A 127,217-nucleotide genomic window follows, 5' to 3' on the forward strand; every position below is an offset into this window, starting at 1 on the left:
GCGAGTTCAGAACCTGAGTGAATTTTTGGTGTCAGTATAATCATATTATTGGTTAAATCAGTTTTCTTTCTTTAATTAAAAAAATTTGTGGCCCTGTCCGGTTGGCTCAGTGGTAGAGCGTTGGCCTGGCGTGCAGAAGTCCCAGGTTCGATTCCAGGCCAGGGCACACAGGAGAAGCGCCCATCTGCTTCTCCACCCCTCCCCCCCTCCTTCCTCTCTGTCTCTCTCTTCCCCTCCCGTAGCCGAGGCTCCATTGGAGCAAAGATGGCCCGGGCGCTGGGGATGGCTCCTTGGCCTCTGCCCCAGGCGCTAGAGTGGCTCTGGTCACAACAGAGCGACGCCCCGGAGGGGCAGAGCATCGCCCCTAGGTGGGCAGAGTGTCGCCCCCTGGTGGGCGTGCCGGGTGGATCCCAGTCGGGCGCATGCGGGAGTCTGTCTGACTGTCTCTCCCCGTTTCCGGCTTCAGAAAAATACAGAAAGAAAAAAATTTTTTTTTCTCCATTGATTGAGAGGAAGGGAGAGAGAGAGAGAGAGAGAAGCATCAAACAGTGTTTCACTTAGTTGTGTACTCATTGGTTGCTTCTCGTAGTAGTTGCTTGCTGTGTGTGCCTTGACTGGACAAGCCCAAGGTTTCAAACTGGCAACCTCAGCATTCTAGGTCGACGCTTTATTCACTGCACCACCACAGGCCAGGCCAGTTTCCTTTCTTTAAAATAAACCCCAAAGTCTTCTAAGAAAACATGAAGTAATTCTATGACATCTTAATCACGTAGAAGCAAAAAGTCTGTGTGCTTATTCATTCATTCATAAAGTTTTTGTCAGATGAATAAATGAATGAAAAAGTGAGTCTCTTAATAAACAGAAAATATGTAAATTCCCTTTAACTTTCTTTGAATGCCACTAGTTTTAAAATCTCTACCTTTAAATGAGATAATATATATAAACCTAGTACAGTGTGTGGTACAAAAATGTTAGCTATTTTTATTGTTTTACTGTAGATAATAAAGTGGCATGCTTTCTCATTCATTACAAATTATAGATAATGCTGAGAACTCTCCCACCCTTTTGTTAAATTAAAAGCAAATTTAAAAAACTTTTGAAAAAGTCTCTAGCTAAATATGCAGAATAATTTCTTGTATCTGAAGCCCCTTTGTTTTGTAGTCTTTATTTTTTAGGAATACCTTGTTGGAGCAAGGAAAAAATACTTCAACTTACAGGTGAAAAAGTTGATGGTTTAGGAGCAGAATACGGCTAGTGTTCAGGTCCCAAATCGCTCCTGCATGGTCTGATTCTCAGTCGGTAGCCCAATAGTTCTTTTTACTTCTGCCTCATTCCCTTGCTTTGTATGGAGCTTCATGTGGACCATTCTATAGCTGGGATAATAGCCACACGGGCTCCTAGAAAAACGGGCTGGGTTAAAGGACTGAGAAGAGAGAATGGTGTGCATTTCATTACACACCGGTTTCTTCAGAATGCCTTAGGGGATTTCACTAATTCCATCAGGGAACTAACTAGAGAGAGTCATCATGTTAAAGAGGCGGATTATCATCATGTGTAATTAGAGGCGGATTAAGGTTGATTGAGGCCCCGGGTCCAGAAGAAAATTTTGGGCCCCTTAAAAAGAGAGAGGGAAAATAAAAATACATGTTAACCATATTTTTAAATAAATAAAAAATATTATGTACTATTAATGTTAAAATTGCACATATGAAACCAAACTTGGTGTCATTAGGAAAAAGTGTAAAGTTGGGGTTTTGCAGGGCCCTTCAGAAGTCGGGGCCCAGGGTGCATGCCTGGTGCACCCGCTGTTAAATCCACCTCTGGGTGTACTGTTTTTATACTAACACTGGTGAGCAAGCCCTTCAGGCAGACACCTCACCTCTCCCCAGTCCCTCTTTCTATCTCAGTAGTGAAGACAGTTCCGTCATCCACTCTACCTGTCCTCCTCTCTCCAACCCTAGATTGGATACAGGGTGCATCTCCCTCCCCTCCTCTCTCTGTCCCTCCCTCCCTCTTTAGGGAGGAGACACAGTTTTTAGATAGTTTCTGGCTTCGCTTGATCCTTTTGTTCCCAAATATGAGCATAGGAGTCACATCCACTTGAAGCATTGTTTTGCTATTTAGGACAGGAACACAGACAGGAAGTGACAAATCTCACAAGGTGCATAGAGCCACTAAGGGGCAAGGCTGGACTTAGGGTAGGCAAGTGAAGACAAGTCACTCAAGTGCAGTCTGATCCTGTCATTATTTTAAATTTCGATATTTTGTTTATTCTGAATGTTTCTGCACTAAAATATTAATTATTTTAATTACTGACTTCTTTGGCACCCTTACATTTTAACTGAGTCCATAGTATTTTAATCACCAGAAGTGTTAGACTAGTGAGCTGTTGAACTGTTTCTCAGATGGTCTCAGAACAACAAGGCCCTGGCACTTTCATGATGTCACAGAACACTCTCTCTTCTGAGTTAACGTGGATAAAGAAAGCACTGTGCCCGCACAGGCTGGGAGCTCAACAAGGTTAGGTTTCCTTTCTTCCAAGACCTTTCACGTTATAAGCAAAGACTCTAATTTAAATTAGTGCAAGCAAAAATGGGAATTAGCTTAAACAACAGAGGAGCCCAGGAATGGATGCTGGATCCAGAATTGAATGGATGTAATCAGGACCTCTTCTCTCACCAGTGGCGGAGGTGATTTCCAGCACCCCGAGGCTCACATGCAACCTGTTTCCACCCCGCAGTGAGAAAGAGCTCCTTCCCTGAGCTTCACCAGGAGAGTCCTGGCAAAGACGGCCTGGTTGGGCCCGGCCCACATGCTCCCCTGTGAACCCATCACTGGGCCGGAGGGAATGGGCTACCCAGGACAGGCTAGGAGGATAGGACATGTGGTGGAGGAGGGGCCAGGAGGTTCGGGTCCACCTGAACTGCGGCCTAGAGCCCTTATAAGAAAGGGAGACTTTGGGCCTGACTGGGCGGTGGCACAGTGGATGGAGCGTTGGACTGGGATGCCGAGGACCCAGGTTCGAGACCCCAAGGTCGCCAGCCTGAGCGTGGGTTTATCTGGTTTGAGCAAAAGCTCACCAGCTTGGACCCAGGGTCGCTGGCTTGAGCAAGCTACTCAGTCTGCTGAAGGCCCATGGTCAAGGCACATATGAGAAAGCAATCAGTGAACAACTGGGGTGTCACAACGAAAAACTAATGATTGATGCTTCTCATCTTTCTGTTCCTGTCTGTCTGTCCCTGTCTATCCCTATCTCTGACTTTCTCTGTCTCTGTAAAAAAAAAAAAAAAAAAAAGAAAAGAAAAGAAAGGGAGGCTTTGGTATAGAAGGATGGGGTGGGTCTGAGCAGACGAAAACAATAGATGCCCACTGCACTTGTACCATTGGGTTTACTTATTTTCCATTTAATTTTCATTTTTGCATTCAGTCTTACTAACTTACCTTCATTTAAGTCACAAATTAGATTATTATTGGAGCAGTTTCATGGTTTTACCTTCACTTTTTTTTCTTTTTCAGGCTTTTCCAAGACAGCCTATTCTCTTATTTCCTGATATCTATGGTTGTCAGCTTTCTTTTATGTACCGGTCTCCCCCTTTCGCCCTCAGTTCAGGAGTTGGTCTTCGTCACCCAGGGTGTCTCTCGGGCTTCTGGTTACTAAGAGCAGTGGCGTGTGTATGTGCGTGTGTTTGTTCTCGTCTGACTGTTTTCAAGTGTCACTTCTGAGAATCTCTAGATGGTTTCAACAAGCAGGCGGCCTCATTTTACGGAACGTGCTTTTGATAAGCTCCCTGGACGCATGTGGCCTGGGCGGTCACTGAGGGTGTTTGGAGAAGGCACGCCAATGCCCCTGGACATGCTGAAGTGCTCTTGCTCCACCAAGCCTGTGCGTGCTGTTATCTGTCTGAACTGCCCTTGCCTGGCCAATTTCTACTTGTCCTCCAAGTGTCTAATCAGGCATCACTTCCTCCAGGAAGCTCCCTGGCCATCCAGACTGGGCTAGGAACAGGTTTCTTTCATAATCAGCGGGTATAGCCATTTATGGAGCCACTGCTGGAGTCCCTTCTGATTAGTCAGTCACATATCTTGAGAACCTATGGTTAGAGCCCCTTCTCTGAGTTCCACTGCGTCCCATTTATGTCCCTAGGATGCCCTGTATCCCATTGTTTCATAGTCATCTGTTTATCTGGCTGTCCTAGGAGATGGTGAGCTCCTTGAACACAGGGACTGCCTTTTAACAATTCCTAGTGTCGGGGACACAGTAGGCCTTTGATAAGCGTTTGGAGAATGACCTATCCCCTCCACTCAGAGACTCTTAAGCTGTCCTGCAGTTTCCTGCTGTTCTCAGTGCTCAGGTCTATTTTTATGTTTCTCAGTTCCCATTATTACATTGCAAAGTCCCTGTGGTAACCAATTATGTCTTTATTCCTTTCTGTTATCTCGTGCCTAGTCCACTGCCTGGCATATATAGTAGGGACTAAGTAAGTATAGAACAAATATGTTAAGCTTTTATCTCTTTAATTAAAAAGTTTCAAGGTGCCCTTTTGTTTGTATCTGCCCAAGTGCTTGGCAGGTTTAATATGCACTAAACCATGTGACATGTAAAAATTTTTAATTTTGAAATTAAATTTAATGGGGTGACATTGATCAATAAGAGTACATAGGTTTCTGGTGAACATCTTTATAGTATTTGAGCCGTTGATTGTGTTGTGTGCCCATCACCTAAAGTCAAATCATTTTCTGTCACCATATATTTGTCCCTCTTTTTTCCCCTCCTCCCACCCTCTCTCCCTGGTAACCACTTCACTTTTATCAACGTCCATGCATCTCAGTTTTGTATCCCACCTATGTGTGAAATCATACAGTTCTTAATTTTTACTGATTAAATTATTTCGCTCAGTATAATATTCTCAAGGTCCATCCATGGTGTCATAAAAGGCAATGTGTCATCATTTCTCATGGCTGAGTAGTATTCTATTGCATATATGTACCACATCTTCTTTATCCAATCCTCTATCGAGGGACACTTTGGTTGTTTCCATGTCTTGGCCACTGTGAATAATGCTGTGATGAACAGTAAACCATGTGACTTTGGCAGTACTTGGTTTGAATGTTCCTGAAGTGTCCTCTGGTACCAGACTGTTAAGTAGCATGACTGGACTTCTGTTGCTTTTGCTATTAGGATGAGAACAAGCCCTGAGAGTCAGTGAGCACAACTGGGCATTCTGTGCACCCCACGTCTCCTCTATGTCCTGGGCTGAGACTTATTAGGCACCTTGCAGAAAGGTCCCAAGCCTTTGGCTGAGCTGGGATTTTAAGACCTCAGACTGGTAAAGGACGGGAATGGGACTAGAATTTTCTCCCCAAAATGAGGGTAGGGGGGCCATCTACCAGTGGAGAGCAAGAGCTGGATTTCAAGTAGAGGATCCAGAAGGAAGAAGGAACTAGAGAAACGTGGAAAGGAGGGACTGGAAGACTTCCAGAAGCAACAGGATGCAGCAAGGACCTGGTCATTGCCCACCTGTGGTTGGCTCTACGGGGAGAGGGACCATTCGGGCATCGGTGAGCTCTGAGAGAGGGAGGAAGACGTTGGCCCCTTGGCTATGTGCAGTGGTGAGCTTGAGGGTCACCACAAACGTGCCGTGTGTGTCACAGGCTAAACACCCTAAACAGGTGTACCCTGAACTGTCTCAGCCAGGCTGCCTTTGGGGCCTGACATGGTGGGAGTCGCGTATGGAGAGACCGGCTGCGTAGGATTGTCGCTCTCTTCCGGGTGCTGAGGAGCCCAGGCTCAGACAGCAGAGCTCCTCTTCATCCAGGATAAGGCAGGTTCAGCTGAGAGAAATAGGATTAATAATGTGGCAGAAGGAGTCCACAAGGAAGTCAGGCCAGGCCCTGGTTGCCCAGTCAATGAGTCCCACCTGTTGCATGGCCGGGGCTACAAACTGTGCAGAATAAATGTGAGAAAACTGGGATGGAACTCCCAAGAAGAGAAAATGGGAACGCTTGCTTCTATTTTTTTTTTTTTTAATAATACCAACTAAGTTTAGCAGGATTAAGTGTGGAGAAAACAAGACTCCATTCACTTTCCTCTGGGAAGGAGACTCTTTCTTTCCTAGCTAGCTTACGTCAGAGTAGATGGTGAGGATTTAATAAAACAATGTCTTTATTTCCTATGTATATTTCTTTGTTTCACAAAGAGCTCTAGTATGTTTTCATGTTGGGTTCAAAGAAGAGATTGTCCTGGAAAATCAGAGCTCCTTTGTGAGGGCGACCGGGACGTGGAACCCTTTGTGCCAGACAGATCCTCACCTCGTTGAGCTGAGGACAGAGTTTCCTGAGCTAGAGTGCGCCATCCTGCTTAGGGGGCTCCTAATTACAGTAATTTATATTCAAACACTGTGCACACATGCAGGCTCACACAAAATCAATGAAGTCAGGAGGGGAAACAGGAAAAGAAAAAAAAAAAAAGAACTCATGAAACCAAGAGGCACTTAATGGAAGGGCAAAAAGAAACTTTTTGTGTTCAATTTCTCTTTAAAATATTTTTATTTATATACACAGCCTCAAATTTTCAGCCAAAATTTTGAATGTGTGGCACACTATTTACTATTCTGCCCCTTCCTTGTGGTCTTCCCCCATAAAATAAAGGTGAGTTTCGTCCTAGATGAATCGTTGCTTCTTGTTTTTCTTACATCTAAACACGTACACAGTTAAGTGCCTCGTATAACACGCAGGATAATTTGCCGCCACTTTCCTTCAACCAACTCAATGGGAATGAGGTAGTAGTAATGAGTGTCCCCTTAAACAAGCTGCACAGTTTTGTCATTTCCGTGAAGCTGACTGGCATATAAATATAGCCGCACATTCTTTTATGAAATACATAAATGCCATAGAATAGTTGCTTTGGTTCTTTTCTGGAGGCAGAAGGAGAAAAATGTCAAACTCTCATTGTTCAGTGTTTCCAACAGACCCCTTTTGTATAGCGGCTGTGGCTTTCCAGCACGAAGTTCCAAACTGCAGATAATAGCTTAAAAGGCTATCTGAACCCATTCTGTTATGTAGATGAAAGGAAGTCTTTAAAATTAATCTATGGCATCTTTGAATAAAAGAGAAGGGCACTCATCCAACTCATTTCCTTGGGCCAAAGAAGTGAGCAAGCAGAACAAAAATGCCAAAATTCTGCTCAAAAACGAGAGTTTGCCGTGGCACGAGTACAGCAGATTAGCAACCAGATTTCTGCTTCTGACCTGTCGCTGTTTGGAGATATGAAACAGTGTGTTATTATTCAATGTTATCACTAAATTAAAAGTTAATGTAAGGCATCTGACATTATACTCTCATAGCTTAAAAGTTAAAGGCCTGTTACGTTGCTGTTTTAAAACAAAATATTTTATGAGATACATATTTAAAAGGAAATAAAGTTATCCTCATTAAAAAATGATAAGACTGTCTACTAGAAGACTATTTTAACTGAGGGAAGCAGCTGAAAAATTGTTTGTCAAATTGGAATGAACATAATGGCAAATATGTATTATACATCATCCTAGAGAATCAATTTTCTTTAAAAAAAATTTTTAATTTATTGAGTTTAGAGAGAGAGGAAGGGAGAGAGAGAGAGAAAGAGAGAAAGAGAGAGAGACAAGAACATTGATCTGTTCCTGTATGTGCCCTGACTGGGGATCAAACATGCAACCTTGGTGTATCAGGGTTATGCTCCAACCAACCGAGCTATCTGGCCAGGGCAGAATCAATTTTCTTAACAAATTATATCTTCAAATTTATTTATATTACAACAGATACCATATTTAGGACTCACATGCAAATATTGGCAAAATCAGAGATTTAAAGGAATTTTGAGTTAACAACAGTTAAAATGGCATCTGCTGTTCAGGGCATTTAGGTGAAAAGACTTGAAAGTACTCAATTATCAGTACTCATTTAGGCAGATACTCTTTTATAAGTTACTCCTTTTTTTTTTTTTTTAAGTGAGAATAAGGGAGATACAGAGACAGACTCCCACATGCACCCTGAACGGGATCCACTTGGTAACCTTCGTCTGGGGTTGATGCACTGCCCATCTGGGGCCATGCTTGCAGCTGAGCTATTTTTAGTGCCTGAGGCGGAAGCTTCATGGAGTCAAACTCAGGGCCTGGGGCTGATGCACTCAAATCAATTGAGCCATGGCTGTGGGAGGCGAAAAGAGGGGGAAGAGAAGGAGAAGAGGAAGGAGTGAAGAAGCAGGTGGTCACTTCTTCTGTGTGCCTTGACCGGGAATCAAACCCAGGACATCCATACACTGGGCCGATGCTCTATCACTGAGCCAACCAGCCAGGGCCTAGAATGAGATTTTCAATTTAATAAACCAAACCACAGTTAATGCCTTAATTGAGTGTTTTTCAAATTATATTAATTTATAGACTTTTTCATGGGAAAAATATAATTATTATTTTTTAGTGAGAGAGAGACAGACAGGCAGACAGGAAGGGAGAGAAATGAGAGACATCACCTCATAGTTGCATCACTTTAGTTGTTCATTGATTACTTCTAATATTTGCCTTGACCAGGGGGCTTTGGCCAAACCAGTGATACCTTGTTCAAGCCAGTGACCTTAGGCTTCAAGCCAGTGACCTTTGGGATCAAGTTGGTGACGCCATGCACATACTGGTAAGCTTGCGCTCAAGCTGGCATCCTCAGGGTTTCTAACCTGAGACCTCTGCGTCCCTGGTCAACACTCTATCCACTGCACCACCACTGGGTCATGTGGGGAAAAAATTCTTGTTAACTCAAGTTATGCCTCAAATTATTATTTTTAAAAGTAACATTACTGCCTGACCAGGCGGTGAAGCAGTGGATAGAGCATTGGCCTGGTTCGAAACCCTGAGGTCGCTATCTTTTTTTTTTGTTTGTTTTTCTGAAGCTGGAAACGGGGAGGCAGTCAGACAGACTCCTGCATGCGCCCTACCGGGATCCACTTGGCATGCTCACCAGGGGGCGACGCTCTGCCCCTCCGGGCATCCAGAGGCATTCTAGCGCCTAAGGCAGAGGCCACAGAGCCATCCCCAGCGATAGCTCCAATGGAGCCTCAGCTGCGGGAGGGGAAGAGAGAGACAGAGAGGAAGGAGAGGGGGAGGGGTGGAGAAGCAGATGGGCGCTTCTCCTGTGTGCCCTGGCCGGGAATCGAACCCGGGACTCCTGCACGCCAGGCTGACGCTCTACCGCTGAGCCAACCGGCCAGGGCCGAGGTCGCTATCTTGAGTGTGGGCTCACCAGCTTGAGTGAAGAATCATTGGCTTGAGCATGGGATCATAGACATGACCAGTTGGTGGGATTCAGACAGTTTGCACCGGGTCAGCAGAACCTATACCTAATTTTTTGTTGAGTTCGGTGAATCGGTTGTTAAAATGGCTCTTGTAATCAGGGATCTCTCTAATGTGACCACCCGGGCAGTTGCCCATTGTGGAAATCACAATTTACATTCCTTGCTCTTTTTTTTTTTTTAAGACTTTATTCAATTTTCAGAGAGGAGAGAGAGGGAAAGAAGGAGAGAGAGAGAGAAGGGGGAGGAGCAGGAAGCATCAACTCTCATATGTGCCTTGACTAGGCAAGCCTGGGGTTTCGAACCGGCAACCTCAGTGTTCCAAATCTATGCTTTATCCCACTGCGCCACCACAGGTCAGGCTCCTTACTCTTTTATAATATTCATCTGTGCAACAGCATATTCTAAGTGCCTGTAGTAATGTTCATTGCATTCATAGGTGAAAAAAATTTGACTGAACTATGCTTATAATATTTATTTATTCATTTAATAAAACTCATTATACCTTTGATGAAGCACTACATTTTAATTTCCTCACGTTTGCTACTTCAGTAGGAAGTGAGGACGCCAATCAAGAAACAATATGGAAATATCTTAAATAACAGTTTTATTGTTTTTTTGTCAGGTATTATTTAATATTTTTTCATTAATATTTTAAAACCCTTTCTTATAACAATAATCTAGTTTTGTGTACTTCTTTTATTGTTCCTATTTAAGTATTAAATGCATGAAATAATAAACTACCTTTCGGTATATCTTTTTTTTTTAATACTTAAAATGGTCATTAAGGCAGAGAACTGGTTGTTAAATTGTTTGAATCCCAACAGTGGATATGACCCCATGGTCGCTGGCTTGAAGCCCAAGGTCACTTGGCTCGACTGGAGCCTCCTGGTCAAGAAACATATGAGAAAGCAATCAATGAACAACTAAAGTGCCGCAGTGAAGAACTGATGCTTCTCATCTCTCTCCCTTCCTATCTGTCTGTCCCTATCTGTCCGTTTCTCTGTCTCTCTCTCTCTCTCTGTCTCTCTCTCTCTCTCTCTCTCTCTCTCGCTAAAAATAAATAAATAAATAAATAAATAAATAAATAATAAAATTTAAAAGTAACATCATTTAAATATAGACACACACAAAACTAAGAACATATATACTTCTTAGGTTTATGACCCTTATAAAAGCATAAAACCAAAATATATTTATCAATTAAATATCCATAATTATAAAATCGGTAAAGCTCAAATGAGCAACAGGTGATATTTATGTAAACTAACTTGCTGGTGATGGGTGTAATTATTGAAAGATGTGTTTAGTTGTTTATATTTCACTAGTTGGCTTGTTTCCTTAGATCTTGAATATGAATGGGCAATTATTTGTTGTCACTAGTGTTACTGTTAGTTATGATAGTTGGGTTTTTATCCATTGATCCATTATATTGTTTGTTTAATCAATTTAATATATTACCTTATATATAATGTGTATAGAGTGTGGTGTACAAACTGAAGGTTTAGCACTAGTCTCTTTGAAACACAAATGCATATGCTGAACTAGAGACAGCATTTGGTTGCAATGTCATCATCCCATGGCCCAGAACACTCTTATATTACTTTTCTTAGCTCTGAATCCAAATGCAAACCACAAAATTAAAAATTCTTCTAGAACTTGTCAATCTTAGTTTGAGAAATATTGCCCTAGCTTATTTCTAGTAGCAATTGTGGTTTGTTTTTTCTTAAATTGCAGGAACACAGAAGAAACTGGGCAATCTTTAGTGATTGTTGTAAATGACATTTTGTGACCATTGATCTATATTTTCCACATCCATTTCAGGCATGAACCAATTGATCCTCCTCTGGAGGTAGGTAGGCACTGCTAACCCTGTTCGGCAGATGAAGGAATTCAGGCAGTGAACAGCAGTAAAGGGACACAGAGAAAGTTGTGGTGAAGTTTTTTGTTTTTAAGATTTTATTTATTGATTTTAGAGAGAGAGGAGAGAGACAGAGAAAGGCAGGGGGTAGGAGCAGGAAGCATCCACTCATAGTTGCTTTCTATATGTGCCTTGATTTGGCAAGCCCGGGGTTTCAAACCGATAACCTCAGAATTCTAGGTTGACACTGGCTGTGGTGAAGTTTAGATTAGAGATCAAATTTATGGCTAAAGGAGAGGAAAAGGGTGGGGTAATCACACGGGTTGCTCAGTCTTTGGCTTATTCTGACAATCATTTAAGCTTTACCATTTTTGTTCTTCTGGCTAAACAGGACTCATTGGTATCTTGGGCCACAATGTGCAGAGCCTCACCTAGCACTTGTATTAAACACACACTCCCTGTACCTCCCCCCCCCCCTCAAAACACACACACACACACACACACACACACACACGGGTCCTATTCAGCGACAAGGACTAGATGAAAGCTAATAGCTTGTCTGAGACCATGAGAGCCAGCAGTCAGCTTGCAAGGCATTATCTGCTTCTAATTATAGCCCCACGAAAGGTGAACGCTTTCCATGGGGAGATGCTGTTCTTCCCCAAGTACAGGTGTCCCTTCTTCTTGAGCAGCTGCCAGGTGCTCAGCAGCTCTGGAGCCCTTCAGATAAACAGGCACCTGAGGTTATATTGCTTCATCTGTGGCAAGTGCAGGCACAGCCTTCAGGTATTTGGGCGTGCACTTACCTTAGTCATAGTGAAACTGAAGAGAATGTCTGCAAATCAGACCGAGTTATAACCTCCCCCTCGATATCAGAGGGAGCATCTGATACCTAGCCATAGTTACTTCTGTAACTGAAAAAAAAAATCACCAGAGAATGTAGAACACCAGAGAGATTGTGCCAAGTAGATTCCTAATTAGATACCATTTAGTATTAAATAGAGCTTTCCTATACTTGAAACTTTTCTGCAACTCAGCAGATTAGCATTGGAAAACGATTTCAGGTCCATAGAGTTCTTCTTATTAATGCTAGTAAGAGCTGAAATCCTATTTTTAAATTACCAGATTTTACTTATTTGCATGTTTGGGGTCACCTGCCAAAACTAGTCACAGCAAGCCCGATTGGCCTGTTTCGTACTTATTTTATTTGTTTGGTTTTAGAGTCCCCAAAGTAGGGCTTACCAGATTATTAAGAGGGAGTTTGAACTATGATCTTCAATTAGGAGCTTCTTAACATTAGCCAAAGTTCAAAAGTCAAATATTTATAAACATGTTCCCACATGCATAAAAGAGATGTAAACTAAACTGTTAACAATGATTATCTCAGGGGAGTGGTATTGGACCAGTGGAAAATGTCACTTTCTGTTTATGCACTTCTATTGTCTAAGTGTCTTTGTTCAATAATGGCTATGTGACTCATATTTTAACTATTTTAAAACATTGTTTTTATTTAGAATAATTTAATTCACTTATAAAAAATGAAACTGGATTCACACTCATTTCTTCAGCACGTGTGATACAAGTCATTAGAATAAATTGATTTGGATTGGTTGACTAGGAGGAACTTGTGGAGATAGCCTAACAAAATCCAGAGTAGAGCTTCTCCCTTTGACCAGGAGGTATACTGCCACTCAGTTTCTTTTCAAGCAAATCCCTAGATTAAAAGTAGTATGGCCCTTGCCGGTTGGCTCAGTAGTAGAGCATCAGCCCAGCGTGTGGAAGTCCCAGGTTCGATTCCCGGTCAGGGCACACAGGAAAAATGACCATCTGCTTCTCCATTTCTTCTCCTTCTCCCCCTCCACTCCCCTTCTCTCTTTCTCTTTCTTCCCCTGCTGCAGTAATGGCTCAAGTGGTTTGAACACGTTGGCCCTGGGTCCTGAGGATGGCTCCATGGCCTCACCTCAGGCACTGAAATGGCTCGGTTGCGCAGCAACAGAGCAACAGCCCCAAATGGGCAGAGCATTGGCCCCAGACAGGACTTGCCAGGAAAATTCCAGTTGGGATGCATGTGGGAGTCATCTCTCTGCCTCCTTGCCTCCCGCCTCTCACTTAATTAAAAAAAAAAAAAAAGAAGAAGAAGGAGAAATAGTATGAAACCAGGCAGATTGCAAGCCCTCAAATGGAGCCTCGGTGGCAGTGACTGGTGACCAGCGTGTCCTGTTAAAGCAGACAGGATCCAGCCTCAGTGGAATTGATTCCAGGTCACAGTCATGGAGTCACCTCAGCCTCTGCAAGGTCTGATCTTCAGCTTTAGGATTTCTGGACACACATGACTTCCATGGTTGTTTTCTACCACAGAGCTCTGTGAATTCTAGTGTGTTGGTGGTTGTTGAGAAAGAAAAAAAATGTTACTCCGTGCTGATCTGGTCTGCTGGGGAAAATACTTTGTGGGTGGGATTAGGGAGACTCCTGATTCTGCCCCTATATGGACCTCAGTTTCCTCAACTCTACATACATGAAAAGATAGAGTTCTATGTGATCTCTAAGGTCTGTTTCAGCACTAAACTTTATGACTTCTTAAGTGATCCATAAATCAAGAATTCTTTTTTTTTTTTTTTTTGTATTTTTTCTGAAGCTGGAAACGGGGAGAGACAGCCAGACAGACTCCCGCATGCGCCCGACCGGGATCCACCCGGCACGCCCACCAGGGGGCGCCGCTCTGCCGTGACCAGAGCCACTCCAGTGCCTGGGGCAGAGGCCAAGGAGCCATCCCCAGCGCCCGGGCCATCTTTGCTCCAATGGAGCCTTGGCTGCAGGAGGGGAAGAGAGAGACAGAGAGGAAGGGGTGGGGGTGGAGAAGCAAATGGGCGCCTCTCCTATGTGCCCTGGCCGGGAATCGAACCCGGGTCCCCCGCACGCCAGGCCGACGCTCTACCGCTGAGCCAACCGGCCAGGGCCAAAATCAAGAATTTTACATAGTAAGTACCTTACAATTCTTCTCTCATTTTTTTTTCCAAAAGCCTGACTCTAATTGGCACAGCAGCTCAGTCAGATACATCTATGTTTTCTGTCATATGTAATAAGATATACCAGCCAGGGAAAGTCAGTCTAGCCTACCTTGTAGGGATGAGAACGGGAGAACGGAGAAAGTGGTATGTTTAAGTTTTCCCATGAAAGAAGTATGGATTTGGGATTAGAATTTAGCCCTCCATGCTCAATGTGTAGACAAGTCTCTCTTTATCAGCACAATACTTAAGAAATAAGAATCATAACACCAATTTTCCTTCCAATTACACCTTGGCCAGGGGCAGGGCTGTGCAGAGCATGGGCAGTGCAGGAGGGCTCTGTAGCTGAAGTTCTTCTGGCCGAGGTGTTCCCACTCTGGTGGGGGCCACATTCGGGTGAGTTCCTGAAATGAGAAACGAATCAGCCTGCCCTGACTCCACTGGGTGTTTGAGCTGTCCCTAGGGATGTCTTGTGGAAGATGGGGATGGGAGACTGCGCATGAAGTGTCTAAACTCTTGTCCACTATTTGTCATGCTCAATTCAGATCTCTTCTAAACCAGCATGCGATTTGATGTTGACGCCCTATTTCATACTATATTGTACAAAATAAGAGAGTTCAGAGTGACCTTTGGACATCATCTGAAAGGTGAATGCTCAGCTGACTACTTCCTCTGACATCCTTCTATATTCTCTTGTTTCTTCTCTTTTTTTTCTCAACTCTATTTATTCCTTCTCATCTGACTCATGGCTTCCATGGACACTCATGGATGGGCATTACATTTGTAAAACCACAATGGTAATTTTCTGTCATCTTCATATATATCATTTAATGAATTTCTTGTTATAAATATTTTCAAGTGCCTGGGATCAAATTGAGAGCAACTGTATGATTTTTTTTTTTTTTTTTTTTTGCCGTCCAGAATATTACAAATTTAATTTATTCCAATTAAAGTTTCCTTAATTGAATATGAACTATTTTGCAAAGCTAAATTTTTACATCTTGCAGTGACATCATTCTTTGCCTTTCCCCCTATATTATCTCTGGATACAGTAACTTGAAGCTGTGAGTATATTAATGTGAGAGTCTATACTAAAATAGACACAAGAGACATTCTTGAATCTCAGTTTATGAACTGTGAAAAGCCTAACAGACAAAGAAATGTGGTTTTGCTAGTGGTTGTCTTGAAGTAAGCTGAAAATCTTCTGCTCCAAGGTTCTGTCATACTAAATACACTTGTCTTGCTAAGTGTGTGTATCAGATCCACTGCCTCTAAACTGGCAGCCTTTCCTAACCTAGTGGTAAACATTTTGATTAGTGAGAAGTGTTTTTACATCTGCTTATTTCAAGCATAAGTGCTTTTCTCCCTCTCACAGAAAAATTGGAATAAGACAAATATCATCATCCGCATTCATTTCCAGTTGCAGTTTCAGCAAGTATGTAAACATAAGGCTCGGAAGACCGGAAAATGCCTTAAATGAACACAGTCTTATAGCTGCATTGCCCAGTGCTAGGGAGTGTTGGAAATTGGCATTCCCAATGGAGCTGTGGTGAATATTCAGTTTTCCATCTGGAAACTAAGCATATGCAGCTTAGGAGATTAAAAACTGGTGTGACTTCAGCACTGTAACTACATCAACTTTATAATCTTTCAAGTGTAGTTCACATTAAACATGGATGTGTTACTGTAAAAGGATATTAATGAGAAATAGAACTGAATTAGTTTCTGAAACTAATTAAGTCCATTTTTTCAGAGGTAACCTGGGTCACAACTATGTTAAAAAATGAAACCACCTCACGGTTAGGGTCAGCAGCACACTTTGATCACAATTAGGTGGGGCCAGAGGAACTTGGAGGCGTTCTCTGCTCATTTCTCCACAGGATTCCAATTTCTACAAGAAGTGCCAGGCTCTCCTTAGAAATACTGGAGAAATATTGAAGAAATGGAAGGAGATTAAGTCCTTTGAGTGTTATATAACACACCTTATGTCATACATAAAATTCTGTCATTAGAGCTTGGATTGAATGCCTCCTGGGGATCGACAGCTCGTTCCTCTTTAGAACCGCTCTCTGGAAATTAATGGGCTTGGCTTTGTATCTTCAACTGTTCTGCACAAATGAACCAAACAGAGAATAAGTTGGAGTCACCGAAGCTTAACATAACTCCAGCTATTGTTTACATGGCTCCCATGAAACCCCTGTGCCAAAGTGATTAGATTTACAGTTCATTCGATAAGCTTGTCTGCTCAAGGCACATAAGGCAGTGAACCTTTTCACAAAATGAAACTAGAGCCAGAGGGGGGGAAAAAACCAAACAAACAGAAAACAAAGCCTTTAATGAAGAGGGTGACTGAGAGACTTTTGTCAGGGAATTTTTAAGTGTTTAGAAAGCCTCCCTTAAGGGTTGGCTCAGTGGTAGAGCGTCAGCCCAGCTTGTGGAAGTCCTAGGTTCGATTCCCAGTCAGAGCACACAGGTAAAACGACCATCTGCTTCTCTACCTCTCCCCCCCACTTCCTCTCTGCAGCCATATCTCGAATGATTCAAGCAAGTTGGCCCTGGGTGCTGAGGATGGCTCTATGGCCTCACCTCAGGCACTAAAATAGCTCTGTTGCTGAGCAGCAGCCCAAGATGGGCAGAGCATGCCCCGGGGGGCTGGCTGCATGGATCCAGGTCTGGGCACATGCCAGAGCCTGTCAGTCTGCCTCCCCACCTCTTGTTTAATAAAAAAAGAAAAAGAAAAAAGAAAGCCTCCCTTGGACTGGGATTCTAATGCTCAGTGTTGGAACAACACTTTGGAATTTGCCCTCCTGCTTTACAAACACTCTGCTGTGACATTTTAAAAATTTGTTGTGATAGTGGATATGTATAATGCTAATGACACTGGGGACTATGAAAGACTCTTGAAAATGAAGTGGGTCAGGGAGCACCATGTGGCTTAGTAGACACTGTCACCAACCACACAAGACAAGAGCTGCTTTCTGTTCTTCCCCTACCCCCCATGCTGGAGGCTGGGAGAAATTGTATAAAGCTGACCCTATTTGCACATATTTTAGACCTATTATTGAGTGATTGGGAATTAGTCATGGAGCCATGAAATCATCATCCACAAAACTCTTTCTAGTCACCTTTTATCAACTGTAACTGACCTCATTTCTGTAAGGGTATGACTTAGTAGCTTTGCCCTATGGACTAGCTCCCACTGAGCAAGATGGCAGAGGACGGGCCAGCTGAACAGAAGCTAATGCCCACCATCAGAGGAGTCCCACATGGAAACTTTATATCACGTCTTTTTTGATTATTTATTGCTTTATCACAAATCACCCTAACACTTGGTGATTGAAAAAAAAAAACATTTTATTAATATCTCACAGTTCTGTGGGTCTGAATTCAGGTAGGGCTTGGCTAGGTGGTTCTTTTGTTCTACATAGTGTCAGCAGGGATTACTTGTTATTCAGCTGGTGGCTGGGTTAGCTTGTTGAGTCTAGCTTCAGCCCTACACCTAGCACTTGGGCATGGATGGCCGGAAGGCTGGGATCAGCCAGACCTTTCCCTCTCCATGTCGTCTCGTGGTTGCTTCATCAAGGAAGTTGGACTTCTGACATGGAGGCACAGTGTTCCAAGGAGCTATAAAGTTCTTTATGCTTTAGCCTGGAAGGCCTCAGAATGTCACATCTGCTCATTTTTATTGGTCAAGAAAGTCACTAAGGCCAGTTCAGATTCAGGGGTGAGGGAAAGACCCCAACTCTCAATGGGAGGAATGTCAAAAAAATCTGTTGCCATCTTGAGTTCACCTCAAACCTTTCTTGTGCTCTTAATACTGATCCAAAGAAAGATCAGTATTATAAGTCAAGACATTTCTCAAATCTCTTACCCAATAATGGAAGAAGAAAACCCTAAAGAAACCTTTTTGTGTGCACTGTGCACTTAATAATATTTAGTAACAATTACATGGAATATATGATTGAGAGTAATTGCACAGGTTTCAAATGGATAACTCTCGGAGTACAATTTTACTACTAACCTTGAATAAACGACAGAGGAAATTGAGGTGTATATAAACAATAGTCTAGAAGCATTAAACTCTAAGAATCACACATTGGATGCCTTTTCCCATTGTTAACCTCATGGTCTGTCATCTTATTCTATAACCATACTCCTTCACATATTATCCATGTCTCCAGAATTTTCTGTAAACAACAGTTGTGCCTTTGAACCATAGTGTATCATCCTTGCCAGGTGCAAACAGAAGCCTATTTCCTTCAGTCTTTTAGTTTTTATTGCAATAAAAAGTCACATCTGTAGTATTGCTTTAAGCTCACAAGCCTCAGCTGTGTCCTGCTGTAGTACTTAACGCATGCTTCCACCCAGAAATCTTTTCCTGAGAAGGCCTCTCTGGCATTGGGCTTCCTCTCATGTGGGGAGGTGCAGTTGGAATGGGGAGAGGCCAGACCGATCCAATTATATACTGTTGGGTGGGTTGGGTAGTGGAGGGCAGAATATAAGGGAAGTCTTATCACCTGAACCCTTCCTACTTCATGTCACCCTATCTTCTCTTTGGTGACTGAAGGAGGAGTGTTGGGTCTGAGTTTGGAGGCAAGAGATGTAAGGCTGTGAAATACTGAGTGCTGGAAAAAGACAAGAGGAGCTTCGGGCAGATAAAACATACTTTATTAGCGATGGCAGCCAGGTGCAGTATGACGGTGGCAATAGCAGCAGCGTGACACAATGCACAAACATTTTATAGTAAAATCACACAAAAGTGGCACCAAGCTGGCCCTGGCCGGTTGGCTCAGTGGTAGAGTGTTGCATGGCATCTGGACATCCTGGGTTCAATTCCTGTCAGGGCATACAGGAGAAGGAACCAACTGCTTCTCCATCCTTTCCCCTCTCCCGCCTCCCTCTCTATCTCTCTTTTCTCCTCCCACAGCCATGGCTAGGTTGGAGCACGCTGGCCCTGGGCACTGAGGATGGCTCCATGGCCTTGCCTCAGGCACTCAAATAGCTTGGTTGCTGAGCAATGAAGCAATGGCCTCAGGTGGCAGAGCCAAGTGGACACCAGTCAGGGTGCATGCAAGAGTCTGTCTCTCTGCCTCTCCGCTTCTCACTTATGAAAAATAAAAAGTAGCACCAAGCTGTGATTTAGCTTCCGAGATCAGGCGTGTTCAGGGTGGTATGGCTGTGGACGCCTGACCAAGCCGTGATTACAAAAAGCAATGGTAACATTATCAGTTATATAAGGGGCATGTATGCTTACCATCCCTGACCTGTTTCCCTTATTCCTGATGGTTGGATATGACCATAGCTGACAGGTCCACATTTACTCCATCTAGTTCAGGCTGTTTAGCAATTCAGGGGAGACCAGCTTCCCCACAATGAGACACACTGAAGGTGGCAGCATTGTGAACATGCTGGGATGTTAAACCAGAGTGAAACAAATGGGTTTTCCAAGTTAGGGAATTTGGCCCTCCTAAGAGGCTGCTGCTTTCTTTGTTCTAAGGACTTCTGGATTTGCAGCCATCGTGCCCCCGCTCCAGCCCACCCTCCTCCTCTCCTCTTTCCCTCCAACCTCCCCCAAATCCTCTGCTAAGAATTTACACTCTAGATTATACAGCCCACTTCCACATTTTCCTAGCTGTCCTTGAATTGTTGGCAGGATTATAGCATCAAAGACCTTGAGTTCAAAATGGCTCTTTGTTAATTGGCTGACTTGATGCAGGGGTTTTCCATTTCTATGAGAATTACTGATCTTTAGAGGAACCTGAGTAGGGAGGATGTACCCTTTAGATAAAGTGCACAGGTGGGTATGCTCCGTTTTAAGCATATAATACAGAGTGACACATTTTCTTTAAAAGAAAAAAACAAAAACAAAACAAAAAAAAAACACCCCCCCCCTCCAACTTCAAAGAACTCTACTGGCTTAAAAATGATGATTGGTGAAAACCCTTAGGTACTATGGTCAGTTTTTTAGTAGCTTTCATGTTCCAAGTCTAGTTATTGGTATGAGTGATACAGAGATGAATTAAGCATGTCCCTACTTTGAAGGAACTAACAATTTAGTAGCAGACAGTCATGTAAACAGATAAATCACAGTGTCACTCAATAGGCAGTAGAAGAGAGGTGTGTGCGGAGTGCTGACAGAGTCCGAGAAGGAGCGCCTGGGCAGAGGGATATAATGTCTACTTAATGCTACTCCCCTCTGACTATTTATCCTAAGTGGCTAATGGCTATAGTAATGTTATAAATATACTATACATATATATATACCCACGCACACACATATATCCTTTTAATTAACGTGAAAATATTTCAACTTTGGAATATATTTTTAAATACACATAATTATATTTCCTGAATTTGAATTATTTTTAAAAATACAAATGGAAACTGTTTATAACCACTAAAGACATCGCCTGCTGACTAGTCAGCACATAAAGAAAGTCTCAGAGAAAAAGATGTATGGTATTTTGGTTATTTACAGAGTGTAAATTAGGAAACTCTAATAGCCCTTTAAAATCAAAGAGCTGACTGTCTCTCATACTCTCTTACCTCCTTTTTAACCAATGTGGCATTTACCCAACCGTTTCTTGTAACCAACAGCAACTAGGGGTGGGTTGGCTACTTGGATAAAAGGAAACTCCTTCTGGAGCTGTGGAGTGGACTCTTTCCTAGTAGGTCCAAGGCTGAAAAAATGCACCCTGGTTGACTGGGCTGATAGGGCTCAAATCCCCCTGGCTAGCTTTTCCTTTCCTTTTTTTTTTAAAAAAAATAATAAATTATTTTAATGAGGGGGGAGAGAGAGAAAGAGAGAGAGAGAGAAAGAAGGAGGGGAAAGGAACAGGAAGCATCAACTCCCATATGTGCTTTGACTGGGCAAACTCAGTGTTTCAAACTTGTGACCTCAGCCATCCGATGGAAGCTCCATCCACTGCGCCACCACAGGTCAGGTGCTAGCCTTTCTATGCATTTTATCCTTCTCTGAGCGGGGAGAACTAGCAGTGTGTTGATGTTCTAACCCCTTAAACTAAGTGATAAAGTGTTACTGGCGATTTTTTCTGTCAAGGATACACTTTTCCATCCAGATCACACTTTGTAAACTGCTACATTTCCTTGCGTGGGAGGCAGGAAATTTGGTCTGGATGGATTCTTTGTCAGACAAGGCTGAAGAAAAATATGAAGGTGTGGCCTCAGTCATGAAATCAGAAGTCAGATATCCTGAGTCTTAATTTGGTCAGAGATACACTGATATTCTTTTTTCTGAAAAGATCCTGCTTCAGTGTCTCCAGATAGAAAGTTAGGCCGATGGCCTTTGTCCTGTGGAGGTGCACTGACTTTCTGAAGCTTTCTGCAAATGAAATGTGGTATAGGTATCAGTGAGTCCATTTTTCTCCTTTTTCATGAGGGAATGTCCAGGAATACATTACAGAATGTAGAAACATTTGGTCCCTCACTTTTTTGATCATGTGATCTGGGCCAGCAACGCCACTGTTACAGGAATATTCTCAGCTTTTAGGTGGTCCAAATTCCTGCATTCTGATTTTCCTTTCTTTGTTGTTTGTTCTATATAGTGGTATCTGCACAGGACAGAATTTATTACACTGCCTTCAAATGTCTTGTTAATGTGCCAGTAGAGCAACTTGTTAAATACAGTGATTATTTAATTTTTTTATGTGCAAATGCCTTGCTTTCTAGATTCAAAACTTCTGAGGAAATTTTAAAGTTCAGGATCTGATTACCCTATCAAAGAGCATGTTCTCTTAACTACTATGCCAACCTATTTAAAGTATTATATGCTGCTTTAAAATTAGCTATAAGATGTATTCAATAAAATAAGGCTTTAAACAAAATAACAATGATTTTTAAGTTGGCCATGGTTTGGGATAATCCTTAGCACGGATTCTCCTTGTGGCTGAAAAGAATATAAAATGATAAGGATGTGTTTGAGAATGTTCTTTTTCATCTTTCTCCCACCAGGCCTCCTAGCTGGCTGGTCCTCTGAGCTGTTTATCTTTTTCGAATTTGTGATACCGAGTTTGGGACCCGTTGTTGCTTCTTCAAACACTGGCAAGAGCTGGAATGGTCCAGAGCCAGCGTGAAGCAAACACTTGCTTTCACCCAAACCTCAGAAACTATGTTATAACAGGGATTGTTTGCCAGGTGATAATGGGAAAGAATGGTTTATTCTGATGATTTACATGAAGTGACTGTGGGGTGCAGGTGACCTCATCTGCATATTCTGTCTCCGCATGCTCAATGCCTATTACCTGAAGCCCTCTCTCACATCACTTTCTAGTATATTTTTTTCTACTTCATTTTCACAGCTATCATTTGATTCAGCATATGTTAAATATCATAGTAGACATTGTGCTACTTACATCATATATATAATCTCACTTAACCCTTATAACAACCTGGTAAGGTAAGAATTCTGGCTTTTTTGTGTGTGTATGTGTGATAGGGACAGATAGGGACAGACAGACAGGAAGGGAGAGAAATGAGAAGCATCAATTCTCATTGCGGCACGTTAGTTGTTCAATGATTGCTTTCTCATATGTGCCTTGATGGGGCGGGGCTACAGCAGAGCAAGTGACACCTTACTCAAGCCAGAGACCTTAGGTTCAAGCCAGTGAGTGACCTTGGGTTCAAGCCAGTGACTTGGGCTTCAAACCAGCGACCTGGGATTTCAAGCCAGTGACCTTTGGGCTCCCAGCCAGTGACTCCGCACTCAAGCTGGTGAGTCCGCGCTCAAGCTGGCGACTTTGGGGTTTCAAACCTGGGTCCTCCATGTCCCAGTCTGACGCTCTGTCCACTGTGCCACCACCTGGTCAGGCAAATTCTGGTCATTTTACAGATTAGAAAACTGATTCCTAGAGTAGTAGAGGAACTTGCTTCAGGCTTTCAGCTGGGAACTGGGTGAGGCTAAGCTATCTTCCTTCTGTGTTTGCCTTGACCTGAATTGACAAACTCCAGAGATCACTGGTTTAAGTTCTAACTTAGAATCACCTTGTCTTTTTATTTCCCATTGAAGACATTTTTATAGAGAGCAAGCAAAATTTTTTTCTTTCAAGAAATTTATTTTAAAAACATCTCCCAGTTTGGCCTTCTTAGATCACACTGTGTGTGGCATGAGGTATACTTAGCTTCATATTTGTTTCAGATGATGGTGGGGATAGAAAACCAGATTTTTCCAAGTAGGGAACTCACCTCAGCCTTAGAAGCTGAATTTTAAATTTAATGTGATTCACTTAAGGTTTGAGTTTATTTCTGGCTTGCTGGAAAACTGCAGCTTCCTGGTTTAGAAAAATTCCCTCAAAACAAACTTGAGAAAAAGAATTCCACCTAGGATGGCAATGTGAAATACTTTACTGCATTTTCATGAGCTCATTGTAAGTGAATTTGAAACATTCAAGTCAATTTACTTTAACATAGATCTGGATGAACAACCTAAGTGTCCACTGATGGCCGAGTGGATAAAGATAATGTGGTATAGGTACAATGGAATATTATCAGGCACAAAACAAGAAGGAAATCCTTTCATTTGTGACACCATGGATAAACCTTGAGGGTATTACGCTAAGTGAAATAAGTCAGACAGAGAAAGACAAACACTGTAGGATCTCACTTATATGTGAAATCTAGAAAAAATTGCTCATAGGTAATAGAGAACAGATTGGTGGATACCAGAGATGGGGATGGGAGAGTGGGAAAAGTGGTAAAAATGATAAAAAAAAAAAAAAGTTTCAAACTTCCAGTTAATAAGATAAATACATCTTGGGGAAGTAATGTACAATATAGTGACTGTAGTTAACAATACTATATTGAATATTTGAGAATTACTAAGAGAATAAACCTTAAAAGTTCTCATTACTAGAAGAAAAATTGTACTATGTGATGTGAGGTAATAGATGTTAACTAAACTTGTGGTGATCGTTTTGCTATATATTCAAATATCAAATCATTATATTGTATATCTTAAACTTCTACAATGTTATGTATCAATTATATCTCAATTAAATAAATCAATTAAATATCAAATTAAGTATCAATTAAATAAATAAAGTAGACCTGGGTGTTAAAATAAAGTATTGCTGGCCATCTTGATTCTCCTGATCCCAACCAAAGGCGGGGTTGCCCTAAAAGATGTGCTGTGAGTTAGCAAACAAAAAGTCAAAAAGAAAGCATTAAGTTCATTGTGGAAGGAAAGCCCCTGAATACTTATACAGAGACAAAAAGCAGTATAGAAAACTCTCTTTTTCTGAAACAAAACAATCTGCCATCGACAAGTAGCATCCCTATTTGGAACAGTTTATATATTCAGTTGACAGAATGTCTAGGTATATCAGAGCCAATGCATCACTCATAAAAGCCAAATTCTGAAAGCCTGTATACAGGTGGAAGTTCTGTTTTTAATACAACATTCAAAGTGCTTTAGATCTCATTAACTTTATTAATACTAAGGCAAGTTAACTTTGTGGGGTGGATACCGTCCTCAGAGGCAGGATTTGAAGCAAGGCTCCCCAGATCATGTGCTAACCATTCTGATACATGACCTTTCATTAAAGGGCTCCAGGGAATATGTAAAATGGTTGGTTAGCACAACCACAGAAGAGAATAAAGAGATATTTTCAATAAATAGTTTCTGTGTTGCCTAAAAGCAGCATATATGATATTCTCTGTGTTGGTAATGGTGAAGTCAAAGTAACAGTGAACCTGATAGCAAAATAATTAAAGTAGGTCCCAGCTAATGAAACTGTATCAGGCATGATGAGTTCTTCGGACTTCTCCACAGGTGACCAAAGTTTAAAATTATTTGAAAGCTTGCCTACCAAAGGTGGGGTATAGAAATAATTTTTTTTTTGTATTTTTCTGAAGTTGGAAATGGGGAGGCAGTCAGACAGACTCTCGCATGCGCCCGACCGGGATCCACTCGGCATGCCCACCAGAGGGCGATGCTCTGCCCATCTGAGGCGTCGCTCTGTTGCGACCAGAGCCATTCTAGTGCCTGAGGCTGAGGCCATAGAGCCATCCTCAGCGCCCGGGCTAACTTTGCTCCAATAGAGCCTTGGCTGCGGGAGGAGAAAAGAGAAATAGAGAGGAAGGAGAGGGGGAGGGGTGGAGAAGCAGATGGGTGCGTCTCCTGTGTATCCTGGCCGGGAATTGAACCCGGGACTCCTGCATGCCAGGCCAACGCTCTAACACTGAGCCAACCGGCCAGGGCAATAATTTTCTTTTGAAAAGAGTACTGGTCCCTGACTGGTGGTGGCGCAGTGGATGGAGCATTGACCCGGAATGCCGAGGTTGCTTGTTGGAAACACTAAAGTCATGGTTAGCTTGCCATGGGCTCTTAAGTTTGAGTACACGGTCACTAGCTTGAGTGAGGGACCTTTGGCTTGAGACCAAATGTTGCTGGTTTGACAAAGGGGTCACTAGCTCATCTTGAGCTAGAAGTCTGAACCTCGGTCACATAGGAAAAGCAATCAATGCATAACTAAAGTGACTGCAACTACAAGTTGATGCTTCTCACTCTTTCTCCCTCATTCTCCTTTCCTGTTTGTCTCTCAAAAGAAAGAAAGAAAGAAAGAAAGAAAGAAAGAAAGAAAGAAAGAAAGAAAGAAAGAAAGAAAGAAAGAAAAAGGAAGGAAGGAAGGAAGGAAGGAAATAAGGAAAAAAGAAAAGAAGAAAGAAAGAGGCGGCCTTGATCAGTTGGCTCAGCGGTAGAGCATCCACCTGGTATATGGAAGTCCTGGGTTTGATTCCTGGTCAGGGCACACAGGAGAAGTGCCCATCTGCTTCTCTACCCCTCCCCCTTCTCTCTCTCTTTCCCCTCCTGCAGCCATGGCTCATTCAAGCAAATTGGCCCCAGTTGCTCACGATGGCATCATGGCCTTGCCTCAGGTGCTAAAATTGCTCAGTTGATGAACAATGAAGCAAGAGAGCAACAGCCCCAGATGGGCAGAATATTGATTGCCCCATAGGGGGCTTGCCCAGTGGATCCTGGTCCAGGTACATGCAGGAGTCTGTCTCTCTGCCTCCTTGCCTCTCACTTAATAGTAATAGTAATAATAATAATAATAATAATAATAAAGAAAGAAAAGAAAAGTGTATTGGTAAAATATAAAACTTTAAAGTCTACTCAGAGTTTTTATTGCCTTTTAAATTTTCCAGTTTGTAAGTTTCTCTTTGATGTGCTAATCATGTTCTTAAGTATTTCTTTTTTTTCTTTTAATTTAGTGATGTTTCTTTTTTTTTTTTTTGTATTTTTCTGAAGTCAGAAACGGGGAGGCAGTCAGACAGACTTCCGCATGTGCCCGACCGGGATCCACCCGGCACACCCACGAGGGGGCGATGCTCTGCCCATCCGGGGCATCATTCTGTTGCGACCAGAGCTACTCTAGCGCCTGAGGCAGAGGCCACAGAGCCATCCTCAGCGCCCGGGCCAACTTTGCTCCAATGGAGCCTTGGCTACGGGAGGGGAAGAGACAGACAGAGAGGAAGGAGAGGGGTAGGGGTGGAGAAGCAGATGGGTGCTTCTCCTGTGTGCCCTGGCCAGGAATCGAACCTGGGACTCCTGCATGCCAGGCCGATGCTCTACCACTGAGCTAACCTGCCAGGGCCAGTGATGTTTCTTAAGCTTATCAAGGTTATCACACATTGGTTAAAACAGTGTGACCTCCCAGATTGTCTTCTGCATTTGAACCTGCTGCACCCCACTTTTGGTTACATTTGACTGGAGTTATTGATTGGCTAAGAAGTTACCTTGACTATGCTAAAGGACTCGCTTTGGCAGCTGTTACCCCCTGTGGACCATTGAGGATGTTCAGGTGGCTTTACTTTGTAGCACCTACTGCTCTCTTGTATGAATACCTGGTGAGGTGAAGGGGCACCCTACCCCATCTCCACATGCACACAAAGTTCCAGCTCTTGCCCTGGATTGCTCTATGTTTCTATTTCTAATGCAGGGATACCAGGAACTTTCATCCTAGCACTTCTTAGACTTTTTATCCTAGGGGACCCCTTTGGCAGGCTGCTGAAGACCACAGACCCTTGTGTTATTTATTTATTTATTTATTTATTTATTTATTTATTTATTGTATATTTCTGAAGCAGGGGGTGGCAGACAGACAGACTCCTGGGTGTGCTCGACTGGGATCCACCCAGCATACTCACCAGAGGGCTATCTATGTTCTGCCCATCTGGGGCGTTGCTCTGCTTCAACTGGAGCCATTCTAGAGCCTGAGGCAGAGGCCATGGAGCCATCCTCAGCACCCGGGCCAACTTTGCTCCAATGAAGCCTTGATTGTGGGAAAGGAAGAGAGAGACAGAAAGAAAGGAGAGAGAGAGAAGGGTAGAGAGGCAGATGGGCGCTTCTCCTGTGTGCCCTGGCCGGGAATTGAACCCAGGTCTTCCCCACGCAGGGCCAACACTCTACCGCTGAGCCAACCGGCCAGGGCCAACCCCTGTGTTTTTTAAATGTACAAAATAAAAAAATGTACTGCAGCAATACACATACTTGTTAATTGACATGACATAAGACCTAGTGGAGGATCTGTCTATCTGATAACTGCTCTGATTTAAGATATATGCAACAGCTATGATGTGATGTAAAAAACCTGTGGTTTCTACTGGAGAATAAGTCATAGATATTTATCCTACTGTCACCATTGGATAGCCTACATTAACAATGAAAAGAACTACTAAATGTCAGAGGTTAGTGAAAATAAAAATGTAAGTTCTTTTGTCATTGAAATGCACAGTAACTGAACTTTCTTTCCCCCAGTTAAGAACCACTCCAGGGTAAGAACAAACTCAGTGGAGGCCTCACCCCATGTCCTAGAGGCAGGAGCCTTTGGGCCACCCACACTGAGTCAGAACTGCGTGTTGGCAGCGAAGTTCTTCCAACTAATCCTGGGAATTTGGGGGCTGAGAAGAGGGGCTCCTGAGCTTCGTGGGTACCCCTTTAAACAACCTATCCTTTACTGTTGAGGGGCTTCTCGGCCTGTGAACACCTGTGAACCAAGCTTTAAATTGCTAACACCAGAGTGACTTCTTCTACAAGCTCCCCTTTACACCAGGGCACAGATCATCTGCAGAAAGAAAATACCCATCTCGTAGGATTGTTAGGAGGACTAAATGAGAAACTAGCGGTGAGCTGTAAAGTGTACAGCACTCTCAAAGTCTGTGCTATTACAATTTTTTGACAACCAGGAACAATCTATGCAGCTCTATTCTCCAAGTATCTGGCGGCATGCGTTAAGCGCTCCATAAACACTTGTGGAATGAATGAATGAAGTCGGCATTTGCATGTGGGCCTCGGTCTGCAAAAACACGCTGTTGAAGGCGAGTAGGGTCGGCGCCTCCTCAACACGTTCCTTTATTAACAAGTAGTAAACGCCTTTCTGGCTCTGCGCCGAACGGCAACCACAATCCACGTGCTTATTTCCAGGAGGACCCCCGGGATGGAGCTGCTCCGCCCAGAGCTCGTGCGCTCGCCTCTCGCGTCGCTGCTTCCGGACCAGGTTAGGGGCGGTAGGAGCAGCCAGGGCCGGGCGGGGTACCGTGCACCGCAGCCAAGCCCGCGGTGAAGGTGCGGGCGGCAGGCCGCGGCTGGAGGGCGAGGAGGGGCCAGAGGGGTGGGGAGGGGCGGGGCGGGACCGGCGTCCTCGTCACTTGATAAAACGCCTGCGAGTCTCTAGAGAACAACGGGCTCATTCAGCGGTGAGAAGCTGCCCGCGAGGGGGAGCGGCCAGGCAGAGAGCGCGACTCGTCCCGGGGGTGGGGCCGGACGCAGCGGCGAGAGGAGACGGAGGTAGCCGCGGTGCAGCCGCGCGGCAGCCTCGCACCCGGCCCGCAGCGCAGGGCAGCCGCCGCACCTCGCAGCTCCCCGCTCCCTTCCCGGTGCGCCGGCCCTCCCATGGCGGCCGCTGGGCAGCTGTGGCTGCTCTACCTGTCGGCGGGGCTTCTGCCCCGGCTCGGCGCTGCCTTCAACTTGGACACCCGCGAGGACAATGTGATCCGGAAAACTGGGGACCCCGGGAGCCTCTTCGGCTTCTCGCTGGCCATGCACTGGCAGCTGCAGCCCGAGGACAAGCGGCTGTGAGTTCCCCGACTCTTCCCACCCCCACCCGGGCGCCGGCCCTCCGGTTCCCGCCGGCCGGCGCTACCCCGCGGCTGCTCCGCCCGGCACTCCGCCGGCCCGCGCGCTCGGGCCCGGCCCCGCCTGGCGCGGTGCCTGCCCGCATTCAGCCGGGCAGGGAGAACCCGAGGGCCGACCCCTGTGGACCGCGGCCCCCGTACCAGGCGGGACTGTCGGACGCCCCGGGAGAGCTTACTTTTTTTTTTTTTTTTTTTTAAACAAAGTACTTTGCAGCGATCGTTCCCTCCGGGCATGTTTGCTGGGAACCCGGCAGGTGGCATGCTTTGCTGAGCTTCGCGTGTGTTTGGGCGGGGGTGACGTAGGCTGCAGGGTCGCTGTATTGCTGCGGTAGCGTTACTGGGAGTGGTGCTCCGGGAACATGCAGGCCTTTTCCTAACTCCTGGAACACCCCGTCGCCCCGCAGACTCGCGCGCCCCGCAGAAGTTCGAAAGTCAGTTTTCCTCGTGTTCAGCGTGGCTTTTCCCGCAGAGCTTTCGCTCCTGTATGGGAGATAACTTCCACACCCCCTCCCTTAAGAAAAGAAAAGGTAGAACTAACCAAGCACCTGTTCGCAGGACTAGATGAACAGAAAAAACAAGCCTCTTGGAATGGTGTACCCGCTCCTCCTCTTCCAGCCCAGGCCCCAAAGTGCCGACGACACCCTCGACCCTCTGGGCCTCTGGTAGGGAGGGGTGAAAGCAACATGTCTGATCTGGGTTGGAGCTTTGCAAGCTAGGTTTGGAAGTGACAGCCCCCATCCCTTCCATTATAGCGTAGCGCGGGGCTCCTCCTGGGAGAAAGTGGAGACTGGCACTTTTAGCTTCTCCTTTTCTTTACTAGAGAGTATTTGGTTACCACATGATCAAACTATTTAGGTTGGAGAGGCGTATTTGGGAGCTTACTCTACTTAATCGCAGTGAGGCTGCATTCTTGATCCGTGCTACCGAAAAATAAACTCACTAAAGGCCCCCCTCCTCCTCCTCCCAGGCCTTTAGTTAATCGAGGTTCTTCTTGGACCAACAGAGCGAAGAAAGCAAAGTTTAGCCAGTCTAGAGTACTTTGTGTTTATGAGAGATGAATGGGATTTTAGACCCATTGGACTAAAACCCTGGACTAGACCCCTTGATTTTAGCAAATAAGAACTTTGGAATAGGTGAATATTGTGGGCCCCTGTATCTTAAAGCCAGCCAGGTTCTTCTTCTTTCTTCTTTCTTCTTTTTTTAATAACACCTGCTAGTTAAAGGAAGGAATTAGTTGGGAGTGGGGAGGCGGGTGGCTGGTGGTCTGCCGACTTGGCCAGCTGCTTATGCTCTGCTTTGGAAAGAATTATTAAGCTGTACATCTGAAATGAAAGGTGGTTTCTGTTAACTCAGTTAATGGATGATGGTTAATAATCTCTGAATACTTACAAGTGCCTAGCTGTGCACTTACACCCATATGGAAAATTCGAACTTGTTCCTGCAGAAATGACTGGGACAGCAAAGGGAATACACTCTCCTTGGCATTCTGTCTCTGCACCAGACATAGTGCAAGCAGACATTGTGGAGGGGAAGTATTGGAGCAAGAACATATCCTTGGGATGGAGATGTGAAACATGTGATTTTAGCTAGGAATCGCTGTTGTCACGGAGGTTAGCTGCGTGTTTGCTAAAACTTGTTGTTGCTGGTGGACTTCTCTGCCCTTAGAGCTGCTGCAAATCCTGCCAAGAGAGAGAATAAGCCTGTTTGGGGTGCGATGCCTTCTAGAAATGCTCTTTTTAGGGTTGACAGAGGGACTGATCAGATCCTCAAAAGCAAGAGGCCCACTCTAAGGGGACAGGAGCTTTTCCTAGAGCTTAACAGTAATCATAGGGGGTTGTGGTTTATATCAAATGCCACTCCCTACCCCCTTATTCCAGCTTCAGGAGCAGACCGTCCTCTCAGGATAACCCACAGACCATACCCCTATCCATTGTCATCTTTGTTAGTAAAGGATGTGGGTGTAAATAACAGCCAGTGAGATCTAGACCCCACTGGTCCAGCTTCCTCTTCCTAAACTCTGCCCTCTCTGGACAAGCTCAGTTGGTAGTATTTCTGGTGAGAGACCTGAACTCAAATCTGTTCTCAGCCATTTAGTAGCTGTTGTTTTACTTTGAGCCTCAGCTTCTTTATCTGTAAAATGGAGATACTACTGTTTAGTAAGGTTGTTGTGAGGATTAAGAGGTGCAAAGTGTTTAATTCCTGATTGGCCTGGGTACGTACTCATTAAGAGATAGCTATGAGTAATGATAGACTTAGAAGCTGTAATTGCATTCCTACTGTGTGCCAGCTACTGTACAAATGTTAAACATTCTGTGATTCTAAGACTGCCAAGAGTAAAGCCAAAGGTCGATGTAGTTTGGGTAATTGATATTTTAAACTCTTAGTCACATTTATGAAACCCATTTTTAAAGCAATTGAACTCTAATCTATCTTAATTAGATGTATATCAAAAAGAAAATTTAGTGAGTAAGGAACTTGGAGTTAGGAGAAGTAAAATATCAAAGATGTGTAGGAATATCAGATGAATGCACTATTATAAAAACTACCATAGGCATTTCTGGGTTAAAGTTTCTCCAATGCTCTTTAAGTATTTAATACCATCTTAAACTCTAGTTAAGATTTTATAAGAGAATACTATTGTATTTGAGAGCCTTAAAACATATTTTGTGTTCCTAAAACTTTCAAGACTATAAAACTGAACTAGAGACTAAAACTTCACTCAGGGTTTTAGGCTGTGTACTAAAAAAAAAAATTCACACTCCAAAAGATTATTAGATAGTTGTCAGAGTTACTAAGGTCTGGGTCTGAACTCTTTGGGGTTTTTCATTTCTCTTAGGTAGTTGAGGTTGAGTCACACACCACCACTCCCTTTTCCCCTCCACCCGCCCCCCAGGTATGAAGTGACATCTGTGGATATGCCCATCCTGTGAATCATCATAGCTCTTCTGGGAAGAGACGGGTCTGTGTATGACTGTAAGGCAGAACCTAGAGGAGGGAGAGCTATAAGTAATATTCTCCTGGAATAATTCTGGATTCAGCCTGATTCTGTTTGGGGACTTTCTGATCACCACTCTCTTCCAGAGGCTCTCCAGGCCCACCCTAACTCTGTTCTGACTCGGTGGTGTTTGATCCCAATTTTTCTCAAGGGTTGTGATGCTCCCACTTTAAAAATCATGTTTACTGAACTGGGGACCATCTAGTCTGACCTGCTCTCTTTACAGATGAAGAAACTGAAGCTGAACATTAAAGGTCTAAAGTCTCTCAAAGGAGAATTGAGAAATGCCCCTGAGACCTAGAGAAATTGGCCAGCAGCTGAGTTTTGGAAATGCACTAGGTTGTGTTGATTTATTAAAACTGCTTCCCACATGGGTCAGGGCTATCTATTTAAATACCTGTGCTTGGACTTGCTTCCTCTTGGCCCTATTCCAGCTGGCTTCGGATCAGCTTCTGGGTCCCTCCTTCTTTGCCTGTCGCCCCCCTTCTTCTGAAAATGCCCAGTGAGTAGTGATGGTAGTTAGCCAAGGATCCAAGTTGTCTTCAGGATGTGTACCTAAGCACTAGCTTCCTTGAATTCATTCAAAATGCCATATGGCCCAGGGCCATCATCTGTTCTCAGTCACCTTGAGTCCTGAGAGTGAAGAAAGATGGGTGGGGCACTTAGTGATCACAGGACTACAAGAAAGCAAAAATAAGCAAGTTTATTTTTTTAAGTTAATTAATTAATTATTTTTATTCAGTTAGAGGATAGAAGGCAGAGACAGACTCCCACATGTGCTCCAACCAGGATCCACCTTGCAAGCCCACTAGGGGGCAATGCTCTGCCTATCTGGGGCCTGAGGGGGAGGCTATGGAGCCATCCTCAGCACTCGGGCTATGGCTGCAGGAGGGGGGGAGGGGTAGAGAAGCAGATGGGCGCTTCTGTGTGCCCTGACCAGGAATTGAACCCAGGACTTCCACAGGCAGGGCCAATGCTCTACCACTGAGCCGATGGGCAAGGGCTAAAAATAAACAAGTTTAACTTTAACATAAGTAATTTAAATTTCCCCAAGTAATGACTTCGGGTTGAGAAAAAGGGTCGGAGTATTCATTTAGTTTTATGTCGGGAAAGTCAGCTTACATGCTCATATAATATTTTCCACTATTCTAAAGAAGCAATTACTCTGTTTTTAGCTGCATGGTACTGTATTTTAGCATAACAATAATACCGATTTAATTTAAGCTTTTGTAAACAAATAGTACTGGAACTATGGCATATGGCACCCTTAGGACCTTGGCTCAATATATTACAGTGGGCATAGTTGGCCAGTAAATTATTTGGCACTTTCAAGTGGGACGGTGGAAACATAATAGAAAATACTATTGTATGCTTAGATGACTGGGTCAGTTTTATCTGGAACACTGATTGGTTTTGAGTCAGCCCATCTTAAAGAATATAACTGTATCTCAAGAACCAGTTTAAATTTTCCCTTGAAAATCTTTTTAGTCTAGCCTACACTCCAGCAATTTCTGCTTCCTTTCAGTGTCTATAGCACTTAGTATCATGTGCCTGACAGTTCTGATGGTTTTCAGTTTATCGACCACTTCTGAGGACGATCCAGTCCCCCTCAAATGGATTATAGGTTATGTGAGGGCAGGGGTCTTCTGTTCATTTCTTTGCCTGATAGCTCCTACCTAGCATATGCCTTGCAAATACAATTGAGTCATATCACACACCCAATTTAACTTGTGAAATCAACTCTTCCAGCTCAGGGTAGAGAGAACAAGAAATCCCTTTAGTTAACCCTTTGCCCTCCCTGCTTAAAGTGGCCCCTGGTCTCTGCTGGCCCCAGGGAAAGGGATGCTTTATCCATAATGCAGGGACACATAAGATGTTAATTATTGGTTTTTGAGTTTTGAACGGTCTAGGTCTCAGCTAAGGAATTTTCATGAGTGATTTTTAATTACACTTGACTTTTGCCTTAAAGGCAGACCTAGGAACTTAACCCCAGAAATACAGGGTGACCTGCACTGCAGTGGGCACTCAGGACTTATTGGTTGTTGTAATGAGACTAGATAGGAAAGGATGTCTATGGAATAGATCCTGAAAGCAGTTTGACAAGGGTGTGGGGGTCAAATGGGAGTCAATATGTGAAGGCACTTGTGAATTGATGCTGAAGCTTTAGTTAAGGACAGTAAGGGAATCTTGGATACATATATATAACTCTTATAGTGGGGCAGCTGCTGCCCCCTCCAGTGAGATGTGTAGAGTGGTGATCTGGGTGGACCGTGTGTCTGGAATCAGAGTTTCTACAGCCTCTTTGGTGGGTGGTCAAGATTGAGCCCTGCAGTAATGGACACCAGGGGCAGGGCCAGCCCCTGCTGCTTGGCCTACTCTTCTGTTTGGGTATAATTTTAAAATCAAATCTGGCTGGTCATCAGGACAACTTGGGGGATCTCTGTGAAAAACATAATTCTAGGTTCAGCCTAGTCTGTTGCACTAGATGGGATCAATTTCCATTAGTATGATCCAAGAATCTGTTCTTTTTTTTTTTCCAGTGAGAAGAGGGGAGGCAGAGACAGACTCCCGCATGTGCCCCAACTGGGATCCACCCGGCAAACCCACTAGAGAGTGATGCTCTGCCCATCTAGGGCTGGTGCTCCATTGCTCAGCAACTGAGCCCTGGTTGTTGTTTTTTTTTTTTTAGTGCCTGAGGTAGAGGCCAGGGATCCATCTTCAGCGGCCCAGGGCCAACTCTCTCTAGCCCATTAAGCGATGACTGCAGGAGGGGGGCACGGAAAGAGAGAAGAGGGAGGAAGCAGATGGTCGTTTCTGTGTGCCCTGACCGGGAATCGAACCTGGGGCATCCACATGCCAGGCTCATGTTCTACCACTGAGTCAAATGACCAGGGCCAAGAGTTTGTTCTTAAAGTTTTCTAGGTTTGAGCTAAATGAGCTTTCCTTTTCTTATATACAGAAGACAGCATAATGTGTAGTGGATAAGAGTGGAGTCTAGAACTGGAGTCTAGATCCCAGCTACAGTTTAAAGCTAGCTGGAAGCAAATCCTGCTCTGCCGTTGACTATCTGTGACATTGTACAGGATGCCTACAATCCTGCACCCAGTTCCGTTGTGTGAGGGTTTCCCACATACCACTAAACAATTCTCAGCCCCCAGCGGGGTGTCCTACAGGATAACCCAGTTCTGACACTACTGCCTGGAGACAGCGTCATACCCCACAGGTTAAGGACTCAGTCCCTACAACACCGCTCTCCCCCACTTCAGATACCAGTTGTTAAGTCCAAGTTGTCTGATGGACCAGCTATAGATGGAAGGTTACCAGACCCTCTCCATGGGTTCAGTTAATTTGCTAGAGTGGTTCACAGAACTCAGGAAAGCATTTTACTTCCTAGATTATGAGTTTATTATTAAAAGATATGAATTTAGGAATGGCCAGATGAAGGAGATGTGGGAGGGAAGGGCATAGAGCTTCCATGTTCCCTCTGAGCGTACTGCTCTGCCCAAATCTCCATGCGGTTACCAACCTGGAAGTTCTCCAAACGCCATCCTTTTGGGTTTTTACGGAGGCTTCTCTGCTTAGGCACAATTTATTAACTCAATGTCTGTTGGTGTTTGAACTCAACCTATAGCTCCACGCCCGTCCCAGGAGGACAGGAGTGTGGGACTAAAAGTTCCAACCCTCTAGGGAAATATTTGGTTCTCCTGGCAACCAGCCCCCATTCTGAGGTGCTTTCCTACAGTCCTCTCATTAACATAGCATAATCACTTTCCTCACTTAGGAAGTTCCAAGGGTTTAGGAGTCCTGAGACAGAAACAGGGACAAAGACCAAATACATAAATATATTTATTATAAATATATGTATATTTTCATGTCAATACCTAACCTCTCTAGTCCTATCTTTCCTCAGCTATAAACTGAGGGTAATTGTACCTAAGACTAGTCCCGGCCCAGAGTAAGCACTCTGTGTTTGTTAAGCAAATGAGGAAACCAAGGCCTGTGCAGTGTGCAGATTTTCAACCTTTAGCAGATTTTTGTTTATTTTATTATTTATTTATTTATTTGTATTTTTCCGAAGTTAGAAGTGGGAGCAGCAGACAGACTCCTGCATGCACCCGACCAGGATCCACCCAGCATGCCCACCAGGGGGCGATGCTCAGCCCCTTGGGGCATTGCTCTTGTTGCAACTGGAGCCATTCTAGCGCCTGAGGCTGAGCCCATGGAGCCATCCTCAGCACCTGGGCCAACTTTGCTCCAATGGAACCTTGACTGCGGGAGGGGAAGAGAGAGACAGAGAGGAAGGAGAGGGGGAGGGGTGGAGAAGCAGATGGGCGCTTCTCCTGTGTGCCTTGGCTGGGAATTGAACCTGGGACATCCACACGCTGGGCCGACGCTCTACCGCTGAGCTAACTGGCCAGGGCCCAGATTTTTGTTTATTAAACAGGCACTTAGAATTGTAGACCATGATCTCTAGGAACTAAATTAAGAAGCTAGTTGTTAATTAGGCATGAACTGTGATATGGAGATGGGCTCTTTACCAATGTGAGTCCCTGTTAGTCTGATAGTTATCTACCCTATTTTCCCATGTATAAGACATTCTTTTTCGAAAAATTTTAGGTCTAAAAACGGGGTGTGTCTTATACAGTAGTTGTAGTTTTTTTTTACTTGCATTTAACCAGTGTGGCATTTCAAATGCCATAGATGGAACTGAGGACGAGACAGTATATGAAGACAGTGATTTGTCATCAGACACAGATGAGGACAAGCTAATGGATGGGAGTTTTGACAGTGATGAGGAGCTGTATGAATTTTACAATGAATAAAACTTGAGTTCAGCCCTGGCCGGTTGGCTCAGTGGTAGAGCGTCGGCCTGGCGTGCGGGGGACCCGGGTTCGATTCCCGGCCAGGGCACATAGGAGAAGCGCCCATTTGCTTCTCCACTCCCCCCCTCCTTCCTCTCTATCTCTCTCTTCCCCTCCCGCAGCCAAGGCTCCATTGGAGCAAAGATGGCCCGGGCGCTGGGGATGGCTCCTTGGCCTCTGCCCAGGCGCTAGAGTGGCTCTGGTCGCAGCAGAGTGACGCCCCGGAGGGGCAGAGCATCGCCCCCTGGTGGGCAGAGCGTCGCCCCTGGTGGGCGTGCCGGGTGGATCCCGGTCGGGCGCATGCGGGAGTCTGTCTGTCTCTCCGTTTCCAGCTTCAGAAAAAAAAAAAATAGAAAAAAACAAAAAAAACTTGAGTTCAATAACTCTATGTAATACTGTTTTTTTCCTTCAAATTTTGGGCCCCAAAATTAAGGTGCATCTTTTACATGGGGAAATACGGTAATCTTCTGCTTTTTGTTTTGTTTAGATAAACAAAGTGAAACAATCTTAACTCAGTTACTAGTCCAAGGTTAGCACGATGTTTGTGGAGTGACACTTTTCATAGGCAGGAGACCTTCCTCACTTTACCCCCTCCCTGCCCACATGCACACATCTGGATTGCAGTGTTGGATACTGCTATCACTTCATCTCGTCCTGCATTGGCAAAGGGACTTTAGAAAACTTTTAAGTCTTTAGGACCAATTAAGTGGCAATGACTGTTCTGAGCCAGGAGCAGTGGGGAAGGAGCCACAGAAGCAACTGTATACAGGTGACAGGGAACTGCGGGGAACTGCGGCTGTCTGCTCACTTGTTTATTTGCCAACTGGCTAGATGTATTCTGTGTGTCATACAATCCAAAGATTACTTATAAGAAAAGCCTTTTAGAGAAATAGGCTTTCTGAGCCTGGGACTACAGAAGTGAAAATAAACTTTGGAGTACTTTGAAAGGGCACCTTGGTTAGTGACAGGAAGAATAAGCAAAGCACAAGGTATGGCCTGTTTGCCCGAGGTCTGTGCTCGCTCTGTGTGGGGATAGCAATCTCACTACGGTTTCTTCATTTCGAAAAGCACTTCATTCGTACTGAGGTTATTGTAATTGTGTGTGTGTGTCATACAAATGATAATAAACATTTCCGACCCACAGGGTAGGATGTCACTGAAGCGTAAGTCTTTTGAGCCAGTTGACTGTTTTCAGAGTCCTGCTCTTCAGGATGTATGGCCATTGCTCAAGTGGTCACGGTCTTCTGTGGACCCGACAGAACAGCAGGATATAAAGTTAGCTAGAGGATCCTCATCAAAGTGTGTCACAGCCAGAGGTGTGGAACGGCTGTTCCCGAGGGCCGGTGGCCCATTTGGCAGCGCAGGGAGTTTGAAGTGTTGCTTTTGCTGAGGACAGTGAGAAGTCCTGCCTGGGTCCCTTTCCCACTGATACATCTTGTCAGATGATGGCCTGATATGCCCTCTCCCCCACCCCCAATGGCAGAGTAGTCCTCTTTGTCCTTAGAGAACAAAGGTGTTTTGAAGTTGTGAAATGGAAATATTTAGAAATCTATAAAGCTCTGGAGAGAGATTGGAGATAGATAGGAAAAGATACTTAAAAGGGCTAGGATGAATGTATTGATTATACCCTCAGGGATCCAGCTTTGCTGTGACATAAATATACCTAAGCATTTTCAAATAAGGAAAAGCTTAAAGAGCCTCAGATATGCAGAGACATGATTCTAGAAAAATGGCATTTGCCTGGGAGGCCTCGTGGCTGCTTAGGAAACTGGGCTTACATGCTGATTTAGGACAATACTCAGGAAAAGTTGAGCTGGCTTTAATACCTGGGTGATGAAAAGGTCTCATATGAACTCACAAGTGCAAAAAGAGATGGATCTGGGTGCTCTTGGGCCTTCTGGAGGCTCAAGACAGGGGACCTGGGAAGACTGAGGAGAACCCTGGTGAATTAGATGGTCCAAATCTCAGGGCGGCCTTGAGGGCGCCAGCTGGAGAAGGGCTGTCATGCTTAGAACATGATAAAGCCATTTCAAATACCATATCAGATCAGCCAGTTTAGAGATAAAAGTACTTTCCAAGCCTCGTATTATATTTAGAAAGTGCCCAAGTCTGCTCTAGAGATGACCTGAGGAAGGGTATTGAAGTGTGGAGAGATACCCTGGGGGCCCGCACTCCGGGTGACCCCAGGAGGCCAGCGCTGAGAGACAGTGATCCCCCACGCCTAGCAGCACCACCTGCCCAGAGCCGTCTGGGAAGGCTCTCCACTATCGGAGGATAAGAAATTGGTTTTCTGTAAGCTCATTTATTTCTCTGTGTATATATATGTATAAATGTGTATTTTATATCTCAACCTAAAAGAAATAGTGATTTTTATCCTTGAACATGAGGAACAAGTAAAAACTTGGAGAGAAGTGGGCTCTGGACCTCCTAGAGAAACTATAACCAGATTTTTTGGGTTTTCCTATAGAAGTTGTTAGTTTAACAGATATTTATTGATCGTTTACTATGTATTAAGCATTATACTGTGTATTAGTGCTAGAGATGTAGCAGCAAGCAAAATAGATAAAATCCTTGCTTAGGTTTCAGTGAGGGAGACAAAATATTAGAGTTTTACATTAGATGGTAATAAGTGATACAGAGGAAAATAAACTGGAGAAAGGGAATAGGGAGTGGGAGTAGGAGGTGATTGGCAACAGGTCAGCCAAGGAAAGCTTCACTGAGAAGGTGAAAGTATGAGTTATGTCAATATTGGGAGGAAGAACATTCCTAGCAGTAAAAACAGCAAGTGCAAAGGTCCTGAGGCAGAAACATGTTCAGCATGTTCAGGAATAGCAAGGAGGCCGGTAGTCTTTTGGGAGGCAAATTGTATAGGGCCTTGCTTGACTGGTGGTAGTGCAGTGACAGACCATTGACCTGGGACAATGAGGTTACTGGCTTGAGGTAGGATTATTAACATGATACCATGATTGCTGACTTGAGTTTAAGGTCACTGGCTCAGCTGGAGCCCCTGGTTAAGGCACATATGAGAAATAATCAATGAACAACTGAAGTGCCGTAACTACAAGTTGATGGTTCTCATTCTGTCTCATAAACAAGTAAACAAGTAAATCGTATAGGGCTTTTTGGTGATTGAAAGATTTTGGCTTTTACTTTTTTTTTTTTACAGAGACAGAGTCAGAGAGAGGGATAGATAGGGACAGACAGACAGGAATAGAAAGAGATGAGAAGCATCGATCATCAGTTTTTCGTTGTGGCACTTTAGTTGTTCATTGATTGCTTTCTCATATGTGCCTTGACTGTGGGGCTACAGCAGACCAAGTAACCCCTTGCTCAAGCCAGCGACCTTGGGTCCAAGCTGGTGAGCTTTTTTTTTTTTTGCTCAAACCAGATGAGCCTGTGCTCAAGCTGGCGACCTCGGGGTCTCAAACCTGGGTCCTCCGCGTCCCAGTCTGATGCTCTATCCACTGCACCACCACCTGGTCAGGCTGGCTTTTACTCCTGAATAAGATGGAAAGCCATTGGATTGTTCTGAGAAGAGTATGACATGTTTTGACTTAGAATTTATTTATTTTATTTTAAATTTTTTTAATGTTTGTTTTATTGACTTTAGAGAGAGGAAGGGAGATAGCAGGAGAGAGACAGGAACATCTATCTGTTCCTGTATGTGCCCTGACCAGGGATTGTACCAGCAACCTCTGCATTTCAGGATGATGCTCCAACCAACCAAGCTATCCAGATTTTAAATGGATTTTTCTGCTAGATTTTTGAGAATAGACTGTATGAAGGCAAAGGTAGATGTAGTGATATTAATTAGGAGGCTCCTGTAATGATAGATAAGAGACGATGTGGTCTGGATCAAAATGGTAGCAGTGAAGAGAGTGAGAAGTGGTTGGACTGTGGACCTAGTTTGAAGGCATAGTCAGTAGGATTTCCTATGGACTGGATATTAAGTGAGAAAGAGTAGAGAAGAACAGCTCCCAGGTTTTTGACTAGATTAGCTGGAAGGGTGTGAAGTTGTGAGATGAGGGTTTAGGGAGGATTATAAGAGGAATAGGCACTGGTGGAAGATCAGGAGGTTGATTTTAGACATGTTGGGTTTTAGATGTCTAGACATCCGGGTGGAGTTGTTGAGTAGGCAGAACCTGAAGTTCAGGTGGAAAGGTTTGGATTGGAGATACAGAGAGTGGGTCATTGGCTTCTATGTTGCATCAAGAGTGAAGGACTGAGCAATGGATAAGATACCAAGGGAGTAAAGGCCGAGCGGTGGGGCACTCCCATGCCAAGGTGAGGGGGACCACCAGCACTGGAGACTGAGAGGAACGGCTGATGAGGTAGAAGGACTTAGGAGACGTGCTATTCTGAATGATTCTTAGGAGTGGTCTATGGCTGTGCCGTCTGACACTGAGGACCGACCCCTGCCGTAGCAATGTGGGGGCCGTCGGTGAGCTTACCAGAGCACTCCGGAGGAGGACGGGAGCAGTGCCAGGTTGGAGCGGGCTGGTGAGAGAGAGAACAGAAGAGGGACTGAGAACAAAGAACAGGAACGCTGAGTTTTGCTGAAGAGAGAACAAGTGCTAAGGGAGAAATGAGGTTCAGAGGGAATTTCATCATTTTTTTCCAAGACGGGAGAAAATTCTAGTGAGCTGGTTGGTTGACGCTGACTCAGTAGAAGAGGAGAGGTGAACACAGGAGCGGGGGGCGCTGGTGTGACGTCTGCGAGTGGGTGAGAGGGCTACCCCAGTGGCAGGGCGGGCCTGGCCACTGCCGTAGAAGGCACGGACGCAGTAGGTGGAGGACTGTGAGGTGTTTTTTCTGGTTGCTTCTGATTTTTCAGTGAATAACAACAGATTATTATTAGTTCTGAGCTACTTAATACTTGTGTAGAAGTTTGCCTTGTGGGGAGTAGGAACTCCATTCTAGAATTAGAGTGATGTGAGGATCGAATCCTAGCTTCTTCATGTTCTATGGACTTGACTTTGGACAGGTTACTTGTCCTCCTCAGTAACATGGTGGTACTAACAGTAACCCACAGGGCTGTGCAGATTAAATGGGGTGAGTGTAAAGCGTTTAGCATAGAGCCTGGCGTGTGCAGTGAACATCAGCCTCTAGTGTTGGGGGTGCCTTGACATAAAATATGAATATAAACCCCTCACACAGGGGAGTTTTTGTAGCTATCTTATCTTTACAGTCCTTTGAGGATCAGGTCAAAGATGAGGTTGCCCCAGGATGGGGCTACAACTAGAGCAGGGACAGTTCACAGACAGCTAGGACCTGTACCACTGTCTTCTAGAAAGGAAGGGGGGAAATGGGACGTGAAAATGGCAGTACAGCAGAACGCTCCAAGAATCTCCAGTTCCTTATGCTGCATTTGCACTCCAGAAGATCCCAGCTTTTTATTTTGTTAAGTTCTTACAAGGCTCGTTTTAGGTGTTGGTGAACATTTCCCGTGTGGGAGTATCTGCTGTGCCAGACTAGGGTACTGTCTTGGATGGCAGTGTCCGTGTGTCCTCCGGGCCAGGTAGACCCCAGGCTTTGGACAAGTGTGTGTGCTGTGCCAGATAGAAGTGAGCTGGGAACAGGCTAGGGGCTCCTGGGCCTTGCTTTCTGCTCCTGCAGGCCTGGTCAGTTGTCTTTGTGATCCTGGCCAACCTATCCGATGTCTCGCTTCAGGCATTGAATAAAACTGACGCATGGCCTTGTTGAGTTGCCAGGAATGTACTGGTGAGCACTAAGATTTTAAAACACTGCTAATTTTTAGTACCTTCTTTCACAATAAGTAGTACAGGCTGGAGGCAGCCTGAGATAAGTCTGAATCTGAAAGGAAATAGAATATCTCTGCGATTATACAAGAGTATGAATAATCAGGACTTTAACATCTATTGCCCTGGGGTGTGCCACAGATTAAATACTGAATGTCTTTCGGAGGAGGCGTGGTGGTGTGTTGTTGTTGCTGTTATCTCATTCTAGTACAGAATGAAATGTGTAAGTTTTTAACATAAAACATGAGGCTTTAAAGACATTCCAAGCTTTCGGTGGTTGCTTTGGGCTGTGCCCTCATACTCATGAGAGGTTGGAAGAGAGTGAGAGAGATACAGGAACATCCGTTCTGTGTGTGCCCTGACTGGGGATCGAACTGGCAACCTCTGAGCTTCAGGGTGATGCTCTAACCATCCGAGCTATCTGTCCAGGGCCCTTCCTCTGTGCTTTTGTGAAAATAGTTGAGAAGCACTGACTAGCCCAACCTTTTCTTTGTATAGAGGGACAGCTGAAGCCTGGGAAAGTCAAGTGACAGCTGGGTCATGGATTGTGGGCCCTGACACCTGGCTGCCTGACTGCCCGGTCCACCTAATATGCCACACACATCGACCTTTTGGTGAAGCAGCCTATTCTTGGAATTGATTAATTAATTAAATAAACCTGTGCTGCATAATCTTGCCCTTCATAGAATAGTATCAACATTTTAAAATGTCTCCCCACCTAATGGCCTGGAAGAGCGATAGCAAATACACAGCCCACGTGACCCTTTCCCCCTGCTAATTGGGGGCACTTCAAATGGCCATCGCACTTTTTTCAGCTGAGTCTCAGAACTCCCCGGGTCAGCATTGGATAGCTGTGCTGGTATGTGGCTGTTTGCACAGAAGGCAGCACCTGTCCGCCCTCCTGGCCTGGCCAAACCCCCTGTATGTGGAAGGCACTCTAGAAATGTCTGCCTGATGGGTATGATCCTTGCTGGTTTGCGGGCTTCTTAAAAGCAAGGCTGACAGTTTGTTCATTTCTGGTTTAAATCTAATAGAAATGGGTACCTAATAAGTATTTGTTGAGCTTTTTTTGAGTTGAATTAATTTCCCAAATGCAGTAAAGACATCTAGAGAACAGAAAGTGGTGTGTAATTTCTTCAGGAGGATTCTCTGTCCCCTGCTGGGGGCAGTTCTCTTCCCTCTCCCATTGTGGTAAAATGTACACACCATAAAATTTATTGTCTTATTCATTTCTAAGTGTACAGTTCAGTAGTAATAAACACATTTACATGCTTGTGAATACCCTGGTGCTTCTTTGGCTTGTTCCAAGGTGTTCATAAATCAGGTACTGTAATATGGCCCCATATTTTGAGGCCATAAAATATTGATAAACTTAGCTGAAAACAACGACATGTGGAGTTGTGCCAAATCATATCATCTGATATGCTATTCTAAAGTAGATTAGTGGCAATGTAATTAAGTTTAACAAATTTTGTGGTAGAAATTTAAAATTCCATCTTGTAGCTTAGGGTGTGCTTTCAGTGTAGCGAAGGACTGCTCCTGGGCCCTGGGCCCGCCTTTGCCCACGGGGTTCTTCACACACAGCTTTAGAGAAACCAGAATACTCTAAATCCTCAGTGCTGTCAAATGGTCCTTGGAACTGCAGTGAAATGACATCTAACTAGATCAGTTTTACCGTAGGCTAATTGATATGAACAAGAGTTGACTTCCTATGGTGTTACAACAAAATGAACGTGATTTGAGGACCTGCTGCAATTTGTCTTAAATTTTAACTGAATTATAGAGAAAATTGCAACAGATAAAAGACCTGGCCATAATAATTTTTTAAATTGATTTGAGAGAGAGAGAGAAAGGGAGAGAGAGAAGAACATAGATTTGTTCCTGTATATGCCCTGACCGGGGATGGAACAGGCAACCTCCATGCTTTGGGACAAAGCTCGAACCAACTGAGCTATCCAGCCAAGGCCTATGTGTTTATGGCTTCCTTCTTCTCCTACCTAACTCTTAGTAGCTTTAAAATGAAACAGGGAATTCAGTGGCATACTGAGTTCAGATTGAGACAGGTTTGATACAACATTTACAGGTTGAAGTTTGAAAGAAATTGTGTTTGTTCAGGGAACAGCAGATTAGACCAACAGCTGTTCCTGGAAGTCAGGCCGCCTCAGCTTGTCTTGCTTGTACTTTCCTCCTTCACACCACACCCCCGGCCCACCCCCAGTTCCTTAGGGCCGCGGCGATCTAGCCCAAGGAGCAGCTTTATTTTCTTCCTCTGTTCCTTACCTCTTTGATTTTCTAATGACTGTGTTGTTCAGGTTCTGTTGAGTTTAGTTTAATACTTTTATTCTTACTGATATTTTCATTAAGAAATGTCTAATAAACTATTTGGGAGCTGTCCGAAGAAAAGCTTCCTGGTGGTTCTGAACTGTGGGTCTTCCAAAAGCAGGTGCTAGGACTGACAGATGTATATTGATTGACCAGAGCTTTAACGTGGAGCCTAACATGGATCAGTTCCTCAAAAGTAAAAACACAAGTATGCTGTAAAAGAAATCTAAGCTCCATGCTCAAGCCACAGATGTTTTCACCTGTACAAAAGTGGATATATTCTAGTATTACTACCCAATAATGCTTCTGTGGATTTCTTTTAAACCACCTGCAGTGGCGAGGAGAGAACCCAGGACCTGACCCAGAACAGTAACCCGTCTCCCTCACTGTGTAAGTCACGCACTGGTGGCCGAGGATTTGTTTGGGTGACGCAGCCGACTTCTGACAGAGTTGCACCTGCAGCGTGCCCTCCCCTCCTGTAGAGGTCTTTCTAGTTTCCCACCTGAACCCCTGTTCTCCACCTCTTCTGCCCACTCCCAAGCAGGGGTCTATCCAGCCAGCATGTCTGTTTTTATAAATGTCATTAGAAGCTTAAGCAGATCCTTTAAAGTTCCACCAAACTTGTGTGAAAATCTTTTCTCATCATAGAAAGTTGCCATCCCGAGTCCCTGAGATAAGCGTTTCTCAGTGAGGAACCCGGCCTGGGTTTGCTTTGCCCGCAAGTCCAGAAGCAGGTGTGTGTTCCCCCATGGATCCGTACTCACCCAGTTCCTGGTTCCCTCCACGCCACTCTTTCATGTTTGGATAGTTAGATGACAGGTGAGGTCAGGTGGCTGACGTGGGCCATGACTCACTCCAGCTCCTCCCTGTAACAAGCGATTACCGCAGGGGTTTGGGCAGTGTCCACAGTATCTAAGACCAAGGCGTTTGAACCCAGCAGCTATTCATAAACAGTACTTACTGTTCTTGTGCTTTGCATACTGAGATGCCTCTGAACTGGACAAATTCATGCCCTTCTAAAGGAGGGTAGGAGAGGGGGACATTTTATATTGATACAGTTTTCTACAGTTGATTTGTTCCCCTGATTGCTGTCAGAGCCTTGGACTTCCATAGTGAAAGAGTTTTCTCTGATGTCATTCCATGGTATTCTGTACCTCACTTCACCGTGGTGGAAAGCTCGTCTAACTTTTTTTTTTTTTCGTCTTTTCCAAGTTGAAAGGAAGGGAGACAGAGAGACTCCTGCATGCGCCCCAACCAGGATCAACCCAGCAACCCCCTTCTAGGGCTGGTGCTCTGCCCTTCTGGGGCCATGCTTGCAACTGAGCTATTTTTAGCACTCAAGGCAGAGGCTCCATGCACCCACCCTCAGCACCCAGGGCTGATGCTCTTGAATCAATCAAGCCATGGCTGTGGGAGAGCAAGAAAGAGAAAGGGGGAGTGGAAAGCAGATGGTTGCTTCTCCTGTGTGCCCTGACCAGGAATCGAACCTGGGACATTCACACGCTGGGCTGATGCTCTACCACTGAGCCAACTGGGGCCAGTTGTCTATCTTTTCAGATTGAATTCCCTTTCCTAAGTATTTTTCAACCTCTGCCCTCCATTTGCACTTTATTGTAATGCCAGGATGGCCAGCACAGTCCCTGATGCACAGAAAGTGTGGGTTTATCCCTCTTTATTGACGTGTTGTTACGCCTCTTGAATGAGCTATAAAAAGCAGTCTTTGACTTTTGCCTGCCTGCAGCTGCCTACGTAACGATAGCATGTGGGAGCTTGTCTTACGCAATTATGAGGTTTACTTTATTGATGACTTCTGGGCACTGATTTTAACCTGTATGATGATCTGTTATTTTCACTGCAAGATCTTCAATGACCCATTGTCCACTAACTGACATCATTTTTAAAATTATACTTTTTTTAAATTAGGTAATAGAATTCCATGATACAAATATTAATACTACAAAAAGTTGTGGAATGAAAGTCACTCTCCCACCCCCAGTCTCATCAGGAGGCAACCTGTTGTTTTACCAATTTGTTGTGATACCTCACAGGTACTGATAGATTTATGAGCAAATGTATGCATATACATTTTTTTACATGTATGGTAGCATGCCATATGTATTCTTCTGCACCTTTGCTTTTTCTTTTCTTTTGGCGTGTTTTAGTGCTTGCTTGATGTTGTAAATAAAAAACTTCCCTAGTATTTTTAACATCTGCATAGTGTTCAGTTTTAGGGATGAATCATGATTTAGTTAACAAGTGTGGCTATTCAGGTAATTTCTGATCCTTGCTGCTAAAAGCAGTGCTGAGGTGAAGAACTTTATACCTCCCTCCTCTCACTTTAGGGGAAGGGTCAGGTCCTAGTGCAGCGCCGCGCTTAGTGTTGTTCCCATGATCATGACTGATTCTGGAGGAGTGGCTGGCTGCTCTTCAGGACTTTCTGTCATGAACCATGTCCTACCATCTGATGTCACAGGATGTACTCTACCAGTGGGGCTGCTGGAATCTCTTCCACAGTTTTACCCCCAAGCTGTTGTAGTCCTGATGGCTTCACACCCCACCTGTACCTGTACTTGTTACAAAGTATTCGTGAAAATTAGAATGGCCTGTTGGGATGTGTTAAGCGAGTTCAGTCACAGCATGTGTAGCGCACATCATTGCCTGGTGTTTTATATAACAAGGTTATTTGACAGTGTTTCATTTGATCCTTGCAACACCTTTTGAGAAGATTTTGATAAGAACCATTTTACTGATAATTCACGCAGATGACTCCAGCTAATAAGTGGTATAGCTGGCACTTGAACCCACTGGGTCATCTGTGAGTCAGCATTTTATTATGGTTTTGGCTTGCCACTGTGTTATGGGCAGATAAGACGGGCAACTATCATCTGGAGATAGTATCTGCTACAAACGTACATATTATCCCAAGGTATAGACCAGTGAAGTAGTGCTTGTTGTTAAACTAGTGGTAAATAGCTTTACCCCAATCTCTCTGAGTGTCCCTCAGCACTGCCCTGGCCACTCTTCCCGTAACTCATTACCCTCTCCCTGTATTCCCCCTCCCCCCCATAATCCAGCAATTAAAGGGGAAATGTCCTAATACAACAGGGACCTCTGGGTCGCTGCTCCAGTGCTATATCACTCTCTGTGTTGAAGTGCTTCCCAGGCCATACTGGTTGCTAAATATTTTTAAATGTCATCTTCACATGTAGGAGTGGAGTAATATACAATGTAAATATTTAGCAATGTAACTGTAAATATTTATATAGGTACACTTTTTAAATTGTATTCTTTTGTTGTTCCCTGTATCCTATTTCTAAATATGTTTAAAAGAAATTTTTAAACATAGAAGATCTTGTTGCTTGTGTTTCCCTGTTATGTGAAAGTCTGGGTGGCTGGTCTGAGGTGTCAGGCCCCAGAGCTCATCCTCCGAGTTGCTCTGCCGTGCGTAGCCTCAACCTGTGATCCACACTGACGGCACCTACATTCTGAGCAGGATCACAGAGGGGACAGAGTGAGTAAGTCAAAGGCTCATGTCCACCACCTTTTCAAGAAGATTCCTGGAAGCAGCAAAGTGACTCTTCGTTATGTGTCCCATTCATCAGGATTGAGTTCTGTGGCAGGTCCAGCTGGAAGGGGAGGCGGGAATCAAGCAGCCTCGATTCGTGGGGCTTACGTCCAGCAAAAATTCTTTCCTTATGGCAAAAGGAGAAAACTGACACTGGGCAACAGCCAGCAGTCTCTGGCAAGGCTGCTAAGCCTGTTGTTTCAGTTATCTTGTTTGAAAAATAAACCATGTGATCATATTAATTTCCTGCTGAAAACATTGAAAAATTTGGATTACTTAAGTCATTGGAACAGTAAAATGGTTATAGTGACTTACCAGGTGTAACCAGGCGTCCCCAAACTACAGCCCGGAGGCCGCATGCGCCCCCCCCCCCCCCCCCCCCCGCACTTACGGAAGGGGCACCTCTTTCATTGGTGGTCAGTGAGAGGAGCACTGTATATGGTGGCCCTCCAATGGTCTGAGGGACAGTGAACTGGCCCCCTGTGTGAAAAGTTTGGGGATCCCTGGAAACTTTTTAAATATACCTTTTTTCTTCCTAATTTTTGTTTAAAATATTTTATTGAAAAATGATGGAAATTCAAAAGTCACTTTTATAAATGAGCTATTTAATAACAGTTGTCGTTTTTTTAATAACAATTTTTAAGAAAAATTTTTTTCAACAAGTTAGCACTGATAATATTGATGGCCTATGGGAGCTGGCTTAATAACAACATACTTGAATTTAAAATTGTTAAATGTGCCTGGCCAGGTGGTGGCGTAGTGGATAGAGCATCACACTGGGACTCAGAGGACCCAGGTTCGAAAACCTAGAGGTTGTTGGCTTGAGCAAGAGGTCCCTGGCTCTGCTGTAGTCCCCCCCTCTTTCCCTGGTCAAGGCACATATGAGAAAGCAATCAATGAACAACTAAGGAGCTACAATGAAAAATTGATGCTTCTCATCTCTCTCCCTTCTGTCTGTTCCTATCTGTCTCTCTCTCTCTGTCTCTCTCACAAAAATAAAATGGTTAAATATGTTGATAGATTATAAAATAAGCTTTGTTTATTTAGCAGAAATTTACTATCTGCTCTGTGTCAAGCACTGTGTGAAGGTCAAGAATGGGAGGGTGGACTCATGGTCCCCGTTCATAAAGGTTCCTAGACTTAGTTCCTTGAAAGGACAGCCGATTAGAAGGACAAAGGTAATTTGGCACCTGGAAGGTTGGATTATCTGATCATTCAGAAGCACAGGAAGTGACCGAATGCCACATTTGACAAGGTACAGCAGCTGCTTTGTAGAACCGAAAGAACAGGGTTGCCTAGAGACTTTTTTTTCTTTCTCTTTGCACTCCCCTCCCCCGTATTCCCCTTAACATCCCCCTTACCCCCTTCCCAACATCGCCTTCACCCCTTTCCTTCAGGTTTATCCCACCCTATCATCCCTTTCCCTCTGTCCTCTTTTCCTCCGATCCCTTTGATCCCTCTTCTGTCTCAATTCCGTTCCTCAGTTCACATCATTTCTTGGATTTCCTCAAATGAGTGAGATCATATATTTTTCTTTCTCTGCCTGGCTTATTTCACTTAACATAATAGTTTCCAGATCCATCCATGTTGTTGCAAAAGATAATATTTTCTTCTTTTTCATGGCCCCATAGTATTCCATTGTATATATGTATCATTGCTTTTTAATCCATTCGTCCACTGACGGACACTTGGGCTGTTTCCACATCTTTGCTATTGTGGACAATGCTGCCATAAACATGGGACTGCATTTGTTTTTTTGAAGCAGTGATATGGTGTTCTTGGGATATATTCCTAAAAGTGGGATGGCTGGGTCAAAAGGCAGTTCCATTTTTAATTTCTTGAGGAATCTCCATACTGTTTTCCACAGAGGCTACACCAGTCTGCATTCCCACCAGCAGTGCAGGAGGGTTCCCTTTCTCCACATCCTCGCCAGCACCTATCGCGTGTTGTTTTGTTAATGAGTGCCATTCTGACTGGTGTGAGGTGGTATCTCATTGTGGTTTTGATTTGCATTTCTCTAAGGATTAGTGATGTTGAGCATTTTTTCATCTGTCTATTGGCCATCTGTATGTCCTCTTTGGAGAAGTATCTATTCATTTCTTTTGCCCATTTTTGATTGGATTATTTGTCTTCCTGGTGTTGAGTTTTACAAGTTCTTTATAAATTTTGGTTATTAACCCCTTATCAGACATATTGTCGTATATGTTCTCCCATTGTGTGATTTATCTTTTTATTCTGTTCATATTGTCTTCAGCTGTACAAAAGCTTTTTAGTTTGATATAGTCCCATTTGTTTAACCTGTCTTTTATTTCACTTGCCCATGGAGATAAATCAGCAAATATATTGCTGCGAGAGATGTCGGTGAGCTTACTGCCTATGTTTTCTTCTAAGATGCTTATGGTTTCATGACTTACATTTAAGTCTTTTATCCATTTTGAGTTTATTTTTGTGAATGATGTAAGTTGGTGGTCTAATTTCATTATTTTGCAGTTAGCTGTCCAATTTTCCCAACACCATTTGTTAAAGAGACTGTCTTTACTCCATTGTATGCTCTTACCTCCTTTGTCAAATATCAATTGTCCATAAAGGTGTGGGTTTATTTCTTGGTTCTCTGTTCTGTTCCATTGATCTATATGCCTGTTCTTATGCCAGTACCAGGCTGTTTTGAGTACAGTGGCCTTGTAGTATAACTTGATATTAGGAAGTGTGCTACCTCACACTTTATTCTTTTCAAGATTGCTGAGGCTATTTGTGTTCTTTTTTGGTTCCATATAAATTTTTGGAATATGTGTTCTATATCTTTGAGGTATGTCATTGGTATTTTAATTGGTATTGCATTGAACTTATAAGTTGCTTTGGGTAATATAGACATTTTAATGATGTTTATTCTTCCTAACCACGAACACAATATATGCTTCTACTTGTTTGTTTCTTCCTTGATTTCTTTTATCAATGTTTTATAATTTTCTGAGTACAAGTCTTTAATCACCTTGATTAAATTTACTCCTAGATACTTTATTTTTTTGGTTGCAATAGCGAAGGGGATGGTTTCCTTAATTTCTCTTTCTGACAGTTCATTGTTGGTGTATAAAAATGCCTCTGATTTCTGTGTATTAATTTTATATCCTGCCACCTTGCTGAATTCATTTATTAGGTCCAGTAGTTTTTTTGACTAAGACTTTAGGGTTTTCTATATACAGTATCATATCATCAGCAAATAATGATAGTTTTACTTCTTCTTTTTCCAATTTGAATGCCTTTTATTTTTTCTTCTTGTCTGATTGCTGTGGCTGGGACTTCCAGGACTATGTTGAATAAGAGCGGTGAAAGGGGGCACCCCTGCCTTGTTCCTGATCTTAAGGGGATTGCTTTTAATTTTTGCCCATTTAGTATGATGTTGGCTGTGGGTTTGTCATAGATGGCCTTTATCATGTTGAGGTATTTTCCCTGTATTCCCACTTTGCTGAGAGTTTTGATCATGAATGGGTGCTGGATTTTATCAAATGCTTTTTCTGCATCTATTGAAATTATCATGTGGTTTTTCTCCTTCCTTTTGTTTATGTGATGAATCACATTGATTGATTTGCAAATATTGTACCATCCTTGCCTCCCTAGAATAAATCCCACTTGATCATGATATATAATTTTTTTCATGTATTGCTGGATCTAGTTTGCTAATATTTTGTTGAGGATTTTAGCATCTAAATTCTTCAGGGATATTGGCCTATAATTTTTTTTCTTTGTGTTGTCTTTGCCTGGTTTTGGAATCAGAATTATGCTTGCCTCATAAAAGGAGCTTGAAAGTCTTCCTTCCTCTTGAATTTTTTGAAATAGCTTGAGAAAGATAAGAGTTAGTTCTTCTTTGAATATTTGGTAGAATTCACCTGTGAAGCCATCTGGCCCAAGGCTTTTGTTTGTTGGGAATTTTTTGATAACTTTTTTTTTTCTTTCTTTCTTTCTTTTTTTTTTTTTTTTGTATTTTTCTGAAGCTGGAAACGGGGAGAGACAGACAGACTCCTGCATGCGCCCGACCAGGATCCACCCGGCACGCCCACCAGGGGGCGACGCTCTGCCCACCAGGGGGCGATGCTCTGCCCCTCCGGGGAGTCGCTCTTTTGCAACCAGAGCCACTCTAGCACCTGGGGCAGAGGCCAAGGAGCCATCCCCAGCGCCCGGGCCATCCTTGCTCCAATGGAGCCTCACTGCGGGAGGGGAAGAGAGAGACAGAGAGGAAGGAGAGGGGGAGGGGTGGAGAATAGATGAGTGCTTCTTCTGTGTGCCCTGGCCAGGAATCGACCCCGGGACTCCTGCACGCCAGGCCGACGCTTTGGTATTTTAATTATGATTTGTCTTGGTGTAGATTTCTTTGGGTTTCTCTTTAATGGAGTTCTCTGTGCTTCTTGAACTTGTGTGACTTTTTCCTGCATCAATTTAAGGAAGTTTTCAGCTATGATTTTATTGAACAAGGTCTCTATCCCTTGTTATTTCTCTTCTTCTTCAGGAACCCCTACGATGTGGATGTTGTTGTCTCTTTAGGTTGTCACAGAGTTCTGTTAGAGTTTCCTCAGGTTTTTTCAGCATTTTTTTTTTGCTGCTCTGCTTTTGTGTTTTTGTTTATCTTGTTTTCTAAATCGCTGATTCGATTCTCTGCTTCATCCAGCCTGCTTTTAATTGCTTCTAGTGTAGTCTTCATTTCTGATATTGTATTTGTCATTTCTGATTGGTTCTTCTTTATTATTTCAGTGTCCTTTTTGATGCTTGTTAACTCTTTATTTTTGTGTTCATTGTGTCCATCCTTTGTTGTTCTCAGATCTTTCAGAATTCTAATAATCATTATTTTAAACTCTGCATCCGGTAGTTTGCTTATTTCCATCTCACTCAGTTCATTTTCTGGGTGTTTCTCTTGTTGGTTCATTTGGATTGCACTTCTCTGTCTTCCCATTTTGTCTATGTATTCCCTCCTCGTTTGGGTGTGTTGTTTGTAGAGCTGGCTGAGTCTAGGGTTGGTGTTGTCTGTCTCCAGTTTTCAGTTGTGTTATTTCTAGGTCTTCTTGGGTTGGCATCAGCTGTTGTTTGTAATCTGGTGTCAGATTTGGCTTTTCTAGTAGAGCCGCTTTGAAGTCTTGATCTGTTTGTTTTCTTCTCTGTTTTCTTAACTCAGTAGTAATCTTGTCTGGCAGGGGTCGTCAAACTTTTTATAAAAACCGCCCACTTTTGCAGTGCTGGTAGACCTGGTCCCTACCGCCCACTAGTGGGCGTTCCAGCTTTCATGATGGGCCAATCACGGCGCTGTTTGGTTGCACGGTAGGGACCAGGTTGACCAGCACTGCAAAAGTGGGCGGTTTTTATAAAAAGTTTGACGACCCCTGGATTTCCTTTTCTTACTGCGGTAGATAACAGCATTTTTGTTATAGCTGAGTGATGTCTTACTGGTATGAGTTGCTTGGTCAGCCCTAATAATTTTATTCTTAAAAGGAGCTGGTTATATATTTATACCCATACTTTATAAATTCATGTGAAATTAAAGGGTAATTCTTGGCTTTTTTAAATGGAGGCCAGTGTCTCTTGTAATTTTACCTTGTTGGGTGCTAATGATCTTTGTTCCTTGAGATTATTTAAATCCTTATTGTTTGGAAAGTAGAAGCCAGTGTTGAACCAAGGTCACACCAGAAGCCTGCCAGGACTAGAACCAGAGTTCCTTCCCCACTCTCTTCTCCATTTTGCTGATCTGACCACCCTCGTTGGCACTCCATTTAAGTGGTTGATATTGATGCTGTGATTTCACATCTATTTTTTTTTTTCCTGGTAGTTGGTAGAGATTTCTGAGCTGGAGGAGGAGTCGAGTGATGTGGATAATAAAATATGTTTTGCTTTGGGTGTTCCTTTATTGCCTGAGTTCCCTTGTTCTTGGTCAGAGACACACCTATAGTAATATGTACCAAGTCAGGTAAGAACTAGACTCCTCAGGCTCCAACGTCACAGGACTTTCATAGTCCCTGGAGAGTGGATTAGTTCTAGCATGTTTCTTCAGAGAGACAGGAAGAAGGTTTTTTTGTGTGTGAAATTTTGGAAAGGCCACAACAAAATTGACTGCTTTTGGTTACAGATAAAGACAACAGGTATTCTTTGGACCCCTGTGGCATTGATATCAAAGGACTTCATAGACCTTAGTTAAAACCAACCACATCCTTGTAAAATACTCATTTTAAAAGGTGAATAGATCAAAATGCTTTAGTGATGTTTTCATCCCATCAAGCAGAAGAGATTGTGGGTTTTGTGGTTTAGAGAGAGATCAGAGAGTGAAGGGCATGGCCCCTCTGTTTTCACTTACCATCTCTGCTGAGACCTTGAGCGAGCTGCTTGTCTTCTCTGAACATGCACCCACATTTGTGAAATGGGCGGTGTCTACTTCCTTTATTTTTTTTTAATTTTTAACTTTTTAATTTTTCTTAAGTGAGAAGCGGAGAGGCAGAGAGGCAGACTCCCTCATGCACCATGACCGGGATCCACCCGGCAAGCCCCCAGTGGGGTGATACTCTGCCCATTTGGGGCTTTTGCTTGGCAACTGAGCTATTTTAGCCCCTGAAACAAGGCCATGGAGCCATCCTCACTGCCTCAGGCCAACTTGCTCCATGGCTGTGTGTGTGTGTGTGTGGAGGGGAGAGATAGGAAGAGAGAAGGGAGAGGGAGAATGGTTGCTTCTCCTGTGTGCCCTTACCAGGAATTGAAACCTGGACCCACATGCCAGGCCAACGCTCTATCCAGCCAGCCAGGGCAGTGTCTACTTCTTAATAAACAAAGACCAGAGTGCCTCGTATAAGAGCACAGGCTGATGATAGCTGCCAGTGTATGACTTGCATTAATAGGTTGTTTGCCTTAATTTGCAGGAAGGGTATATATATTTTTTATTATGTGATTTCTTGGAAGGTTATTAGAAATCTAGTCTTTTAAAAGTGAGATGATAGTTCATAGGGAAAAGGAAGCCTCAGCCTTTTAGTCAAATTTCTGTGGAATTGTGAAAACTCAAGTCTGGGAGGTGAACAGATTTGTTCCACTGTGAATTGTAGCTCATACTTGCCCAATTGGATCAGCCAGTTTGTATAGTTAAATTAGGTTTTGGATTTTCTTGGTCAAACACCCTTGAGGTTACAAAAAAAAAAAATAGGATTACTTTCCTGCCTTCAAGGAGTTTATAGCCTAATAAAGTGGAATTGGGAGAAATCCTTGTCCAGGCAAGTTTATTTTGGAAAAAGTGAAAATTGAGGGCAGGGTCTTGAAGACAAATTCATATTTAAAGCCTGGAGCTGGGGTTTGGAAATTGTTGGTGAGGAGAGGTTTTGTGGGGTGGCGGCAGATGGCAGGAAATGCAGTGAACAGAGGGACGAGTCCTCTGTATGCTTGGAAGGCCTCGGAAGCGAGGGCATTGGGACAACTCGTGGTAGATGGCCAGGGTGTGGCCAGATGGCGGAGGGGTGGCGCCCCGTTGCAGTGGGAAGGGTATGGCAGAGCAGGACGGGTATTGGGCTTGAAGTCCTACTCATGTCAGATAACATCTGAGCCTTAGTTTCTTCATCTCTAACTTGCTGAGACATAATCTGAATTTTAAAAGTGTATGCGAAGGACTTTGTAATTACAGAGTGTCGTAGTTTGCTCACGACTCGGATTTGCTGCCTGTATGGTGAAAAAGAAGGCTGGGGCTACATGAGGAGTATCTACTTAGGGCTACAATGAAGACGAGTCCTGGTGCTTAATCTTACTGCTTAGATTGTGGAGGAATTTGACACGCTGGGGAGTCCTCTCAAACTATATGATGATACACAGTTTTAAAGTTTGCTTCAGAAAGAGGGGGAATGTAGTCAGTTTCCTTGTCGGTCTTCCTTCCACCTTCTGGTTCTTCCCAGATTGTTAATTATTTTTATTATTAAGGCTATAAATGTGGGCTGTGTAATTGTGACCTAGGCAAGTCCTTTATGAACCGTCATATTTGTTCGCCTAAAATCAGGGGCTCAGATGAGATCGAGCTGGCCTCCTTGAGCTCCCCCAGGAAACTAAGGACTATTGGGGCTCAGTGGGCAGCAGATCTGTCCAAAGGGATACCAGGGCTTGATAGTACTTGGAATGCTCAGCTCAGTACTGCTGGGTATAAATATTTGTGAGTGCAGAGTTCTCAGATGTATTTTTTCAATCTCCAAATAACCAATCACCAAAGAAAGGAAAATAGTCACTTGATAACTTTAAATTTATATACAGGTTGGGGGGTGGCAGTGTAAAGCCTGACACGAGTATGAATCTGATGGTAGACCGATTTTCTAGTTCCAGAGGAGAGAGAAGCAGGCCCTGTCCCCCCTGAAGGAATATGACACAGGCAGAGGCGCAGGGTTTGGGTAAAAGCGCAAGCAAGCTTTAATGCCTCTTCACCTTCTCTTCCCCAGCTGGAGCAGGGAGGGGAGGAGGATCCTTCACTCATGGGAGCGGCGGAGAGGGGAGAGCTCCTCAGCAGTCCCCCAGGCTACCAGGTGTACTGCTGGTTACCAGAGGCTGGTGGAAGGGAGTGGGCATTCCCGGCTGACCGCAGTACCTTGGGAAGTAGGCACTTTCCTCTTCAGCCAGGGGAGGGACAGGCTTCTGTCAGTGGACAACTGGAGAGTCACCTAGTTGGGGGAGAAAGGGTTCTTTATAAAGCCAGTGGTGTTTTGGTGACTAAGACTATCCCCACTGATAATGTGGGGATTGATCATCAGGCCTCTCCGGCCAAAATGCCGCGTTGGTGCCTGTGAAACCACAGCAGCTCCAGACACACAGTTGGAATTCCAAGCAGGGCATTATTAAATCCGAGCTGCGGCCTCAGTCACGTTCAGTGCCGGCTTTACACCTGAGGCTGGGGTGACTGTGGAATTTGTCTTCCAAACTGCGGCATTTTTTGAGAATGAAAGCAGGCCCAAGACAACAGGTGTGAACTGGTACTGTCCTGGAGGGAAAGTTTGGATGTGTGGTCACCCTCGCTAAGGGGGCTGGAAGCTTTAACCACTCTGTGCTTTGTGGATAGTCTGATGACCAAAAATGGCTCAGTACAACATGGCCTTTGTGTAGAAGGACCTAGACCTTCCAGCGGAAAGACGTTGTCTGGCGTGGGCCTTCCCTAAGACATCTATCTGTCTTAGGAAAGCACAGAGCTGTTTTCTGTATACCCTTGAATGTAAAGCAAGATTTGTTTTTAAATTATTCTACATTATATCCTAGCCTTTATAAAATCATTCTTCTATGACAGGTATTCTCTTGATGATTTTATTTTGAACAACAAAGTTCTGTTTGTCATAAACACATTAGCCTAAAATAGTGGATATAGGTAGGAGTCAAATTTGGTTTTAAAATATTTTTAAATAAAATAAATTAATTTAAAAGAAGTGAACTAAATTTTTTTTTTTGCCTATATTTAGTAATAATTCTTCAGGATTTGTCCTCTTCCTTGCAAGTCTTGGCTACTGGTTTAAACTTTAAAATGTCCCGGAAGTGCTCTGGAAAACTGGGTTAGACATTGCCTTTAGAACAGGGGTAGTCAACCTTTTTATACCTACCGCCTACTTTTGTATCTCTGTTAGTAGTAAAATTTTCTAACTGCCCATCAGTTCCACAGTAATCGTGATTTATAAAGTAGGGAAGTAACTTTACTTTATAAAATTTATAAAGCAGAGTTACAGCAAGTTAAAGCATATAATAATAATTACTTACCAAATGCTTTATGTCGGATTTTCGCTAAGTTTGGCAGAATAAATCTTTATAAAACAACTTACTATAGTTAAATCTATCTTTTTATTTATATTTTGGTTGCTCCACTACCGCCCACCATGAAAGCTGGAACCTGGTAGGGACCAGGTTGACTACCACTACTTTAGAAAGTAATGCCAAAGAAATGTGAAGCTAAATGAAATTACTCCATGAAATATGAATATAACTATTTTAAGTGAATATTTAATATAATGTTATTTTAAATTTTTATACAAATGGTCAAATTATTTCATCTGCATCAAAAAAGGTTAAATATACAAATTGGCAAAACAAACAAACAAACAAACAAAACCCTCTTTTGCATTTCCATGCAAGGAGTCTTAACGTGTAGGGCTGCCCTGGTGTATGAGGGTTGATAGTAATGATAAAGATATGTGGTAGCCCTGGCTGGATAGCTCGATTGGTTAGAGCATTGTTCCGAAGCACAGAGGTTTCTGGTTTGATTCCTGGTCAGGGCACAGATTGATGTTCTGTCTCTCCTCCCTTTATCCCTTCCTCTCTCTCTAAAATCAATAAAATAAACATTTTCTTTTTTTTTATTCATTGATAGGAGGGGAGGCAGAGAGACAGACTCCCATATGCACCCTGACCAGGATCCACCCAGTAAGCCTCACTAGAGGGTGATGCTCTGCCCATCTGGGGTGTTGCTCCATTGCTTAGCACCTGAGGGGGAGGCTATGGAGCCATTGTCAGTGCCTGGGGCCAACTTGCTCCTTCTGAGCCATGGCTGGAGGAGGAGAAGAGAGAGAAGGTAAAGGGGGAGGGGTAGAGAAGCAGATGGTCACTTCTCCTGTGTGCCCTGACTGGGAATCAAATCTGAGAAATCCACACACCCGGGCTGACGGTCTACCAGTGAGCCAACCTCCTAAAATAAACATGAAAAAAGAGGGAGAGATGTGGTAACAGTTGAGAGAAAGACATTCACCTTCAAACCACAGGGAAACTAGGCTGTGATGAAAATCTGTTTCCCTTAAGAAAGGACTGGGTTTTGACTGTGGTTCCAGATGGTGCTGTAGGTGTACTTCCTTCCCTCCAGGCCCCTCAGGCTCCACAGTGGCCGAGGGATTACTGAAAGGCACAAAGCAGATGGGGTCTCGTGTGTGACCTTCCTAAGGAAGGAGCCACAACCAGGTGGGAACTGAGAAGGGAAGGGGGGTGTCATGGTCTGCCCTGTGACTGCCCTGGGGGTCATCAGTGAGGCAGGGACTAGGAATGGGGGTGGCTCTGTAACGGAAGCTCTGTGTGCAGGACCATGTCTGTCACATGATGCCATCCATCAACTCCATACAGAGTGTAAGCTGCTGGCATTTAATACTCTGGCCAAAAACAAAATGAAAAACCCCTCACACTTTTTTGGAAGGGAGAGAGATGGCAATGTTGACATGTACATGTTTTACAAAGCTTAACATCAATCATAACTCAATTAAAAATAAAAAAGAATGGGTTCTGTTGAAATAGGTGAGGGGAGGCAGTGATGACATTGTTTAAAAAAGTGAAAGGTTAGTGCCTCTAGTGTGAATGCTGGCTCCCCAAGAATGAAGCCTTCCTCCGCTAGCATTTGAGGAGTGGTTTGCAGTCTGACCACAGCTCCCTCTGAGCCGGAAGTGAAAAATGACCAATAGCGGGCCCAACCAGGACTCCCTTCCAGAATCCCTGCGCAGGGTGAGACCTAGCCAGAAATAGCCAAACAAGAGAACCAGGGGTTTTTATGTGTGTGACGAGAGCTGGCAGTATAAAAGGAGGTCGCTGAAGGAACCAACAGAAAAACTAGACGAAACAGTTAATCCATGAACAGAAAGAGAAAGAGAACTGGGCAGCAGGGTGAAGACTTCTAGGTAGAGTACTCAGCATTTTGAGAATATATTAAATTTGTAAAATAAGAATAAGATGCATTATGTAAAGGGCACGATCAGAACAAAACAGCTTTTGGGGTTTTAAGTATTGAAATTTAAACTTTTATTGAATTTCAATTTTATTTAAGTTTAAAACAGAAATACTAGAAAATAAATCTCAGCGAGGAAAGGAAAATGAGAGAGAAGGTAGGTTAATCCAGGAGGTCCAAAGAAAATGGAATGAGGGACGTGATCAGTGCGTGGGAAGGGGTTTTTCTGGAAAGTCTACAGACTGGAAGAGGCCTCACAGTGCCCAGCCAGTGAATAAAGCCTGCCACACAGACCCAGCCATGCTGTTCACAGCGCCGAGGCTGAAGTGGAGAACCTAAAAGTCGCCCTCAAAGAAATGAAAATTGGACTCATATCAGGATTTTTATAGGCAATGCTGGATACTGGAATAAATAAGAGGAATAACATCAACGTTCTGAAGAAAATGTTTTCAACCCAGTGTCCTATACATAGACTGTCAAGCTGATGAGAGTGGAATACCAGGGGGTCCTCGGGTTATGACACAGTTCTGTTCCTACGACAGTGATGTAACCTGGATTTTGGTGTAAGTCGAAACCTACCCTAGCATAAGTCACTTACCTAACCTAACACAGTTATAAAGTCATAATCGAGAACATAAAAACACAACTAAGCCACAGAAAAAGGAAAAGTACATAAATGTACTGTAGTAACAGAAAATAAGTAAGCCAAAACATGTCTCAGTTTTTTTGTTTTTATGGGAGTGAGTTGTCATATACTCGAAACATCGTATGTCAAGACTGTTGTAACCCGACCTCCTGTAATGACATTTTTGCCAATGCAGGGACTCAGCTGACCTTTCAGGTAGTGTTCCTTAGGATGATATTTAAGAAAATAATTCGAATAAGTAGAACGTAGGATCCCAGGTCCAAGCATATGAACCCAGGAGGGCGGGAGGGGAAGTCCTAGGAGAGGGCTGTACGGCCGGCCTGGAGGGACAGGCGGCCGCCGCAGCAGGTCCGAGGGCTCGAAGACGGAAACTGGAACAGGGAAGAGGCCTGATTCAGTACAGGTACAATTGGGAGCTTAGACAAGATTGAGGCAAGAGTAAACAATTTTTAAGGGGAGGGAGAGGCGATGAGAAATGCCAAGAAAAGCAAAAGTTATGGTTGAGATGTGAAATACACTGAGCAATTGCTAGAATGAAAAGTCTGACCTTGATGCTAGGAACAGTTTCTTTTGAGGTCAAGGGTTTCTGATGCTAGTCCCAGATAGAAAGAGGATCATTTCAATGCAGTTTGGTTCAGAAAAGAACAGATGACCGAATTGTGGTTACAAGACAAAATAAGTGGTGATGGCTCTGATAGTAATGTAAAGGTATAGCTTCCCGACAGTCAGTCTTGGGGAAAACAAGAGGAAAGTTTGGGAGAAGGGTCAGAGTGCTGGTAGTGTCATTTCTCTGACCGGGGAATGGAGAGATTATATCAGAAGGGAAAATAGAGATGAAAACGCATTATTTAAAACTGAAAGGGGAGCAAATAGAAGAACTAAAGTAATACTGTTATTAAACCTAGTCAAAGTGGCAAGTAGTTTAAGCTCTTTTTGTATTGCAGAGTCAAAAGTTACTGCTTAAAGCTAACAAATCAAGAAATAAATGTATAAACATGATATCTAGAGTTATAGAGAAGTAAATCCAGAAATTAAAAACAAAAAAACAAAAAACAAAAACTGCCCAGGGAGTGGGGCTTGGGATGAGTTTTGAATCTGTTGCGTTCTACCATAAGTTATTCTTTTTTATTTTATTTATTACTTTAACAAAAATTAAAAACTGAGTTTGAAGGTAGGTTAAATGTAGAGGTGACAGTAGAAATTGTAACACCATCTTCTAATATTTCAGGGCTTAATTTGGGCAAACTAAGAAGCTAGTGTTTTAAATTAAGCAATAAAAGTGTCGTTGTTCTAATGAAGCAATAGTTCACATTTCCTGAGACAAAGTTGCATGGCTGGAGGCAGAATCCTTCATCCTTGAGGAAATGGATTATTGCCAAGAACAATGAAGCAAAGCTGCTATTGTCCTCAGTTTGAGAAGTGCCCTAGTGTGTGAGACTTTTGGTTGAAGTAGTTATTTAACACTGTACATACTAACTGGGTGAGAACTTGTCTATATGAAACAGGAGTGTGGCTTATTTGAGGAAGTTTGAAATAACCTGGAGGTTAATAGCACAATAGTGGGTTCTGAACTTTTTTGCCAAAAATTCTGATCATATCCTCCTTTACTGTCTCACTTGTATAGTTTTTGTTAGCCTTTACTTTGTATTTTACTATTTCAAATTTTATTCCTCATTAGTTTTGTCTTGTATTCTAAATGTGGGTTTTCAATATGTTAGAATCCCTAGGTAGTTATTATGTCACTATAGCTTTAAAACAGTGGAGATGATTGACCACTGGCCATGTGGAAAGGTATTTGGGAAGTGATTTTTCCTGTTCCTTTTGGTGTCTAAAACAATTTTAGTTTTTCTTTCTTTCTTATTTTTTAATTGAGTGAGAGGAGGGGAGGCAGAAACAGACTCCCATATGTGCTTCCACCAGGCAACCCACTAAGGGGCGATGCTGTGCCCATCTGAAGCCCTGCTCTGTTGCTCAGCAACTGAGCTCTTCTTAGCGCCTGAGGCAGGGACCATGGAGTCATCCCCCCCCCCCAACTTGCTCCAGTGGAGCCATGTCTGCAGGAGGGGGGGAGAGAGAGAGAGAAAGAGAGAGAAGTAAGAGGGGGGCGGGGTGGAGAAGCAGATGGGCACTTCTCCTGTGTGCCCTGACAGAATCAAACCCAGGACATCCACATGCCAGGCCAGCACTCTACCACTGAGTCAAATGGCCAGGGCCACAATCTTAGTTTCAAATCCAGATTCTTACCCTCCCTTGATGCAGTTTTCCTTTTGACCTGATAAGGCTTCTTTAGATCCCGTTCTGTTCATTTCTACTATTTCCCTTTGGAGGCCTTAATTTATATCCCTTAGTCCCCGTCACTCTGAATGTGAGTTGTTGTAGTTCTGAATTCCTTCATACATGCTGGGTGGGTCAGTAGTAAGAGCAGCTGCTGTTGCTGCTTCTTAAGAGAAAATGCCTTGAACAGCCTGGCAGCTGAAGCCGGTCCTAGGAGTTGCTATGGGTATCCTGGTGGTGCCCAGAGAGTGCTTGCTGCTCACACTCATTCTGGCATCAAAAGGGCATCAGGGGCCAAGGGAATGAAGCTGGGATTTGAGCAGAGACTGGGTTTTGGCATGGCCTGAGGGGTCCCCGAGATGCAGACTGTCCCTCCTGGAGTTACGGGAGCTGGCTGTGTTCCAAATGGCTTAGACCAGTGCCTGGGTCCTGAAGGACTTAGATTAGGAAGCAGATACGTTGCACCAGGGACAGTGTCATTGATTGGACACAGCTCTATTTTTTATTTGTCCCTGCCCGACGTAGCTTCAGCTAACGGGGTATGCCCTGCTTTGATTAAGGCTGGTTCTCAGCATAATTAAGAGTGCTTATTCCGTGAGCCAGAGAAGTCGCTTTCCCTTGAGGATTAGGCCTCTGCCAGTTGTTTGCTTCGGTTGAGGTGACTGTGTTCTCCCATCTAGGTGCTTCCTTACCTTTTCCACGACTGATTTTAACTGACTTAGTGCCCTTCCCCCATCACTGTTTTCTTGATTTTCCCGTGTGTGTGGTCCCAGGGACACCCCTCCCCCATCCGGGCCTGCTTTTCCTACTGCGGCTGCTTGGGGCCTGCGGTCACATTCCAGGTGGGCTCACAGTGCCAGCTGTCCAGGGACCTGGGAGGAAGGATGGCGCTGGGAACACGTGCAGGCCGAGAACCCGGGGGGAGGCAGTGCGGCCCTCAGCTTCCCGTTGCTTCCGCCGGCTGCTCTCACCTGCAGTCACCACATGTACAGCTCACACACTGCTTGAATTTTCAGCACGTGGGAAATTTTGTTGCCACAGCCCTTATAGAGCAGCCAGCAAAGTGGATTTAAGTGCCTACTCTTTTCCGTGCATGTGAATGGCCTGCCTCAGCCACGGAGAGTAAGGGGACCGAGTGGAAGATGGAGGTACCAAGGAGAGAGAACCCTGACAGCCAGGGGGAAGGTGGCTAGAGGAAGGGCCGCTCTGTAAATGGAACAATCTCTGCAGCTTTCTGAACAACACGATTTCGCAGAAGCACCTGTCCCCTGCAGGGCACAACAGGCAGCGGAAGAGTGGGGCTCCGTGGGGCCGCATCTCTGACCCTTCTCCGGGAACTCCGCGGACCAGGCTGTCCACGCCAGCCCCGTCTTGTTGCATTACCGATATGCACTCATCCTGTTCCTCCGGCTCCCTTGTCAGCGTTTGCACCTGCCGTGCTCCTCACCGGGCCGCTTCCAGCTGCACTGTCACTTCTGTGCGATACCCTTCCGGCAGTCAGGCGTTGGCGCCCTCTTCTGGACTGGGTTCGGCAGTCGGGCCGCCCTTGCCTTTCCTCTACTCTGCCTCTGGTTTAATGACCAGCTTAAGGACCTGGCTCCTCATGGGACATTTTGGCAGGGAAGGAGAGGGGGTGAATCCTTAGTCATCTTAGGAGGCTCCTGAATGTTTGTAGAATGAATAAGTGAAGAAATGAATGCATACAGGAAACAGGAAAACCACAAGTCCCATACCTGCCGTGGGTAGCTTGCCAGCCTCCTTGGGTGTGGAGGAGAGGGGGTGGGCACAGAAGGCACATAGTAATAACCTTGGAACTCTGGGCTGCTCCTTGTAGCCTTCCCGTTGGTGTTGGTTACTTTTCCCGGAAGTCTCTTTCTGGATCTTCTCCCCACCCAGCTGCCGATCTGCTTTGACTCTGAATTCCCCCAACCTTTCCGAATTTAGTCTTGCATACAGAGCAGTTCTTGTTTCAGCGTTTCATCTGTGTAGGTTTTGCCCTTTCAGTTAGGTTGTAAATGCCTTAAAATCTTGAGTTTTATTTCCTTGGAAGTGTCTTAAAAGAATGGAGAAAACACTGCTCCAGAGTAATTTTTGTCCTGGCTACTACCTAGTTGTGAGCTCCTGGGCAGAGTAATTAATTGTCTTCCTTCCCTGGGTCTCTGTTTTCCCGCCTGTGAAGTTAGAGGTGCTTCTAGTGCCCTCATGCTGCGACTCTGATTCTGATCCCTGCACCTTGCTTATCCATCTCAGGACCTGGGACAGTGTTCCACCCCCACTTCTGCCAGGTAAATGAACTTGTTCGCTTGCAGTCTAGGCTAGTCCACCTCTCCGGTATTTGTCGGAGCTCATGGGGTCATGGATATTAATGGAGTAGGTGTTGGGAGGCTCAGTGGAGACCCCTGGGACCTGGCCCTTGGCCTTGCCTTTGCCAAGAAGTTCCAGACACCAAGGACCCTGCCTCAGTCCTGTTCAGTCTCAGTTCCATTTCTGACCCTTGGTCTGATTTGTTTCATCCTTCAAATGTAGGGAAGGTTGGAGTTGGAGGCTGACTGTGTCATCATCCAGGGGTCTGGGAGGAAGTATGGTGTTAGAAACTCGTGTTCCCACATGAGCCAGACCTCACTCAGTCTATAAGACCTTGCTTCCCTGGCTCTCCTTGGGCAGTCTGGTTCCCCTCACACTGCATTGCATTAATTTAAAAAAATAAATTAAATTATTTATTGGGATCACAGCAGAGACAGCGGTGGTAGGGACTGTTTGGTTTGTGGGGCTTTTTTGTTTTGTTTTTTGGTTTTTGCTTCTGCATCTGAGATTTGTGGATTTCTTGAAGGCCAGGAGTGGCTTGTATTCTGTTTGGGGGAGTTGTTTGTCCTGGCTGTGAAACAGTGCTATCGTAAGGATCGTGTATTTGGTCAGGGCCCCCTCACAGAAGATCTCAAGGACACTGGGGTGGGAGGAAGGACAGAATACTAGGATGCCTAGTGCATAAATAGCATTCATTACCCAGACCCTCCTGGAATTCTTTGTGCAAGACTGATTGGATAATAGCAGAGGGGTTTGTTGGCGATGATAAGTGTGCCAGGAAGTAACAATTGATGGGGAAAGAGGCCAAGGTTGCAAAAGAGAAGAATTCATCGAGCTCTGTTTTGGGCAAAGGCTAGGCTCCAAATTAATATTGTTAAAAGATAAACTGAGGCATATAAAAATAATTTTATGAGTTTATTTGAGCAAAAAAATTGATTCAAATCACCAAACTGGAAGTGGTTTGGAGTGCTCCACCAACAGGAGCTGGGGAAAGACATGCAGCGAAGCCCGGAAGCAAAGAAAGGAAACTATTTGATCAGCTGTGGTTTAAAGCCTCATTGGCTGTTTGTGATTGGTTGCCCTTAGGGTTTGATTTTGTGACTTCGGGACATTTACAAGCTTAGGTGTTTTGTTTTGTTTTTCCTCATGTAGGCCACCATGGCATTAGAGCCATGTGAGTCTAATAATGGCCTTCTTGTTTAACTAACTTAATATAGAAGCTGAATCTAGGGTGTAGTCAAAATTACCTTTGGAAAATACCTCAGGAAGGCACAATATCAGAAACTGACACGGTATCACTTGCTAAGTTGAAGATGACCATCTTTCCCCTTCCCACGCAGGACTATTGGTTTTATCTGTTGAGTTCCATATGATGTCCTTGGCTTAGGTGTGGGGGTCATGTTCCATGAAAAGTTTTTAAAACACCAGGATCATTCAGAGAGAGCTGCTGATATTGTGAGAGAGGGGCGTATTTTTCACCTGGTTTCCACAAGCCCTCTCCTTGTGCTTGACTTGAGTAGTAGTAGTAGTAGTAGTAGTAGTAGTTTGTGTGTGTGTGTGTGTGTTGCAGTCACAGGACTGGACCTTTGTGCCCACTCACTGCCTAAGCTGACAGAGAATTAGCGGACTCCTTGACAAAGAATAATCCCAATAACTCTTGGTTCTGACTAATTGAAATGTTAAATGTGTGTTCAACTCACATCTCCAAATTCTCTGTTTTGTTCACAGTTTGCTGGTTGGGGCTCCTCGGGCAGTAGCCCTTCCACTGCAGAGGGCCAACAGAACAGGAGGCCTGTACAGCTGCGACATCACTTCTCGGGATCCTTGCACGCGGATTGAATTTGATAACGACGGTGCGTTCTTCTGCACTCAGTGTTCACTTGGCTTCCTCGTCTGTACCCCGCTTGACTTCTATGAGGCATTCATTCTTGGAGAGAGGGCTTCTTTTAATTGTATCAACCTTAACCGTCTCTTTGTTTGCCCTGAAAACATTTACTACTTTATAATAGATATAATCTCCTGTGGATGCACTATATTGCTCCCCCTCCTAACTCTGGTTTCTAAACTGATATGGTATATCGATGCTGCCACCTAGTGACATGTTGAAGTTCTACAAGAAGCTGTGGAAAAAATGAATTCAGCGCTGCAAAGAAAATTGAATGTGCATTATCTTGTACATAGTAACCAGAAGTTTTCAATTGCTGTTAAAATATTTAGAAGAAGGCTGATTTTAAATTTCAGATCTTTCTGAGATGAGAGCTGACCAACATGGATACATTTTGGCCTACTGTCTCAGAGACTTATTTTGTGAGGACTCTGTGTGTTGGGCATATAAATTAGGGTACTGGGTAGCTCCAACCAAACCCAATTTAACCTACTTGGTCTAAGTAGATTTACAGATTCATGTTTTATGTTCTTTATTGCTGTTTCATCTTTTCATCTTTCAGAAATGACATTTGTATTTTGGTTTTGGTTTTTACTGATTAGAAAATAACACGTTAATTGTGGGAAACTTGTAAATGGCATTGACCTTTACAGAAAAAACCCACTGGTAATCTAGACATAATCGCTCTTCAAAATTTTGGCATTTCCCTTATGTCTACTTGAAATGGTTTAGTAGTCATAGTTTTTCAATGATTCAAGATTGAAAATTGTGCCTACCATGCTTCTCATTGAAAAAGGGCAGAGATTTGGGTTTAAGGTCATACAATGGGTTTAAACTGATATTGAAATGGAGCACATAGTATTATTTGTGGTTTCTGTCTCTTTGGGGGGTGAGAAGGGGTAAAAGAAATACATCCCTTTTTTGTTATTGATAAAAAGATACAAAATGAATCTGAGGTCTTATCTTTTCATCTCCAGTAGAGAAAAGAACAGTTAATGCTTTTGTGTAGCAAATTTGGGAACATGTAGAGAAGTGCCCACATTTTGTTAATTGGGTGGCAGTTGGAGTTTGGAAGCTGGGTTTTGACATTGTTTTGCTTTAAGGGGTGTATGTTGGAGGCCCACCCTAGGCTTAACTTTTCAAATACCTCTCTCTGCTCAGGACTCTGGGTGTCAGAGAGGGTGAAGGGCCACCTGGTAGAGCTGTGTATTTTATGTAAAGAATTTTATGAAAGATTCTTGCCAACAGTCTCCTATTCATGTTCTTAAAATGAGAATTTTTCTGGATTGAGTAATGAATTTACTAAGTACCGTAGTTATACTTGGAGTCAAGGTTATTTAGAAACCGCTGCTTGTATTTTTGTTCATCTGTTGGTTCATGGCCTGTCTCAGTCCCTTGGAGTCCTAACTGTGTGTGTAACCTGTGCTGCTCTCCACAGCTGACCCGACATCGGAAAGCAAGGAAGATCAATGGATGGGGGTCACCGTCCAGAGCCAAGGTCCAGGGGGCAAAGTTGTGGTAAGTGTAGGGAAGGGTGTTCACTCCACAGTGTCTGTGTGCCAAGCTTACAGCAGTGAACAGAACAGTGCTTCTCTTTAGAACATTCAAATTCAAAGAACTTTTTTTTTTTTTGTATTTTTCTGAAGTTGGAAACAGGGAAGCAGTCAGACAGACTCCCGCGTGTGCCCGACCAGGATCCACCCGGCACGCCCACCAGGGGGCAATGCTCTGCCCATCTGGGGCATCGCTCTGTTGCAACCAGGGCCATTCTAGTGCCTGAGGCAGAGGCCATGGAGCCATCCTCAGTGCCCGGGCCAACTTTGCTCCAATGGAGCCTCAGCTGGGGGAGGAGAAGAGAGAGACAGAGAGGAAGGAGAGGGGGAGGGGTGGAGAAGCAGATGGGCGCTTCCCCTGTGTGCCCTGTCAGGAATTGAACCTGGGACTCCTGCACGCCAGGCCGATGCTCTACCACTGAGCCAACCGGCCAGGGCCAAAGAACTTATTTTTAAAAACCTCTATTGAATATCTCAAACTCCATCAGGCGTCCCCAAACTGCGGCCCGCGGGCTGCATGCGTCCCCCTGAGGCCATTTATCTGGGGGGGGGGCGGGAGTGGGGGCCCACCTGCTGCATTTCCGGAAGGGTCACCTCTTTCATTGGTGTCAGTGCGAGGAGCACTGTATGTGGCGGTCCTCCAACGGTCTGAGGGACAGTGAACTGGCCCCCTGTGTAAAAAGTTTGGGGACCCCTGCATGGTCTTAAAACAAAAAAGCTGGCCCTGGCCAGTTGGCTCAGTGGTAGAGTATCAGCTTGGCATGCAGAAGTCCCGGGTTTGATTCCCGGCCAGGGCACACAGGAGAGGAACCCATCTGCTTCTCCACCCCTCCCCCTCTCCTTTCTCTCTGTCTCTCTCTTCCCCTCCCGCAGCTAAGGCTCCATTGGAGCAAAGATGGCCCGGGCTCTGGGGATGGCTCTGTGGCCTCTGCCTCAGGCGCTAGAGTGGCTCTGGTCGCAACATAGCGACGCCCAGGATGGGCAGAGCATTGCCCCCTGGTGGGCAGAGCATCGCCCCTGGTTGGCGTGCAGGGTGGATCCTGGTCGGGCGCATGCAGGAGTCTGTCTGACTGTCTCTCCCCGTTTCCAGCTTCAGAAAAATACAAAAAAAACCCAAAACAAAAACAAACAAACAAAAAAAGCTAAACAAAGCTAGAATGGTCCCAGGAATTATGTAACTTTTACAGATGAAGTTTAAAAAAATAAGGGAATGGCCAGATAGCTCAGTTGGTTGAAGTGTCATCCTGATACATCACAGTTGTAGGTTCAATTTCTGGTCAGGGTTCATACAAGAATCAACCAATGACTGCATGGATAAATGGAACAAGTCAATACTTCTCTCTCCTTCTCCTCCTCCTCCTTCCCCCTTCTTTTCTCTCTCTATAAAATCAACTTAAAATTCTTTCTGAAGTGTTTAAAAACAATATGGGAATGGCCATGGGAAGTAAGATCAGATCATTTAAACTCTCATGATTTATTCTGTAGAAGAGAATGAGGAACGAGAGGGTCTGTTAGATGGGTTATGCTGGATGGCCTTGGAAATGCCCCCCGGGCTGGATTAAGGTGATCTTTCTGTGTCTGGTTGCTATAACAAATGTGTGTATAATTTTGAGAAACATGAGAATTCAGTGAACATTTAATATTGATATTTAAGGGCTATATTATAGGAAATTGACTTGAATATTGTGGAGTATTTTCAGCCTGTTACATGGAGGGTAGCCTTGAATACCCTGTAAAACTGTAGAGATTATATCATCTCTCCCAGCAGTGTAATTCTCTCTGCCTTACAGAATAAAGCTGATCTCAGAATTTAGGGTATAAGTTAGGATTTAGGATTATAAGGAAATAGTGTGGGTATAAGGTAAATGTCTCTTTTAGCTGTGTTTGTCCGATCTCTGTGAAAATATGTCTATGACTTCTCTCCTCTGGAACGTGTTATTTTCACAAACATACTGACATGAAGATTTATACACCCACTAAGCCAGTTAGATTTTAAAAAATGAAATAAGGTGTTTCCATTATTTATGTGCCAGGTGAATTTAAAAATAAATTGCCTGTGGATTACAGACTGGCATTCAGTATTTGGATTGGAGCATTATTCTCTGGGTGACAATAAGAGAGAAGTCCTATAGTTTCTACAGGCTAGCTAATGGCCTTCTTAAGTGATACTTTGGGGAAGATTGGCTGGTTTCAGATCCAGTCCTGGGATGAGGACACATTTAACATCCTCTTTATTATTGACAGTTCTATCAGTTTGTAAAGAAAAATGTAAGGTTTGTAGACATGAATGGGCTACTTTATTCCATCTGTTTGCAGACATGTGCTCATCGATATGAGAAAAGACAACATGTTAATACGAAGCAGGAGTCGCGAGACATCTTTGGAAGGTGTTATGTCCTGAGTCAGAATCTCAAGATTGAAGATGAGATGGACGGAGGAGACTGGAGTTTTTGTGATGGCCGATTGAGAGGCCATGAAAAGTTTGGGTCTTGCCAGCAAGGTGTAGCAGCCACTTTTACTAAAGACTTTCATTACATTGTATTTGGAGCCCCAGGCACATATAACTGGAAAGGTATGATGTGTATATTTATAGAAATAGCAATTACAATGACTACATAACTTCTATTATATGCACCAAGATTTGGTGCATTTTAAATTGAAATAAAATAAAATGTGTTTTAAGGTACTTGTATGTTATAGAAGGTAGGGTAAGATATGAAAATTTCTAAATTGTATGATTTTTAAAAACAAATAATGGTGGGAGTGTTTGTTTTAAGAGATATTTTCCTCTAGCAGCAATTTACAAGTAGTAAGCTTTTTTTTCTGTAAGAGTACAATAATTAACATTAGTTGTTTTATATTTGCTGTTTTATGAAGTTGAAAGTTTTAATTTTATTTATTTTTATTTTTCTTAAGTGAGAGGTGGGGAGGCAGAGAGACAGACTCTCGCATGCGCCCTGACTGGGATCCAGCCAGCAAGCCCCCTATGGGGTGATGCTCTGCTCATCTGGGGCTGTTGCTTCGTTGCTCGGCAACCAAGCTATTTAATGCCTGAGGCAGGCCATGAAGCCCTTGTCAGTGCCTGGGGCCAACTTGCACCAACTGAACCATGGCTGCTGGAGGGGAAGAGAGAGAGAGAGAGAAAGAAAGGCGAGGGGGAGGGATGGAGAAGCAGATGGTTGCTTCTCCTATGTGTCCTGACTGAGAATCAAATCCGGGACATCCACATACTGGGCCGATGCTCTACCACTGAGCTAACTGACCAGGACCTGAAAGTTTTAATTTTAAAGTAGCGATCTGAAAACTGATACGGATTGAGTATTGTCTGTCCTGTACAAATAGCAGTGTATTAATACAGACATTACTTCTATTACATACTATCTTAAAAGGCTGTGTTTTGCTGGTAGACTTAGAAGGGTAGATGACAAATTAGGGAATTTTGAGATGATAATTTTAGATAACTTGCAGAAATCTTGTTTCATGGCATTGTTTAATTATCGTTGTGATGTAGTAAAAGGAGACATGGGTGGGGGAAACGGCCCACATTTTTTAACTTGATGAACCTGGCCAGCTTCTGTAATGAAAGCTTAACTTCTCTGAAGAGATTAGCCAGGTGTAGAAAACTGCTATGTTAAAGAGAACAATTAATCTAACTCTAATCGAGTGGTTCTCAAACTTTTTGAAGATGGGGCACATTTAAAATCCTACAAATGATTGTAGGTGCACTATATACAAATTTCTGAGAAATGTTTTAAAAATTAAGTCAAATATTAAAGAAAAAATATATAAAGTCCAAGCATGCTTTTATGGTAATTAAACGAAATAAATACGTCAAAATTAAATTTATTCTGACATTAAAAATCATTTTTATGTTACATTTTTTTGGAATTATGCTTTTTTGAATTTGTAAAAAAGAGGGGTTAAATTTAAAAAGGACAAAAACGTTATATTTTTATATATAGATAGATACATTCTTAGTAAGATTTAGTAAATTCGGTCCCGGCACAAATGTGTTAAGGTTTTTTCATTCTTGTGTTTATGAGAAATATGAGCCTGATGTGTCCATTTCTTCAATTTTTGGGCATATATTTGAAAGGCAAACTCTCATTTCCCAGTCAATACATTGAAGAATTCCTCTCTTTTTACTATTAATTGTGTTGAGTGCAGAAAACCCCCACCATACATATCATCCTAACTTTACACCAAACAAAGGATAGAAGAAACTTGCCTCCAGTCTTTCCGGGGAACATGGGGGGTAGTGTAAACAATCCAGCACCACAGCTTAACAGCCTTTTGCAACCTAATCAGGCAAGTGAGGTGGGGGGTTGGGCAGACTGTCAGCTTACAGTCAATTCCCCACCCCTCTGTCCCCCCAAAATCTAAACTCCAAAAACCCTGTTGGTTTTCTGATCCCCAACAGGCACATATGTCTCTGGAATACCATAGGGTGCACCTGGAAATCTTCTAGGGTGCACCAGTGCACCCTGGCACACACTTTGAGAACCACTGCTCTAAATCATAATGAGAAATACATCTGAATTGGAAATAAGACTTTTTTCTTAAGAAATTCATTAAAATAAATCCTATGTTGCAACATTTTCATTAGGCAGGAAAAACTTAGGAAAAACTTTCCTGTTCGCTTAAAAAATGTCCAGGTTTTTAAATTCCTGTTAGATACTTCCCTGAAAACACCTTCCTCTGTCATCCATAGTAACCTTTGGGAGTCATAGCCTTTGGCCTCCCTACCCCTGGTTGAATCTTTCACGTAATGATATCTTTCAGGTTATTTTGAATTAATCAAAATATCACACTGAATTTAGAAATAGTTTTATTTTAAGCAAGAATAGATGACATACATATTAAAACAAAATGATGAAAACTCCCACCATGTGTGTATTATAGGAAACGTCTTATCTGATTTATAATCCCTGACTTAAAAGGTTACTCTTTTTAAAAAGTCACAGAATGGGCTTAATAAATAAAATATTTTTAATGAAAAATTTTAAAAGATGAAATCTGGGCTAAATTGAAGAATAGATCAAAATATTAATTTTATTTTTACACTGCAGTAGGGAAGGTAAATTGATTTTGGATTACAGAAAATGTAATGTATCATCGAGTTCATATAATATTTAGAAAATTGTTTTCTGTACATTTAGTTAATTAAGCAAACATTCCATTTCCATCTAGTTTCATGGCATTGTGAAGATAATACATGAAATTGCATGGGGCATTATTTTTATTACTAGAACAATCTTCTTTGATATAAAAACTTACATTAACATGATTTTCTAACTTTTAATAATCTCAAAAATCATCTCTTTTTTCTGCCTTTTCTTCAAACTTTTCTTACTGTTCTTAGTGATGGCATGAGGAATGTTTTATTAGGAACCATCTGTTTTATTTTGTTTCATCTTCACTTTTTTGTTTTGTGTTTTTACCATTTCATTCCTTTAGGGATTGTTCGTGTAGAGCAAAAGAATAACACTTTTTTTGACATGAACATCTTTGAAGATGGGCCTTATGAAGTTGGTGGAGAGACTGACCATGATGAGAGTCTAGTTCCTGTTCCTGCTAACAGTTACTTAGGTAGGAACGAGCGTAGATGGTGCGCCTGCCTTTTCAACTCCTCCACGGGACCCTGCCCTCAGCAGACCTCGACTTCCAGGCTGAGAGGAGGTCAGGTGGGGCCCGGGGCCCTGGTGAACCTGAGAGAATTGGACTGATGCTCTTCTTCTTCTTCTTTTTTTTTTCTTTCTTTTCCAAGTGAGAGGAGGGGAGACAGAGAGACACTCCCGCATGCACCCAGACCTGGATCCACCTGGCAACCCGCATCTAGGGCCCGTGCTCTGCCCCTCTGGGGCCTTGTTTGTAACTGAGCTGTTGTTAGCACCTCAGGCAGAGGCTCCAGGGAGCAGCCTCAGCACCAGGGGCCAGTGCGCTGGAGCCATCGAGCTGTGGGTGTGTGTGTAGGAGGGGAGGGAAGGGGTAGATAAATAGGTGGTCGCTTCTCCTGAATGCCCTGACCGGGAATCGAACCCAGGACAACCGTATGCTAAGCTAACGCTGTACCACTGAGTCAACTGGCCAAGACCAGGAGCCTTCCCTTCTAACCTGGGCTCCCTCAAGTGGGGAGGAAGCCTGCTCGCTCCTAAAATCATCTGTCCTCTGCATGCAAGTCTGTTTCCTGGGTGAATGTTGGCCTCTGTAACCTGAAGTGGGCTGTTCAAGCAGTTGTGGAAAAAATGCAAGGATGTTAGTAAGCCTAGCCACCTTCCCTCTCCCTTCAGCGTCTCTTTCTAGAGATACTCCTAAGAGCTACATTCATGAAGTTACAGTTATGTGGCAGTCAGGACCCTCAGGGCCTTGCTCTGTGATTGCCTTTCTCCAAAGGTTGGCCCTGCGTCTGGATCAGGCCCTCGTGTCCCAGGGCCCCTGGCGGGTTGGCGTGGGGCTTTCCAGCTGAGGCTGAGCAGGACTGCCGATGCAGCTCCGAGGACCCCAGATTATGTCTCAGTGCCCGTTCCTTAACTCCTAAGGCTTGTTTGCATGACTAATGGGTGTCCTAAATTATTCATGTGCATTATGGTAATTACACAAAGGCTTTTAAAAGCCTTAATTCTTGGTATGAGATGACATAAGGAATAATTACGGAGCATTTCTTGGAAAAAAAATGTAAAAAATCTTCTAAATCCAAACAGTAACCTATTTTTTTTTTTTTAAAGAACAGTACCCATGCTAAAGATGTTACTGGAGTAATAAAAAGGAAAAAAATAGGTATAGATATAAGAATGATTCTAAAAATAATGGGTTAAATATATTCTTTAAAAATTGTTCTAAATTATGTCAACTGTAATTGGAAAAATAAAATTAAAAAAAATTGTCCTAATTATATAGGTATGTACAAACAGTATTGTTAATTAAAAAAACTTCTCAGACACTTTCCCCCTCCCCTAAAATTAAAAACTTGGTGTGAAGGTGTGGAAGAGGGGAGAGAAAAGTTATACGTACTTACCATTTGTGAAGCACCTACCTAATGCTCTACAGTCTCGTTTGATCTTCCCAACAATATTATGAAATAAGTACTATTGTCTGTCTTGCTGAGCATGTGAATGGCTTTGCAGGACATGAAGGGAAGACAGGACCAAGCAGTGTTCAGTCTCAGTTATTAAATATGGTTTTTTGAAAGGGACATGTTATCAGTAAACCAGTATTTTATTCGAATGTATTTTAACAAGACAGCATCTCTTCAAATGCATTGTTTAGGGATAAGTTTGTGGTGAGAAACATTTAATTTTAATGGCTCTAGGTAAGAAACCAAGACTTTGGCGTTTGAGGTGGATGCCCATGGATTTTTATAACTTAGTTGTTATAGGAACATTTGGATATGCCATGCATCTGCTGCTTTTAGAATGGGTTTCCTCAAAGTGGATGCTGGGGGAGGGGGAAGTCAAGTTTGTATTGTTGCATTTTAGTCGTCCATGCTGTCTATGCATCTATCTTTTCAGAAACAGTGGGTTTTAGGAATAAAATGATCTGCTTGAGGGTTTGGAAGCTGGCAGAGTGGCTTGCCAGATGCGGTGGTGGCCTCATCGTCCCGCGAGGACGGCGGTCGCCCCAGTGCCTCTTACCAAGCATAATTGCTTTTTTTTTTTTTTCAATCTCTTCCATCCCTTGCATGTGTGCAGGCCTGCTGTTTTTGACCAGCGTTTCCTACACAGATCCCGATCAGTTTGTTTATAAAACACAGCCTCCCAGGGAGCAGCCCGACACATCCCCTGATGTGATGATGAATAGCTACCTAGGTTTGTGACCCCTGAGATGACAAATAAATTGTCTTGGTCATGGTCATTTAAAATTTTTTTTGATCCGTACAGAGCATAAATCTTTTTATTTTCTATTTCATTTCAAGTGAAGCACTCATAAAATGCGTGCCGTGGTGGAGGCTCTGTGGCCAGATGGATGGCTTTCAGAGCTGGATTTGATTATATCGCCCTGTTCTAAGCTTGTGGCTCATCCTGTTTTTTTGACTCACTTCACAGTTTGAGAACTGCAACAGTAGTGGTGACACTTTTCATAAATAAAACCCAATAAAAAGGGTGGGCTTATACTATTCTGCATCTGCCTCACCTTTCTATAGAAATGTTTGATTAATTTGAATGGTCTTGATATGAGCATTTATATTTGCTCCCGATTAAATCTTGTATTTGTAATCTGACATCCTGCCTGATGCTTTATGGTTAGGTGTTCTAATGTTTTTCATTCCCTCCTAACAAATATGTAATTGATTCAGATGACAAACTTGCTCACCTCTGTTGTTTACCTAGGTTCTCAAATACTGTATCTCATCAAGCATGGTTTTGTTTGCATGTTTGTGTCTGAGAACTAAGTTGGTTCAAAATAATGAAATGCTTTCTGTGGTATATCGATGATAGCATTTCTGCTTGCCTGGTTGCCAAGGAGATTGATGAGTATGGATGTTACTAATCATTTATTGTTGCAGCACCCTACAACATGCACTCAATTACACTATGTCAGGTTGTATCTCTGTGTGTATGATACACATTTCCCATGATAATTTAGTAACTAGTTGGATCTCCTTCTACGGCAGTTCTAGTATTTAAGTAAGGTTCGAACTGAATCTTACAATGAATGAATGCTTCATGATTCAAGTTACATAGATGCTAAACAGCATAGATTCTTTTTCTTAAGTCTTAATATATCTCCATAGAAAGCAGTAAAATTGCCTACTACTTTGTACTTGTATCATATCTCTACTTAGCTCTGCGACTCTTTTGTATCATAAGTGGGACAGCTGGTGGGGAGGGTTGCTAGGAACGGGGTGGGCAGCAGAAGGAAAAGACAGTGATAGACTTACCAGTGTTCGATACCTCCTAAAAAAACAGAGTTCATGTGGACTGTATTTTGTCTTTCTAGGCTTTTCTTTGGACTCAGGGAAAGGGATTATTTCTAAAGATGACATCACTTTTGTATCTGGTGCTCCGAGAGCCAATCACAGTGGGGCTGTGGTTTTGCTCAAAAGAGACATGAAGTCTGCACATCTTCTCCCTGAGCACATATTTGAAGGGGAAGGTCTGGCTTCTTCGTTTGGCTATGATGTGGCAGTGGTGGACCTTAACAAAGATGGGTAAGAGTGTTCTTGGGTTATTTCCCATTTGTAAAGAAATCGTTGCTTCTTTGGCTTCTGTAGGTCTTGAAAAGAGCCATCCTTTCAGGTTGGTTGATTCAAAGAATATCTTTTGCTGCCAAAATTTTACCATCCTGTCATGTCCTCATCACTTATATTTTGGTAGTAGACAATTATTAGCATCCCTGGGGTGTGGGATTACAGCTGTTTCAGTCTTTAGCTTTTACTCATGTCTTGGGGTGGACCTGTGAAAATTTGGGGGAAAATAATTGTGAAAAATGACACTTACCTGGTTCTGTTCTGTGGTTCCATAAGGGGCTGTTGGAGCCCCTGGAATGTCCTGTTGAAAGTAGGGATTGGTGACAAACTCAGCATGTAGGTCTGTGGCTGGTGGTGCCAGCTGGGTCTGGAGTGGAAGGCGGAGGGGAGTGGGTCTTGAGTGGGAGTCTTGCTGCACTGTAGCTCTAACTTGGGGAACCGGCTTCAAGGTCTTAGCCTCTACAATTTTTCTTTGGTTTAAAATATATTTTTTATTGACGAGATATAAATTTTAGATTTGAGGCTCTTTCTGTCGTGTCTCTTTGTGCCCCTAGTACTGGGCTGGTGGTGTTCTCCCCAGGCGCACTGTCTTAGCTGACGGTGCACAGTTCATGCCCTCCTTGTGTTTCTAGGTGGCAAGATATAGTTATTGGAGCCCCTCAGTACTTTGACAGAGATGGAGAAGTTGGAGGTGCAGTGTATGTCTACATGAACCAGCAAGGCAGATGGAAGAATGTCAAGCCAATCCGTCTTAATGGAACCAAAGATTCTATGTTTGGCATTGCTGTCAAAAATATTGGCGATATTAATCAAGATGGCTACCCAGGTAGAATAATAGATTGTGAAATGATTATGATTTATAGATATCAATAGATTATTTGATTGATGAGAGCTAATGGTATCTTACTTTAAAACATAGTATTTAAATGTTTTAAAAATATAATGTTCATTAAAATGTGATGTTATCAACAGATATTGCAGTTGGAGCTCCCTATGATGATAATGGAAAGGTTTTTATCTATCATGGATCTGCGAATGGAATAAATACTAAACCAACACAGGTAACCAAACAACCTGGATTTCTGTAGGTGGGGGATCTCAGCTTTTTGCCTTGTAATAGAATACTTAGGTTTAAGTGAATTATGTTTTTCACTAATTATGTTTTATTTTACAAATCTACAATAGTATGAATTTTATATTTTATAAAATGCGTTACTTGAAGATAGCTTGGAGATAGATATAAATTAAATGACTTGCTTGTTTTAATTATGAATATCTTTGATAAGTTGGAAATCAAAATAATCCAAAGGAAGACCATTCCGCACTGACAGCGTACGGAGACGGGATGTGAGGTGCTTCCGTCAGCGAGCGCACTGACCAGAGACGAGGCGAGGCGAGTGAGACAGGGACTGATTGCGTGGAGGATTCAGACACCAAAAGCGAAAACTTGCTTTTGAGAAAAATAAGACATTTGGAGGGCAATTAGAGAGGTTTGGTTTGAACTACCCTGACTGACTTCATTGTAAATAAGTTCATCAAAAATTAACTTTTTTTAAAAAAACTGTCTTGGCTCTTTTATTCTTTGAGCTACAATATAAATCAGGCGCCTTTTATGAAATGTATGAAGTATTTCATTAGATGTATAACTTATTTATTTATAATTGGATATAATTTATAAGTGAATTTTTAAACTTCAGTTCAAAAGAAACTTATGTGTCTTTTTCAAAACATGGGCAAGAGGCTCACTCATGTGGTGGCCCAGTGTCCGTTCTGATGACCTGTTCTTTTCAGGTTCTTGACGGTAATTCGCGGTTTTTTGGATATTCAATTGCTGGAAATATGGACCTTGATAGAAATTCCTACCCTGATGTTGCTGTTGGTTCCCTCTCAGATTCAGTAACTATTTTCAGGTGTGTTGAATAATAATTGGGTTACACTAAAATTTTGACCTTTGGTATTAAAATCTGTAATGCCTGTACTTTGAAAGACAAAAAGCTTGTATGAATTTTGAAGATTTTTCTTTTGTGAATCATTTAAAAATGTCATGTTTTTTAAAAAGCTTGCCAGTTCTTTTAGATTTTATTTATTGATTTTATGGAGGGTGGGTGGGATGGAACGAAAATTATCAACTCATAGTTGCTTCACTTTAGGTGTTCATTGGTTGCTTCTTGGATGTGCCTTGACCGGGCAAGCAAAGGGCTTCAAACTGGCGACCTCAATATTCCAGGTCTTTGCTCTATCCACTGCGCCACCACAGGCCAGGCAAAGCTTGCTAACTTTGAACTAACAGATAAAAATAGATCAGAATTGGTGATTAAATGAAAGTTTGTATGTGATTGGGAAAAGAAAGAATTTGGAGGAAAAAAGAGTTCTGTCAGCAGTGGTTTGTATTCATGGTAATACATATCAGTCTTGGACTCCTTGGCCTTCTGAGCTGTCACAGTGGTGCAGCACTGCTGTCCTCTTAGGTTAATGCAGTTACCCCGTGTTTAACCTGGTGGTCTCTAAAACTACCTTACCTGTGTCTCTCTTCATATAGGTATTAATTTTTTTTTTTAAGCGAGAGGAGGGGAAATAGTGAGACAGACTCCCACATGCGCCCTGACTGGTATCTTCCCTGCAACCCCCGTATGGGGCTGATGCTCGAATCAGTCAAGCTATCCTCAGCACCCAGGGCTGATGCTCACACCAGCCAAGCCTTTGCTGCAGGAGGGAAAGAGAGAGAGAAGGGGGAGAGGGTAAGGGAGACACACGGATGGTCGCTTCTATTGTGTGTCCTGATCAGGGATCAAACCCGGGACATTCATACAGTGGGCTGACGCTCTTATCTACTGAGCCACCGGTCAGGGCTAGTATTCAGCATTTTTAAAAATGGTAGAAGAATATGTAACATTCAGCTACTTCAGCAGTTTCTATCAGAAAGCAATTTGAACTTCTAGTTTGAGGTATTAGCCCTCAGGTAACAAGAAGACTTGACTTCTTGTCCCATAATATGGTCATCAAGTCCTTCCCAGCAGATAAACTATCTTTAGTTAGGTAGATATTTGCTTCTGCATGCAACTGATATATTACCATTCTTACTTTCCTGGCCTCATTAATTGGTTGACTGTGAACCTTGTAATGTTCCATTTTTTCCTCATAGATAGTATGAAAGTATATTTCAAAATCCTTTGATACTGAAAGGAAAACCAGCTCCCTAATTTTATAAACAAGGCAGTAGAAGCCCAGGGCTTGCTTGAGATTTTAAGGCTAGATCCTGCAAGAACAGGGCATAGCACCTAAATCTTCCCAACCCAGCCCCTGGGCATTTTTTCCACTAAATCATGCCAGAACCTCAGGGTGGTTATTAATCAATGCCAGTTACACACGAGACAGCTGAGCCAGTAAGATTTGCCTTATGTGTTAGAAGACAAAATTTTCACGAATATGTATAATGTGCACTCGGAATTGTATGTGGTTGTTGTGTGTTTAGAAAAAACAAATAAAAATAGGGTTTAGGCCAAAACGTGTTAAAATATTTCCTTTTGAAATTTATGCCCCATGAAAGCCTTAACACTATGATGTTTATTTAAAACACTTTAGCATCTGTAGCAACTGGTTTTTAAAGATCTGTGAATTTTTGCCTTTTAAATAATGCTTTCAAAACTTTGGTTGTATCTACTTAGTATCTTAGAAACTAGCAGCTGCCTAAATGTAAAATAACAATGGAAAGGTAAATATGTAAAATAAGGGGATATGAAGACACAGACTGTGGGCAGCATTTGCTCTTTTATTGCTCCCACCCTCCCCATGAGGGTGCTCGTGCCCTCTCTAGCCTATTAATCAATTGATTCCAGAATTCAACTTATTTATTTGGAATTGGAATGCATTTTCCTATCAAAGCACTTCTCTGGGATGGCTGGGTTTAACGCAAGCCCGCTCAAGTCAGTCTAACGGAGTCTGAGTGGTAATGAAACCGTGCTCCTGTTCTGAGTTCTGGCTGGAGAGTGGTGGAGGGGAGAGGTCTCTCCCCACCCCAGTCGCCATCCCAGCCACCATACACTCGCATGTTCTGTGCCTGTGGCACAGGTCAGGTCATTCACTGGTCAGTGTGACCTGTTTGGCTGTGGAAAGTAGAGAAGAACATGTAAGTGAGAGAAAAGATGTTTTTATATGGAGAGAAGAGCTAAAAGTGTGGGATTCCAGCTTCTTGAGTGTTTGTGAGGTTGGGGTTAGGTAGAGCAGAGATGGGAAAGGCTGAGGGACTCCAGTTCTTGCTTAGTGATATCGTGGGGTAGAAAAGTCTAGTTCTGGCAGCAGTGGGCCAGAGACTCAGCTGGGGATGAGTGATTCTGGGAGGATGAGAGAGGCCAGATGTTTGTAAGGTGGAGACCAATGAGTTCAGGGTCGCCTGTGTTACTGTGTTACTGAAATTCAGGTGCACATAGAAACCCAGATAGTGAACATCCCAGGTGTTAGGTATGTGCTGGTGTAACCTTTTTGAAGGATATTTTGGCAAGATTACTCATAATTAAAATGTACATATTCTTTGATTCAAATTCTCCTAGGAGGCCCTGGCTGGTTGGCTCAGTGGTAGAGCGTCGGCCTGGCGTGCAGAAGTCCCGTGTTCGATTCCCGGCCAGGGCACACAGGAGAAGCGCCCATCTGCTTCTCCACCCCTCCCCTTCTCCTTCCTCTCTGTCTCTCTCTTCCCCTCCCGCAGCGAGGCTCCATTGGAGCAAGGATGGCCCGGGCGCTGGGGATGGCTCCTTGGCCTCTGCCCCGGGCCCTAGAGTGGCTCTGGTCGCGAGGGAGCGATGCCCCGGAGGGCATCAGTGAACAACCAAAGTGCCACAACAAAGAATTGATGTTTCTCATCTCTCTCCCTTCCTGTCTGTCTGTTCCTCTCTCTGTCTCTCTCTCTGTCCCTGTCTTGCTTAAAAAAATAAAAATTAAAAAAATTCTGTTACTAAAACTAGAACATTTTATAATTTTAAATATTTTTTTATATATATTTATTTTTTAGTGAGAGTAGGGGAGATAGACCAGGATCCACCTGATGACCCCCATATGGGGTCAATGCTCTGCCCATCTGGGGCTGTCCTCGCAACCGAGCTATCTTTAGCCCTCAGGCAGAGGCTCCATGGAGCCATCCTCAGGTCCCAGGGCCAATGTGCTCAAATCAATCAAGCCATGGCTATGGGAGGAAGAGGGGGGGGGGGGAGGGAGGGAGGGAGGGAAAGGGGAGGAGGAGGGGAGTGGGGAAGCAGATGGTCGCCTTTCCTGTGGAATTCAACCCCAGAATTCCACACAGTGGGTTGATGCTCTACCACTTAGCCAGCCAACTGTCCAGGGCCAATTTTAAATATTATTAAAAAAATTTTAATAAATACTGTATAACCAGGCTTTAAAGTATACTTAACAGTTACTTTCTCCAGTAACAGGGGAACAAATTACACATGGAAACACTTTTTTCCTGTGGTTTCTCCCATCCAAGTACTAACCAGGCCCGACCCTGCTTAGCTTCCGAGATCAGACGAGATCGGGCGCGTTCAGGGTGGTATGGCCATAGACTCCTGTGGTTTCTAAGATGCGTCTGGCAGCTTAGGGTGCCCTTTGTGTTACGACTTCATAATACGTTCAAGGTAGGAAAAGGCTGAGCCTGCTTCTTATTCCTTTGTCTTCAGATCCCGGCCCGTAGTTAATATTCAGAAAACCATCACGGTAACGCCTAACAGAATTGATCTCCACCAGAAAACGGCCTGCGGGGCGCCCAGCGGGATATGGTGAGAGTTTCTGCATGGTGGCCACAGGGTCCACGGGGTCTGTCCGTCCCGCCCCCCCCCCCCCCAGCCACAGGGTCCACGGGGTCTGTCCGTCCCCCCCCCCCCCAGCCACAGGGTCCACGGGGTCTGTCCGTCCCGCCCACCCCCCCCCCCCGCCACAGGGTCCACGGGGTCTGTCCGTCTCCCCCCCCCCCCCCCCCCCCCCCGCCACAGGGTCCACGGGGTCTGTCCGCCCCGCCCCCCCCCCCCCCCCCCCCCCCCCCCGCCACAGGGTCCACGGGGTCTGTCCGCCCCGCCCCCACCCCGCCCCCACCCCCGCCCACAGGGTCCACGGGGTCTGTCCGCCCCGCCCACAGGGTCCACGGGGGTCTGTCCGTCTCCCCCACCCCCCCCACCCCGCCCCCACCCCCGCCCACAGGGTCCACGGGGTCTGTCCGTCCCGCCCCCCCCCCCCCCCCAGTTTCGCATGTCTGCCTTGTGATGACCCTATTGCCCTGTGGAGCCACGGGGAGGATTGGGACATGGGCAGAGGGAAGAGGAACCTGTCCAGCAATCCGATAACAGTTTACTCATCACTGAGCAGCTGGGGGGATTTGAGAGCTGGGGGACGTGTTGGGGTTTTGTCCTCTGCAATAATGCATCTTTTAAGAAATATGTGTTTAATTTTATATAGCCTCAAGGTTAAGGCCTGCTTTGAATATACTGCCAAACCCACCAGTTACAATCCTTCAATATGTAAGTATCATTTAAAAATTATACGTTTTCTGTCTGCCAGGCTGAAAGTTCTGCATAAATAACAGGAACATAAAATGGCAATGGCCAAAATGGGTTCATAAATCCTTGTTTCAGGAATCAAGTGTGTCCGTTTTCTTTCCTTTAATCAGGAGGGTGAAGCACACGAGGGAAAAACTCTCCATTTGGTCCCCATTTGAATTTTCCAGAGCAGATGGTTTAGGACAGAGTGTCTCGGAAAAGTACTCATTTGCTACCACAACTGTTTCCTCCACTTCTGTCTTTGAACAGCAGTGTGGAAAATCGGTGTTGCGGTTGTGAGGTGGTGGGTGGCAGAGGTGGAAAAGTAACTGCAGGAGCCGAATACTGTGGAGCAGTTGCCAGTTTTGCTCCTGGCCCCTCCCAAAGGGGCCTCTGTGGCCCAGAACACCCAAGCTGTGTCCCCAAGGCTGGCCCCGACAGCTCAGAGCCTTGGCTCTCCCCTCGTACTCGCTCCGATGCTGTCAGACCCTGCGTCACAGAGTAAGTCCCTTAACATTTGAGTTTTTATCTTCCCATTAGTGAAAAAAAAATGTCTGAAATAGGAAGTGCTATGTAACATCATGTGGAAATCAGATGAGATAATGTGGTGAAAAGAGTTGGTCATTTATAAGGTCTCATTTTTCTCCTTTCTCAATCATCTAAATGGGATTTTTTTTTTTGACCAGATTTTGACAGGGCTAACCATACTCCAGCAAAAGTGATTATTAATCACCGAGCCTTCTCTGGTATGTTTTAGTAGCAGCCGTACCTTTTCAGGTGTAAGCCACCTGCTCTAGCCCAGAGTGAAGAAGGAAGTATTGAAATTTAAAGGAAAGTGGCCCTGGCCGGTTGGCTCAGTGGTAGAGTGTCGGCCTGGCGTGCAGGAGTCCCGGGTTTGATTCCCGGCCAGGGCACACAGGAGAAGCGCCCATCTGCTTCTCCACCCTCCCCCTCTCCTTCCTCTCTGTCTCTCTCTTCCCCTCCCGCAGCCAAGGCTCCATTGGAGCAAAAGTTGGCCCAGGTGCTGAGGATGGTTCCATGGCCTCGCCTCAGGCGCTAGAATGGCTCTGGTCGCAACAGAGCAGCGCCCCAGATGGGCAGAGCATCGCCCCCTGGTGGACATGCCGGGTGGATCCCAGTCGGGCACATGTGGGAGTCTGTCTGACTGCCTCCCCGTTTCCAACTTCAGAAAAAATAAATAAATAAAGGAAAGTTTTTCCCCAAAAAGAAAGTACCAAGAGGGAGGGTAATTTCCATCCTGAGACCGGCCCAGGTCTCGGCTGCTGTGTTGTGTCGCATGCCACCCAGGGAAAACAGGTAGTTCTGTTCTTTTCATTTTTTTTCTATATGTACTCCAGTTTGAGATAATGAGTTCTCTTCAGATTTCTTGTTATCCAGCAGTGTTTTACAACCACTGGTCCATGGACCAGTCCACCGAAATTTCGTGTTGGTCCATGAAAGAGTTAACCACGCTGACGTTGCCTGAAGATTACAGACCCAATGATCTTAGTTGAACTCACTTATGCTCAGGGTGATTTCTGCCTTAGTGGTCCCCGAAATAATTCTTCCGTTTTCACTGGTCCCCAAGTGTAAAAAGGCTGAGATCCACTGAGCTAAAGTATTATTCTGTGTTCTTCATTAAAAAGACATCTCTTTTACTATCCCAGTATTTGGCAAAGAAGTCAGCATTTACCCAGTCCACACTATTGGAGGCCCACTTAGCCTTCTTTGTAGATGTGAAGCTGACAGGTGGCTTCCTCAGCTCCCTGATCAGCTGGGCGGTGCCCTGTTGTGCCATCGCGCGGCATCTGCCTCCTGCAGCTGAAGCGTGCTTGGGGTCCGTGGGCTACGACTTTGTGCACATGTGGGACCTGGCCTTTCACTGTGCTTTTTGATGCCACTGGCATCCTACTGAGCAGAGAAAACAATTCTCTGTATGGCTTCTAATGACCTCTCACTATCTGCCATCCTTTTAGGATCATTTGTGTTAGCTTGACCCAGACGCAGAGCCTTACACTGGCCTGCTCAGCTCACGGGCCCTTGACCGTTGTGTTGGAAGTGGACAAGAGAGACAAAGAGAAATGGTGATTTTTTGAGTAGGCGTGGAGAAGAAACAGGGAAACACTTTATTCTATTAGTCTGTCATTTTCTCAGTTTGATGACAGATGTGAAATCTTCTCAGAGCATTCCTTGTCTCTGCCCCCAATCAGTATTTTATAGAACTACTCCACTAACCAAGTGTTTAGTGTGAATAGAACTTTTTTCTCTGAAGACAGAGTAAACCTATTTTTATTGCCTGTATTTCCACAGTCTTGGGAAATTCTAAATCAAATAAAACAGGACTTCTACAACACTGCGCAAGGTGATCCATTGCAGTATGTTTCCAGTGTCTGAGAATGTGAGCTCATTGTGTGACCAGGCTGGTGCAACTCAGCAGTACTCAGATGTAGTCAGTGTTCTGTACGGACCAATATTTATAATTGAGCCTTAATGAGGATTTGACTTGGCTTGCCCCTCAAAAGGTCAGCAAAGGTGGCCTGCAAGGATTTTAAGATGACGTGAATTGTCTGGAGGGTTAGGGAAGGTTAGAGTGGTTTTGGTGGATAAACGGTTTTAATGCACCCACATCCTCCCCTACTTTTGCTGTGAGGGGCACTCAGCATGTGAGCCCTCGTCTGGTTCACTGTGAAGTTAGCAGAGGGCACTGATAAATGGACGGTGTCAAGGCTACAGAGGGCCTAAAATGGAGGCGCATTCCATTTGGCAGCCATGACATTTAAAAATTCTTTAGAGGGACGCAAAAATGACTGTTGAAACTGTCAGTGTTTCTAAACTTTGGTCCTACCGCATCTGAAGTGCTATCGTTTCAGCATAAGAATAACATCACGTTGTGTGTTTGTGTGCGAACATACATTGGTGTGCATGTTGATGTGGGGCCAGTTACTCCCACTTCTGCTCATCTAGTCTACAGACAGCGTTTGTTTCAGGCGCTGTGCTGTTGCTGGGCAGTACCGTGGTGAGCAGACCCATGTGGTCCCTGTCTGCAGCTTTGCCCAGGGAAGATGGTCAGGCAGTTACAGCGCTGTGGGCTAAGTGTGAGATACTGTCACATCCCCCAGGAGGGGCCAGGAAAGAAATCTGAAGGAGTAGGGTTAGCCAGGCAGTGGGGGGGGGGGGGTGTAGAAAAGGGGAGTGTATGGCTGGCAGAGGGAGAGGGTGATTCATACAGAAGTCGAAAGACAAGTGGGAGCCTGGACATCTAAGAAGCTTTAAAATAAAGCAGTTTTTTGTGTTTGTGACAGAGACTGAGAAGCTGGTGCTGTCTCTGTCCCTCACTGTATGGCTTTGGGCCAGTCACCTGTTTCTATGGGCCTCCATTTCTTCAGCTGCAGGATGAGAGTATTAAAATACACTGCTCACAAAAATTAGGGGATATTTCAAAATGAATATGAAGCAATAAAAAAAAAGCATTTGATTTTTTTTTTTATTAAACAAGAACATCAAAAAAGCAAATGACAAAGAAAGTTGTTCAGTTATGCAAATGAGATGAAAAACTAACTTTTATTTCATTGGTGAAAATGCACTGTACAAAAGGCTGAAAGTGTTGGAGTGCCTGCACGGTCCCCGATCCCCTAATTTTTGTGAGCAGTGTAGATGCTCTCAAAAGGCCTCTGCCAAACTCTACTGTGAATAACAGAACATGGATTGTTGATTCAATTTTCTGCATTTTCTGGAGAAGATTTATTTTCCCTTGAGGCTGCCTTTTCTGTCACTGTACACCCTTTGGTTTCTTCCCCTTCTGATGGCTAGTGATTGATTAATGAATAAGTAATTTAAGTGTTCTCTCATAAAGAAACAGCAGCTAGGCCCTGGCCAGTGGCTCAGTGGATAGAGTGTCGGCTGGGTGTATGGACATTCTGGTATCAATCCCCAGTCAGGGCACATAGGTGAAGCAACCATCTGCTTCTCTTTCCCTCTCATTCCCCCTTCTCTCCTTTGTCCCCTCCAGTGGCCTGAATGGTTCAAGCATGGCCCTGGCTGCTGAGGATAGCGTGGCTGATCCAAGTGTGTCAACCTTGGGTGCTAAAAATACTTGAGCATTGGCCCTAGGAAGGGTTGCCGGGTGGTCCCCCAGTGGGGGGTGGGGGGTGGGAGTCTTGTCTATCTCCCCTCCTCTCACTTAAAAAAAAAAAGGAAGAAGAAGAAAAAGAAACAGCAGCCAAATTCAGAGAACTGGTAAAGACTGTATTTGAAGTCAAGGGATGAGATTTTTTTTTTTTTTTTTGTATTTTTCTGAAGCTGGAAACAGGAAGAGACAGTCAGACAGACTCCCGCATGCGCCCGACCGGGATCCACCCAGCACGCCCACCAGGGGCGATGCTCTGCCCATCCTGGGGGTCGCCATGTTGCGACCAGAGCCACGCTAGCGCCTGAGGCAGAGGTCACAGAGCCATCCCCAGCGCCAGGGCCATCTTTGCTCCAATGGAGCCTTGGCTGCGGGAGGGGAAGAGAGAGACAGAGAGGAAGGCACGGCGGAGGGGTGGAGAAGCAAATGGGCGCTTCTCCTGTGTGCCCTGGCCGGGAATCGAACCCGGGTCCTCCACACGCTAGGCCGATGCTCTACCGCTGAGCCAACCGGCCAGGGCAAGGGATGAGATTTTGATCATCCAGATCCTGGCTTGCCTCTAAGCTCTGTTAGGTGCCTTCTAGAACTTTGGAGGTTGGCAACTTTGCTGATGGAAGCTATACTAGCTGACAAATGGGCCCTTTAACCACTAAAAGTAATATGTCTTATCATTTATTTTTTAACGTGAAAAGCTTCATTGTATCATCAAAATACTTTCATTTCTAGTATCTATTATTCTTCTCTGAGACAACTGTCCTTTATCAGTGCTTATTAAACGGTAGCGTGTGTAGGAGCCGCCTGGGGTCCTGTTAAAATGCAGATTCTGACTCAGCAGGTGTGGCTGGGCCCAGGTTCTGCACTCCCAGCAGGCCTCAGGAGATGCTGCTGCTGTCTGCAGACCCTTTTGTGGGGGTAAATTTTTTCTCTTTTAAAATTAATTTATTGTTTTGGCCTGACCTGTGGTGGCACAGTGGATAAAGCCTCGACCTAGGATGCTGAGGTCACGGATTCAAAACCCTGGGCTTGCCTGATCAGGCACATATGGGAGTTGATACTTTCTGCTCCTCCCCCACTTCTCTCTCTCTCTCTCTCTGTCTCCTCTATAATGAATAAATAAAAATAATTTTAAAAATTAATTTATTTTCCAATCACAGTTGACATATTATTTTCAGCTGTACAACATAGTAATTAGACATTTATGTATCTTATGCACTGATCACTCCAATGGGTCAAGTACCCATCTGATACCATACATAACTATTACAGTATTATTTACTATTTTTTTACTATGTGGTACTACTTCACATCCCCATCCCCATGACTTTTTTATCTTTTTTTTTTTTAGAAGTTATTAAGAAAGCTGTCAGTTTGAACAGGAGGGAAATTTTATGTTAAAAAATAACATCTGCCTGACCAGGCAGTGGCACAGTGGATAGAACGTCAGACTGGGATGTGGAAGACCCAGGTTCGAGACCCCAAGGTCGCCAGCTTGAGCACGGGCTCCTCTGGTTTGAGCAAGGCTCACCAGCTTGGACCCAAGGTCGCTGGCTCAAGCAAGGGGTTACTCAGTCTGCTGAAGGCCTGCGGTCAAGGCACATATGAGAAAGCAATCAATGAACAACTAAGGTCTCGCAACGAAAAACTGATGATTGATGCTTCTCATCTGTCTCTGTTCCTGTCTATCTGTCCCTATCTATCCCTCTCTCTGAGTCTCTCTCTGTCTCAAAAAAAAAAAAAAATCTATCATCTATCTATCTATCTACAGGAGAGCAGCCAAAAAAGGCAGAGTGCAATGACTGTTTATATAACTGGCAGTCTGTACTTCTGAATCCCTTTTTGAATATCAAACTGCTAGGTTATTTCAGCACGGGCCTGTTGAAGGGAGGGTCAGCTGAGGCCCTCAGGAAGTGTTGAGCCCTCTCCTGTTATCTTGAGTACTCTGAGTTGCTGAGATTCAGCCAGAAACTGATTCTTAGACACTGCTCAGAGGTTTTGACTTATTCTTGAGCTCCCCCTAGTGGCCCGATGAAAATTTAACTTGAAAACGTTGACAGCAATGGGTAGGAAGGGACAGCTTGAGTTTGTCCTATAAGTCAATCAAAATGTACCTTTACTGCAAAATATGAAGAGAAACTGTGGCAGTGGGAAGAAATGATCTTCTAAATGGAATTAAAATATTTTTTAATGTAGCTCAGCATATTTTAGCTGAATGTGCATGAATGCACTTGAAGGTCGTGTGATTTCTGTCCATTTTATGTAGCCATTTTGGGCACACTGGAGGCTGAAAAGGAAAGAAGAAAATCTGGGCTGTCATCCAGAGTTCAGTTTCGAAACCAAGGTTCTGAGCCCAAGTTTACTAAAGAGCTAACTCTGAACAGACAGAAGCAGAAGATGTGCATGGAGGAAACGCTCTGGCTACAGGTGAGGCCTGCGGGCAAACAGGTTCTAGAGGGGCGGCGGTGGTGGGGCTTTAGGGTGGCATACATAGACCTTTGAAATGTATACTCGTACGAGATAAAGCGTTGTTTGAGGAATTCCCCAATAGCATTTAATCCATGCCTACCTCTATCTCGGCATACTTTTCAGGAAAACATCAGAGATAAACTGCGTCCCATCCCCATAACTGCTTCAGTAGAGATCCAAGAGCCAAATACTCGGAGGCGAGTGAATTCACTTCCAGAAGTTCTTCCAATTCTGAATTCAAATGAACCCAAGACAGCTCATATAGATGTAAGTCTCTCTGACTTTTGTCTGTCTGTCTGTCACCATCAGTCCCTCTCTCTGTCTCTCTCTCTGCATATATATATGCAAGGTTTGAAGATTTAGTTCTCCAGTTAGCAATGAATACAGATAGACGCATACAGAACATAATTTAGTGTCAGAAAGTATTTTTCTTAATTTTGTTTGGCCACAACTTATTGAGACTGTATCGGCAGAACTGATTCTCACATCAGGTTTCTTCTACAGCTATAGAGAGAAAATACATTGTATTTTACCATTGAGAACAGGAAGATGTAGGAAACAAACTGTTGTTAGTCTGAACATTAAAACTAAGGAATAGCACAATTTGGCAAGACAAAATGTAGCAATGAAATAGTCATTTAGTGCTAAGTGTAGCCTATAATGTTAGGAAAAAAATTTATATTATATGACTTGCTTTATCCTGATGAGGTGGAGCCTCCAGTCTGTTTGCTAGGGTTTAAGCTGGTTGAGATGCTAGATTAGGCGGGGGAGCTGTGACATCTCCACTTGGCATTATGCCCTTGCTGTCAAAATCTAGTTGGTGCTACAGTGTCCACTCGGGGGCTCCTGGTTCTGGTGATCCGCTGACAGAGCTTTTCAGAAGTGAGTATTTGCTATGTCAGGCTTAAGAGCCGATGCCTAAATCCACACATTGTCAATCTTTATTGTCACCAAGTATATAGTTCCTTATACTTCTTTTTTTGTATATTTTTTTATATACTATTTGTGGTGTTATTGCATTCATATTTCTTGTGTATATTCCCAGCTCCATAGTCATGTTAAACATTAACAGGCAAGGAGATAGTTTTCCTAATCGTTTATCTTGTGATTAGCACTGTGTTAGATCCTCTGTGTCATTTGCTTTCCTGATCTTAAACTGTTTTCTCATCTGTACAGGGGAGCTCATAGTAGTATCTTCCTCATAGGTCTGTTGTGAGATTCAATGAGTTATACATAACCATGTTAGGTAGCTTTGTGATCACTATTACAGCGGCCCTATAAAGTAGGGTGGTAGTCTCCCCATATCACCTGTGACAACTCTCCCAAAGTCACACAGCAAAGGGAGAGGCAGGACCAGGTCTGAAACATGGACCCCTGTGACTGTGGGACTCACTCCCTTTACTGCACAGGCATGTCTGGAAATGAACTGTGTGGAGTTTCCCACATGGGGAAATGAACTGTGTGGAGACAGCAAGACGTCTAACTAGATGCCATTGGGAGTCCTAAATAGCAAAAAATGACCATGGTTTTGTTTTCCGACAGGTGCACTTCTTAAAAGAGGGATGTGGAGATGACAACGTATGCAACAGCAACCTTAAACTAGACTATAAGTTTTGTACCCGAGAAGGAAATCAAGACAAATTTTCTTATTTACCAATGTAAGAAATGCTCTGTAGCACTAGCAAATGTGACTCTGGCTTTGCAGCTGCTTTTGTTGAAAAGGGGTTTACCGAAAACATATTGAGGGCTTTGTCATTTTCCTTTTCTTTTTTTTAATAGTCAAAAAGGTGTTCCAGAACTAGTTCTGAAAGATCAGAAGGACATTGCTTTAGAAATAACAGTGACAAACAGCCCTTCGGACCCAAGGAATCCCACGAAAGATGGCGACGATGCTCATGAAGCGAAGCTCATTGCAACGTTTCCCGATACTTTGACTTACTCTGCATATAGAGAGCTGAAGGCTTTCCCTGTGAGTATAGTTAGAGACCAGCCGAGAGGAAAAAGCCCACACTGCAGAGCATATTGCCATCAGTGTGTTCTTCTGTTGTAGGAGAAGCAGCTGAGTTGTGTTGCGAACCAAAATGGCTCACAAGCGGACTGTGAACTCGGAAACCCTTTTAAGAGAAATTCCAGTGTAGGTGATGCCTTCACATATTGAATTTTAACTGTTTTAAATGCCATTATAATGTTGATGTGCTTGGCTTGTGTTAATGGCTGTTTTTATCTTTTAGGTTACTTTTTATTTGATTTTAAGTACAACTGAGGTCACCTTTGACACCACAGATCTGGATATTAATCTGAAGTTGGAAACGTAAGAGTTACTTCACCCTCTCCATTCAGAATTATTTCATGAAAACACAGCCAGTCAATGAATTGGCCCTGATCTAACTCATAAAAGAAGTGTAATTGTAAAGAGAAAACTGACCGTTAAAATAAAACTCTGTTTTGTTTCCTTTTTATTTTCAGAACAAGCAATCAGGATAATTTGGCTTCAATTACTGCTTCAGCAAAAGTGGTTATTGAACTGCTTTTATCGGTCTCTGGGTAAGTGTTTGTGTTTAGCATAACAAATCAGTGTTTGAAAGAACCATTTATAATCCTCACTAAACTGGTATTTTTTAATTTAACAGAGTTGCTAAACCTTCCCAGGTGTATTTTGGAGGTACAGTTGTGGGTGAGCAAGCTATGAAGTCTGAAGATGAAGTGGGAAGTTTAATAGAGTACGAGTTCAGGGTAAGTTGTAGCAGTCGGTTCTTTTATTATAGGTACTGGAAGCTAACACATACTAGATATGGTCTTGAATATATAATTTTAATAAATAAGCCTGATAAATGCTTAGTTAAAAGTGAATTTGCCACCTGACCAGGCAGTGGCGCAGTGGATAGAGCATCGGACTGGGACACAGAGGACCTAGGTTTGAAACCCCGAGGTCACTGGCTTGAGCGTGGGCTCACCAGCTTGAGCTGCGGGTCGCTGGCTTGAGCGTGGGATCATAGACATGACCCCATGGCCACTGGCTTGAACCCAAAGGTCACTGACTTGAAGCCCAAGGTCTCTGGCTTGAGCTCAAGGTCACTAGCTTGAGCAAGGGGTCACTCTCTGCTGTAGCCCCCCAGTTGAGGCACATATGAGAAGGCAATCTGTGAAGAATTAAGGAGCCGCAATGAGGAATTGATGCTTCTCCATCTCTCTCCCTTCCTGTCTGTCCCTATATGTCCCTGTCTCTGTCAAAAAAAAAGTGAGTTTGCCAGTTTTTAATCAACAAACTGGCTTACGGTAAAGTTTTGTCCTCCAGAATAGAGAACAACAGCTATCATTCAGCATAGCATTTTGTTCAGACTCCAGCTCCATTTGGCCTTATGAGAGAGTTTTAATGTATATGTGGTGTAGAGACAAAGGGACACTTGATTTATTTCTTCCCAGAGTCTGTCTATAAAACACAGGAAAATCTCAAAGTAAGTTATATTTGGCTTTAGAATGTGTTGGATTTATTTCTTCCTCCATTTTAAGGCCATCTCTTACTGCTTGTGGTTAGTGTCCACTCACCTTTCCCAGACTCACTTTTGTGCTGGTGAATGTGGATTTGGCATATATGAGTAAGGAGGACTAGTGATTGCTTGAACCATGTCAGGTAGGCAAACACTAGTATTTTAAGGCTAGCTGAATAGACATAAACGCATGGCACAGAGATGGCTCATAACTCATGGGTTCAGGTCTTTGTGGCTGAAATCATGTTCTTAAAAACATAGTGACCATTGCTGAGGTGAACGTCCAAAATGGCGAGAAGGAGCCCACCCCTGACTCCAGCAGGACAGAGAGGCTGAGTTCTCCTCCGTGTGTCTCGTAGCCTGACAAGCACTGCCCTGACAGGTAGTGGTGGTGGCCACGACGCCTCTGCAGGTGTGGCTGAGAGAGATGCCTGGGCTTGGAGCAGTCCTCCACACAGACGGGGGCCTCTACCTCTTCTGGCTTCTGCTGCAGGAAGGTGCTCTGCCCCCAGCCTGACCTTAGACACTCCTGGCTGCCATCGTGGTTTTACTCAGTCTCTCAGTCGTCGTCCCACGCCGCCCGAGGGTTGTGGAGGACAGAGGCGGCTTTATATTGGCAGCAGATGGGGTTCCCGGAAGCAGGTGTGGGTGCGCTGCCACAGCATGGGCTTTGTCATCTCCAAGCAGGCGGTTACAGAGCTGTTCACAGACGTGCGGCTCTCCCCGGGCGCGTCTGGAGAATCTGACTACACAGTCTGTGGCGCGTGGCAGTTATTCCTGGATTGAATGAGCCATCATTCTTCTTTGACCTTTTTACCTGGTTATTTTTTATTGACAAGAATCTAAGCACAAATCTCTGTTTTGAATACCCTATCTGTAGTCCAGTTGGGAGCCTTTGCTTTTATTGTAGGATTATGCTAGGTATTTTGGCTTTTTTTCTCTTGGCAATCATAGGAGCTGCCACTTAATTCTACGTCATAACGGTTACACTGAAATAACACATATTATTTTCTAACAGGTTATTAACTTGGGCAAGCCTCTTAAAAACCTGGGCACAGCAACCTTGAATATCCAGTGGCCAAGAGAAATCCGCAATGGCAAATGGTTGCTTTATTTGATGAAAGTAGAATCCAAAGGATTGGAAAAGATAGCTTGTGAGCCACGAAATGAAATAAACTTTCTAAATCTAATGGTATGTTGGTGGATTTATCCTATGTCTCCGTAGATGTAAATGGGAGAAGCTGACTTTTGAGGGGAAACTCATTACTTTCCTTAGAAAACTGATATGTTGGCATATCGGCTGGTTCTTCGGTGTCACAATTTCTCTTCTGTAGTTGTGTCACCAACCCAAGCCGAGGATTTCTGTTGACTCAAGAACATTATGGCTCCTAAGTCAGGGTCATTCACTGCTGTTGAAGTAAATGACATTTCCTGAAGTTTTATGACCCAGTATGACATGTAAGAAGGACTGGGACAGGCTCCTAGGGGGTGGGGCCAGCCATTGTTAACTCCCAGTAGAACCAGACTCACTCCAAAAGATATTGGCACCTTAGCCAGTGACCTCAAAAGCCTTTTGTTCTTGTATTTTAAAACAGTAAGAATTTTTGAGTACTTACTGTGTCTTTGGCATTGTGCTAAGCATTTTATTTGCATTTATTCATTTCATTCTCTTGATAGTCCTATGAGGTATTTTCCTCGCCATTTCATAGATGAAGAAATTGAAATTCAGAGAGATGAACTTTCATAGTCACTCAGCAGTTAAGAGGCACATTCCACATTCTTGCTCGGCTCTGCTTGCTTTCAAAGCCTTCTCTCGTAACCCCTCCCTCCACCGCTCCACGCTTACATGCCCCTCTCTCTATGCTGTACGCTTACCTAACTGGTTTATCATGTACACTCCAGTTCAATTAAGACTTGCGTTGCTATTGAATGTGTTTTTTCTGCCTTAAATCTACAGTGACTAGGTATGATTGGTGTTCATAGTTGGTGTCTTATAGAATGATCCACTATTGATCACCTTTGAAAAACAAGATTGTCCATTGTTCCTAATCCTCATTTTAAGGAAAATGCCATTTTAAAACTTCTTGCAAGTCTTAGTTACCAATACACTATTTTGAGTAAGTCATATGCTATTTCTTCTTTCCCTTGTCTTCAGGATCACTTAGTCATTTAAGATGTGCTGGCTTTTGCCTGACCAGGCAGTGGCACAGTGGATAGAGTGTAGGCCTGGGATGCGGAGGACCCAGGTTCAAAACCCTGAGGTTGCTGGCTTGAGTGTGGGATTATAGACATGACCCCATAGTCACTGGCTTGAACCCAAGGTTGCTGGCTTGAGCAAGGGGTCACTGGCTAGGCTGGAGCCCCCCCCCCCCCCCCCAGTCACGGCACATATGAGAAAGCAATCAATGAACAAACTAAGGTGCCGCAACTATGAGCTGATGCTTCTCATCTCTCTCCCTTCCTGTCTGTTTCCCCTACCTCTCTCTCAAAAAGAAAGAAAGAGAAAGAGAGAGAGAGAGAAAGATAAGATAAGATAAGATAAGATAAGAAAAGTTGTGCTGACTTTTTACCTTATGGTTAGGTACCAAGCTGGGATGTAGGAATGAGATTTGGTCCTATCTTAGGATGCTCACGGTGGGCAGACAGAACAAAGAAAGACTCTTTTCCTGAGTTTTAATATCAGAGTGGGAATAAATTACCTTAATTAATAAGCTTGAAGTGAAATAATAACTTACACTTGTGGATTTTACACTTAAATTATTTCTGTGCCTTTGGTGACAAAAGGGCAAATATTGTGGATTATGTGAATTTGGCATTATTTTTGGGGGGGTGTACTCGAGAGGTTTGTAGAGTCATGACAAAGTTACGGTAAGTGGAATGACGTGGAGTATAAATCTTTTCAGGAGTCGCACAACTCAAGGAGGAAACGGGAAATTGCTGAAAAACAGATTGACGATAGCAGAAAATTTTCTTTATTTGCTGAAAGAAAATACCAGACCCTGGTGAGTGTTTCTCAAGAGCTGCGACTCTGACAGAGGATGGGAGGAAAGGCTTCCCAGCCCCTTGCCTTTTAACTGCTGTTCTTCTTCCTTTGCTCCCAGAACTGCAGCGTCAACGTGAACTGTGTGAACATCCGGTGCCCGCTGCGTGGGCTGGACAGCAAGGCCTCTGTGGTCCTGCGCTCGAGGTTGTGGAACGCCACATTTCTAGAGGTGTGGCCCACTGTGGGGCTGTCCCCCAGAAGTCATGTACCACCTCCTACGACATTCCTCACTTCCCTAATGCATTCGCTCACTTTGTCTCCAAACAGGAATATTCTAAAATGAACTACTTGGACATTCTCGTGCGGGCTTCCATTGATGTGAATGCTGCCACTGAGAATATCAAGCTGCCACACGCAGGCACTCAGGTGAGACGTTCCCCAGTCTTCCTTCGGAGCAAGTCCCTCTTTCCTCTACCCCATGCCCATGCGTTTCACAGCACTGCTACTCTTATGAAGGAGAAATCAGACATCTTAAGGGGCTGCCACCCCAAGCTGTATTTTAATGGAATCATTGGAAAAAGAAGTGAACGTGGAGTTGTCTGGTTCTGCAGTGCACGTGGTAGATTTGAGAGCTATTGGCTTAATCAGAATGAGTGCACCTCCCAGCTCTGTAGAAACTCATGTCTTAGACCATCTCTGATGCCATTGCTGTTGGGGAGGCACCCCAATGATAGTAACCTCATTGCTTTATGGTATAGCTCGTGTTTTGTGTGGCCAGCTGCAGTTATTAGGAAATATCTTTTTCTTTTCTTTTTTTTTCTTTTTTTTGTATTTTTCCGAAGTTAGAAGCGGGAGGCAGTCAGATAGACTCCCGCATGCGCCCGACCAGGATCCATCTGGCATGCCCACCAGGGGGCGATGCTCTGCCCATCTGGGGCATTGCTCCATTGTGGCTGGAGCCATTCTAGCGCCTGATGTGGAGGCCATAGAGCCGTCCTTAGTGCCCGGGCCAACTTTGCTCCAATGGAGCCTTGGCTGTGGGAGGGGAAAAGAGAGAGAGGAAGGAGAGGGGAAGGGGTGGCGAAGCAGATGGGTGCTTCTCCTGTGTGCCCTGACCGGGAATCGAACCTGGGACTTCCCCATGCAGGGCCGGCACTCTACTTGCTGAGCCAATCGGCCACGGCGGAAAGATCTTTATATGTATGAATCCTGGATTGAATGTTATAAAATCAGCCTCTGGTGATGCCCCCTGGAATAAGTCCAAAATAAGTTCTCTGTCAGCCATGTAGCCAAGAGAGCCTTTGAAATAACTGAAAGAAACTGCTGTGACTCCTTGCACATGTCACTCTTACTCTCTCCAGAGCTGAGCACCCGGCTCCTCAGTTGTCCATCATGCTTGGCACAGGTGAAAAGGTTTCAGGTCTCTCCCCTCCTGGGCCTGCTGCCCCCATCAGGCAGTGTGACTCCCATAAGGTCAAGGGTGGGCAGATAGCTGACGTGTGGTCTGCCTAGTTCAGCTTATCCTGGGACCATTACCTTTCAATATCTTGCCTAAGACTTCGTTTTTAAATGTTTCCTGAGGGTTATGTTTGCATTTCTAGCAGCTACTATTTTTGTGTTTGTATTCTGAAACTTCAAAGTGGTTTCATCAGAATTTGTTGTCAAGATATATTTCCCATATCCTGTTCTTGGGCCATTTTTTAAAAATCTAAATGCATGTTGGCCTGACCTGTGGTGGCGCAGTGGATAAAGCATTGACCTGGAACGCTGAGGTCACAGGTTCGAACCCTGGGCTTGCCTGGACAAGGCACATATGGGAATTGATGCTTCCTGCTCTCCCCCCCCCTTCACTCTCTCTCTCTCCCCTCTTTAAAATGAATAAATTAAAAAAATTTTTTAATCTAAATGCATGCCTTTAAATGTATCCTCACATTTTTTGGGATTGGCTTTTTGTTTCCATGTTTCAGCTTACAAAGTAGTTTTGAGTCTTGATCATTTACTCCCACTTAACTTTCTGTCCCTGCAAGCTTTACCTTTTTCAAAACAGAGAAGGATGCCTTCTCTATCTTCATCCAGGCCATTGAGAAAAATATTGAACAGAACTAGGAGCAGTGTCTTGTGGTGTCCTGCTAGTGAGGGGTTCCTTGTGGGGGTCTGGAACCCACAGGGAGTGTGTCAGGCTTTTGAGTTAAATGACTGCATTCACAGATGGGAATGTTTTACAAAAGAGACTACAGGGGGTCCTCGGGTAACGACACAGTTCTATTCCAATGATAGTGATGCAACCGAATTTTAGTGTAGGTCGAAACGCACTCTAGCCACTTGACCTAGCCTAACACAGGTGTAAAGTCATAATCTAGAACAGGGGTCCCCAAACTACGGCCCCGCGGGCCACATGCGGCCCCCTGAGGCCATTTATCCGGCCCCTGCCGCACTTCTGGAAGGGGCACCTCTTTCATTGGTGGTCAGTGAGAGGAGCATAGTTCCCATTTAAATACTGGTCAGTTTGTTGATTTAAATTTACTTGTTCTTTATTTTAAATATTGTATTTGTTCCCGTTTTGTTTTTTTTACTTTAAAATAAGATATGTGCAGTGTGCATAGGGATTTGTTCATAGTTTTTTTTATAGTCCGGCCCTCCAATGGTCTAAGGGACAGTGAACTGGCCCCCTGTGTAAAAAGTTTGGGGACCCCTGATCTAGAACATAAAAACACAACTAAGCCACAGAAAAAGAACATTGTTTATTCTTCCACTGCGCACAGCCAAACTAGTTCTCCCACAAAGTCCGTAAGTATGATGCTAGCGGCTTATGCCGAAACACTCACTTCTCAATTTTTTTAAGCTTTTATGGGAGTGTCATAAACTTGAAACGTTGTATGTCAAGACTGTTGTAACCCGAGGACCTCTGTAAATGGAGAAGGAAAGCTTGTGAAATATACTCTTCTTAATTTGACCGACTGATCTACTTACAACAGTGTTCTGGCTTTAGTCCTTTAAGCAGCTGAAAATCCAGGGAGTCCCCCTGCTTTCTCACACATACACTTTATCATCCAACCCAGCATGCATATGTCTGGCATTAGTCTGGAGCAAATGCTGAATTGGGGCAGGATGCTGGGACAAGTGGTGTAAACCCGGACTGCCCCAGCCTCACTAGGACATATGGTCACCATGGCCTTCCTGTTATCCTTGCCTACTCACCCCAGCCAGCCTCTCTGTATCGTATCAGTAAGGCATCATAGGGGACTGTCAACTAACCACACCTTCCCTGAGAGCCCTTTCTCTGCCTCTCAGACTGAGGGTAGCTGCTACAGCTTTTTGTAACTTTAAATTAGCAACCCTGAGAATCTCTGAGTTTAGAGCTGGGGAGGGAAAGAACACTTTAAGGGGAGGGACTAACATCAATAAAGTATTAATAAAATGTTTGCAATTTCCTAGATGCTTTGCCTGTGCTCTATCATTTACACTTCAGAAGAATTCAGACGTTGGACTTGTTACACGCGTGCGCGCGCACACACACACACAGGCAGTCACAGAAAAGGGATGTAATTTGGGGTCCTATAACTATCTCTGGCTTCAGTGCTCATGTTATTTGACTCCCCAGATCTCAAATTCACATGGGAAAACGGAGACCAAGAGAGGTTGTTTCTTTGTCAGCATCACAGGACCAGCTCGGGGAGATGAGACCAGAGGTCGGGCTCATGGCTCCTCATCGAGGCTGTTGATGGAACTAGGGTCACTGGTGTCCAGTCTAATGGCTGGGCCACAAATGAAAATGAGCTGCTTTGGGGCACTTTATGATCTTAGGGCTTTGAGAACTCATGCCTGCTAATGGGAATTGGAGTCTTTGCTGTGATCCTACTTTATTTAATACTTGGTAGATTTGTAAATGGATTAGTGATCTCATATCTAGAACTCCTTTCTTTTGAAAACTGAGACATTGTCTTATCTCTACTCTTCTGATACTTCTATTAACTGATTTCTGAGACTCAGTAGCTCAGATATTGTATCTACACATTTCTTTAGTATTTTAAGAAACAGTTTTTTGGGGGCCTTAAAGATTTTAGCTCAATTGAAATATAAGAGTGCCTTCCCCTTTTACTCCCTTACTTATTGTGGGGTTTTTCTTTAACTGAATTTATTGGGGTGACATTGGCTCACAAAACCATACAGGTTTCAAATGTACAACTCAACAAAAACATCTGCATGTTGCATCATGCGCCCATTGCCGCAACAAAGTCTCTTTGTGCCTCTGTTTTCCTGCCTTTGCCCACTGGCCACCTACCCCTCACCGTTCCCGGTTATCACACTGTTATCTGTGTCTGTGTTATATACATGTGTGGTTTTGGGTGTTTTTTGTTGTTACTGTTGTTTTGGGGTTGTTGTTTTTTTTGCTTAATCCCTTCACCTCCTTTCACCCAGCCTCCCAAACCCCTCCCCTCTGACAGCTGTCAGTCTATTCCATGTATCCATGACTGTTTCCATTTTGTTCTTCAGTTTATTTTGTTTATTAGATTCTACATATAACCCTAGCTTATTATGGTTTTTAATTTCATCTTTATCTTGGTTCATCTATTTTTTCCAGTCTGGAGAATATTTTTCTTTGGTAATAGAAGTAAAGCAGGTTGAGTTATTCAGTCTTGTCTTTTAGTCTTAATAGTGAGACTTTTTCCCATTGTTTTTACTCATATCCTAGCTTTAAAAAAGAAAGAAAAAGAGAAACCTTTTTTGTCCCCTTATCACCAAACCAATTTTAAGAGTTTTGTGTTCCTTTGTTAAGACATTGTTATAATAAAGTCAGAGATAGCTGGTCACCTAATTGAGCCAGATTAGATGATTATATTTTAGTATCAATTAAATTAAATTACTCAATAAACAAGCAGTTGTTAAGGACTGTGTGCATTCTCTGCACAACTGCTAGAGAAGCAACATTACTGAGTAAGATACAGGGTCAACTACTAAGTATTTCCTGGTCTAGGCACGCATTGTTGGGAGTAAGCCAAGGAAGGGCAGGAGGTGGTTTATTGATTAGATTTAGATTCCCCACTTCATCCGTGAGCAAGTAGGAAGGGAGTGTCTTAAGTTGCCAAAGATAAAAGGAGAGATGATAGGTAAAAAAGGAGGCATATCATTTTTCAGAAGAACGAGATTTTATTTTTTTGGCTCTAAATTCAGAGAACATCTTAAGATGGATCCTTTTATAAGATGGATTTCTGATATGAGGAACATTCACTAGGGGGAATGTGTCTTTAACAGAGAGTTTGGTAAAAGAAAGGAAACCCCGTTCATCAGGTGTGTTCTTACACTGATGCTCTGCAGAAGGGGAGGGTATGACAGGGATTTAGGGAAGCATTCTGGCAGTGGGCCAGCTGCTGAGGTCTGAGCATGCTCACTGTGGTGGAATTGACTGCATCCGCAGAGCTGAAGCCCTTCTTCCCCTTACATGCACGTGAGGGACGAGGATCACATGCCTAGCTCATCCCTATGGAAATAAATGCCTAGGTTTAAATGAAAGCGGAAAGTAAGTATTGTTTTTGGAGTTGGAATAAGTTCTCCTCACCTTAACCTGTCACTGTCTATCAGTGATAGTTGCTGTGGCAAGATGAAAAAAGGCTGCCCAGAGCTCTGGGCAGTGCAGCTCCAAGTTGTATTATAATCACAGTGTGATTATACATAATAAGGTTGATGCCCCATAGCATGGACCAATCTCTACTCTCTCTGTCCAGCCTTGTCAGAACTTATTCTTACCAACGAGGATGGCCCTTCCAAGTTGTCGCCTTGTCTCAAAGGTGTACCTCCCCTATGCTAGATACTGGGGAAGCAGAGTTCATGGAGTTTAGCACAGGCTAATTGAAATGATCTTTACCAGTCACATCAACTAAATTATATATTTCTTCACTGGTCTCATCATTCTTCCTTCCCTGCTTTGTGGATATCCCTGTGTTAGAACCAGTTAAGCTTAAGAAAGGGTTGTTTTTTCCTCACAGCTGGGACACCTGTGGGAGGAAGAGGGGTGAGGGGAAGTGAGCTCTGAGGCCCCCTCTGGGGCAGGGAGCTAGGCTGAAACCTCACTGAGAGCAAAACAGGAAACCTGGTAGCTGGTCAAAGCCTTCAAGCCTGCCTGTTACGTCAGCATAGTTGGCTGAAAACTCTGAATGTGTATTCTTTCCCATTATATATATATATATATTTTTTTTTTAAAATAAGCAGTTCTCTTGCTTTTTAAATATTCTCTGAGTCAGATGGGGTTGATAGGTGTTTTCTAGTATAAGTAGAAAGGAAAGTATGTCAATAAACAAATTTAAAAAAGAAATGATAGTTTATAGAAGTATTGAAGCACAGCGTAGAGACATAGAAACATTTTTAGACAGCATCCAGTGTTCAATGCTACTAGAGAGTACTCGACTAAAATACTTCTCAGAAGTTAAATGCTCCTTCTAACTGTGTTTACTCCTTATATTCTCTTAAATCAGGACTAGCAGAAACTACAAGGTAGTCGCTCTCTAACCAGTATAGTTTACAAAATCATATTCGTAGCAATCACCAGATCTTTTTCACGTGATGAAAATCTTTACCCAGCATCACAGAAATTCACTTGAATTCTAAGCCCACATTAACCAAGTTGTGAATTTCCATAAGCAACTTTTTAGATTTCTGAATCAACACTATTTCTATTTAGTTGGTATCTGCCAACTATCAAACGTTTAGACATTAAGCTTTTCATCAGCTACTCTAAACTGCCTCTGAATGAATCCAGGGTCTACTTGTCCATCCACATTGCTGTAGAAGGTGGCACCAAGTCAGTTCAGGGGATATTATTGTTCATGAAGATGCTTATTAGTTTGTTATCCTAAGGAAAAGTTAAAATGGTTTTAAGTCATATAGCTCCATTCCTGTTTTCATATTTCACAACGTCTTTAAAACTTGAGTGAGGAATATAGGCTAATTATGCAAAAACTGGCCCAATTATTTTCATTGCTGAAAACTAATTTTAAAAAAGTGTGATCATTCTCAAAAAGATACTAAGTTATATAGATGAAAACAAGTTTGGCTCTGTGTTGATGACTATTGTAACTTGATGTTGAATGACAATTCACTATACAATTTTACCTACTTTTGTTGATAGCAAAAATTTTTTAGAGGTAAGTTGGTAAAGAAATAACCACTTAATCAGAACATAATCCAGCATTTGGAATTCTGGGAAAAGGTCCTCTTACAATATTCAAGTATTAAGGGAAAGTATGTTGCATCAGAAAGGCATTTCATCCTTCTATAGGCTGCATTGTCCAAAATGTATCTGGAAGCATAATTAGAACTATTGATTCCTAGTGTTGACTGCCTTCCCATCTTGTAATCGTGTTGCTCCTGTCTGGCCCACAGGTTCGTGTGACGGTGTTTCCCTCAAAGACTGTAGCTCAGCATTCAGGAGTACCTTGGTGGATCATCCTGGTTGCTATTCTTGCTGGGATTTTGATGCTTGCTCTATTAGTTCTTTTATTATGGAAGGTAAGTGAGAGCTGGCATTTGCCTTTTGTGATTATAAGTTTTATTTCATGTTTTTTAAGAAGTGAATTAACATGGATAATATATGTACTTTTGTTACTGATTTCTTCTCATGAAACTTTCTACCATATGACAAACTTGAGATTTTACAATAAACACCTGTATATTTACTTAATACCTTGTATTTAAAGGTGTATTATTCATACAGTGTAAGAAGTTCCTTAAATGTATAAATGTTGGTGTTTTTCACATATAATTTAGAGCAGGGGTTGGGAATCTTTTTGGCTGAGAGAGCCATGAACACCACATATTTTAAAATGTAATTCGTGTGAGCCATACAACGACCCGTGTACCTTATGCATTATCCAATAAAAATTTGGTGTTGTCCCGGAGGACAGCTGTGATTGGCTCCAGCCACCTGCAACCATGAACATGAGCAGTAGAAAATGAATGGATTGTAATACATGAGAATGTTTTATATTTTTAATGTTATTTTTTTTTATTAAAGATTTGCCTGCGAGCCAGATGCAGCCATCAAAAGAGCCACATCTGGCTCACGAACCATAGGTTTCCGACCCCTGATTTAGAGTGTTTGACAAATAACAATTTAAAAAGTTTTACTACTTTATCATTTTCTTCATATAAGATCAAATCACTTTCTAAATCTTAGCCAATTGTTGGGTCTCACATTAACCTGAATCCATTTTTCTGTTAATTTTTAACTTGTAAAGAAATGTTCATGGCAGCAGCTGGGGTTTGTTATCTAGCAGCTCAGTTAGGAATATAAAATTATGAAAGTAATGAATAATTCCATCTCCAGGGGTCATCGTAGTCTACATCAGACTTGAGGAAGATTTGGGTTCAGTATGATGTTCTTCATTAGAACTGGTCCTGCAAATAAAATGTGTCTTCCCCCACTTCCTACAAGTGAATAGTTTGCATTACCAATAAGTGTGTGTGAGATGGATGCAAACTTTTGTTGGCAGAGATTATGACCTATAAATTTTTTATTTATTCTCAACAGTGAAGGTCCACAGTCCCTTATCAACAATTATGAATTGCAAAGAAAAAAACCCCATGACAACTGAAAGCTTATAATGACCTATTTGGCAGCAAAACTTGGCATGATATGAGGAGAGGCTATTTATAATCTTTATTGTTTATTCATTCATTTCACTGAAGAAATATTAATATTTTTGTTTCAGTGGCATTATGTATGCAGCATATTGCTTTTCTAAAATGCCCAAAACTCTAGATTTTCAAACATAAATGATCCAGAAGGTTTTGGATCAAGAATTATTAACCTCAACCAATAACCTCTAGGATCCAACTATACTCTTTCTTTGTATCCAAGAGTATAATGTACAAGGGTTCAGGATATTCTCACTGTCAAATATTGGTCATCTTTTTTTTTTCCCCAAGTAACTTCCTTTTGCCAGACCGAGATAATTTACTAGTGTCCTCCAAACATATGGTTGAAGCTTGGTATCTACATATGCCAAGAACGCTGCTTGCAGGGTGCATTAGCCAGTCCTACCTCTGATATTTATTCTTTGGTTAGGTATAGCCAACCAATATAGGAAATGCTCTGAAAATTATTTTGATATTAAAAACTGAATTTGATGTTCGGTATTTGAGGATGGCCTTTTTATGCTCCCCAGAAGAGGTCAAAAGGATAGACTTTTTTTTGGAACAGGTCTTAACAGCAGTCTTGAATGAGGGTGAGACATAGCAGTGGGATGGGAGTTATGAAATCCAAGCAGTATAATCTTGGCATTATTGGGCAAATCGCTTCACACACACACACACACACACACACACACACACCCTCCTGGGATACTGGTTTGCCTTAGCTGTTTTAGTAAGTGGGTTGGACTATGATCTCATTGGTTTTTGTGGGGTTTTTTTTTTGTAAGTTCTAAAATATTCCAACTCACAACTGAACTCTAAATATCTATAGCCCACACACAAAAATTTTTATTACTTTACAGACACTCTTCTTTTTGAAACTGTACTATTTGTCTTTATGTGTTAAAGTCATAGAATTTTAGGGCTAAGAAGGACCTCTAGTTCAGTGTCCTTTAAATTGGGTTTTGCGCAACCACATAAGTGCCAAGACTAAGCAGGTGGGACTAAGGCCAATACCCCCACTTCAACAGACAAGTTCTTATTTTATCTGCTTTAAAATTGGGATTCTGCATAAGATTTTGTTTGGAGGTAAGAGAGAAAATTCCTCCAGGCTGGTCCAGTCATCTTCCTTTTGTAAATAAGGATGCTTATATGCCCATGGATGTTAAAAATGTTGCCAAGTTGGAGGCAGGATCAGTGCTTTTGGTTCCTGGTTGATTTCTTTTCCCACCCTCTTTACTAGGACTGTTACTGAATGTTGGTTGGGAGCATTCACTGTGTATTAAATTGAGAGTCACAAATAAATATAAATATTAAGCTAGTCTAGATCAACACTGCCCACTAAAACTTTTTATAGTATTAGAAATGTTCTGAGGTAGCACTATCCAATATGGTAGTCGCTAGTCCCATGTGACTATTGAGTACTTGATATATGGCTAGTGTAACTGAGGTATTGACTCTTTCTTTCATTTAAATTTGAATAGCCACATGTAGTTGGTAGGTGCCATATATCTGGATTTTTACCTTCATGAGTTGACAGACTTGGAAGCAGAATGTTTTGGGAGGGTACTGATTTATTTGACCAAGTTATATTTCAAAGGGCAATTTTATGGCCTTAGGAACTAGATAAAAGTAAAGAGAGACTGTTTTGCATTATTGAATGACAGAAATTATAATAAAAAGTGGAATTGTATTTTGATATTTAGAATACCTAACCTGAGGAGCATAGGTTCCTACCACTTTGGGGTTCTTTGGTGGTTCAGAATTTTGGAAAATGACTATAATCATTCTTTCATGATGGTATATTTGAATTTATATTGTGATTCACCCACAAAATTCAAGGCCTCATATAGATGGCATTTGTCCCCTAAAATCTGTTTTATTTAGATTTGTGCTAAATCTTACTTAGAGAATTTACTCTTTAACTTTTGTCTCAATAACCTGTAGAAGTGAATTTTATACCTATTTTAGGGTCCATATTCTTCTGTAAAAAAAAACAACCACCCAAAGCTATAATCTGATATGTATATATTGTCCCTTTTAGGGTGTGTTTTGTCCTCAGGAATTCTGTTACAAATAGGAAAATCAATTAGCTGACTAATGTCATCTGTATAAATTTATTTTTGATTTTTATTTATTTATTGACTTTAGAGAGAAAGGAAAGGGTGGGGAAGAGAGAGGGACATCCATCTATTCCTCCACCCACTCATGCATTCATTGGTTGATTTTTATATGTGTCCTGACTGCGGATCACCTACAGTCTTGGTGCACTAGGATGATGCTCTAACCAAGTGAGCTACTAGGCCAGGGCTATATCAATATTTGACCAGAGACCTATGGTAATAGGGTTGGGTTGACTGCTGTCCCAAAGTAACATAGTGCAGTGGCTGTTCACTTTTGGTTGATCCATAGTGGTCTCTTTGTAAACCAGCTATGACTAGAAAATGGGTTAAAATCTGAGATTTTCTTTATTTTGTTTAGCTCTTCACAAAACTGTAAAACTGACTAAATACCTTGCTTCCTTGTAGTGTGGTTTCTTCAAGAGAAATAAGAAAGATCATTATGATGCCACATATCACAAGGCTGAGATCCATGCTCAGCCATCTGATAAAGAGAGGCTTACTTCTGATGCATAGTATTGATCTACTTCTGTAATTGGTAATTGATCAATATTTCTTAATTGCTAGCTGTGGGACCTGCTATGGTTGTGGTGGCTAACTTTAAGAGCAACAGCTTGCTGTGTGTGTCTCATTAACAGATGTTTCCAAATGTCCACACTGGCTTGCTTCGCTTGGATTTATTTTATTTCACTTGAAAGCTCAGTCTTTTTTTTTTTAATGCACAAAGAATTGTTTGTTGCAGATGAGTTGTTTTGTGTTGTTAAATGTCTACAGTAGTAATGAAGAAAACTGCAATCTACATATACGCAAAAGGAGGTTTACTTAGTAGCCCAATTTGCCATGTGTTGTTAATTCAGTATGCAGCATCCCACTTGGACTTTCAAAGATGCCCAAGAAATCATTCCCGATTTCTTGTCCATTTTGGAATTTCCTACAGATAGACGCTTGTGTTGACCATCTAATTAACCTGTTGCATGTTGGAGACATGGTGTTTCTTTTGACGAGAAGGCTTTCTCACTGTTGTCTTTTTGATCTCCTTGCTATAAAGTGATGGGGGGAGGCTTAGAATGCTTTTTACTGTTGCTCAGAAATTGTTTTATGCTGGCTAAGCATGCACCTTCCTTTTCCTGCGTATCTACCTCAGGTCAAAGACCATTTCAACTAGAACTATTGGCATGATGGACATTCTGGCCAATTTCAGAAAATAGTTCTTTCCCAAAGTGACCTTTAACATACAAAATTCTAGTACAAAAAAGGCTCTGGACAGTTATTATTTCGATATGTTGTAATGGAGTTTGACCTTTTTCATATTTCTAGAGACTTGATTCAACCTTGGGTCTCTGTAATTCTAAGTTCATGTTTTGCTACTCTTACTTGTAAATCCATGGTAACAGGAATGGGCGATGATTCCTTTTTCCATTTCTGTGGGACAGAGTTGACCCTACAGTCCCTTTCCATGCCAGTCTCAGTGGCTCCCAACATTCCATTTCACGGTTACATGTCACCCTGATTTCCTTTTTTATTTAAACAGGGCAAGAGCCATTTTGTAATAGATAGGTATTTTAGCTTTTTTGCACAGAATAATAAAGGAGCCATGTAGAACTGGCCTTAAAACGGAACTTCCTGGTTCTTTATTCCTATTGATTCAGTGATAATTTATACACATAATTTCATTTTGCCCCATGACATTTTTATAACATCAATTTATTCAACATAAATGTTTTGTACCTATTGAGTTCACATAATAAACACATTAATCAACCATTCTAAGTATCTTCCTCATCTTCCTATCAGCATTTTTAAATTGAAAACATCTTTTTTTTTTAAAGGGCATATATATTATTCATTTAAAATGTTCAATCTGGTATTTAAATATCCAGATATTTTCTCAATAAAAATATACTTTGAATCAGATTGAATATATTTTTCTTTTCTATTTTATTTTTTTATCTATTTTATTTTATTTGTTGTATTTTCCTGAAGTTAGAAGCGGGGAGGCAGTCAGACAGAATCCTACATGCGCCTGACCAGGATCCACCTGGCATAACCACCAGGGGGCGATGCTCTGCCTATCTGGGGTGTTGCTCTGTTGCAACCAGAGCCATTCTAACACCTGAAGTGGAGGCCATGGAGCCGTCCTCAGCACCCAGGCAAACTTTGCTCCAGTGGAGCCTTGGCTGTGCGAGGGGAAGAGAGAGACAGAGAGGAAGGACAGGGGGAAGGGTAGAGAAGCAGATGAGCGCTTCTCCTGTGTGCCCTGACCGGGAATCAAATCTGGTACTTCCACATGCCGGGCTGATGCTCTACTGCTGTGCCAACTGGCCAGGGCTATTTTATTTTATTTTAGTGAGAGGAGGTGAGGCAGAGAGACAGACTCCCGCATGCGCTCCAGCTGGGATCTACCTGGCAAGCCCACTAGGGGGCGATGCTCTGCCCATCTAGGGCCGTTGCTCCATTGCTGAGCAGTGGAGCCATTTTTTAGTGCCTGAGGCAGAGGCCACAGAGCCATCCTCAGGGTCCGAGAGAGAGAGAAAGGGGAGGGGTGGAAAAGCAGATGGTCACTTCCCCTGTGTGCCCTGACCGGGAATCAAACCCGGGACATCCACACTCTGGGCTGATACTCTACCACTGAGCCAATTGGCCAGGGAGATTGAATATATATTTTTAAACGAATAAAATAGGTATTCATTAAAAAAGAGAAAAATTAAGCAGTACTGTAAAATTCAATCTCGTGATACAGCCCTTAATTTCTCTGAGGTACATGATTGCAGAACAGAGTTACTACATGATTTATCAATGAAATAGCTTAATTTGGAATCACAACAGCAAATCCAGGCAGTGTCATTTACCTTCTAGCTAATGAGAGATATGTCTTGGAGCCTCAGGGGAGAGGAGATTCTTAAATTGACCCATTTGAACCCGGGCATATTCAAACTGAAATTTGTAAAATATCTTTGACCTGAGTTTAATTTTATTAGTGGGAGAGGGGCATGAAATAACCTTTGGTTTATGGCCTTTAAAAAGTTGTTCTTAAAAATGTTATAATCTGAAAATTAGCTCTTTTATATAAAGTATCGTGATTATAAAAAATGGGAGCACTGTTTCATAAACTTAAATTTTAGTAAGGAGATAATTTACATTGTTTCAAAGTATAAAAACAAGATGGGGAAACAGACTTTTCATCTAGTTTTACAGCTGTTTTTCTGGTCCATTTATCCCCGCAAGCTGTTATTTCTTTTCAACCTGTTAGTTCTTTCTTAGAAGAAAACTGTCCTTCTCCCTTAGTGCAGAGGTAGGCACAGCTGAACAGAAAGCTCACACATTCCTGTTTGGTGCACCTGCTTTCCTTGAGATTACTTAATTTGCTTCTGTTTCTCTTCCCCCTTCTCCAGTGTGGATTCTTTAAACGCTCTAGGTACGACGATAGCCTTCCCCAATACCACGCTGTAAAGATCCGGAAAGAAGAGCGAGAGATCAAAGATGATAAATACAATGATAACCTTGAAAAAAAACAGTGGATCACAAGGTGGAATGAAAATGAAAGCTACTCCTAGGGGGCCAGAGGAGCTTCGCAGCCCCCAGACTGCTCCCCCCGACTCAGAAATCCAGACGGTTTAAATGTCTGATACCCAAATAGCGATTTCAGACAGACTACACGTAGTACGAACCTACAGTTTTAACTGCTGTGGACATTGTTACGTAGCCTGAGGCTCCTGGCTTGCACAGCCAAATGTAAGACTGTTGGAATGGATTTTTCTTTACCTGCCTTAATTTAACTTTCCGGTTTGCCTTTGTTTTTGGTGTGACTGACTGACCTGTGCCCGGGCAGGGCCTGCCCAGTCATGCTCATCTGACATCCTCCCAATAGTGTAGCTGGAAGAAGTCAACCGGTCACCATGCCAACAGAGTGACTGTCGGCACTGCCTCTGCAAGCATTCTTCCCATAGGACTGGAAACCTGCAAGTTCAGAGTCCCTATCACAAGACAATGCCATCGGGGTAACTGTGTTTCCATTTAAAGTACTATCTTAAAGTAAATGTGCAATAGAAGGTGATGTTCCATCCTGCCATCTTTTCCAGTTCCTAGGTGTGTGAATACTTGTTCACACCTAACGCATCCAGGTTTCATTCTCCCTTTTCACTAAAACACACAGGTGCGACAGACTTGAATGCTAGTTTTACTTATTTGTATATGGTATTTATTTTTTTCTTTTTTACAAACCATTTTGTTACTGACTAACAGGCCAAAGATTCTCCAGTTTACCCATCAGGTTGGATTAAGCAATCAGAATTAGAACATGAGAGGGAGGTCAATGGTTTGACCTAATTGTATTTACTGCAAAAGGAAAAGAATTCTTTATAAACGTACCAGAGAGTTGTTATAATTTACAGATAAGTTTAAGTTATTAAAACATCCTCCTTCATGACACCTCTTACCCTTACCCCACCCCTCCAAACCCAATAGAATTCTTTAAGAAATAGAATGAACTGTTAGATGTTTAATTCTTAATAGACATTAGATATTTTTGAGTTTAGAGCCCTGTGTGGTAATTCTGAATTTTATGCTATAACTTTCAGGAACTGTTGGAAATAATGGGTTTGTTTTCTGACCTTTTGTCACTGCTGTATATACAGGACTTGAAAGAAATGGTGAGTGCCTATGGTGGATCCAGGAGATCCTGTGGAAGACTACTGAATACCTGATACCAAAAGCCAGATCAGAACATCATGACCTTTAAGGTTTAAATACAGTGCTTAGTGGAATCACTTAGTATGAGTCAGTGTTCTATTTTTTGCTGTTTTCTCCCCATATATATTTCCCAAATTACTTCAGAATTACTCTAACAAGAACTTTAAATTGTTTTTTAATTGTAAAAATGAAGAAGGGGAGGAAGACATTGTTCTATACATTCAATAGGGATTGAATAGATATGAAAGCTGAATTTTTTTAAAAAATTACTGTGCTTCAAAATGTTAAGTTATCTGGGGATTAACAGCAAACTGGTGCTAATTTGTTTGGATGTAGTGTAAACAGTGCCTCATTCCCCCCCCCCTCCCCTCCACCGATTTGAGCAAGAGAGGGTGGGGAAGGGGGGAAGGGAGGGAAAGAGAGGGAGAGAGGGAGAGAGAGAAAGAGAGAGAGAAGCATCAACTCATTGCTCTACTTAGTTTTATTTTGTTATGCACCCATTACTGTATTTCTGCATATATAAGATGCACCCTTTTCAGAAAAATTTGGGGTCTAAAAACTGGGTGCTTCTTATACAGTGGTTGTGGCATTTCTTATGCCATAGATGGAACTGAGGACGAGGCAATATATGAAGACAGTGATTCGTCATCAAAGATGAGGACAAGCTAATGGGTGGGAGTTTTGACAGTGATGAGGAGTTGTATAAATTTTATGAATAAAACTTGAGTTCAAAAACTTTATGTAATATTATACTTTTTTTTTCAAATTTCGGGCCTCAAAGTTAAGGTGCATCTTATGCATGGGAGCGTCTTATACATGGGGAAATATAGTAGTTACTTCTTGCATATGCCCGGACTGAGGCCCGAACCATGACCTCGGCATGCTGGGACTGTGCCCCTTCCACTGAGCAACCTGGCCAAGGCTGTTTCATTTTTTTAAAAGAACAAATACAGCTAGCTATGTGCCATGGTTACTTTGGAGTTTTAATTTTTTGTTGTTGAAATTTTATACCCCTAAAATACCAAGAACGTTATTGTAATTATTCTACTTGTACTTTGGAATTTTCATTCACAAAAATTGTTTTATAAGTGATACTTTGTTTACAAAAATTTCTCTAGAATAAGTCCTAATTGTTTTAAATCTCAGTTTCTTGCTTAGATAGCGTGGAACCTAATGCACTGGCTTTGTAGGTTGCTAAGAAGCTGATATTTTGAACGTGTTTATAGACCTTTGTTATAAAAATGAATGCCCTTGAAAAAGGGGTGGGGAGGTGGGTTCAAGGGTGGTTCAGCAACAAAGAAACAAGAATGTAGTGGTGTTAAAATCTATAGTTGGGAAAAATGTCATCTCAAGTCAAGTCACTGGTCTGTTTGTATTTGATACATTTTTATACTAACTAGCATTGTAAAATTATTTCATGATTAGGAAATACCTGTGGATATTTGTACAAAAGTGTGAAATAAATTTTTTTATGAAAGTGTTCACTGCTCAGTAACACAGCATTATATATGTGAAACATACGCTAAAATTTTAAGTAATCTGAATTGTTTTTTAAAATTTCATCAAGCCAAACTAGAGTTTCTGATGGTTGTTTATAAGTTTTTATTGAATTTATGGGGGTGACATTGGTTAATAAAATTATACAGGTTTCATGTGTACAATTCTTATAATACATCATCTGTATATTGTATTGTGTTCACCACCCCATCTCCCTCTGTCACCATATATCCCCCTTCTCTCCTCTACCTCCCTACTTGATGTTTTTATTTATTCTTCGTGTCCCATATAATCTCAGATCTGCAAGAGGTATTAGTGCCCCCCCACACACACACACACTGCACTGTAAATAAGATTGAAGGTTGTTTCTTAGTTCCCCTTTGGCTTTACTGCTCAGTTGATGCTCAGAAGATTATTTGATGGTTTATTCAAGGTATCTAAAAATTGGGAGGTGTCTGTGCATTGATTCATCTGCTTCAAAGACTTATGCCTGTGAAGGATGATAGGGTATCATTTAGCAACGATAACCATGGCATGAAAAAGGAAAGTTCTTATGGCTAAGTTGCTTTCTTGTTAGAACACATTTTGGATGTGAGAGCAAACAATCCAGCTATGACGTGTCATTATATTGACCACCAAGGACTGATTTAGCAGAATTGACTGGTCAGAAAAAATTTTTTTAACCAAAGGATTTTACATAGATTAAAGTGATTTTGTGAATCTCTCTAGCTGGGTTATAACAGTTTAATAATTGAAAATAAAGCATGTGTATAGTGCTCAGACAATCACATGCCCCACCTATCCTGAATACCTTTTCAATCTAAAATGTATTATCTTTCCAGTTTCCTACTATACTTGGTATTATATATTAAGTTTCAGCCTTCCTAATTCTTTGAAGATCGATAGGTGTCACTGCCCAAAGAAATGTGTGATTTGTACTTAATAACGAAGGGCCACAGTCCCATGGGTTTACCCAGATTAAATCTCTATAATAATGTATAATAATCACCATAACCATTAAGGATGCCAGTAGCTGTGGCTTGACTGGGGCAATGGCATAAATGTCCTGGGCTGCTGGTCATGGCCGCGCTTTACATGAGTCCTGTGATTCTACTTTCTCTCCCTCTCAAAAGACATACAGGAGTGTCTGCCCAGCAGTGATAACGGTATAGGGATATCCTCCTATCCATTTGCAAACATTGATACTTTGTTGGTTGCACATCACTTGCTACAACCTCATGAGTCATGCACAGTCGTGGCTTATGTTGTAGTTGAGAATATTCTAGAATGTGGGGTAGTTGTATGTGAGGAATGCTTCAAATTGTCCAGACCTGGGAAGTAAGCCTAAGACAGAATTCTACCCTAAATGAAACATCTTAATGAGAAACTAACCCACCAAAAGACAATGTGGGAACATAGACTAGAGTTGTTTTAAAGAAGGAAAAGAGTGAAAAGCTGTAGGTGTCTGGGTTCCCCGTAAGTACATCCTTGGTGCTAAGAAGGCAACGTGGAGAGTTATTGGATCAACTTGGATAGCATAAAGTGATTAAAGGCATTTTCTCGAGACCAGAGGATAGTGTCCAACCACTCTTGTGGCCCAACCACTTAGAGGGAAAGGTGAGGTTCAAAGTGGTGAAAAGGTGAACTTGTGAATGATTTCAAGAGTGGCTATTGTAAAGAAGGTCATCGGCATCTGTTCTAGGAGTTCCTGACTGGTCAAATGGCAAGTATTTTCTTTTTATACCTTAAAAAACAGGTTCTGCTGTTTCATAAAGGCATCTTATTCAGCTAAATGTGGGAGTGCTGTGTACTAGTGGCTGAAGCCGGTTCTGCAGAGGTGTTGCAACATACCCACCTAGGAGAAAGTTATAAAGGGGAAATCCTCTAAAGAAAAGTGAACTGTAAGATCCAAGTAAGAAAACTGGTTTAGCACAGTGCAAGGGTGGACAGGCGCTCACAAAGGGCAAAGCTCCCCAGGCAATGGTTGATTACACTGGAGTGAGTCAAATGCAGTTTTGCGTCAACAAAGTTTAAATGCCTCTATCTTGCCCTGGCCAGATTGCTCAGTTGGTTAGAGCAGTGGTTCCCCAGGCTGCGGACCGGTAGTGGTTTGTGGGCCATTTGGTACCAGTCTGTAGAGAAAGAATAAATAACTTACATTATTTCTGTTTTATTTATATTTAAGTTTGAACAATGTTTTATTTTTTTAAAAATGACCAGATTCCATCTGTTACATCTGTCTAAGACTTACTCTTGACGCTTGTCTCGGTCACATGATACATTTATCCGTCCCACCCTAAAGGTCAGTCTGTGAAAATAGTTTCTGACATTAAACCAGTCCGTGGCCCAAAAAAAGGTTGGGGACCACTGGGTTAGAGTATCATCCTCATATGCAAAGGTTATGGGTTCGATCCCCTGTCAGGGCATATACAGGAACAGATCAATGTTTCTGTCTGTCTCCCTATCTCTAAAATCAATAGATAAAAATGTAAACTTACATGCCTCAGTCTTCTCTTTGCCCTTGCCCTGGAACCATTCTGTCAGACTGCCTGTGCCAGGGTCATTCAAATGGGCAGAGACAGACCTGTTAGAGATTGGATAAAATTTCTCATACACCGTTCACTCTTCTAGAATATATCCACAGAAAATCGCAAATTACAGAGACAGTGTGCTGCTCTTATTTCCTCACGGCCCAGAGATGACTGTTCCATTCACCAATAACCAGTCGATTAGAGTGGCCTGTTAAGTCCTGTCATTGTGACATGGAGATTTAGACATGGTTTAATACTTTTTTCCCCAATGTCCAAGGATGGCATTAGGCTGTGGGGCTACACATTACAAATTACTTGCTCTGAACTTTCTGAGGAAGCTTATATTTAAAAGATGATACAAACAGGTGAATTCAGTTTATATAAGTAGCAAAATTCAAAACCTTACACTATAATGTCAATTCTTGACATATAAGATCAGTACCTGCTCTTATGTGGGTGGACCTTGCCTTTGGAACCAACACCATTCCCAGAAAAATTGGAATAGTTGTTCTAAACCTAAAAGACATTTTTAAAAATCCCAGTGCCCAGACTACATAGCAGACTGACTCGGGTGGGACCCAGACATTAGTGCTGTTTAAAGTCCCCAAGTGACTCTTACTGTGCAGCCAAGATTGAGAACTACTGTAGAGGTCGTCAGATGCCTTGAATATTCCCCCAAAGGGCTCCGCCCCCTGGGAATGCCCCTTGCTGCTGTGCTGCTTCTGCACCAGGAAGGAGCTGAAAATCGAGGTGCATTTGCCATAAGGGGGAAGCTCAAGTCAGACTGCATGGAGGTGAATTAGCCTCACCTCTTGGTATATAATCCTGGTGACTGACACATGGTGCCCCACTTCCTCCATTTGTAAAATAGGACTGATAACAGTACCCATCTCCTATGTCCTTGTAAGGAGTAAATGAGAAGATCTGGAAGTGATTATTAAATGTTAGCTATTTTTTATACTTACCATTGTTTAACATGTGGAGTCACAAAACATTGAACTAGGAAAGAAGCATGGAAATCTAGTTCTTTATTCCGCAGATGGGGAAACAGTTCAAGTTGTCACTGGAAACTTTTGTTTTCCTCTTCAAAGTCTATCATGATTTACTACTAGTCAGAGAGCTACAATCTGCAAGACTAAGTACCCTTAACTAACCAACTAACTAAAAATAAGTTACCCTAACGCTTAAATTTAAACTTCTTATCAATATAGACCATTCGTACAAGACTGACCGGTTTTCTATGTACAACTGTCTCAGCCCTTACCACAGCCATCTGCAGGTTCGCATTGGGGTCAGACCCAAAGTCAGTGTAGGCATCTTGAGGTTGCTATTTATTGATTCTTGATTTTTTTAAAAATTTAATATAAGTTAAGAAAATATTTTTTTAACCCTTTCTCAGTTCTTTACACACACAAGCAAGTCTTTGGTTCTTTAGTGGGAAGGCAAGCTGCGCATTTGTTCCTACCTTTGCTGCTGTGCAGAAGAGGAAGTGCTCACAGAGCCCATCTTGTGCTTGAGTTACATCGTGTATATTAGACCAAGACTTGTCATTGGAAGAACGGTTTTTAAAAACTCCCATTTCTCCTTCCTACATGTCTATTAAGGCAAAAAACAAAACCAAAACAAACAAACAAAGGTTCCCTAGGAAGATGGGAGCTATCTGATTCTAGTGTCATCAAATTGCTGACGGAGCTGAAGTTCTAGGGCATTTAGCTAACTGAGGAAGCCAGCCCTTGTTAGGAAGTCACAATAATCCACAGAGTGGTTGAAAGCAGTCCTCCTCACACTTGAACCTGCCTAAGACCCACCTGGGGAACTTGTTAAGATACAGGTTCTGATGCAGGCAGTCTGGGATAGAGCCTGTGGGTCTACAGTTCCAACAAGCTCCAGGTATTGCAGTGCTGCTGGTCTATGGATTACATTTTGGGTCGCACGGATCTTTGGAGTCAACCTTCATTCCAGTCACTGCTCTGCCAGTTTCAACTTGTGTGACCCTAGGCAAGTTTACTAAGCCCTAATGGTTTAACTTCCTCATCTGTAAAATGGTACAGGGAATAACTAGGATTATAACCTAGGCTTCCAGAGACTAGATCTCATCCTCTCACTTCTATACAACTTCCAACCTCCTAACATCCTCAAACATAATAAAGGGCAATTAGGCACATTTTAGTCTTTAAACTAAATGACATTAGCCTTAGGCTACTGTGTGGACCATGCCTTCCAGATACCTGTCCTGCTAGAAACAAAAGCCCAGTACAGTGAATACTATTCCAACTGAATGAGGAACAACAGTCCCAGTAGTTGGCTCACAGAAGCAGTGATATGTCGATCTGGTCATAGTCATATTATTCCTTGCGCATATTATTGGGGCGCAATAAAGGCCCTCCTAAATATCTCACAATGGGATATTGGGTTAGCTTTGTTAAAAAAACAAAACTCACAAGCCCCAAATGGCATCACTTGTGCTAAAGTCCATAATATCAAACCTAGATTTAACACCTGATTTACTGTAGTTTCAATCTTTACCAAAAATGTAATCCTAATCAATCAGTCTACAATTTTCTGGTCAAAACCAGTAAGATGATCTATCATATAGACCCTCTCTATTTCCCTACAGAAAGAAGAGGCAATATGCATACTAAAACCCTTGCCATTCCCCTCCCCCAGGACATGTCCTGGTGGTCTATAAGTAGTCAGGCAACACTTAAGGAGATACATTCTGAGAAATGACTTGGTCGGTGACTTTATCATTGTGCAAACATCATCGAATGTATTAACACAAACTAGATGGTATAGCCTACTACACGTCTAGGCTATATTATTGCTTTTAGGCTGCAAAACCTGTACAGCATGTTACTGTACAAAACACCACGAGATTAAATCAAGCACAAGAGAAAATTACGTCATCAAGAGGTGCAGTAAACATGAAGTGTATGAGGGTGTTGCAGGCACACTGTTTCACAGCAAACGTTTTTTTGTAAGTAGAAGAGTGCACTCTAAAATAATGATAAAAAGTGTAGTATAATAAATACATAAACCAGTAACAGTCATTTATTATCATTGAGTATTATGTACTGTCCATAATTGTATGTGCTATGCTTTTATATGACTGGAAGCACGGTAGGTTTATTTACACCAGCATCACACAAGCACATGAGTAATGTGTTGCTCTATGACGTTACTAGGTCTTAGGCAATAGGAATTTTTCAACCCCATTATAATTTTATGGGACCACTCCCATATAGGCTGTTGACTGAAACATCCTTATGCAGTGCATGACTGCAATCCTTTCTTTTGCTAACTCTCCTGTCACACACTCTTCTTCCTATGGAAACCTTCATTTACAACCCCTTGGAGCACACTTCGAATTGCTAGGTGGGGGGTTGCCTGATTCATGAATCACTTAATAAAGCTAATTAGATCTTCAAATTTACTCAGTTGTATTTTGTTCTTTAATAAGCTGAATTATGAGTGAATGAAGGCCAACAAGTTTAGGGTATTTTTGTTTTGTTCTTTAAATGACGGAAGGTTGATTTTTGAGACTCATTGTGGGAAAGGTCACATTAATACCTTTTCTCTTAGGGCAGCCGTTCTCAACCTGTGGGTCACGACCCCGGCGGGGGTCGAACGACCAAAACACAGGGGTCTCTTAAAGCCATCGGAATCCCGCCGGGGGTCGCGACCCACAGGTTGAGAACTGCTGTCTTAGGGCATCTGAAGGTGTTAATCTGACTAGCCTTTGCTGACCTCCTCAGTAAAGTAGCTTCCATACCACACACGCACCATAAACACAAGCTATTGCTGTTTTATTATCTTTATAGCCTTAGCCCTCCCTGACATCTTATTATTTCTTATTATTTGTTTCTTCATCTTAGAAGCCCCATGAGAGCAGGGGCCTGACTTGTCCACTGCTGTCTGTCCAAAGCCTAAAATGGTGTTTTGTCTAGCACATTGCATTTCTAAAGTGACATTTAAGGAATGAACGAATCCCAGAAGTAGGCAGCTAAGAGCCTAACAAGAAATGAAATGGGAGAAATAAAGGGAAATTGGTGGTGAAAGTAGAAATTCACACTTCCCCACCCCGACAAACTTTTAAAAAGGGAACTTGAACTCCGCTAATAGAATGTATTAATTCAGACATCAGCAAAAGACTTCTAGACTCTCAGAGACCGAGGCTCAAATCACTAATTCCAGTTTGTCCGAGTTCTATTCCAGTCTATATGTTCTGAAAGGTTTGCACCCTCAGAGTTCCTCTCAGCAGTTTCCCCACTTAGGCTCCTCTTGTGCAATCGCTGTCCCCACTGGCTCCAATTCTCAAAAAAATAAAAAATAAAAAAATGCAAAATTCATTCTTTTCACCAACTTGCAGAAAGCCATTAAAGATCCAGTCTCAACAGTCTCTTTTTTTTTTAGGAAACTTTACTGAAGGTTACAGGGAGAGCTCTCTTCATGAAACAGCTTTGCAATCTCCCCCACCTCCCCTTCCCCTTTGTTTGGCCAAGTGAATTCCTCCCCTGGCTTCCTGCAGAGCGGTTCCTTAAGCTTTCCTGGGGGGTGTGTGGGGGTGTGTGTGGGGGTCTCTCAACCTCAGCAGCGTGTCGAAGTACAGTACTTATTCCAGATAAACAACGTTGTTTTCCCTAAAACAAGTCCTGGTAAATAGGATGGCCTCCACGTCATCACACGAGTAATAACTCAAATGGCAGTACTCCTTAAAGAAAGAAGGCAAATGTGTGCGGGGGAAACTCTTGCTTCAGTGGAATACAATGTACTGTTTTTGTTTTTATTTGTTGTTACATTTGACTTTCAGTTAATGCATTGTTTAGAGCACAGCTTTCAACAGCTTTCCAGGGTATCTGATTCTGATACATTATCTTTGAAGTACTTATAACTATAAATTGCAGATAACTGATAATACAACAAATTATTATTGCCTATATCCATGCAAATACTGCCAGGTGAAGGGTTCCTGATTCCTAAGGGGGGAAAGCCAGTTTTATAGCCTGGTGGACAAATGAGTTTGTAAAATTTGTATTTTTTGTTTGCTCACTTTTATTGTTAAAAACTGGCGCTGAGCAGCCACGTGTGTGCTTGCCCTCAGAGCAGGGCAGTTGATTGCAAATTGTGGATAGAGTTCCTGCTTGGGAGGGGCCCCTGTTTTGCCGTTTGCTGGAGGAGGGGTCTTTGTGGGCCCAGGCAGTTTTGTAGGGAGAGCTGAAAGAATGCAGTGCTGAATAAGAAGCCAGTTTCTGCAGACAGAAGGTGGGCAGATGGGAAACCAGAGCTGAGGGGCTTTGCGAGCTCCACTGAGACTGGTGGGGCCTTTGATTCCAGGAGGAACCCGAGAAGATTCTCCTGGTTGTGGAACCAGAGAATGTGTCTGAGGAGCCACTGAGACACTTCACCCGCAGGTGTTGTAAAGTACCAAAAGCTACAGAATTAATATTAATATTTTGGGAGGCTTGAAAAACATTTTATTAATTTCGGTTAAGGTGTGCAGAGAAATTATGAGAATAGTCTCTGTTCTGTGTGATTGGCATAACCAGGATGGCCCTTGGCATTGTATTGTAAATGCAAAAGGAAGGAAAACATGGATCCCCAGACATTCCACCACACCTGTGGGGAAAGGGGTGAATGGCTAGCCAAGTGCAGGGAGAGAAAAGCCAAAATAAACCTTTTCTCATAGCAATGAGCCATTTGCGGGCATTTGTCCCCAACGAAACTACCTCTCCTATGTAAATGCGTGTGGTTAACACGTGTGACTCTGGACAGAGAAATAGCAAATGAACACTAAATAATATGGGAATGCCTTTTAATATGTAAAAAGATATCTTTCTGCCATTGTGTTGACTTGTAAATTTTGTTTTCTCCAAAATAATGTATGGCTTGCAAATTGAACGTGGTCCTATCATGTTAAAGGACATATGACTATAACCAATAGTGGTAAGGGGCTCCTAATTGCAATTTTTGCTTCTGTACTTCCCACTTACAAAACTATAAAAACTAAGTAGAACAAAGGGCCGGCGCGCTCTCCCTCAGACAACTGTTGGAGTTTGCCGCCGCTTGGCCAAACTAGACAATAAAGCTTTGATGTGTAAACGACGGACCTTGTTCCTGTCTTCAATGTTTCGGGTCCCTCCGAATTAGGCTTAACAATGTCAGGGTTTTGGGAGCTCTGAATGAAAGGGAAGTGTTTTCCCTGCGTGTTTGCTCTTCCACCAGTGCGAGACTTTAATAAGGAACGGCCCACCATTTTTTGGCTCCACTGTTTCTTTACAGTCTGCCCGAATCCAAGGAGAACCTGCACGTGAATGGCCACAACAGCAGCAGCCACTGGCCATACATAGCCCTTTTCAAAATAATTTATGTAATCCTGTATTTTTGTACATCTCCTTTGAACAGGTTGTAACATCAGTTCTGGTTCCATCTAATTAATTTTTTAAAATTGAATTTCTTGGAACATAGGTTTCAGGTGTGCAACTCAACATCATCTGCACACTGCATCGGGCACCCATCACCCCAAGCCAAGTCTCTTTTGTCCCCATTTCCTACCCCCTTTGTCCCACCTCTCCCCACTCCCCACCCCTCTCTAATTAACTTCATTGAATTTTGGCGTGTTCATTTTTTTTTCAGTTTTATTGAGATATAATTGACAAAGTTATATTTGAAGTTTACATGATGATGATGTGGGCCGTTTCCGTAGTGTAGTGGTTATCACGTTCGCCTCACACATGATGATAATGTGTTCATTTTATAGCTGCACGAGAGTCATGATTATAACTCTTTTTGAAAACTGTATTTCTAATGTATCAGTCAGGGTTCTGGGACAGGAAATGAGAGCACCATCAAGGGGAAATTGCAGAGTGAAAGAACTATTTGCAGAGGTGTAGACAGAGGTAAGCAGCTAAGGACGGTGAGAACCCCCAGTTAACAACTAAGAAAAAGTAGCACTGCTTCTAAGGCTCATTGGTCAGAGGAGGGAGCTGTGGCCATACTTAAGAAAGACACAACTCCTGGCCTGGCAGGAAGGGGGCAGGGGAGTCAAAATCATGACTTCTTTTCCTTTTGTTCTCTAGTTATAGAACAAAAAGAGTTCATCCACCCAGTGCTAGGGGAGCCAAACACTGCACACAGAACTGCAGTGGAGAAGTACCGGCTATTTTGTTCACGAACGGCACCAGGAGAATGGGAAGCAAGAGCTCAAACTCTCCACTGCCATGTGGGTAACACGTTACTTAGGGCAAAATCACAAGACCTCGTGGGTTAGGGGTTCAGGGTTGTGCTGGGAGCTGATTGGTTGGAGGTGAGGTAAGGGATAATGAATCATTTCTTCAGATCTTATGGACAGCTCTGAGCTCTTTTCTGGCGTTCCTCTGCAGATCTCAGAAAGTCAAGGGGTTGTTCCACCTGAGGGGCTCAAAAACGGAAACACTTCGGTGACGGAAGAACGGAAAAAGCAATGGAAAAAAAGCTAGACTATGTCACCCTGTCTCCATTACCTTCTGCTTTTATGGGACTCAGAGTGAGACTGAGGCTCCTTATGACTGATTAAATTTAGTTTTAAATCCTAGCTCTAGAAATCATATCCTTCTCTCTATGTATGTACCCCTCAGAGACCTAGCCTTTCTCCGGGATAAGCAGCAACCCCTGAGTAACTTAGGTCAAGATGTTATCTTTAGCCTGCCAAATGGTCTGTAAACTGGGTAGCCATTAATTAGGTCCCAGCTACTGTCTTCTGCTGCCTCAGGAGACAGGGTAACAGTCTTGTTTTCCACTCCTTTTTCCATTCTTCAGTCAAATCAGCCCAACATGAATCATAAATTCTCAGTAAATTTGGAGGATCTAGCCCAAGTATGCTACATATAAACATTTTTATTGTCATAGCATATCATTATACTTTATAGCTATATAGTTAAATATAGATATAATCTAACCCCTCAGCAAGGTGTATATAAAAGAGATACCCCCCCCCCCCCCAAAAAAAAAGATACCACCCTTTGATTGTTTTCTCTGCATGGTCGTATGTCTGTACTGCTTACGGTATCTTAACAACCACCATGGTAACAGATACTCCCCCAAAGTCTATATACTCTTCAGCTTCTGGGCCCTAAGGTTTTGATCAAGAAACAAAAAGTTGATGTCATTTTATGTGTTCTCACATACTCATTCCCTGTATATTGGGTGGAAGCTTGTGACTGTATTTTGGAGAAAAGGAAATACATGTTATAAAACAGTTGGACTGGTTTCTAGGAGACTAACCTTGCTAAAATAAACCTCAAGGTTTCTGCTGGGCTTTTGTGCTTTCACATAGGTTAATGTTTAGCTGACTACCACGATATGCTCAGGTGGGAAGTAGATAGGGTTGCTCAGAAGTTGCAGGAGCTAATACTATGCCTCATGGTGTAAGAAGAATCTGGATCTCAGAAAGTGGTCTAGAAGGAAGAAAAGAAGGAGGAAGCCACCATGAAGGAAGGCTGGAAGAGAATGTGGAAATGGTTGGATGAATTTAAGGATGTCTACTAATCAATTTCAAATTGTTTTCTCTAAAACCTTTGGTAAAGTTGGCTTCAGGCCAAACATGTGAGTGGATCTGATAAAATCCTAATAAAGAAATAATTTTTGAAAATAGCAATAATGATAAAAAATAGATTCCATTTATTGAGCAACTCCAGTACGTCCTGGGCATGGTGCTAACACGGATAGCTATACCATCACCGAGAGAGAGAGAGAGAGAGAGAGAGAGAGAGAGAGAGAGAGAGAGAGAGAGAGAGATTATCCTCCCTTTTTAGGTGAGAAGACTGAGGACCAAAGAGTTTAAGTAACTCACTCAAGGTCACATAGCCAGTACATAGGAAGGCCAAGATTTGAAGTCAGAACCCAGGCTCTTTTCTTTATACTACACTGCTCCCCCATAATCCTCTCTGCACTGTCCTTACAAAGCTGTTGTTTAGACTAACAGTCATTGACAAGAACCCCCTCCTCCTCTAAGGTTGCCCATTTCGTAGTACAAGGGCTATAACTTTTGAAAGTTTTTCCATGTGTGAGTCTGCCTCCCTAGTTTCCACCCACAAGTCCTCCATCTGCTGTCCGAGCCACTAAGAACAAACCTAATCATTCTTTCAGAGCAGGCTCTCTAATATTTGAAGATATAGTATAAAATTCTACCATGTTGGCCCCTACAGTATATGCTTTGTAAGAGCAGGCATATCTGAAAGGGATCCTATCTGAATTGCATGTGGCTTTATTCCCAACAATGTAGACCATTACTTAGTAATAACTTAGTACATTAGTAGGCTTTAAACAAATATTCATAGAGTGGCGGAAGGCCAGCCAGATTGGGAAGGTACAGAGTATGGGTTAGTGGGGCAGCAAGCATATAAATGAGATAACCCTCACCCCCATTACTTTCTCCACATGGTCTTAGGTTTATACTGCTTCTTCTAAGATATATTTTTTAAAGATTTTATTTATTAATTTTACAGGGAGTGGAGGGTGGGGGCAGAAGTAGTTGCTTCATTCTAGCTGTTCATTGGTTGAATTTCATGGATCAGCACCAGTGACCTCAGAGTTCCAGGCCTGCGCTCCATCCACTGCATCACCACAGGCCAGACCTTCTAGATTTTTTTTGTGTGTGTGACAGAGACAGAGAGAGGGACAGGCAGGGACAGAGAGACAGGAAGGGAGAGAGATGAGAAGCATCAATTCTTTGTTGCAGCACCTTAGTAGTTGTTCATTGATTGCTTTCTCATCTGTGCCTTGACGGGGGTGGATGTGGTGGCTACAGCAGAGCGAGTGACCCCTTGCTCAAGCCAGCAACCTTGG

The 127,217-nt window shown here is 43.1% G+C and overlaps 1 protein-coding gene across 2 annotated transcripts; it reads left to right on the top strand.

Annotated features, from left to right (window-relative positions):
• Window positions 1-28,861: 28,861 nt before the first annotated feature.
• ITGA6 (integrin subunit alpha 6) lies at window positions 28,862-115,016 on the top strand. 2 transcript variants are annotated; one of them, XM_066344829.1, is made up of 26 exons: window positions 28,862-29,272; window positions 67,456-67,580; window positions 69,051-69,130; window positions 71,482-71,737; window positions 74,623-74,754; window positions 78,103-78,313; window positions 78,985-79,178; window positions 79,325-79,413; window positions 80,144-80,262; window positions 84,019-84,117; window positions 84,791-84,852; window positions 91,257-91,417; window positions 91,583-91,726; window positions 93,002-93,117; window positions 93,239-93,428; window positions 93,510-93,593; window positions 93,691-93,770; window positions 93,926-94,003; window positions 94,090-94,192; window positions 95,966-96,139; window positions 97,851-97,949; window positions 98,049-98,159; window positions 98,258-98,356; window positions 105,308-105,433; window positions 109,087-109,216; window positions 112,071-112,205. In XM_066344829.1, the coding sequence occupies exons 1-25, from the start codon at window positions 29,091-29,093 to the stop codon at window positions 109,192-109,194; spliced, it is 3,222 nt and encodes a 1,073-aa protein (XP_066200926.1). In that variant the 5' UTR covers window positions 28,862-29,090; the 3' UTR covers window positions 109,195-109,216; window positions 112,071-112,205. The 2 variants fall into 2 exon arrangements, with proteins under 2 accessions (XP_066200926.1, XP_066200925.1); XM_066344828.1 differs by lacking the exon at window positions 109,087-109,216 and having other exon boundaries at window positions 112,071-115,016.
• The last annotated feature ends 12,201 nt before the right edge of the window (window positions 115,017-127,217 follow it).

Source organism: Saccopteryx leptura, chromosome 7 (genome assembly GCF_036850995.1).
Source record: "Saccopteryx leptura isolate mSacLep1 chromosome 7, mSacLep1_pri_phased_curated, whole genome shotgun sequence".
Taxonomy (NCBI): Eukaryota; Metazoa; Chordata; class Mammalia; order Chiroptera; family Emballonuridae; genus Saccopteryx; species Saccopteryx leptura.

What these genes read in the sequence shown, in the direction of transcription:
- ITGA6 (XM_066344828.1), top strand. Translation starts at nt 29,091, where the DNA reads ATGGCGGCCGCTGGGCAGCTGTGGCTGCTCTACCTGTCGGCGGGGCTT. An exon ending in TCCTGCTAACAGTTACTTAG is followed by an intron (nt 74,755 to 78,102) that starts GTAGGAACGAGC and finishes TTGTCTTTCTAG; the next exon opens with GCTTTTCTTTGGACTCAGGG. An exon ending in GGAACGCCACATTTCTAGAG is followed by an intron (nt 98,160 to 98,257) that starts GTGTGGCCCACT and finishes GTCTCCAAACAG; the next exon opens with GAATATTCTAAAATGAACTA.